The 128,894-nt window shown below is 41.5% G+C and overlaps 2 protein-coding genes across 3 annotated transcripts; both read left to right on the top strand.

Moving 5' to 3' along the window:
* The first annotated feature begins 21,579 nt into the window (after window positions 1–21,579).
* Window positions 21,580–22,233, top strand: FIBIN (fin bud initiation factor homolog). Its single transcript, XM_063118795.1, has one exon. The coding sequence runs from the start codon at window positions 21,580–21,582 to the stop codon at window positions 22,231–22,233; it is 654 nt and encodes a 217-aa protein (XP_062974865.1).
* Window positions 22,234–43,277: 21,044 nt separating this feature from the next.
* On the top strand, window positions 43,278–88,744 carry BBOX1 (gamma-butyrobetaine hydroxylase 1). 2 transcript variants are annotated; one of them, XM_063118793.1, is made up of 8 exons: window positions 43,278–43,449; window positions 50,708–51,201; window positions 53,253–53,367; window positions 71,556–71,754; window positions 81,846–81,951; window positions 84,641–84,837; window positions 86,307–86,473; window positions 87,991–88,744. In XM_063118793.1, the coding sequence occupies exons 2-8, from the start codon at window positions 50,809–50,811 to the stop codon at window positions 88,149–88,151; spliced, it is 1,338 nt and encodes a 445-aa protein (XP_062974863.1). In that variant the 5' UTR covers window positions 43,278–43,449; window positions 50,708–50,808; the 3' UTR covers window positions 88,152–88,744. The 2 variants fall into 2 exon arrangements, with proteins under 2 accessions (XP_062974863.1, XP_062974864.1); XM_063118794.1 differs by lacking the exon at window positions 43,278–43,449 and adding an exon at window positions 49,799–49,843.
* Window positions 88,745–128,894: the final 40,150 nt, after the last annotated feature.

Here is a 128,894-nt window from a genome sequence, read left to right as displayed (position 1 = left end):
CGCAGGGCTATTGTTGTGAGGATAAAGTGGAGAGGAGGAAGATTATATATGCCCCCTTGGGTTCCTTGGAGGAAAAAAAGGTAGGGTATAAATGTAATAAATATGGAGAGAATACAACTAAAGTTCTACTTAGAGTAGGCCACTGAAATGTGTTCTTACTGTATGGGTAGAATCCAACTAAAGTCATACCTAAAATGTGCTGAAAATGGACACATTTGTCCTTTTTACTCAAAGTGTGGCTTGGCATATCATATATTTCTTTCACATTTTGCTGAAAATGACTGAAGGATGTTATTCAGGCTGGTTGAGGATGTGTGCCTGGCATTGATTTGGTGAAGTTCTGGGCAGCGGTTCAAAAGTTGTTAAAGTTTTTTCTGTCCCATGAAAGCGTATGGCAAATTTATGTCAGGCCTGCTCAGTTTCATCCTGAAGCCAGAATGCTGCAGGTACTCCAAGGTTTTCAGAGGAATTATACTATAGAGGACTCCTGTGTGAAAGGCCTATTCCTTTAGTTATGGAACATGAGCTCATAAGGTGAGGCTACATGTTACTATACAGATTGAGACCCTAGCATGGGGGGGGGGGGAGATAGGGAGACTTTAATTGTTTACCCTCTCCCATGGCCCCAGTGTGGGTCAGGCCACCCATGCCTCCAATTTACATTGCCAAATGGGGATCCAGTTGTAAGGTAAACTGCAGGCTTAGAGCAAAGGGTTAAAGCTGTCTGCACACTCCTCTGTGGTCCTAATCCATATGAGGTCCCATGAGTTTACTTTTAAGTAAAGAAGAAGATAGGGTGACCATATTTGGGAAACCAAAAAAGAGGACACCGTGTGTGTGTGTGGGGAAGCAGCTTTCTGAGTCCTGCAGAAAGTACGTTATTCCCTCGCCACCTTAAAGAACCCGATTGGAGTGGAGGAGGGGAAAGGATTTCATTCTGCACCACCACCATCCACTCCAATTGGGGCCTTTTCTATAATGTCCACAAATGACCCACTTTCCCCTTTAAGTCCTCAATTGGAGCTCGGGGTGGGGGAATGATGTGCCTCAAGAAAGCATGTCATTCCCTCCTGCCATGCTAATGGCAGCATCAAAGAGGAAGGTGTATCATTCCAGGACATTATTGAAAATTATAGAAAATCCCCCGACACCATGGAAAGAACAAAAACCAGGACAAATCCAGGGAAATCCTGACAGTTGATCACCCTAGAAGAAGAGGAAACCTAGCTGCTTATGTAAAGTAACATGCAGTTTGGCCCTCACAGAATTCGGTAGGGATGAGCATGGAATGCAGAGGTAAGGGGAGCAAAAGGATCAGGGCCTCATGCCATCCCTCTGAAAGCAGAACTGCAACACAAGTGTCAAGCTGCAAAAACAAGCAACAAATCAGAATGTGCCACCTCACAGTAGGATACCTCGAGCAATATAATAAGGCTCAGATGCTTCATATGGCAATACAGGGCCAGGACAACAGCAGGCATCTTTGCTGGTCCCAGACACTTCAGCCTTCTCATCTAGATTTGGGCCTAAAAGGCCAAGAAAAAGTGTAGGTGCATAGAGGGTAAGTTGTAAGAAAGTACAATTTCTGACATTACACACATCAATTAAAGCATCAGACCTAGCTTCCAGTTTCCTGGTTTGTGGAGTTTGAGCCAACATGAGATGAGATAGCCTGAACTCTGGTCTTAAACTGGCATGTTGTTGTTGTTGTTGTTGTTGTTGTTGTTGTTGTTGTTGTTGTTACTACATCATCATCATCATCTTTATCACCACCATCATCATCATCATCTCTGACCAGAACTCCTAAACCACTAGGAATCTAGATTTCAGAAAACAGTGCACTAAGCATGAAATATGCTTAGCTCCATAACACTTCCAATTGGCTTGCCAAACTTTTCTCTTCATTATTCTTTCCATAATAATTTGTGCTGAATGGAGTCTTGCTTGCTACTAAATATATTACCTACAAGATGACTCTGTCTGGCCCCAAGACAGTAGCAAACAAATTAACCTTCATATATAAAGGTGACATACATTCCAGCGTCTTTGTCAATGTGTCAGAATAAGCCCTTCAGCCTTTTATTGCTGGCCCAAATAATGGACAGCAAATTAACGGATCAGTTAGGAAAGGCGCTAGATATTTTCATTTCTAGTTCTGCAGCATCCAGATGTGCCTTGGGATCCAATAAAGCTTTCATGAGAACATCAGAGATTCACTGCATGGAAAGACAGCTGGGATGTTGTCCTAAAAGGGGATTTTAAAATGCACAATCAGCTTCCAAATTCCCTTGATTTCACTGGATTGAGCCACAAGTTTAAACTCTCTCACTGTAATCAATGAGACTTAAATATGCTTACATTTGGCTGAACTGTATCTATAATTTATGAGCAATTCAGACAGTTAAAAAAGATTTTTTTAAAAATTATGATGTTCTACCTCACATCCTACACCTGTATTTTTTTTATTATTTACACAACATTGCAAAATAAGTTTGCAAAAGTATACTAACCTACAAAAGTTGTTACTAGTCATTTGTAGCAAACCAACGGTCAGAAAGAAAGAAACCAACTGTTTTCCAGTTTACAAACCCTTCCCTGTCTGTTTTCCTGAAGAAATGTTTACTTCCCAGTCAGCATAGGTCAGGCAACTGTGGGAGTTCTCTGGACCATTTTTTGCAGCTGGAACACACACAACCCTCCCCAAGCAGGCTGCATTCCCCCTGCCCTGTTTTTTTTAAAAAATACCATCCCCTGCAAAAAAAAAAAGCGTTGGTTTACAACCAAAATTTGGTGGCAGAGTGCTACATTTAACTTGCAAAGAAATGAAATTTGACACTTGTAGCACTCAATCACACTCTGGATGCCATTTTGTTTCTTCTTCTTTTTCTGCTGTTGCCAAATTTGGCAGCATGGCAGGAGCTGAATACTAGCATGGGTCACGTGTTGCCCACCCCTGTGATAAGCAATCAGGCAGGCAAATGGCTACTTACAAGCCTGCGGCTGTTTCTACGTATAAGGCATTTATCATGCACTCGCGATTGGCCACTCAAGGAAGTTTGCAGGTCCTGTACATGACATCATCATCCTCCAGAGCACCTCCTGCTCTTTACAATCTTTATTGCATTTTTTTTTCATGACAATGAAATTCCAGCATTTTCTTTCCTCCCAATATGAATGGAAGGTGTGCTGACGATATGTCAAGTTTCTCAAATAATGGCACAGTAGTTTTATAATGGAACATGTAGAACTTTCCAACAAAGAAAAAGAAAGAAAGAAAGAAAGAAAGAACCATGTGGAATGGAGCCAATCATAATCCCGAAAGGAATCTGGAAGCAGAAGCTCCAGTAAAATGCAGGTTTTTAGTCTGGTGTAGAAATGTTCTGCACGTAGAGATCCCTCTGCAGCAACACAAAAGCTGTGGTTTTATGTCTAATTATACACATTCATTGGAAACCTAGATATGTCTACTTAGAAGTAAATTCCTGTACAGTTCGGTGGGGCTTACCCCCAGATAAGCAGGTATATGATTGCAGCTTCAGTTCAGTGGTCAGCTTTCTTAAATATATGTAACTGATTGTAGGATTGTGGAGAAATTAAGTAGTGTTATGCCTTTTATTAGAGGAACTTTTGTTAGCCAAAAAAAATGCAACCTTTCCAGTTTCATAGAGCTCTTCACCATATACGCTATTGCTGTGGAATAACTACTGTATATATCTTAATGATAGTTTAGTAATGCCTCACTGCCTGCAATAAAACAATAAGTTGTGGGAAGGCCGTGTTCCCTAATCTTCTGTATATCTTACTCCTGTATAACCTCATTCAGATTCAAAGGATGGCCTGGGAAATGGAAAGGATGAGAAAGATCCTATCACCAAAGTTAAATTCTGAAGGGAATGGCTGTGTTACCTTCTGTTGTTGGATGTGCTAAAGATACATCTCCTATATATACACTGCAGTGCAAACAAAAAGGTAGGCTCCAGAAATCTTTAATTCTTTAGCTAAGGCAGATGTTTAAGTTAACTGTAACTAGTTACTTCTTTGAAAAACGGTCTTCTTTGATTAATTTTTGGGACAAGCATTGCAAAAATATTCATGTAGAGAGAGTGGCGATTTTTTTAATTTCAAAACTATTCTTTTTTTCTTTAAGTAAGTTTTTTATCAAAACTATTCTTTTTTTTTTTTCTTCCTTTAAGTAAGGAAGATATTTGCTGGCAATTGTAAATTGTGAAATGGAGGATAAAATAATAGATTTGTGGCAAAAATTTTAGCCAGGAGACATTTAAACATCCATTTTTACAATGTATCTACCCGCCACTATCTCCTGATTTACTGACATCTCCCCCCTGCAGCCCATTACATGGCCCCTAAATCTCTTCCAGAAGATTAGGGCACTCTCTGGAGCAGTTTTGGGGGGAATACAAGGGTGCAGGAGGATTAGTGGAAGGGGAAGTCTTGTAGGAGTAGAGATCTACTCACATTATGTTTGATGGAGCCCACCTATTGAATTTGTGCTAACATCTAAGGAACCATGAAGGTAGGAGTGTCTTAAGACACACATTTTTATCGCATGCTTGTGACTGGCCACTGATGGATATTCGCAGGTCATTTTGATAACGGAGGGCCTTCCTAGACGAGGGTTTAGCCTGGTGCGAGGTCTGGGCTCCCTGCTGTGCATGAAGATGCACAGGGGATCCCGAGTTCAGGCCGGGCTAAACCCTCCCTTGGCCCAGGATAACCGGATCCACTTTTGGGCTGGTTTTTCCACAGCCCTGGCCTGAGAACGGGGCTGCGGAAAGTCTAGTAGGTTTTGCGGCTTTTCCCAGCTGCTCGCTTACTCGCAAGGAGCCAGGAGAAGCCGCGCTGTGCCCATCGGGCCGGGGGTGAGGGAATCGAGGGGGGGACTGATGGGGGCCAGGGGGGAAAGAGCAGACCCGGCAGGAGAGTTGGGGGGGAGAGTGGAGCCCGGGTGGGGAGATCGTGGTTGGGGGGGTGGAGGGGGCATCGAACCTGGCGAGCGGGTGAGCAAGCGGGCGAGGAGGGCAAGCAAGCAGGCGAGGAGAGCAAGCGGGCGAGTGGGGGGGTGAGCGGGGGCGGACTGGTGAGCGGGGGGCAGACTGGCAAGCGGGGGGCATCAGACATTGTGGGGGGGATCGGAGGCAGGGGGAGTGGGGAACCCTTTATTTTTAAAAAAAAAAAACCACTTACCTTATCATTGGTGCGCTCCTGCGCACATGGCCCCTTTAAGGTTTTTAAAAATGGGTGATGCAACGGGGCTTTCCTTTCCCCGTCGCGTCTGACATCTGGATAGGTGCGACGGCCCATGCTAATTGTAGCACGGGCTCGCCGCGCCTGAGGGCTGGATTCAAAGGTAGGTCTAGCAAGGCCAGGAGTGATCCTCCTGCACCTCTCCCGCTCCATTTGTGTTGTACCCCACCTCAATCCAAAGGGAGAGGCGAGTAACAAATAAATAAATATATTATTATTATTATTATTATTATTATTATTATTATTATTATTATTTCCCAGTTTTAGCAATTTTAAAAAAGGCTCAGAAAAGCCAACTCTTCTGATATACATTTATTTATTTATTTATTTATTTATTTATTACATTTATATACTGCCCCCATAGCTAGAGCTCTCTGGGCGGTTTACAGAAATTCTAATACTGAGATAAAAACGAGTATACAAAATTTAAAATTCTAAAACGCAGAACATACATACATAAAGCATTAAAAACTGTTAAAAATAAACATGTGGGTGATTAAGATGTGCTGCCATATGCCTGGGCAAAGAGGAAAATCACTATTTCCTGCCATGTGTAGGAGTTATATATTGATCTGAAGCACAATGATAACAACAACAAACAAAAAGCAGGAAAAAAACATATCACAAAACACATCAATATACAGCAATCATTAACATCCCCTTGATATAAAGAAAAGAGAAAATAAAAAAAGAAAATAAAAAGGATTAACATTTCTTTTTCAAATATATACGTTAATATAAGGAGTCCATATATCTAAATAAGTATCCATATGATTTTGAAGGTTGTAAGAGATATGCTCAAATGTAGCAAGAGCAGCAAATCTATTGCGTGATAGGTGGTGGGTGTTTTGCCTTCCAAACTTGGAGTATAAGTATCCATTTCTGCTTTCCATCTGTTAATCCCCATATCATAGGTATATAATTTAAAAGTACATGTGAACATTCGCTATGATCACAGAATTTTCACCATCAAAATTTATATGAGCAATGACTTCCAACCAAAACGAAGCCACTAAAGGACATGCCAACATCATCTGCCTCAATGAGGCATTGTCCTCATTACATTGCCAGCTTCTAGCAAAGCTAGCCAGCTTGTCCTTAGTAAACCTCTGTGGTGTCCAATACACACGAAACATCATTTTTTGTTGAATCAATCTCAATTTTAAATCTGCAAATATAGCACACATGGAAGCTAAGGCAACTTTGATTTGATTAAGCTGTATAGAGTATTCCATTTCCTTATTCCATTCATCTCTGACCTTCTGGAATTCTACTTTACTACATTCCAAAAGACTTTTAGGAACAACTATTTTAGGCATAGCTTTCTGTAAGGAAACAATTAATTCCTCCAACCACACAGGAGGTGCTGAAGTATTCATCGCTAACGGCCCGTATATAGACTCCAACAAATGCTGAAGCTGAATGTACTGCCAACTAGTACTAGACAATAAATTATATATATTCTGCAATACTGAAAATGGTAGGAATTCATCATCCAACCTATTATCTGATCTAAATTCAGTCAAACTCCTCCACATAACAGAACAATATTACATTCTTTCTGGAAGGCAGGGAAGGAGGGAGGGAAGAAAAATGATTGAATATAATGATGTTTAATGATTATTTGTTAAAGCAAAAACTCTTCCCAGTAGAATTCCAAAGCAGTCATCTATGGTATGTGGATTCTGGTAATATCTCAAACATGCCCAAACCATATAACTAGGAAACCAACTTGCAAAATCCCCTTTGTTTATAAATGCTCTGCAAGCTGTCCCCTAATCCAAAGGATACAACCCATTGGGAATTTCTTGTGTGATGCCCAACTGAAATTAGTGAAAGTAGACAGCTGGACTTGGAGATCCAGTTTTATTCATATTCCTGCCATAGACTAGATGACTTCATCTCAGCTGCCTATCTATCAAACGGGAATAATATTGATCAATCTCATAGGACTGATAGGACAAGCTTAATAATATTCTTAGTGACGTTATGTGAACCTCTTTGGAAACCTTGAAGAGTGGAGTAATGCTTAAAATAAATAAATAATAAATACTGTAAAGTATGTTACAAGTTTTTAAAATTGCTAGGTATTAATAGCAATACTTTTATTATATTTTTAAATATAGGGGGCAGAACAGTGAGCCCGTAAACAGTTTTGTATTCTGCTTTCTGCTCTCATAGAATCATAAAATAGTGGAGTTGGAAAGGGCCTATAAGGCCATCAAGTCCAACCCCCTGCTCAATGCAGAAATACACCTTAAAGCATCCCTGACAGATGGCTGTCCAGCTGCCTCTTGAAGGCCTCTACGGTGGGAGAGCCCAGGACCTCCCTAGGTAACTGGTTCCATTGTTGTACTGCTCAAACAATCAGGAAGTTGTATGCTTCATATTTCACATTTATCTCCCATGGTGAGGTAAACACAACATTTACCCAGGGTAGGTGAGGGGAATTGCCAGTTGATTAAGCAATGAAGCAAACTACACTATTATGATTTCTGGAGGGCATTGCTTCCTTGCCTCAATATGGTTTAGCCATCTGTATTTTTCACCAGCAATGAGTTATAGCCCAGATGTTTTGCATTAAAAAAAAAAACAATGGGTAAACATGAGATTCTGAGTCTGTAGAAAAACCTCAGGCCAGAAATAGAGAAGGTTGTTTACAGTTTAGTTCCAAAATTAGATTTCATTTAATAGTGTTCTTATCAGATTAGATTAAATAGTACAAAATACTTTTTTGCATTTCAAGACACTTTTCATAAGTAAGGGCATCATGGTGGTTTTGGTGATCTTAAAAAGAGGCCATTGCTAATTGTTTATGAGTAGTCAAAAATGTAATTCTTATCATTTCATACATTTTGTCAGAAGTTATTATTTGTTTATAGATTAATATCTGATCTCCCCCTTTTCTTTCTACTATTGTCTCAAATGGATTTCAGTTACTCTGAAGCATGAATCTTAGACCATGAAATCAGACTAATTTAGCTGAAAATTAAACGTGCATCAGTTTGGCTCAAGACAGACAGTATTTATTTGGTTTAGACCCCACCTTTCTACAAGATCATGATGCTTAAGGTGGCTAACAGCAATAAAAATCAACATTTTAAAATAAAACATCATTAAAACAATCATAAAACAAATATAAAAATACAATTTAAAAAGAACAGCAGTAGGGTCCCCCCTGAGTTAAATACAATTTGAAAAACTGCTCATAGTGTGTACATACATTCATTCTACTTTTGCCTCTGATAAATAAGGTCTGTAGGTTTTGGGGGGGGGGGAATTCATGGATTGCATATTTCACATTCCCATGTAGAACGCTCTGCATAAGCATACCTGCCTGTGCAACAGTGTGCATGAATTGATACTTACATGATATCCCAGATTGGGGGTCCTGTATGTAAACCTTCTCTAAGTAAGAAGCTGCATTAACAGTCATGTGCTGTGGTCTTTAATGCTGGCAGACTGATACTACAGTACAAAGTAATGTGATTTCCTCCCTATGTGCCTATGTACACTTTTGACATAATGCAACTATAAAACTTTAGGTATCACTTCACTTTACAAGAGGCTATCCACAAATGGCACATAATTGAAGAAAACAGTCTGTGAGACATATGTGGAACAACTCTAAGATATGCAACAGCTAGGACTGAACTCCAGATGATTCATGAGCTTCGTAAGAAATGTTTCTCACATGATTCACATATGGGAGAGAAGATGCCATATTCATTGGCTTAATGTTTTGGAAAGGATGACTTCTGCAGTCCTTCTTGCTGTAGTGTGGTGGGATATTTCTGGATTCTAAATACCTTGGAAGCAAGTTCCCTTACTTAATCAATGAATGGCATGTGTCATTGCTTTATGTGGACTCTAAGGGTGCAATCTTAGATGTTTAGACAGAAAACAGTCCTACTTTGCCCAGTATTTCCCACCCACCCACCTACCCTGGCCTGGACTTAAGGAAGGTGTAGTCCAAAACATCTGGAGAGCACCAGATTGCCTACTTCAAATAGGATCATTGGTCCACCCATGTAGTCCCTTCATACACATTCAGCATGGGAAATAGTGTCCGTGCCATGTGTGAATGGGTCTTTAAACATTGCATGTTTGGGAGAGTAAGATGATCATCCTTCTGATTATTGTACAACCTCATTTTCATGTCTGATATTTTGTACTTTGTTTTCTTACAATAGGAACTGTCCTTTTTGGCCACTGAAAGGCATTGCAGGCAGAATGTGATAGATGAATGTGAAAGCATGGCTTGTTATTATATGCTGTAGATATTGCCAGAGGACATGAAGGAATGGAGCTGGCACCAGCATTTGCTGCAAAGCTTGGTTCCTTAATCTTTTTCTCACTTGGGTTGTCAATTTCTCCATTGTATAGTTATTTTAAGTTAGGAATATTCATTTTTTAATACTCAAAATTTTTATTACCTGTGAGGGATTCTGTAATGTTACATCATTCAGGGTGCAATCCTATACATGTTTAGACAGGAAAAAACAGCCCTACACCACTCAGCATTCCCCAGCCAGCAATCTAGTGCCCTCCAGAAGTTTTGGACTACAACTCCTTTAAGCTCCAGCCAGTATGTTCAATGGTTAGGGTCTGGAAGAGTTGTAGTCCAAAGCACCTAGAAGGCACCAGGTTGCCCCAACACCTAGAAGGCATTCTAGTCTGCCTACCTCTCACTGCATGTGCATCCTTAAATAGCCAAAATGGCACCATTCATGCACAAGTTAGAGGCATCAGCTGGCCCCAAGGTTTACAGAAGTATAAAATGTCTTTAGGGGAAAAGAAAACTCCAAGGGGGGCAAACATGATGTGCCTGTTGCTAGACTGCACCACTTCAGATGCTGGGGAGTTATTGGATGTTCAAACACTCACTCATGAAAAGAACAACAAAAAATATCCCTGCACATAGAAAGGCCACATTCAGATGTCATGATAGCCCATGATGGTTAAATAATCCATGATGGGTTATTTAATGCATTTTGGTTTATTGTGTGGTCTGAACCCAGTCAAAGCATTACCAGGGAGAAGGTTAGAGTAATAATCTATAATAATCTAGAAGCCTCTCTTATACCAAGTCAGGCCAGTGAGCACTGATCCACCTAATTTAGTAATGACAGACAGTGGCTCTCCAGGGTTTCAGAGAAGGAACTTTCACAGCCTTACCTAGAGGGGGTGGTGTGCATGTGAGGGAGGGGAGAATTATTCAGTCTTTCCACACTTTCAGCCTGGCATGGTACAGTTTTGCCATTTTATGTTGGAACAGTTTTATCATTTCATCTGTTGCTCAGTGGGCTAGAGTACATAAAAGTAAGCTATGGCAAGAGGCAGATAAGCCAGGTACAGTATTACAAATTTGTGATAGATCAGAAAGAGAGATTCAAGATCCTTGACTTCAAGTAGTGTCAGGACCAGAAAAAGAAGCAGGGCAGAAGGAGGACCAAGTGAGAGACTATAGACAGGCAACATGAATGGAAATAGGGAAAAAGAAGGAAAGCACAGACACAGCAGTCACTAGTTCAGCACAGGATGGTAGTAGTGCTGAAATAAAGCAGTCTCAAGAGAACAAGCTGGCCAAATGACTCACACTGGATGTTAATCATAGGTCACATCAGACTATGGGAGGCAATGACTCAGATGCCCAGTTATCAGGACAACTAAAGCGTTCCAAGACCATGATGGAAGGCCTTGGAACTCAGTGACTGGATGGGATTCTCACACACCGCTCCTTGACAGCACTCCAATATAGGAACCAAGAATCAGGTGCTTACAAATGCTAATTCAGAGGGTTTTGAACCTTTCCACATACTTTCAGTTATCCAAAAGTATTTGTTGTATGATACTATCACTTTTAGAATGATGAAAGAACATCATCCTAGACTTTGCTATTGGCATCATTAGGAATCTTTTGCTGCTTTAAATCATGTTTATGTCAAAAATGTATCTCTGTATGCTTCATTATAACTAGTCATTTATATTTTGTCCTGCTCAGAATAAAACAAGGCCATTATCCTTCACTGTAAAAGATATACGAGTTTGGTTTTCCAAAACAGTAGCTTGGTTAAGTCTGTAGTGGCGAAAAGCTTGCCAAAACCCATAAAGGGTTACATAGCACCTGAAGACTAGCAATTTTTGGTTCCATGAAATGTCAAGGAGTTCTGTTTTTGTGATGTGAGAATGCCACAGGTTCAAATGGATGCATGTCAGCATGGGAAATTTCAGCCTACAAATACTGAAGCAATTCATATAATAAATTAGCTCCCAGTACATGTGTGTGTAGGTAAAAATAGTACATTATATGCACTATGTATTATGAATTCTCAGACATATTGAACACAAGTTCCAGGGACAGCAGAATAATGTGGTGTTGATGCTGCTGAATGAAAGCACCATTGTGCATTCCCAAAGCTGTGATTTGAATGGTCAACTGTAAGTGTTAAGAAAATAAATACAGTCCTGCCAATAACAACTATTTCCTCACCTACTTTTTACACTATCAACCACACAGAATTTTATTAGTGTTTTGATTAAAGAGGGAGCCATTTTGATTTAGTTAAACTTTAGTATCCCCCCCCCCATTGAAACTATGTTTGGTTGGTTCTGTTGCGAAATGTGTCCCAATTTCAAATAATTTATTGTATAAACACACAGGGATGAAATAGCAGAATGAACACACTTCGGCCAATTGACTGAACTGACTTCAGTCTATTAAAGACAGAGTTAGAAGTTTAAAGGAAACACCCATGGGGTTTCATGACCACACTGACTTTTTAAACTCTGTTGCTAAAGATCATATAACTTGTTCAAGAGCCTCCAATTAAAGTGATTGGTGAAGCACTTTGCCATACACTTATAATGCAGCTGATTCCATTCCTGATTACACCATTGTGTCTTCGCACCATAAGGTTTACAAATGCTGCTGTGTCATGAAAGTATTCCTTGCTACAAAGTGGGTAAGCATGTGGAACAAATCAAGAATTGCTAAAAGGCTGTATCTCTATGGAATAAGCTGATTCAATCTTAGGACGTGATTCACAGCAGTTAATCCCCCACAAAAATCCCATGGAAGTCTAAGGAACTACTCCAGGACTAGTCTGGATTTGACATGGTGGGTGGAATGTAACCAAACATTAATTTCACATGTCACGAAACTAGTCTTTGAGATCAGACTAACTCAGGAGGTCCTAAGCCTACTACTGTGAAGGCATGGAGAAGACACAGGAAAATAGGTGATGGGCAGCTGGCTAAATTAACCAACAATCATTCCAGACTGAATTTAACCACCTGCCACATAGGCCTTAGCTAGACCTAAAGATTATCCCAGGCAAATTGAGGGGTCGTCCCTGCCTGCTCCCAGGATCCCATGTGTCATTTGGATGCACAGGGATGATCCCGGGACAATCTCACTTTGCCCTGAAACATAGTTGCTTCTATGTTGACCCTTTCAGGTTATCACTTTTAGTGTATGTGTATGTATCCACAGCAAACACAGAGGCCCGATTAAAATGTTGTTACAAAGATCATCATAGTATGTACGACGGATCCATTCTATGATCCTCGCCTGGAATATCTTCCTAACAGCAGTAGGCAGATCCATCTGTAACTGGTGCTAGAAAGACAGGGTAGAGTGGTCACTTCTGCATTGTCAAAAACGGAGAATACATCACCAAAAAGAAGAAATCGTTCACACAAAAAGAGGACAAAAGAGGGCACAGATTTGTATAAAATTTGTATATAGTAATGTATGTGTATAGATACATTTAGAAATAATTACAATAGTTTAAATAGAAATACAATATGTCTCACCATAGTAGGGAATATTGAGGTGACCTGTATACCTGCTCAGTGTACTATCCAGGTGCTAACTGTTGGTGGTGGGCAATTTGAAGGCTTTGATTGAACAATTTGGTTGTTTGTTTGTTTGTCTTTAAGCCCTTCAGTAGAGGACACTCAAATAGGGGACTGTCCTCTGTAAAGGAGGACACATGGCCATCCTGGTGAGGGGATACTTTGGTAAGAAGGATGGGGTGGCTGTTAGCTTGCATAGCGACTTGAAAAATTAAACCACCCTGGACATCCTCCAGATGTGTTGGAACACAACTTCCATAATCCCCGCCCAGCACGACCATTGGCACAGCAGCAAGAAGGGCTTCACTTGGCCTTCTTACTGACCAAGCAGTTTTCTACATGCAAGGAGCTGTGTTTTTCCACCCTATGGTAACCCTTCCACTTCAGCCGAAAATGATCCAGTTCAGGAAAAAGGGCTACACAACTCTGGTGTGTGAACAAACTGGCCAGCAGTATAACTTTGCAAGACCTGTGTCTGGAGTCCTGTGAATTGGGTGAATGGCATCTGAATACACCTCTAATGCTGTTATGACCCAATAGTGAAATATCTCAGCCTAATATTGGGGGATAATTCCCTTAAAGCCCTGTGGGTCCTTTAGGACCTTATAGAATGTAAATATAATATCCAAGCACAGTCACTGAAACAGAAGCTCTGGTTCTGAAAAGAGCCTTTGTCAGGCTGCCACGACTCTAACAGAACGAGGCAGTGGCAGAAAGAGCAACACGGTCTTTTCATCTTCGCAGCCAAGTCCTGCAGATGAACTGTTTTAAATATAAGGAAGCATGAGCTCACTTTTCCTGGCAGACAAGCCTGCACAGCTTCCGTTGACTTCGGTAGCAGCATTAATGTCCTAGGGAAAAACTGGGCATTGACTCCAGTGGTGTCACATGGGGGACAAGCCAGCCCCAGCAGAGCAAACTTTGCTCTTATCTGTTCTTTCAGGCATGTGCCAAAACAACTGTATCCGCATGATGTAATTGTGCATACCCAAACAGCTGTACATTGGTGTTTAGCCACTGGATCAGTTATGTAAATTTCTGTTTGTGTGTGTGTGTATAAACATGGACATGCACGCACATGCTTGCACACAGAGACACACGTGCGCACGCACGCACACAGTGTTTTCACATGCAAAAAGTTCTCAAGCAGTACAGACACAAATACATTCATGAACATCTATATCCATTGACATACAAGTTTAAATCAGGCTCTGTTCAAAGTCAGCCAAATTTTGTTTTAACGCAGCCTGGTTTGAACTTAAGGCCTTCATGGGAATGCACCAGAGGCAGAAACTCTTCCTTTCGTATAGGCCATACTTCCTAGAAATCCTCAACTCACTTAAGCCAGCTTCTTTCCATTAAACTTAATTGAAATGTGTTGTAAAATTTCAACCCCAAAGCAAAATCCAAACATCTTTGCATTGCAGACCTGTTCATTATTAGCAGGGGTAGGGTGGGGAGCATTGCTTGCTTGCTGCCTATTGTCTCCTAGAATCCCTATCAGGAAAATTCTAGAAAGAAAAATGGCCTTCTGTAATGTCAAGCCACCCACCCTTATTAGATTCTACTCTGCCAGTCTGTGAATTTTTGTAACAGACAGAAGAACTGAGCCTTTGTATTATTTCAGGGTCTATATTTGTGCAGCTGCAGAGCTTCATGGGAGTTAGCAGTAGCAATACTTACTAATTTTATTGCCATGGGGATTAGGAGCTTTAGCCAAGGCTCCACTATCCTGGCGCAAATACGCTTGGCATTCTGAGCCTTGGAAAGGTTCATAATGTAAATTCAAAACAAGAGACAACAGGTGGCTGTGATAGATAGGGAGCAAAGGAAACATGGAGATGCTGCTGAATAAACTACAGTCTTCACATACTGCTACTAGTGCTTAAGTGTTCTTTTATAAGTATGCTCTGTTCTGGTATTTGAAGCAAGGATGCTCTAGCTGTTCTTAGACATGTCCAACTACAGCACACGTTGAGCTTGTAAGTCTTCTCATCGTGTAATCCCAGAAAATTAAGGCTTCCAAAGAACTTTCAGTATTCTTCACCTCTCCCTACAATAGGCCTCCCACCCTCAGTTCCCACAGGGCTTCTGTTATAAACATCCTCAAAAAAGCAAAACCCAGAGCCAAAGTACATGATATATTAAAGCCACAGTGTACAGCTATCCTTCTGCTTTTAGTTGCTCACAAATAAGCACGTGGGGTCCTGACCTGGATTGAGGCCACTGTGTGTGAGGAGAGGAGGTTTAAACCTTCCCTTCCCAATATTTGCTACTCCTGAGTGGGTTGTTCTTTCTATCACTCTTAAAGGTGTGGTGCAGGATGTTAAAAGTACCTATTGCAAAACTTTGGACAAGAAGGTTCCCACACCAACAGCAGTATCTGGAAGTCCTTCGTTTTTAGGTTGCATTTGGGAAGTTTTTAGGTTGCATTTGGGAAGGACAAGAGGGCATACAAGACTTTCTTGTATGTCTGACTTTCATGGCTTGCAAAAGCTGCTTCTTGCGTGGCTTTGGAACATTTCCCTGTAATCCGTGGACAGTCCCATGTCTGAAGCACCATGGAAGGTGAGCTGCCTGCCATAGAGATTGCAGCTGAGGTGGTTATCATAGAAATACTTATGAACCAAAGACAGAGAAAGAAGAACAGCCTGTCAGAAAACTGGACTGAAAAACAACAATATAAAAAGGGCAGGACTATGTGTTTATTTAAACTGTCAATTAAACTGAGCCAAACAGCTGTTACCAAAAAACAAAAAATTCAGTGGCATTTGTGCTTTTATTGTACATCTTCTCAGGCGCTTTTGTTTAGTGTAGTAGAGGTGATGCCTAAAAAACAATAACTAAACTTGGAGCAGCTACAAACAAGTAAGAGCGAATAAGAGGAATGATATATTAATTCCTTGTGTGAAATTTGTGCAGAGAATTTCAGGACACTTGAATGTTTCATAACGCATATGCCTCGTGTTATGTACATTTATATTCAAGTGAGTGTTACTGCGTTCAGTAGGGGTTATTAAGGAAGTAGGCATCATATTACAGACTAATCTTCCATTCTGCACAAACTCTTTTGATAGTGGTCTATGGTCAAATGTATCCAGCATCCACATTTGGAGGAATTCAGCAGAATGGCCAACGTATCCACGGATTTGGAATTAATTTGGCCTTTCTTGGCTTATAAGGGCTATGATATTTTAAATGTCAACTTGTCAGGAAGAAATGCAGTTGACTTAGTAGTGGTGTGTGATGCCTTCCCTGCTAGACATCTATATACCACATAGCTATCTATGGTACAGGAGCCTACGTTACATATGTCACAGAAACCTAACTGTGTAGGAATGTATCTCTCTTGAATGTCATGTCTTGCTTTGCTCTACTCCAATAGAGAAAAGTACCAATTCAATTATCGTTGTTTGGGAAGGCAATCACTGACTCTTCCTTTGCAAGAGTGCTAGCCTATTTGTCAAGTACCAGGTCACCAAATGGATGGGTTTTTTCCTGATGTCATAGCCACCTGAAGAACACCCATGAAAAATTCCTAACATCACTTGTCATAAGTTCCATTCTCTCTTACTGATGTGTGAAGTACTTTCCAGTAAACTTCTTGCAATGCCAGTTTAGGATCAAGCTAAGTAAGCCATGGCTTAGGGGCTCATATTATGAGGGGCCTCTAAGTATGTTAGAGTTAACAAAGATGTAAGATAAATAAGATGAAATCGCTTTGGCTTAAATATGTTGGAAGATCTGGTGTAAACTACAGCAGAGTTGCCTTATATAGAAAATGTGTGGCAATGCAGCATTTAGTATTGGAGGCAATAAGCACAAACTAAAACCAATTTTTAAAAGGTGCAAATCAGCTTAATGTGTCTTTTATACACATCTTCAGAGAAGGCTAATACTGTTAACTACAAGCACCACCTAACTCTGCATGGTAACCTTTTTTTACCCTTCCCAATATATAATGCAATTTTTCCCCTTTATTTTGATGGTATGGGGATTCTGAATTTTGATATGCTTTAAGGCCTCAGCATGTCTTAATCCAGCGCTGACCTCCTGCTAGTAAATATGCGTAATCCAGGGGCTGTGTAACTCCTAAACTGTTTTGCATCTTCCCTTGCTGTTGAGTTTTGCCATTAAGGGAGTTCTTCTACCATTGATTAGAGGACCAATTTCAGTAATGTGAGATGCAGGAGCACCTTTAAATTGCACCATTGATCGACAGCAGCAAACTCAAGCACATGTTCTAGAACTGGATGGGACTCACTTCTCAATGAACATATGAATTTTCCCACAAAACATGCAGTTCAGGAAATTTATGGGGACTATATCAATATATTAAATGTTATGTGGAATCACAATTTTAATTCTGTTTTCAGATGACTGCGAAAGAACCCCAGCAGTGCTAATGGGCTGTAGTGCAGAAAGGTCCTAGAATTTTTGTATTAAATATGACCTTATAACTCCTTTACAATAGCAACCAGCTTAGCATTAAATCCAAGAAAATATTTACAGCATGATCTTATAATGTCTACTCAGAAGTAAGTCCCATTGATTTCAATCAGGTTTGTTCCGAGGGGAGTATAGGACTGCACCATTATTTAGCTAACATGCACTTGCATTTTTTAACTAAATAATTGAGTATCAATTCTTATTTTCTTATTATAATTTTGCGCTTTGTTCTGGGGATTCCTGTGTCCTATATTTCTTCTAAGCCTAAGAATACCACTGACATTATGATCTTGGGTAGATTTATAGTAATGGCAAAGGGGGTGGGGTGGGAGGGGCAGCCTTCTCTAACCTCATGCCTTCCAGATGTTTTGAACTACAACTCCCAGGATTCCTCACTATTGGCCATGCTAGCTGGGGACAATCGGAGTTGAAGTCCACAAGATCCTGAGGGCACCAGGTGGGGAAGGCTGTTGCATGGTCTCAGCACTTATGACAGACAAAGCTCTCACTAACCAGAGAACTTATTCTGTGGTTGCATGTTTAAGTTTTGTCTATATCCTTGTTAACCAATGAATTAACTACTCCGTGATGAGTTGGCAGTGGAACCCCAAAATAAGTGCTGATTCAGTTATTTTTCAAAGACAACCTAAGCTACACCTGTTTTTGATAGCGCTTTTCAGTCTGGTTATTATTATTCAACATGAATTGCTAACCCAGAAAAGTCAATTATAAAAGCACTTGTTTCTAATACACCCTCTTATTGAATAACTCTGGTTTAATAGTTTCAGAACAGTAATTGCTATGCTTTCAACTTAGGGCTTATCTACACCAAGCAGAATATTCCACTATGAAAGCCATATATAAAAGGCAGGAGCCACACTACTGCTTTATAGCAGCATTGAAGTGCACTGCAGGATCTACACTACTGCTTTATAGTGGTACTGAAGTGCACTGACATCTGTTGGGGCCCATGACACATCTACACCAAGCAGGATATAACACTATGAAAGTGGTATGTGGTTTGTGCCATGGGCCCCAACAGTTGTCAATGCACTTCAATACCTCTGTAAAGCAGTAGTGTGGCTCCTGCCTTTTATATACTGCTTTCATAGTGCAATATCCTGCTTGGTGTAGATGAGCCCTTTGAAAGATGTGGCATTGATATGATTCATCAGTGACCATCACTGGACAGTTTGGGATAAAAAGACTGTTGGAGTAGACTTGGAGGAATTCCGTATTTTTATTGCTATTTGTTTAGTAAATGTATATTGTCAAGATTACGAAAAGCAGCTAAACATATAAAAACAATAGAGAACATTAAAACAATCACAACTTAAAAGTGAACAAATACACAGATTAAATGACCAATCAAATTTTTATTTCCCCACAATGTAATGCGTAGTGTGGTCTGACACGTCTGACCTCAAAATAGTTTTAAAATAATGCGGCGGGGAGAGAGAGATGATAACCAGTATCAGTGGGATGCCATTTCCTGGCACTTCTACTCAGATATGAGAAATGGCAGGGAAGAAACTAATGTTCTTCTCAAATAAAACAGCTGTCAAACACTGTTTAAAACATGGCAAACGAGTGTGAGCACAGCACAGCATCATTCCATCCAGAGAAAAGAGGCAGTGAAACACTCCTTACTCTAAGCTATCCATGGCTTATTTCCATGATTTCATTACACACTGCAATCATATAGGCACATGATAGTAGATATATAAAACACAAGCTGCAATTTTAAACAGCATACAACCATTTCCATGTTTCAAAACCATTTTATTATAATGCACCTTTTGGGAAAAGGTCATTTTCCAGTTTGTTTCCATCAAGATTATTATGACATTAAAACTGTTTCCCACTCTCGCTGTTTACTATTGGAAACAAATGCTGCAATCCACTCACATACCAGAACAGTCACACTGAATTTTATAGGACTATTCTAGAGAAAGTGGGGTTGAGCCTAAAACCCACAAAGCAATTGGGTTGCAAACGTATTTTATTTTAATTATTGCATTTATATCCTGCCTTTTTTTCCTGCAAGGAACCCAAGGTGGGGTACATAACCCTCCTCCTCTCCACTTTATCCTCACAACAACCCTGTGTGGTGGGTTGGGCTAAGAGTCTGTGAATGGCAGCTTCCCACACACCATGTGATGCAACACAACCAGTTCACATTGTGTCAAACTTCTTCATGACACAGTCTGCCAGTGAGGGGCTTCAGAGAGATCTGTATTAATCCCTACCTTACTGCATTTATTTATATTCCACTCTTCCTCCATGGAGCTCAAGGAGGTATACATGTTTATCCCCCGCCCTTACTATTATTCTCACGACAGCCCTGTGAGGTGGGTTACACTGAGAGTGAATAGCCCAAGGTCACCCAGTGGGGTTCATGGAGAATAGAATCAGTATCCCCAGTTCTAGGCCATCAAGGAATAGCATGAACCTTGTTAAACAAATAATTTTGGTCTTGTTATAATGAATGATTTAGATTCAAGTGTTAAATGTGTTTGAATGTTGATGGGTCTGGATACTAAATGCAAATGTTATATGAGGAAATGCTACACAGGTGTTGAATATCATGGATATGTAATGAAATGTTATACATGTGGCAGTAGCATTGTATTGTAAAGTGGTTACTTTAGTAAAAAATTACTTGGAGTAGAATAATTGTTTGAATGACTATTTAATTCAATGTGTTGAATTTGTTTCTATGGTGGTTGCCTTTAGGGTTCTTTTTTGTACATATTTTCACCACCATTGCCTTTTCTAGTACATCTGAAACAGTTGCCATGTGGCTTGCCACTCAGAGTTTACAACATCACAAAGCCCATTCTCCCCTGAAAAAGGGTTGCAATAGCGTGGTGAAATTTTCATGGGGGCAAGCAATAACAGAGTTACTACACAGTGTCTTCTATGCAGTTTGGATTTAAAGTGACAACCAACAAGCATATAATCTTCATCTAGTAGCACCGTCACTTTATATAAGGAAACAGAGATTTCAGCAAACCCTGTTTCTTATTTTATTTATTCATTCTGCTGTACTAACCCTAACGGGTAGGTGATATAACCTTATGAACAATTTATTTCAATGAAAATGCTCATTTAAAGAAGGGGAGGGAGAAATCGGATGATGCAGTTTCTCAATTTCATGCCCCCATTGTCTTTAATGTAAGTTTCCTAGCCTTACTTGGAATTTTTGCTGGAAATATTGTTGGCATTTCTTTCCAGACTGAAACAGCATGGCACAAACTTGGCCTATTGGGATCCTTCATTTATTTATTTATTTCATCCTCAACCTTAAAACTCCTCCCCCACACACACACACACACACCGTTGTCAAAAGCCGGAGTCCCTAAAAAGAAGTTGACACTGTAGCTTTAATTATGGCATCGAGGTCTAAAGGCTTCCTTCCAAACTTGGTGTTTGGACTTTTGCATAAGTGACGAGACCAGTGGTGTAATTTGAGAGGAGAGGGAGAGCTCCTACGGCCAAAAGCCAAGCTCCCACATTACCACCAATCCAGATGTAGAAGAAGAAGAGTAGCTCGAAGCTGCTGCAGCAGCAGCTTCAGGCAGGTCTAGCTCCAATCTGGACGCAGCCTCTCTCTCCCTCCCTCCCTCCCTCTGCCTTTGCTTGGAGGTTTCATTGCCTGGAAGAGAACAGCGACTGGAAGAAGGAGAAAAACGTGGTGAGGTGGATGTGAAAGTAGGAAGGGGGGGAAAGACTGAAATACCTCCTCCTTAGGATCTGCTGCTGCTGCTTTTCCCCTGAGGGAGGCAAAGAAGCATCAGTTCCTTTGGATGAATCACAAGCGAGATCTTTCAAGGGAAGGTGACGCCGAGGTTTCTTCGGGGAGCCCAATGAAGCCCCGCGCGAAGGGCGCCCGCGGCCAGAGGACTTGATCTGAGCCCCGCTCAGGGTCCGTTTGCCTTTCGCCCTCTGCTCGGGGACCCGCCGTCGGGCAGCCTCCCGCCCCCTCCTTCCCACCAGCCCGAGATGCTGCTGCGCTTGGTGTGGCTGCTCGGCTGCTGGGCCAGCCTGGGCCGCGGCTATTTCGACGGGCCGCTCTACCCGGAGATGTCCAACGGGACGTTGCACCATTACTTCGTGCCAGACGGGGACTACGAGGAGAACGACGACCCGGAGAAGTGCCAGCTGCTCTTCAGGGTGAGCGACCGGCTGCGCTGCGCGGCGAGCGGCGGCGAGGCGCAGCAGCGGCTGCACCACCAGGTGGCGGCGCCCGGCCTGACGCTGCGCGAGGAGTTCACGGTGCTGGGCCGGCAGGTGGAGGACGCGGCGCGGGTGCTGGACGGCATCCGCAAGAGCATCTCCTACGACCTGGACGGCGAGGAGAGCTACGGCAAGTACCTGCGCCGAGAGTCCACGCAGATCGGCGACGCCTACGCCAACTCGGACAAGTCGCTGGGCGAGCTGGAGAACAAGTTCCGGCAGGGCCAAGAGCACGAGAGCCGCGAGGAGAGCCGCCTCAACGACGACTTCCTGGGCATGCTGATGCACGCGCGCGCCCTGCTCAAGGAGACCCTGGCCGTGTCGGCGGGACTGCGGGACAAGTACGAGCTGCTCGCGCTCACCGTGCGCAGCCACGGCTCGCGCCTCAGCCGCCTCAAGACCGAGTACCTCAAAGGCTGACTCGCCTGCGGGAGGCCGGCCGGCCTTGCGCCCTTCCCGGACACGCAACACCACCTACCCGCGCTTGCCTTCCCTTCCCGGCCCGCGGCGGCGGCAGCCACGTGCTGGGAGCCCGCTGTGCACGCTGTAGAGGTCCAACGCTTCTTCCGCGAGTTCCTCCCCTTCCTTGTTGTTGTTGTTGTTAGTGCTCTTTATTCCCAGGGCTGGCCCTACCGTTAGGCAGAGTAAGGTGGTTGCCTAAAGCTGCGGATTTCGGGTGTTACGAAAGGGCAGCAAAATGCTAGTTCTTTACTTCGTTGTGCAAAGGATGAGGAGGGGTGTTGATGGAATTGCCTGCCTCGTGTGCCAAAACAACTTTGGGTACTCTGCACCTTGATCTAGTTGGGTGGAAGAAGTCATTCGTTGTTCTCCTTCAGGCAGCAAAATGTCTTGGGACGGCCGTATTCCAAACCATGAAGTGTGATTGTTCTCTTTATCATATCAATACAGCCCTTCGAAAGTGCAAAGTAATTAGCCCTTATTATGAAGGGTGGTGGGAGCGGGCATCTTTAGTTGGCTTGTTGCTTTTGGGGGGGAGGGGGTGCTCTTTTTTTAACCCCTGGTGCCTATGCCTTTGACAACTTTCTGGCATGCAGAAATTGAACCATTGACTGCTTTTGCGGGGGGGAGATGCCTTTGTTGGGTTCCTGCCTGTAGCACAACTGTTAAAAATGCAGGAGTCCTGCCAGGTCAGTTGGTGGTGGGGGAGGGGAGGGGAGTCTTGGGGTTTTTGTCTTCATCCCCTTCTTTGATCACAATGTATTGAAAAAGTGGTATATAAATGAAGTGACTTATGAATGTTTAGACAGAAACACATTCTACAACTCCCAGCATCCCCTAGCTCTCATAGCTACCTGGGAAAGGTTGGAAGTTGTCGGATTTTTTTTCCTGTGTAAACATGTATAGGATTGTGCCCTAAGGCTGCAGTTCCATACAGCCTTACCTGGGAGTACGTTTCATTGCACTCAGTGAAACTTGCTTCTTAATGGACACGTAATGGATTTCATTGTAAGGCTGCAATCCTATAACCAATTACCTAGGAGCATGATCCATTGAACTCAGTAGGACTTAAGTCTGAGTTGGCATGAAGCCTAGGAGGTAGTTCACTTTTGTACTCCACTTCCAGATGTGGGTACTGAGGCTGAGATGTGATATCAATAACTTTTGAAGCTTGTGCCCATGCATGGGCAAGTGCAGCCCAGTTGTGGATTATTGGGTGGTACAATGTTCTAAAAGCCTTATTTAGTACATATGATTATATGATTAGATAGTACTTGTCAATGTGCAAGAGCTGTATAATCCTTTTGGGTTACACTTCAACAGAGTTAGGCATACGGCCCACTGATTTAACTTTAGGCTGGAACATGGTCAATAGCCCTGGGAAATAAGTCACTGAGGCCAAGAGGTAATGACTTGTTAACAGCTTTTGGTCCTTGCTTTCCACTTCTTCCCATCTGCAGTTATGTGGAACTGTAAGATGATCCAGTATAACAAAAAATGTACTTACTATTTATGACAATTTATATAGCAGTATTAATGTGCAAAGTTGATCGTGGATCTTGTTTTGTTCATTTTCACCCACACACCCTTTAAGGTAGGCCACAGCTTGCCCCATTTTATATTTGAGGAGCTGATGCTGAGTGACTTATTCCATTTCATTAACTGGCTGACTTGGAAATTTGCATCCTGATTAGTGAGTGTGAGACTAAAATCAAGGAAACTGATCATTGCAGTGTAATTAATCAAGAGTAAAGGGATATAAACTTTCATATGAGGTCTCAAGACAAAACTTCCTTTCGTTTCTCTGTGTGTTTATGGGGGAAATTGGAATTCAAATTCTCATTAGGTATTGTTTGGAACCAGAGTATAGTAGCTCTTAACTTGGCAAGGTACAAAGGTGTGATATGTCACACAAACCTGTAAAAATATAGTTCCCTTCTCTTTAAATTTATTTTTTTTATCTGGGGTCGCAGTCACCAAGGGCAGTTAGTGGTAGTGGAGACTTGTAAAAATTCAAGCAATTTATGTGGAAGACCTACATTAACAGCTCTCTCTCTCTCTCTCTCTCTCTCTCTCTCTCTCTCTCTCTCTCTCTCTCTCACACACACACACACACACACACACACACACACACACAAAATCAGTGCAGAATACATGAATGTGTGCTAGGATTGTGAACATTCTGAGATCAGGGAATCTGTTAAATCAACTATGACTTTGTGTCATAGGCCCTTTAAATACAAGGGATAGTCTTTAAAATATGAAACCCAGGGGCCTCCTAGGAAAACTGAGCCAGACTTGAAGCAATAACTCCCCTCCACCCACCGTTCCCCTTTCTGCAAGAATTGTTTTAAATACTATAAAGGGATTTAGCATAGTTGGAAGCTACTGTTGAGTGTAGTTTGGCTTCCTCCAGGATGTAGATTTCCTGCCCACTAGAAGGGAACTCAGTTGGATTGCCAGCAACAGTCAGAAATTGGAATCATATCCATTATTCCCTCCAATCTAAGACTGCCAGATCTACATTTTAAAAGTAAGGCATGCTTCATAGCAGTGGTGTCCACTGGAGCTGCTGCAGTATGTTAACTTTACATTGGTTTTGTTATGTGGAAAGACAGTGTTCAGGCTAAGGGACAGTCCTTAGAAATAGGACTTTCTGGAAGTGGTACTCCAGGGTCAGAAGAGATAGTTTTAAAGAGAAACTGGAAACATCTCCCAAATAACCTTTATGAACAAGGTAGAGTGCTGGCAGTCAGGTTTCCAGTCCAAAAGAAAGTGACAAAACCTGTTGTTTTTTCTTTTGCATCAGAAGAGAGAAACAGGTGCTCAGGATGCAAAAAAGATTTATTTGTATAAAGCCTGATGTGTTTCGGCCTGTGTCCTAGTAAAGGCCTTCTTCAGAGGGTTGTTAGAAGATTTCTCCAGATTTTCCTCTAGCGATAAACTGCCTCCTCTAATAATCTCATTGCTCAGCCTTTCAGAAGCTCTGATTGGGACTCCTAGAGCGAGAAGGGAAGAGGGAGGCTCTGAGACCCTGAAGAGGGGAAAAACCCAAGCAGGCAAAGAAAACATCCAGGCAAAAAATCATTTTTCTTTCTGTTTCATTTTGCAGCTACCTGGGCCCAGGAGAGAGATAAGTTCCCAGCAATAATTTGACTCCAAGTGACAATAGCCTTTCCCATACTTACATTGCTGCAAATCCTCTTTTCCTTGTAGCCTACATTATCACCCCCACTAAACTACTTTCCTGCAACATCACCCTTTTTATTTCCTAACTGCTTGCACCACAGGGTTGCCTATCAGGCTAAACAACAAGAGATGCTCTGCAATTGCAGTGCATGTGACACAGTTCCACAGAGAGTGGGTGCACATATCATGTAAATGCACATATCATGTACTAGAGGACTTTTATCTGTTCAGACACTAAGATACTGGCATCCACTTTCTCTACCTTGGTTTCACAGAATGCAGTACAATTCTTCCTGAGTTTGCAGATGCTATTAACCATTCCAAAATTTCCCTGTCTACCAGCCACTTCATTACTTACACCTCTCTGCAAAAGAATTAAGGCTCAAACCTAGGTATACTTGGGAGTAAACCCCATTGAAACTTTTGAGTAAACATGTATAGGCTTGTGCTATAAATCCTGCAGCCCATAGCCTTCTCTTTAAAACACATCCCAGCGTCCCCAGCTCATGGCTCACTCCTCCCATCTTTTCCTCCTAGTACCTTGCATAATAGCCCTTTGCTGGTTTGGCTCTCTTAAGATTGCAGCATAAAGTATCCAACTACTATAACATCTTTTTAAACATCAGATAAGACATTAACAGAGTGATTCTATCCCATTCAGAAGTAAATCCCACTGAGTTCAATGGGGCTTACATTTGAAGAGACATTTATAGAATGGTGCTGTAAGCCAATCTATTTTGTATTTCCATATGCTGGAAGCTAACAGACTTTACTTCTGTCATTACCTAATGAACTAGCATAGTACTGAATCCTGTTATTCTGAAACTTGTCATGATTGCACTGGTGACATTTAGATGGCCGCCAAAGGCCTAGTTTCCCCCTTTGAGAAGGTTAGGGCTTTATTTTGGCATTAGGTAAGCTTGGCTTTGTACAGGATCTACAATTTCTGGTTCCCCTACCCCATATGTGTTTATAAGAGCAATCAAGAGTGGCCCATGCAAGGCTTGTTCCTACACCATATTCTCTCTGTTTAAATAGTCACCATTAGTGACATTGTCATTCCAACAGGTGGGAGGACAATCAGATTTGCAAATCTATAAGGGCAGTGGTAGCCTCATATAGTTACTATTACCAAGACATCTGACTATTTTATACTTGTGTTTGTGAGAAAGTGTCTTTAAATTGTACTTGGAAGTCAACAGGGATTATTCAAATAATCTTGCGACAAAACTGATCCACTTCCATTTTTGTCCATTTCCATTTTTGTTTAATTGTCACAGCAACACCAAATCAGAACATTGTCCTTGCTGAAATGTAACTTGTTAATGTGAAGTTCTGCCATCTAGCGCTTTATAAGATCTATGATACATTCACCTTCTAAGTATCCATCAACAGTTGAGTTTGCTTTTCAGGATGATATTTATTAAGTTTTCTTTTTGGTTTACTATTTCTTAAAAGTATATGTTGTAAATGGTATGCAACAAACACATATGAAGCTGAAATGTAGAACTAATAAGTTAAGCATTCTAATATTTAACTATTTTGTATCCCATTGTGTATCTAATTGTGGATAACATAGCTGGACTTTCTGTTGCTATTATTTTTCATCCAAAACTAAAAGCATCCTTAAATATGAATTCAGCAAATATACATGGATAAACTAATGAATTTTGGATTCTCATCCAGGTCTATATGTTATTGGACTATATTTGTCTTATTTTTTTCTTTGTTGGCTTTTCTTCCTTGCTCAGACATGGATCTTTCGGATGGCTCACTTGGTATGAATTGCATCTCACTTCAGCTAGCATTATGAAACTGGCATGGGCCACAGTCCTATGCATGTTTACTCTGTCATAAAATCATTGGTATATGTGTTTAGGCTTCATATGTCCATCATACTGTAATGTAGGCTATAGTTAACAAATCATTTGGGCTGCAATACTGCATACAATTGGTCAGTTTGATTTAAGCAGCTTAATTCTGAGAAATCTTGCAACTTTGCTTATGAGTATGCCTGGAACTGAATGGAAAGTTGGTAATATTATTTCAGAATAAGAAGTTTGGGTCTTGAACAAGTGACTAGAACCAGAACACATTACAAGTGTTCTACTTCAAAAAAATATCTTGCTCAGTTAAGTATTTAAAGCTGTGATATTTTTTCCTATTTTTTTTGTAAATAAAAATAGAATTCTTTTAAATCTTTTTGTGGCTTGCCTTTGACACTGTAAATCGTCAGAGTGCAAAGGAGGACAGGCCCTGTAGAATAGTATTGTAGAAGAGAGGATTTCAGGAGGTGTGTATTACACAACAGTCTATGCCTACTTAAAGAAATTCATCTCATCTACACAGACCTGCTGTCTTTTGCATCTGGGCACCCTACTATCAATACCCCCAGAGGCAATTTGAAGCTGATCTAGAAACCAGATCCTGCGGTTACCCATGTATGTAATTACCTTATTCCTCCCATTTTTGTTCACAGTGAGGACTTTCAGACAGGGGGGAAATCACATTTCCTTACCTTCGCTCTGCTCCCTGTTTCTCTTCTGCATTTAAAATGAGCTGAATTACATGGGAAGAAAGCAGCGACCACATGGCCTGTAATGTAAAACTTCCCAGCCCATACAGTTTAATGGGACAGTGCCCCCTACTGGGCACTTTATAGTGCAACAACTGACTGCACTCAGCAGGAAATCCTGAAATGTTTCAGAAGAATCAGGGTTTCTGAGGTTTATTTTTTTTTACGAAAAAAATGAGAAAAGGAGCAGGAGACGTGCAGGAGGCTCATGGCAACATCAAAATGACCCGCAAACATCTTTGAGTAGCCAGTCACGAGCGTGCTATAAATCGCTCGTTTAAAGAAGCCAAGTATGAGTTCATATTTTTATGAGAAGTATCTGCTTTCCCCCCACCTCAAGAACCTTTGCGTACCCCTCCTGCCCCAATTTAAACACATTTCCTTGTGAGATTAGCAACCTTGTACTTGTGTGTGCCTTGGATTGCAGCCTAGACCTGGATAAAAGTTCTTTGTTCTAAGTCACCAGTAATTTTGTGTTATCCATACTTTTGCTAGCTCCTGTTTTATAAAATCATTTGTGCCTCTAGACAATAGCAAAAGAGCATGGAGGGAAGGTGTTTTATTTTAAATACATTTTTTCCTATTTAATTCTAAATTGAAGGTAACATGAACATTTGGATTGCAGGAAGGGAATTTGTCTTTATATTCTTTTAATAAATATTTAAAGAAAAAAGTTGGAGTCTTATGATTTGGAGGGGGGCATTTTACTCACCAAAGTTTGAAAGATTTTTCTTTTGACAGCACTGCAACGATCTCTGAATTGCTACCTGTTGCAAACTTCCTTTCTTTTAGAGAACACTATGACTTCAGTGTAAAAAGCACGTGTTATTATTTTTTGTAAAGTATTGTTTTAAAATCACAGGCACTGATACAGCTAAAGCTCATCATGACCAATATTTTCTTGATTTCAACGGGATTCATTTACAAATAACTAGGGTTGCCAGATGCCAAAGAGGGCTGGATTGCTGCACCTTTAATGGTTGGGTAGAAGGAAGTATTTTAGCAGGTGTAGCTTGTCCTGCAGTCAAAAGTGGGTGGAACTCAATGCACTGCAATCCAATCATGGCCTTGGCACTGTGAAATACTTCCCAATGAACCCTCTCATAGTGCTGATGTGCTGTTGGGTGGTATGGGCAGAGGCAGGAGTCATGGGTATATAGTCACTTTGAGGTTGTATGGGAAAATCTCCTGATGTATATGGCTTTTCTGAGACAACACAGCAAGGTTAGAGCTCCAAGGTGATTTATAAATATTTTAAATAAGGTGCAATTTGGACTAGGCAAAGTTATTTTAATAATGTGAAAATGGTGGGCTGCTAACAATGATAAAAGCACTCCACGCTCAAAGAAATTACTTGGAAATGCCAGTGACTTCAATGAGAAGCAATAAAGTTATCCAACTGTACCACATAGTTGGGAAATAAACCAATATAACTATGATGGAAAATTGTGGAGTAATAGTCCAAACCAAATTTCATTGTGGTATTTTCCTTGTCATCGTGGTATTTTCCTTGTCATTCCATGTAGTGTAACTGGACAGGTGCATGGAATGACAAATTTTCTAACTGAACTCTTCAGTGTAAATTACACATGGTACACATCAGATAGAAGAATTAAAGTTTGATCAAAGTTAAAGTGAACCACCCAGAGAGTTTTGGCTATTGGGTGGTATCAAATTGTAATTAATAAATGAAGTGACTTTCTTTCTTATCCAGGGTCGCCAACTGATATGGGTTGAGGTGGCGACTGGTCAGTCCTGTGTTTGTACACAGCAGTTTCATCTCTAGAAATTGCCTGGTAAAACGTTTTATTTCATTCATTTATTATATTACTACACTGCCCAATAGCCAAAGCTCATGAAATGAAAAACCATGCTGCATACAGAAGGTAGTGGGAGAAAACACCCAAGTTATGTTTCAAAACAACTAATACTTGCTATGTATTAAAACTAAACAATGCCAATAGAAGCCCTTGATTGACATACTCGCCTCAGCACTTGCTCTGGGGTAATTTCATTCCTTCCAGCAGAACATACTCTTGAACAAATGCCATGAGCACTGCAGCTAGGGTTATTTTCATTGTCAAAGAGTGGACAAGTACTTTCCAGCCTTTCAAAGGACCAAGCACATTGAAAATTCTAAACAAAGAGCTGGGGGCCTTTAGACTGCCCCATACTTCATACTGTCATCAGAGCCCATGTTGGTTTTAGCCATTAAAAGTGGACCAAACGGTTGAACATTTTAAAATCTTGTCTGAGAAAAAGAAACCATTAGAAAATGGGCCAAGGTCCCATTTAAATTTCAGTGTCGAAGAACTGCACCATGTTTAATGTTAGTGCTTGTTTTCTCAAATGTTTTAAAGCAGATGGGTTCAATGGGTTCAAATGCTAGGCGAGAGGGGTGGGGGAGAAATGCACCATCTTAGTTATGACATTAAAAGCTAAGACAACGATTTAGTGAGAGCTAGATCCCAAGTTACACGTAAGAACAAAATCCCATCTATTAGCTGGATTTTCATGTGAGCCCTCATCCATCTTCCACTCTGCACATATATTCATATAGACAGTCAAGGCAGGTTTGGGCAGGTAGGGGCTTGCTGAAGTTCTGGATATTTGATTCGTTTTTATTCCTCCTGATGATTAACCTGTGGAATGGGATAATCCTGTCTGTCACAGCTCTTGTTTGTGGTAGATGGAGCCATCTCCAATGATATTCAGAGGGGAGTAGACATGACACATTCCGAAGCTGTGGAGCTTCCTTCCCTGAGTAGCAATTGGTACCCATGATGAGTGCTCTTCTATACTTTACTTTATAGTCCAGTTACAAGGAGAGGATTAGCAGGTGCCACATTAGTTAAGGCACAGGATGCCCCATTGAGCCAGGAAGTGATGATATTATGGAGCTGCTAATGGTTCTTAGATATATCACTCACTGTTCTCCTTATTGGATGACATTATTATGACAGCAGCATTCTTTTCCCCCAACCACTGTAGATACATTAATAGACATAGGTTCCAGGGCACAGTCTGAAGCTACATGAGGCAGTCAGATGTTAGCATATAAACTGGCCAAGACATATATTACAATAGTATCAAAATATATAGCATGAATACAAACTCTTCACCTAAGTTATCAAAACAACAGTATCCTAATATCCTAATACCCTAACAACACCATCCTAATATCATTTCAACACCAGCCCAATCAGATTCAGAGTCATGCTAGGGTGAGAAGGCTGTGAGGAACAGGTTTCACGATACGGCTTTAGTGCCTCTGGGCCAGCTGTTCTGTTACTGTGGATGCCCAACTAGCAAAATACAAAGTAACAAACAAAAAACCTGCATATACTCCCTTGACATCCAGAACAATTTAATCACTGAACCCTTTGCTTTTCTGGTAAGGCAGAATTTTAAGCCATCCAGTAGCAGGGGGTGGAATGGCACAGCCAGAGGGCTTCCCATTTGAGGCTCTGCATTCTGCAGTGAGAAGGCAGAGACTTAAGAGCTTCTCTACATGACTGATTTATTGCATGCTCATGACTGGGCACTCACATATGTTTGCGGGTCCTTTACACAATGTTATTAATCTCCAGGATTTATCCCGCATTCACCCTTTATCTTTCAAAAAGATTGGAGATAAGCTGTCACAACAGTTAATAGTGCTACATCAGCCGTGTGTAATGCCAGCGGTGTGCTATAATTCGGCCTCTAGATGGCACTGTGTCATTGAATAAATAAAGTATTGCTGGAGGTTTTCAATTCCAGATCATGTGTTTGCAATCTAAAGGAGCCCGTTGTAAACTCAGAGAGACTCTGGAAGAAGAAAGTATGGTAGGAGTGCGGGATTTTTGTTTAATGGAGAGAAGCTCCAAGAGAGATAGCCAGGCCCCAGAAACATAGTTCAGACCAAGCTCTTCTCTGCTATCTCAACTTTGTCTGGGGTACTGAAACACTGTTCCATTCCTGCCAACCCTGCTGTGTGGCTCATGATCCTGCTTTACCAGCTGCTATACAATGACTCAAAGATCAGGATACTTGAGTTAGCAGCAGAGCTGTCCAAAAGTGAATTGTAGGGAGCACAGCAAGACAGATGTTGCTTCAGCAGAGGTTAGACTTCAGATTATCAGCTTCAAAGGCTGTGCTGCTCCTCCAAGCCTTCCTGGCCTACCATGAAGGCCCTGAGCAAGAGCATATGAGGAGTCAGGTGTCTTCCTTGCAACCTTGTGCAGCAGATGGACACTGTGCTTCCAGCTCTGAGCTTCTAGTCAAATACTTCTCTTCCTGGGCTCCTGGAGACAATCTTGGTTGTTCTGAAGTGGAGAAAGACCAATTGGGGTATTGTTTGTACACACCTATGGCCTCTTCAGGGAGTGGTATCTTCCCAGGTGGTAGTTTGATCAACGGAACATAGGAAGCTGCATTTGACTGAGCCAGACTTTTGATCCCTCTAGCCCAGTATTGTCAACATTAAGTGGCAGCAGCAGGGTTTCAGGTGGAATTCTTTTCCTCACCCTACTTGGAGAAGCCAGGGATCAAACCTGGGACCTTGCATACAAAGGAGGTGCTCTATCACACTGAGCTATGCCCCCTCCCAGCTCCACACTTTTAAGGAAGTCACTATCATTTGGCACATACACCTGTTTTGATGTTTCATGAAGCCCTGATTTTTGAGAAGTTAAGACTTCAACTCAGAGGCAACTGTGACTGACTGCTCCATCATTTGCTCAGCAGGATTGCTCCCCTCTTTGGTTACTTTGTGGTTACATTCATTTGAGGTGTGGATGTGGATTCAGTAGCTGTAAACTCACATACACTCTGACTATCTGGAAAAACAACTGCCTCCCAATTGCTGCCACTTGTAAGGTCACACACATTTCTCCCAGTATATCTGCTTTTTTTCAATTTTTGGTTTAAACAGAGCAGACTCCTTTGCTTCTGTCTTTCTTCGATATGCTGCACAAGAAAGGTGTTTTCCTACATCAGACAAAGCTATTGTAGAATATAATAGAATAGTAGAGCTAATCCTGTGTCGCCACAGGGGCTAGTAGTCTGAGAATGATTGGATAAAACTATGCTTTCCCATTTCCCTCATTCTTTTTAAAAAGATAATTTAGCATTTCTTGAAGTTTGAGATTGAAAACACATGATGTAAGTTTTTTGTCTCTCTTATTATTATTTATTATTATTTATATAGCACCATCGATGTCTGTTCAGCTTTTTCTCCTCAGCTTCTCTTCTTCCTACTCTGTCACCAACTGACTTTTCTTCAGCCCCTTTCACAACATTCGGTGCCTGTCCTTTCATTGGCTCAACACTCCGAGAGCTCACAGGAGTCGGCGTTATTACGTGTGCATATACACACACTGTGTCATATGTTACATTGCATGCAGTGGGGCATATGCATTAACCTCCCCTTTGCCTCATCCCTCACCCTTCCCAAGCTGCCCAAAGCTCGAGTTTTGAACATTTTTGAAGTTTCAAAGTTTTTTTGCATGTCTACACTGCTCAAGCTTCAGGTTAAATCTAAAGTGAGTAAAATCGGTCTGGTAGATCTCAAGTAATAAGCTTTACACTGCCGTATTCTTATATAAAATTCTAAAGAAGGAGGCAATGTCATGGAAGAAAATGGGCTGCATCTGAAAAATGGGTCCAAAACTGGATGTCTAAAGGCAGCTTCAATACACACTAGTCTGTAGTCCTCATAATGAAATGCAAGAGAATTTGAGTCGTGGTATATTGTACACCCTGAACAGTCAATTGTTGTCTGAAGTTACACAGTGCACTCCAGACTAGATAATTTTCCAACCAAAATAGGAGCATAGGAAGTGACCTTCTACTGAATCAGACTGTTAGTCCATGTAGCTCAATATTGTCAACAAAGGCAATGGCCCTCCAGGGTTTCAGACAGGACTGTTTCCCAGCCTGACTTGGAGAAGCCAAGGATTAAACTTGGGACCTTCTGCTCCCCCTGCTACCTACAAACAGTACCAGACGTTATTGAAGGCTCTGCTCCATCTACTGTATAGCATTTGTTCACTTATTTAAAGTCCAAGAAGATTATTTAAAGTCCAAGAATTGTTTTAATGTGCCAGTGCAATGCATTAAGACTTGGGTTGAAATCCCCGTTCACCCATGAAGCTCATTGGGAACCTTGCCTGCACTACCCCACAGCCTCAGAGGGTTGTTGGCAGGATAAAAAAAAAATCCATTCTGCTGGCAGAAAGACAGCATTGGATTCAAGTCAATTATTCTTGTTCCTCTGTTTAGTATAAGATGGATACTGAACTCTGAGCTTGTTACTCGTCTGCATGTACTTGTTACTTGTCGGACAACACAATAGTCAATGATGGAATAATTATCAATTTGACAGTTGTTTAACTAGGGGGTACTCCCCACACAACATTATAATAATCAACTGTGGTGTGGATTAGGATCAGCGTTGAGTTGACTATTAGTCCACGCTGAGTTGTCTCACTCATCCCCCGCCCTCTCTCCCCCCTCAGTCCTCCTGCTAGTATCCCATCAGCCATTGCTGCCAAAAATCTATCCTGCTGGCTGGACTAAAGTAGCAGCTGCCTGTTTTACGGCTTTTGTCTTGCGACTCTGTGGCTGATGAAACAGCCAATGGGGGCCAAGGAAATAACCAATGGTTATTTCCAACAACATGATAACCAATGGTGGTTCAAATAGCCAACTCTGCACAGCGTTGGTTATTTGCATTGGTTATTTCAGCCATTGAAATAAAGAACTCCCTCCACATTACACAATAACCCATGGTGGGTTAAATAACCTATCATCAACTATTTAAACCACCATTGGTTATCATGTTGTCTGAACCCAGTTTGGAAAACACAATAGTCAATGGTGGGTTAATAGACAACTCCAGGGTTGATTATGGAGGGGGTATTCCCTGCACAACATGCTTCTACACAACTATGGAGTGGTTGGGCTGGCGTTGAGTGGACTAATAGTCAACCTGGCATTTGACTGATACAGGCCCTGCCTCTCTCCCCACCCTCCCTCCTCCCACTGGTATCCCATCAGCCATTGCAAGTTCTACCGGCTGAACTAGAGCAGCTGCTGCTGCATTGGCCACTCTTGCCTGGGAACTCTGTAGCTAGCCGAGATAGTCCACTCAACCCTGTGAAATAGTCCACTGAGCCCTACAGACCACACGCTAACCAAAGGTTGTGTAACTAGTCAACTCTGCAGAGCGTTGTGTTTCTCCGTTGGTTATTTTGAGGAAATAATTAACTGTGGGATGGTTTTTGCCTGACAGACAACACAATAACCAACCACTGACTATTCAACTAATGGTTGACTACTTAAACCACCATTGGTTGTCGTGTTGTCTGAACTGAGCCATTGAAAGCGTAAAAGACAGACAAATGAGCCATCTTTTCTATTTTGCAATGCCTTCCAGGATTGGATGCCTGTAAAAGATTACTGCTCACCATAGGTGGCAAGATGACTCGGTTGACTACAAAGATGCAGGCTCAAAATCATAACACTTTTAAAGCAATGTGTTATGATTACATCTCTTTTAGTGTTCTGAACCTTATTAGCTTGGTAAAGCAATTTAATTCTCAGTCTTATATGGAATTCATCTTTATTTCAACATCCCTAAATTTCACTCATTTTTTTCTAGCTTCCCACTCCCTATGGTTTCTACTTTTTTAAAAAAACACACAACTACAACAACAATAAATTAAACAACTTTTGAGGTGGGTTATTAGCCTGAATGAAATGGTAGCTATGATTATGAATAATGAAGCAAGTGCACTGTTTTTTAAAGTTTGGCAGAACTATCCAATGTTTTTTCAAACCATGAAAATGTAGCTAAGCCTGCAGTCAGTTAAAAGAATTTATTTCTTCAGCCTCTTTCATTACTTTGATCTTTACCCAACAATAGAAGAAGTAAAAAACTGGGGCCTAAATATATTTCTTAAAACTCAGAGGCATCACATGCAAAAATAGTGATTCAGACAAAGTATTTTCCAACATTGCTTCATATTAGAGAACGTTCAAAATTTGAGTTCAATTGATTTCAAGTGGAGAGAGTTAAGCACATACTTATATTTAGTGGGGCCTAAATGTCATTCACTTTGACTGGATTGTGCCTATGGCAATGTTTCTATTTCCTTGCCAATCTTGTTTTATTATTATATTATTATATTTATTTGTATCCCACCTTTTGCCCAATTCTTCAGCAGCCGTCACTCTCCTGCTATTCCATACCAGACTACTCTACCAACACAGGAATGTAGAAACCACTTGGGAAGAGGCAGATTCATGAGCAAAGGATCAGACCAGCATCAGAGAATGGATCAAGGGATGGCATTAGCATGGTTCTTCGTGTTTGATCCCTATATTACTGGGAAAATATGGAATAGAGATACAGAAACTGCAACTATGCCTTTCCCATGAGGATGGTCTTTTGTTTATGTTAGCCAACTACTACGTAATCCAGAGATCACAGAATCTTAAGGCACTATCTTAACACCTGCTAAATTAACCAAAAGGTTTCTGGCATTCATGTGGGTTGTTTGTTTGCTTTACTTGTCCTATTCCCAGAGTTTTTAAGGTCAGTAACAATATATAAAAATTATAGCATATTTCTAAAAAGGTAAAGTATATCAAAAGAATAATCATACCCCAAAAAGGATTCCCCAGCTCATCCATGACAACAGAATGCTTTTTGAAAGGTCATGCATCAGTACTGGACAATCTCAAGTGTGGTTACCACGTTCCTTACTTTTGAAAAAATAAAATCACCATGAGATATTTTTCCTGTAGGTTTCACATGATGAATATCTTCTTAATGTGTCACAGTGTGATGACAATTGCCAGCTGAATTATTTGTCTTTCTGGTATAGTATGAGAGGGTGCTATTGCATTAATGTCCTGCTTGTGGACTTCCCATTGGGGCATCTGACTAACCAATGTGGGAACAGAATGCTGGACAAGATCAGCCTTTTGTCTGGTCTAGCATGGTTCTTCTTACATTCTTAAGTACCAATTGTCACCATGCAAGAAATTTTCCCAGTGAAACAGCTGGTAAAAATTATCTCCTAGTGACCTTACCATGGGCAGTTCATACAGTCTAATGCTCCCTCACAATGTGCAACCTGATCATCTTTGGTGGCACAGTCATTTCAAGGGCATAATGTGTAAGTCTGCGTAACTCTGGGGCCGTTTCTATACCTGCCTTTCCCCCCAGGATCGTTCCTGTGCATCCAAATGCCACACAGGGGATCCCAGGAGCAGCCAGGGATGACCCCTCCATTTTCCTGGGATAACCCTTAGGTGTAGAAAGGGCCTGGAAAAAGCTGTAGCTTCTGGGTTTCAATTTCTGCACTCATCACAGCTTGAAAATGTGCCTCTGTGAGTGTGATCTCAGACACTGATGCTGGGAAGCTGAGCAGTATCAAAGGACATTCCAGATAATTTGTCAAGAGTTCTACTGTAGTTCAGAACATTGGATGTGAACTAGATCAACCTTCCTTCAGATATGTTGGACTACAACTCCCATAGTCTCCAACCAGCATAGTTGTAGTCCAACGCTTCATTGTAGTCCAATATTGTAGAAGTTGTAGTTCAACACATCTGGAGGACACAAGGTTGGGGAAGGCTGGACTAGAGAGACTTGATGGAGGACCTATTTCTTGCCTTATTCCATCTTTTCCTCTTTAATGTTGGTTGTTGCTGTTATTTTTCTGGTAAGAAAAAAGATAGAAGAAGTGAGAAAGCACAGGAGGTTACCACTTGAAGACAACATCATCTGGGCAGGTGCACAAACCCAAATTCCATGAATGGGGCAAGGTGAATGTTTAATACACACCTCACCTGGAAGCACCTCTGGCTTCAAATTCCTGCTCAGTCATGAAGGATCTCTGCCTAACCTACCTCACAGCTATGAGGATATAATGGGGAGGGGTTGGCAATAAAGAGAAACCATGTACATTGCTTTGAACTTCTTGGAAGGACAGTGGTATAATAATATAATCACTTGATGGATCAATTCCACATACAACTGCAGGAGCACACATGGCTGAAGGTGGCTTTTATTTCCATGTCAAAAGTGAACGTGGGATAAAATAACATTAAATTGAAGCACTCCAGCTTAATTGGGCTGTAATGATGGCCAGCCTGGGATAGGATGGAATAAGTAAATTAACTGAATGGTACATGTTTCTGTAAAATGATATTGTGGCAGTAACAAAAACATGTAGCACACTGCAAAGGGAATGAGTTCCAGATTTTCATTACCCATTACTTTGGATATTTCTATTTTAAAGTTCCATTTTTATAGGCATTCAGAAAATAGAAGGATAATGGTAATGAGTCATACTTTTGCTAAGTTATTATGTAATATAGAAGGGAGTGTGCTTTATTTCAGTTGGACACGATTCTTTTCCACTTGGATCCCATGCAGCACCCATTCTACATTTCATAGGATGCATCAATCAAGCAAACACTGCTTAATACATTGGTTGCAGAGGGACTTGTGCTGTTTCAGAATTAGACCAGCAGCTGCAAAAATGTTTTTAACTCTCAAATTTCTATCCTCACACCATTTTTCTTTATGATAGATTTTTTTTACTAGCTAAAAAAAAAAGTGTCTAAACTTTATTTTAGAGGGCAAACAGCCCTCTCAAGGTGATGCATAAATAAAACAAAATAAAATATAAATAATTAAAACAGCAGCATAAAAACATGGTTTCTTTTTAGTAACAGTTAAAACTACAGAAAAATATATCCTGGAATCATTACTTAACCAAGAAGCAGATTGGAACATCCACATTTTTAAGGCCTTTTTAAAAACTCTCACATAATACTAGAATCTGGGATCATCCATGAAACTGATTGGTGGGAGATTCAGGACAGATAAAAGGAAATACTTTTTCACACAGCTCATACTTAAACTATGGAATTTGCTACCAAAAGACATAGTGATGGCTGCTCATTTGGATGGCTTTAAAAGAGTCTAGACAAATTTCTGGAGGATAAGGTTAGCAATGGCTACTAGTTATAACGGTTATGTGCTACTTCCAGTATCAAAGGAAGTAAGCCTATGTACACCAGTTGCTGGGAAACATGAGCAGGAGGGTGCTGTTGCATTTGTGTCCTGATTGTAGGTTCCTGAACAACAGATGATTGGTTATTGTGTGTCAATAACCAATCATCTGTTGGTTATTCCTGCATTGGGCAGGGGGTTGGACTCGATGGCCTTGTAGGCCCCTTCCAGCTCTGCTATTCTATGATTCTATGTGTACAGAGTGTTGGACTAGATGGACCTTGGTCTGATACAGTATGACTCTTATGTTCAAATGGTCTTAATTCAGAGAACCTCTTTGAGCTCGTTTTGATGATTCGCAAATTTCTGGAGAAATTGGTCCAGCATCAGAGGCAGAATGCCTATGTACACCAGTTGCTGTGGAACATGGGCAGGAGAGTGCTACTGCACTCATGTCCTGCTTGTGGGTTTCCCATGGGCAGCTGGTTGGCCACTGTGTGAACAGAATGCTTGACTAGATGGACCCTTAGTCTGATCCAGCATGGGTTTTATGTTCCTATGTTCTTAACAGATCTAGGAAAAACAACCTCACTTCTTGTGGAAAGAAATTCCACAAGAAATGCTCCCCCACCCCAATGAAAAAGCCCTGTCTTTTGTGCCCACCAACCTGGTGGACCTTATTGGTGGGCCCTTGAATTGTTCACACAGGTATAGTGGTCCCTACAAATAATTTGCCCCAAGTCATTTAGGGCAATGAAGATAACAAACCCAGCACTTTAAACCCAGCCTGGAAATGCATTAGCAACCAGTGCAGTTGGTACTGAATTTGAGAGTGGGTTTCATGGATATTTAAAATTAAATTTTAGCAATACTATTTTTGGACAGGAATAGATTGACGTCCCCCTTGCATTTTCATCATCATTGTGATTTTTTTCTCTACAAATAGCAGCATTATAAATAGGAAGCATAATAATATATAGACAGAAAGTATCTGGCTCACATACCACCTGCACAAACGTAAATCTACCAGATGACCTTAGGCAATTGTTGTGGTTGTGGTTATTGTTATTGCATTTACATCCTGCCTTTTTTCCTCCAAGGAACCCAAGGCAGTGTACATAATCCTCCTCTCCATTTTATCTTCACAACAACCACCCAGTGAGGTAGGTTGGGCTGAGAGTCTGTGACTGGCCCAAAATCACCCAGTGGGTTTCCATGGCTGAGTGGGGACTAGAACCCAGATCTCCCGACTCCCAGTCCAACACTTTAGCCACTACACCACACTGGCTCTCTGCATTAGCTACAGCCCTTTCCCCTCCCCTGCTCCAATCTGTAATATAAGAATAATGATACTGTCCTGCCTTACATGATTGTCATAAGGACTACTGAGAATACAACTGAGGTATAAGATCATTTGATGTGCTGCTGTATTAACACTATTTCTGTTAGTTGCATAACACTGCAAATATTGCATTATAGTGGTCATTTCCAAATGGCCCTCACATGATGGACATCAACAATTTTCATCCTTGTTGATCTATCCTACCAAGATAACATCTAGATGTGGCTGACACCAGCTTACTTTCAGCTGCTGGCATCAGAGGAAAACCTGCAGCATATACATAGAACCTTTCAGTTGCCTTTCTCCATAAATGGATCAAGACCTGATCTGAAAAGGGATTCATCTTCTTTCAGACCCAGAATCATTTTCAATGCATGGAACCTGCCCTCGAGGATATAAATGTAATTGTATGTTCTTCCCCCTTGTATAGCCAGAAGCCTTTACACATAAACTGTATTTTCTGTTTATAAAGGACATATCACATCATCTGTTTTTAATAATAATATAATAATAATAATAATAATATTCATAGCATCAGTTTTCATAGCATCAGTTCAATAAGAACAGAGTAAAATTATGCATAAATATAGAATTGCTGAACATGCTTGATCTAACAACCTAGACAAGCAGCAAAAACCCATGAGTGGAAAGATAAAAAATGGACATGGAACATTTTAAAGCAATTAAATGCTACTATATGTGACTTATGGAACAGAATTAGACATACTTTTGAATGGATTACTGCACTGATTTGGCACTTGGAAATTCTTATTGAATAAAGCTACCAAGACAAATATTTAATTTCCCATATGTCACAAAACTCAGTTTGAGTTCATTCTCCACTCTAGTTGCCAAAATGGCTGTAAAAATCTAATTCTCAAAACAGTCTTTTAACTCCTTTATTACGTCTGCTCATAATTGTTTCCATCAAACTACCCAATACTTAATCCAAGAAAAACGTCATCAAATTTGATAAAGATGTTGGTGCGGTACCCTTTTAAGACTGCAATTGTCCCACATGTCATTTTTGGTATTAAATTGACGAATAGGCTTTACACGCAGTGTTGTGGATATTTGGAACTGAACTTCAACATTATCTACAACTCCATTAATTCTACTTTTATGTAAAGCTGCAGTACAGTGTGCACTTGAGGAAGAGTGAATTATGAATTCCCAAAAGTTGAATATTGAATTACAAAGCCATGAAATGGCTAGTTTATCCAGGGGAAGTACCCAGAATAAGCAACCCACGCTACTTATCTGCTCTTCGTCTTTCTATTGGCAATGTAGCAAAGGGGATGGTGCTTGCTGGGCCCAATCCGCTCTGTTGTCTGGCTCAGGAGGAAAATGCAAGAGGGTCACCACCAGAGCATGTAAGTGAAAGATGAAGTTGTTTCAGTGCTTCCTCTGCTTGGTCCAATCGCCACAGCTCCAAAACCCACAACGAGAGAACACAGGTGAGATTGTGAGATGAGGCCCACACTGACAATCTCGGTCTGGAGGTGCCTGCTATGTTGGGAACCAGGCCCAGCAGGATCTTCCTTTCCCAGCCATGCCACCCACAGAGAATGAATGGTTTGCCTCATCTGGAATCAGAGGCAGAATGCCGATGTACACCAGTTACTGGGGAACATGGGCAGAAGGGTTCTGTTGCACTCATGTCCTCTTTGTGGGTTTCCCTTGGGCAGCTGGTTGGCCAATGTGTGATCAAAATGCTGGACTAGATGCACCCATGTTCTGATCTAGCATGGCTCTTCTTAGGTTCTTACCTTGCATTTTCTCTCTGGGCAGCACTGCCATCCCATTCCTTCCTGCTGCATCTCCCAGAGTGAGAGGGCAGGCAAGCAAGTAAGAGGGCAACCATCCCCAGTGACCATCATTCCCTTTGCCAAGCTGCAACAGCTGCCCTCTATCACCTGGGCTAGATCTTTACTAGTGTTTTCGATCGGTGTCGAAGTGCACTGCTAACTGTCAGGGCACATTACACATTCTGTATACCATTTTTTCTAGCGTTATTTCCGGTTTTTAATTCCGTATTATCCAAAATACAGCAACAGATGTCATTGTGTGTGCTACAAGATACAAATGCGCAAGAGGGACGGAGCGTCGCCATGATGGGATCATATGGATATGAAATGAGATCTGGCCCTGCCCTTACAGGGGATGTTCTTGTTGCTGCAAGGCACCCGAGCAGCTCCACTCACCCAACTGGGTCTAAGCTTGCCAGGGGCTGCTACCTCTCAAGAGTAGGTGGGCAACCCGTGGCTTCTCCTGAAGCTCTGCAATCCCCCACCCCACGCCCTTCCTGCTAACCCTGGGCTGAAGCATCCTGCTGTGTCCGACATTGCAATCTTAAAGAGAACATGGAAAGTTAGGCTGCCTTGACGTTGCTCAGGTTTAGGACAGCAGTGTTGGGAAGACTGTGAGAAGGGTGGGCACAAGGTAGATCAGGATCTACTGGTAGATCTCTAAGTGCTTTCCTGGAGATTGGCAAGGGCATTGCCTAGCATGAGCAACAACCAAACAAGGTTAGGCTGCTGAAAAAGAAAACACCTGGGGAAACACCAGGAATGGGTTTTTGAGTGAAAGGGCTTCTGCGCTTGGTTCTGGTTCCTGATCACAAATTCCTGGGCTGAACTTCTGCACCACCGAGCCACTATCTTACACCTGGCTACAGCGGGTGGATCTCAGGGTTCGAGGGGAACCGAAAACAACAACAACACAGTACATCCTGCAAGCCTGAAGTCGCCCCTGCCCTGACCTATGCTATCCCGTGTCCCAGGGTGCAACGCGCTTTTCGTTTCACAGTCTCGCTCACACCCCTTCCCAAAGGGTGTGCATGCATGCACGCGGGCAAATCGGTCGCCGCCAGTCACGCTTGGAGCCGCTCCTCTTTGTGTGCAAGCCGGAGAGTTGACCTTTCTTCCTGCTGCCAGACTTCGCTTGCTGTGCCCGTCTGCGGCATTTCCCCCTGCCCTTTCTTTGTGCAAGCAGGCGGCGGCGGCGGCGGTGGTGGGAGGGGCCTTTGCCAGCCTTCCTGTTTCTAGCGCCTCGCAGGTAAGACGCTGCGCCCCAGCTCCGTGTGGTCCGTAAATGCTTGTGGTTTCCGCACTCCAGCTGCGGTTCGGAATGCCTCGAAAAACTGCGCCGTCACAACAGAGTTCGTCAGCAAGCCCTCCTTTCCTCCCTCCCTCCCTAAGGAGGTGGCTTCTCTTCCTCACCGCTTGAGACGCGGGGCCGGGGAGGGGCGGTGGACTCCGCACCCCCCCACACACACACACAACCCAGTTTGGATTCTTTCGTGAGCATCAAGATTTGGGTGGGAAAGGAAAACCCCGGAGGACGACGGCACATTTTGTAAAGGCTGCTGAGGAAATAGGAACCTTTTAAGGGGCTTTCTTAAACGTGAGCCAGAGCTGATTGGCGATGTACATTTCCTGGAGGCTGTACAACTCCACTCTATATATAGACGTAGCTAGGAGGAGAGACGTGGAATGTGGGGCAAGGAAGACAGCCTTACTCTGGTAGGAGTAACATGTTGCAGTGTGGAGTGCACCTGTTCTTCCAGGGCATCTCTTTCTATTCACAGGCTCAAGGGTCAGCCACCATTCCATGCCCACTGAGCATTCCCCATCCTCACTGAGCTGGGTTATTAAGGGCTTTCCCCCCTCATCCCTAAGTATTTCTTCCTACCTTACTTACTCTTGTGCATGGATGGAGCTGTTTTAGCTATATAAAGATCTACACTCAGAGAGTGAGTTTGCTACTCATATGGAGGAGGGGGATGAATCGGGACCACTTTGTATGCTACAGAGCAAGCTGTGGCTTTTTAAAGGCAATAGTGATGACTATTGTATCACAGGTAATATGCCTGTCAGTATAAGTTGTTGGGGAACATGAGCAGCAGGGTCCTACTGCACTCAGGTCCTCCTTGTGGGCTTCCCATGGACAACTAGTTGGCCACTGTGGAAACAGAATGCTGTACTTGATAGGCCTTCAATATGATCCAGGCTCTTCTTGTTTTTTTAAGGAGTGGAAGGAATTGGGCAACTGCTACTGTTTCACTTATAAAACAGTGAAGCACATGAAAAGTGTTTCATCTGTTCATGTAGAAACGTAATGTGTAACACCAACTTTAGTAGGGATTGCAATACTTTAAATATATATTAAGAGAGCTAGTATGCTCCGCCTCTGGAATATAATATATGGCAGGATTAGGATACTTTTCACAAATGACCTAAACATCTGTGTGGAACCCTGGGTTAGTGTTTGTTTATTAATTTATTAATAAAACTTCTAAATTACTTAATATAGTAAAATCTCTAAGTGGCTCACATATAATTGTTTTTTAAAAAAATTAACACTATTGAAAACAATTCCAACTACAGTGACAATAAAATATTTAAAAACACTATTAAAAACAATTCCGACCACAAGAACAATACGAAATAATACAAGGAACAGTAAAATTGAGCACCATATAATTCAATTAATTACAAACCAGGAAAGGCCTGGATAAAGAAGTGTGTTTTCAGGAGGCATTTGAAACATGCCACATTTTCTATTCCCAGAACTGCATGGGGAATGGTTTTCCAAAGGACAGCACCTTCACCGAGAAGACTTACCTTCACAATATTATGTGGTGATATTATATTGGTTGTAGAACAACCAGCAAGCCATCCCCTGAAGTTCTCTACATGAGTATGTTGCCTCACTGTACACGTAGGCCCTTCCAATTAAGCAGTTTCAGCATTACAGCACATTCAAGCACATTCCATACAGTTCACTTGAAAGAACCAAACTACATACAGAGCCTCATACAGAGCAGGTATATCAAGGCTTGTGGCCTTGCTTTCTGGGCTGCTACTTGGCACTGAATTGGGCAGAAATGTGGTATTATCCGGCAGGACTGGAAACAAGGTGCCTATGTCAAGATCTAAAAAATTCCCAACCACCATGGAGCCATTTACATTTAGGCGGACATACTTTCCTCAGTTATTGTAATAAAATGCATGGAATGTGTTTACTGTGGGATATGTTTTAATGTGAAGGAATTTCTTGTAGGCTTTGGCTTCAGTGTCTTTTTAGGATAAGAGGTTGTATAAGGTGAGTTCCTTAAAAATGGAACTAACGATGCACAGTCTTTTTACTCTGCAGGAGTTCTGCTAAGGCCAGAATAAATAGGTTGGAGATTGAATTTAACTTGAAGTAGGATAATAGGGTATTTAACTTTCAGATCCTAAACAATTTCAAAATCCCATCCCTAAATTTATTTACTTGGAGTTCTTTTGTACATAACTTGCATGTAAGCAGCCTTATACACTAATACAAGATGTGTTTACTTGGAGATATCACTTAAATCAGTGGGAAATAATGTCATGTAAATAGAACGAAAGTGCCACTCTATTTGATACTAATGGCTATGAAGAGTTTCCAAAGACACATAATGTAGCTGTAATTGGTTGTGTTATATAAGGCACATTTTTCTTTCTGACTCCATCAAAACTTGGTTAATGCCAAGAAGTATGATATTTAGTTTCGTTGTATTAAAGTACAGTGTTACGGGCATAAAATTAGCCATACCTTTTATAAAACTGACCCTCCTGTGAGCTTTTATAAAAGAATATTATGCAGTGAATTGAGTTTGGGGCGTTTCCACATTCTCAGGCATAGGTGGTCTTCCAGGTCAGTATGGTTCTAATCTAATAAGTATATGAAATGCTCTAATAACATAAGCATGCCAAGTATCACCTTGTAAAGGACTTAGTCTTAAAGAAATTTATAACCACTGTAGGAGGAATACTTAAAGCATGTTTCAATAAGACATTTAAAATCTCACCTCATATATTTTGAACTCCTACTTCCTTTAATGGTCATAGTTTGGCATCCTTGCTGTCTTTTTTCTTTCGCACCATAACTTGTACCCTTTATTTTATGTTTAAGGTACATTTTACTATGCAGGTAATAGTCAGAGCTTGCCAACACAAGAAGTGTTTTAATCAATTTACTTGCTGTCTTATAACTGACTAATTTGAATTAAATATACATATTAGCATCATAGGGGTATTAAAGACAAGGCAGTTGGCTTTTTCTGAAATGTGAAAGAACCTTATGATTTAGTTAACAAAAGCTGTCTCTTGTTATAATGAAAGGCCATCTTTAGCAGTTTGGAATATGCTATATTAATAATGACCACTTGTTTCCAATTTCTGAAGCCCCCCTGCGCACACCTATGGCAAATTACGGCATGGTCACATATTCTCTCTTCATGAGCTCTGAGAGCTAAATTGCACATAATGCTAAATGCATCACTTGAAGTTGTGTTGTCATTTTTAATATATTCATTATTTACTCAAAACATTTTTATTCCACTCCTCAGCCAGAAGGTTCCCAGAGTGGATTAAAAGAATAATTAGACAGTCCCTGCCCTCAGATTTACAGTCTACACGAGGCCCAAGGAAGGGATTAGGAGGGAGGAGGAAAAAAGCATGATGATGATGCTTGATTCAGTTGCCTAGACGGATGGGAATATGCCTATTGAGGTTGGCACAGCATCTATTGTCCTGGGGTAGCCTATTGCTCTTTTCATTCTTCTGTTCTGCAGTTTCTCTTCCTTTGAGTTCAAGCTCATTTTTTCTTCTCCCATCCCATGAAGGCAAGATGTTTCCTCAGAAGCCTTTCTGATGGCATTTGTGGGAGGGAGGAGCTACCATTTGCACTTAAAACGGAAATAGCAGGCATGCACACACACACAAAATTGAGACCATGTAGTGCCTGTTTGCTTTTGTATAGCTTTCCTCCCACGCTGCAGTCCCAACAAAAATTGCCCACCATTTTTATCTCTGGGAATCTGCTGTTATCTCTGGGAAGGAAGCACTCACTGCTATATCTGAACAATGGCAGCAAATAAAAGTTTACTGAAAAATTTTATCCCTCATCTAGAAAGGTCAATCCCTGATTCTTTGCATGCTTGCAACAGCTCCTTTTCTTTGTGAAGTCTTTAAACCACTGCATCAGAATTAGAAATAAAAAGAATGAATAGTGATTTCTTTGAAACTGCCATTAGTTGAAACCAGTTCTCATGTCTGGGGTGGATTAATTTTGTTCTGAGCATTTGCTTTGTGTAAAATAGAGCAGGAAGGTGGGTGGAGCATTAATTGCTTGCCCTGTTTACAAGGATTAAAGTTTTGTGCAATTACTTGAAATTAACTTGTGTAGAAGTATCAAAAGATGTGCATATGTTCCTTCAAATATAACTATGTACACATTATTAAATATTTTAATAATGTAGAGCCTAATAAAAAACTGAGTGTAAAATACCTTTGCTGTAGATTATATATGACGAACAAGTACTTCAGCTGGAATAAATCAATGTTTTTCCATTGATGTTAGTGGAAACCTCATTCCATCCAACTTCAGTGAAAGACATAATAGAAATGTGGTCCAGATAGCTGGATTTTATTCATTTTCACAGCTGCAGAAATGTCAGTCAATATTTGTTTGGAATAATTATCGGTACATAGATGAGTCTGCCTCGATATTTCTTCAACAAATAAGAAAGCTGAAATTTGCTATATCCATCGGCCAAGACATTCTGACAACTAGAAAGTTCTGGAAATGTAGCATTCTAAAGACATCTGTTTGGAATGCAGGATATACGATCTACCTCATAAGAGGAGCCAGCACTCGTGCACAGAGCAAGCCAACCTACACATGCAGCAAAATGGAGGGGGCATGAAAGTCCCCCATGACATACTTTAGCCATCCTCAGATTATCACAGTCAGGACATAATGGCCTGTGACACAGAAGAACTTCCAGCCCCTCCTCAAAATGGCCCTCAGTAAAATTAGTTTGTAATCAGGGCCATATATAGTCCATGGTGAGTGTGTGTGTGTGAGAGAGAGAGAGAGAGAGAGAACAGTGTGAAGCATATTTTGTAGTGAGTCTGTGGGGTGAATGCATGCATGGGTTTGGACTGCAGAGTCACTGTTCAGGGACCAGAAAAATCAAGGACACGTCCAAATGGCTGATTAATCTATCTTTTTCAAATTTGTTCCGTTGTCATTTAATAAACAGTTTATGTCTAAGTGATGTTATCAGGCACTGCTAGTTCCTGTCAACAGCATTTTCTTGCATATCAAAAGTCTCCCCTCTACATATCCAATTAAGTTTCAGTTTTATTCAGAGAAGGTCTCCTTTTTACTAGACTAGTAAAAATAAGCAATATTTCTTACTGTAGATGGTGGGGGGGGGATTAAATCAATCCCAGGAAGCTCCCTTTAAGATGACCCCAAAATACCTTGACATATGAAAATGAAATTATAGAATTATGATTTTAACTAGCAGAACATTTCAAATATTGAATTCTGTTTTTGAAAAGCTGGGTTTGCTTTGGGAGAAATAATACATCTTTCAGATACAAGCTAATTTACTTAAACTTACAGGTGATCAGGGAAAGGGAGAATGACCTGGCAAGTATTTTACTCCCTACCCCCGGTAACATTCCTGAGTCACATGTATATCACTGGCACAAATTGCAAAAGTATATGGTTGTCAGTTGCAGCAAAAAGAGCCTGTTACTTATTTTGTGTGATACTTCCTGCTTACTCCTTTCCGCTTCTGCAATATATACCTTTACTGGGTACACCCATGGGTATATACTGATTTACCTTGTGGGATGCAGCCCGCAAAATGTAATGTATCTTTCTGTTCTGTATTACCAATGTAACTTCTGTACAACTTGCAAACTATAAGTTGCAAAATATGGGACTCTTCGCCTCCAGATGTCCTGGACTACAACTCCCAGCATTTTTTATCATTGTCCATGCTGACTGAGGCTGATGGGAGTTGAACCATGAGGTGTGTTTTTTCCTGGTTTTACCAAAGCTGTTCCCCTGTACTACATGGTGTGAAACTTAAAAATAAAGCAAACTAAAACAACCTTCCAGGTGAAATTTAAAATCCTTTATACCAATATGAGTGGCAAAGCATATATATTAGTCAGACATATGTCATACTTTCCCCATTATGATACCATGCAAGTAAACAACATGCCAATTACATGCAGTCAGCTGTTCTCTCTTTTGCGGTTTGCAGATAGAAGCATGAAAAATTAAAGCTATTAGATTTGACAGGCTGTTAAGCTGTGAGGTCAGTAGAAATTGTGTATTTATTATTTTTTCCAGTCTCATCATTCTTCATGCCAACATTGGCAGCTTCTGGTCTCCCCAGCTAACCAAAGTAAATGGATACTGCAAAGTTCAACCTTATGATTCCACACCCCCAGGAAAAATGGCTCTTCCTTTGAACCTTAATCAGACCAGCATTATAAATGTGTGCTGCTCCATCTGTTATTAATTGAGTGACCAACAGCAGGCTAGAGTTGCCAGCCATCTGGAAAACCACTGAGGCTTCTGCTGCCACTGCACCCTCCTCCACCCCAGCTGATGGGTGGGAGAAATGAAATCAGGTTTCCCTACATGGTTTCCATTTATTTTAAAGAATATATATTATTATTTTGGTCAGACCCAAAAGTGGGCAGCAGTGTATATAGCTCCAGATCCAAATGGGTATGAGAGTATTTAGTGTGTGTGCATGCACATAGAGAAGGGGGAGTGTGTGTTTTCTAGGTGTTTAGGGTTTTGTGGGTTTGTTTGTTTTTACTAGAATGCACATTATTAGCATTTAAAGCATAATTTGGACAGTCCTTGCACGAATCTGCATTTTCCACCATTTCATAATGTCTGGCCAAAATACTCTGCCCATAGTGTCCCTTGCCACAAGTGCTTGGATGATTCTTCATAAGATGAGATTGCTTTCGCTCAAAATACATCTCTGTGTTTGTAAGCTCAGAGAATTTCATTCATTGTGGGTTTACATGGGCGGAGGGTGTTAAACATGCCTAGTGGTGCCAAGAACATCCATAGGCAACGTGCCATTGATTAAGTTGCTGATGGAATATCTACAGGTTTATCGGGCTGTGTGTGTGTGTGTCAGGGGTGAACAGGATTCTTAAGGATCCAAATTCACCATGTGCAGCCGGTTGTTCAGTATCAAGTGCTGTAAGGGAAACGGTGGCAGGGAAAGGAATTAATGGGTGCAGTCCTTCCTAATAACGTCTTTAAAAATGCTTTACTTTGCAATACCTGTTCTATGTCTGCCCTGCAAAATCAGATGCAAACCCAATGCTAAAATCAGCATTAAAATAAATAAATAAATAAATAAATATAGGACTTCTTATGTGCTAGATAGAAAGAACAACAGGGAGCAGAAGAAGTAATGCTGTTTTGAACAGAATCCTATTTTTCCTTCTAGCCTTCCAACCACATACCTTATTCTTACACCATTGACCTGAAGAGAACCTCCATAGAGGGAAAGGCCTTTCTGGAATCAAGATCAAACAAGAGAAGGCAAAGATGTGGACTGCAGTTGCTAAATACTTGTTAAGGACCAAAGTCCATCAAGACTTTTCTCGAACTCTGCTGCAAGCACAAAAGGGCAAGCACAGTCATCGAAAGCATTTCTCTCTGAGCAGGAGGCCTTGGCAACATTCATCTGCAACAGCAGAGGCGGTTCAGGCCTTCAGCATGAGCACAGCCATCCAGAAAGTGGAAGCTCTGGAGGCAAATCAATTTATCTGTGTTCACTGGGAAGATGGGAGTGAGAGCCTTTACCCTTCTGTGTGGCTACGAGACAATTGCCAGTGCCCTGACTGTTTCTTGCACTCTGCTAAAGCACGCAAACTGCTTCTTGAAAAACTGGATGTCAATATTGGGGCGAAGAATGTCACTTTGACAGAAAGGAAAAAGGTAACATCTCTCTCTTTCTCTGTTTGTGTATTTAAAACTGTTGCTTTCACATGATAATATATGAATTTCCATCTGTAGACACGTTGCTGCTGCTGCTGCTGCTGCTCTGCTCTGCGGTAATAAGACTCCATAAGGCTACAGTTCTATAAACCAGAGGTCTCCAACCTTTTTGGAACCATGGGCACATTTGGGAATTTGCTGAAGCACCACCACAAAATGGCTCCCATGGTGGATGTGGCTAGTCACATAATGGCTGGCATGGAGGCCTGGCTAATCCAGATGAGTTTGTGGGGAGTGAAATAGGATGCTAGAGGTTGGGCGGGTGGGGGGGAAATGGAAAGAGTTGCTTCCTGGCTGGCCCAATCTTCCATCCTCACCAACATTTCCCCTTTGCTCTCTTGCTCTCTTTACACTCCCGGCCTTGTTATTTCTCCCCAACCCTTCCCTCGCTGTTTCTCTCCCTTTCCTGCCTCTTGCCTTCTTTCTCTCCCTTCCTAGGGCATAGCCTTGCTATTTCTCTCCCCTGCCTCCTTACCTCACTGTTCCTTCTCCTAACCTCTAGCCTCACTTTTTCTCTCCCCACTACCCCTTTGCCTTGCTTTCTCTTCCTGATCAGCTGCAGGTTCAGGAACAGGAAGGAGAACCTGGCACCCTAACATTTTTCAATTTTTAATTAAATGTTTTTGTTTTTGAAGGGCAGGGAGTGAAGAGCTGTGTGGGTGCCATTGGAGGTGCCATGTTGGGAACTCTGCTATACACACTTACTTGAGTGTAAGCCTTACTGAACACAGGGGGACTTGCTTTTAAGAGCATTTTTACATGAGGCATTTATCGTGTGCTCATGATTGTTCACTCACAGAAGTTTGTGGGCCTTTTTTATGATTTCATCAACCTCCAGGACCTCACTGACATTTATTTGGTTTATTCCGCCATTTTAAAAATCACCAGAAATGCAGTAACAAATAAAGCCTGCCAAAAGGCACCATCAAAGAGGTGCTGTAATTCAAAAATTGTGCAATATTTTAGAAATCTTGCAGAGCCATCTACTGACTGTATAAATGAAATATCTGGAACATGCCCAGAAAGGAACTGAGGAAAACGGGAGCGGGGGGAAGAGCATGTATTGTGCCCACTGTAAACCCACAAGGACTCTGGTAAGGCGGCAGGATTTTTCTTTAATGTAGAGAAGTCCTGAGTAAACTTACATCATATTGTGCTGTAAGTCTCTGTATTTATTTTACACATTGGATTGGACCCAGCTTATTCCATCAACAGCAGATTTTTTATTCACTTTTCCCCCTCTTCCTGCAGTTCCCTGTTTCCTGAAAATCTTCCCCCAAGGACTGGGGATCCTCTGAAACAATGGGAGAGTGGCACTGAGGGCTACAGAGGGAAGAACTGACAAAAAGAACTTCTGCTCACCCACCCCCTTTCCACCAGCAGGTGTGTTCTGAGTGGAAATCTGCTTGGAGACACTTCCACTGGTGGAATTCAGAACTCTGGATCCAACTGGGTTCACATGATCACTGGAGCCCAGCATGGTTAAAATCAGCTTTATTTAAGCTTATTTAAGAGGATTAGACAAATGCATGGAGTTATCAATGGCTGCTAGTCATGCTGGGTATATATTGCCACCAGAATCAGAGGCAGAATGCTTCTCAGCTCCAGGTTCTGGGGAACATGAACAGGCAGGTACTATTGCACTCATCTCCTGCTTGTGGTCTTCTCTGAAGCATCTGGTTGACCACTGTGGGAACCGAATCCTCGACTAGATAGACTTTTAGTCTGATCCAGCATATCTCTTCTTACATTATTATGTTCTTTAGACCCATTGAACTAAGTGGAACTTATGTTCAAATGAAGATCCATAGGGTTGTGTTGCATGTAACAAAAATACATGCCTGTCACTGAAGTTAAGTGAACTAAATTATTTTTGGCCTCTGCTCCCCTCAAAAAAAGCCAACAAAACACATAAAATGTTAGATTTCCAGGGCAGAGAGATCAATTTGTTCAGTTTTCAATGTATATTTCTTTCTATTTTATGGAATAAGGTATATATTATATGGCCAGATGACCACACCAGTGAATTTGAGGCTGAATGGTTGAAGAAGAGATGCTTTTCTGAACAAGCAAGAGCAAAACTACAAGAAGAATTATTTTTATCAGGTAAGGATTAATGCCATCTCTGTGATAAATATGTTAAGGTAATACAGTTCATAATAGAATTTGAATTCATTTCTAATCATAATAAGTTATATAGCAGTATAGAGAACTTTGTTATTCTTAAAGAAGATAGCCAAACACTGAATATATAGCAATGAGCACCTCATCTCCATGACCTTGAATAAAATAAATAGAAACACCTGTGCATGCAGGAACCTTGTAGGCACATGAAAGCGGAAAAACTCTCTATAGAGCAGTATAGATCCACCAACAAGCATGATGTCAGTTCCCTGTTGCAAATACTTTGTTATCACAGGCAAATATTCCAATCACTTCCAGAGAAGCTTAATAAAAGAGGTATGAGTGATAATGCTACAGAAATAAAATGTCAAGCCTTTTCTTTGCATGCTATCTTGATAAGAATTTGATAAGCGGTATAGATTAAATGAAATAGACACTAGGAAAGAATCAACACTAAAGAAAATATCCATTGATTATTGCAACATGTTACTCACTTGTGTGGCATTAATCCACATGTGGCAGATTCATACACAAAGGGTTTTCAGTGCTTTTCTCTAGCTAAAGTATGACATGCCCAGTGGTTGTATGAATAGGGCCTGATACGTCCGGATTAGTTGTTGCTGTCTTGCATGTGATATATTTCAACTGAATAAGTAAAGCATTTCTGATTTGGACACAGCAGTGACCATTGGAATGGTTCACTGGTGGGAAATGCTGACCACTGCTGTGGGGCAATCAAGGGGACACTCTTACCAGTAATTGTTGGGTGGAAGTAGTGGAATCAAGGGACGAGGAGGAGGTTATATCAAATCAAAACCAAAATATAGGGTGGGCACACTACAAACATCAATACCAATAGCAGGAACATAACCAAAACACCCCATATCTATTCACAATAATTTTTCGCTACCCATTGGTTAAAACAAGCAAAAGTGATTTGACAGTTCTATTTCAAACATATATGTTAATGTAAGCAGACCGTACATCTGTAAGATATATGTTCAAATGCAGCAAGAGCAGTAAGATCTTTAGTCCATTGAATAACTGATGGTGGGTGTCCATCCTTCCAGGCTTGGAGTATATCTTTGTATCTACTTTTGCTGTCCATCTGCTTTTGCTGTCCAGACATAATAGAGGTGTACAAAATCCCTCATGATGTGGAGAATGTTGATAGGGAGACATTTTTCTCTTTCTCCCATAATATTGGAACCCAGGGGTCGTCCCATGAAGCTAATTAGTGGGACATTCATGACATATAAAGGAAGCATTTCTTCACACAATTGCCAGTTAAACTATAGTATTTGCTACCATAAGATGTAGTGATGGCCACCAGTTTGGATGGCTTTAAAAGCGGGTTAGACAAATTCCTGGAGGAGAAGTCTATTAATGGCTATTAGTCCTGATGGCTCTATGCTACCTCCAGTATCAGAGGCAGTATGCCTATGTACACCAGTTGCTGGGGAACATGGGTGGGAAGATGCTGTTGCACTCATGTCCTGCTTGTGGGTTTCCTTTGGGCAGCTAGTTGGCCAATGTGTGAACAGAACACTGGACTAGATGGTCTGATCCAGCATGGCTTTTCTTAAGTTCAGTTCTGGTAATTCCTACTTCATAGGGTTATAATTTAAAGTTCACGAGCGTCCACAATTATCACAGATTTTTCAAGAACAAAATTTATGCCAGCAGCAACTTCAAACCAGAAGGAAGGCACCACAGGGCATGCCCACATCATATGTCTCAGTAATGCATTATCCACGTTGCCTAACCAACACTTAGCAGAGCTAGCCACCTTTTTTCTTAACCAGCCTCTGTGGTGTCCAATATACATGAAACATTTTTGTAGTATCCACTCAGTTTTAAACATTCAGAAATAGTACGTATGGAAGCTAAGGCATATAGGTTGTATAGAACATTCTAATTCCTTATTCCATTTCTCTCTAACATATTGAACATCCACATTATTAAATTCCAAAAGAGTTTCTTTAAAGATCCAGTTAATTTCTTCAAACGTATAGGAGATGCTGATGGTCCATACAGAGATACCAGAAGGTGCTGTAATTGAATATATTGTCACCCTGCAGTAGATGATATGTGATTCCTATATTGAACAGGGGGTTGGACTCGATAGCCTTATAGGCCCCTTCCAACTCTACGATTCTATGATTCTATATCTGCGCTGTCATTTTGAAAATGGCAAAAACCCATCATATCCTATTAAATGATCTAAAAATGTAAATTCCAATATCAACCCAATTCCTCTACAAAAAAAATGTCTGTTTCTCTATTTTCAAATCAGGATTTCTCTATGCAGTTCATTTAACATGAGAATAAGGGTCAAAGTGCATCTCTTGAGACACTAAATGCTATGTCAGTCTAGCCACCTAAATTGCAGGTGCAACCATTCCTTTCTTTTTAATGTGCCTAGATCCTAATGCCATCTAGCCGAAAAGAAGTGTGAAATAGCTTGACTCCAAAACAATGCATTGAGGAGTATTAAGTGAAAAAGATATCTCTCAATCATTGTTATGAGATAACAGATAAGCCTTATGATATAAAGTATCTGAAAAATTAAATTCTCCCTCCCTAATTGGCAGCTGCATCCTCTTAAGTGAAACCCAGGGAGGAGAAACCCACCCACCCACGCCACAAATACACTTCAGAAATGCTGCATAGAGTTTTTGAAAATGGGTTTGGGAAATATATAAAGGAATATTATGCAATACATAAATTACCCATGATAAAACATTCATCTTAAGTATATTAAACTTACCCCAAGTTTCCAAATCAAGTGATATTTCCACTTGTAATATGCTTAAATTCAACTTAATTATTTGAGAAATATCCCGGTATTCCAAGATAAGTTATAACTTCTAGATACCAGTGGAATTGCTATTTAATAACTACATTGGGCATCTTAATAGCATTAATTCAGTTTAGACCAATTGAAATTATAACCAAAAACAATGCCAAAGGTGTCAATTAATCTTATTAAGACTCTAGCCTGCTGATAAATAACGTCACCTTCATATAAAGCTGTTTTATATTCAACTCGCTCATGCCCAAAACCATACATTGCTGTGCTTTGCATTATTGCACACACCAAGGGTTCCAAACTTCAGTCAAATATCAAGGGAGAAAGAGGACAGCTCTGCGTTGTTCCCCTCTCTAAACAAACAAAACAAACGAAGAGCATGTCAAATGTTAACATCTGGGCGTGCTTTCCTCTCTCCCCCTTTAATTGCCAGAGAATTGCCACATCAGCTGCTGTTATCTGAACGTAGGAACAAGCAAATAGATTTTCCTGCTTGGTTGTATTGAAATGCTCACTTTCAAACACATGTGATACAGATAGGACCAACGATATGTTCTTACTTATAAATATTAACTGAAGACCGATACGATTTGGAGATGGGTAGGGATGGCAGGAGTTGCTACTCTCTAACAGCTTAAAAACGTGGGTTGTCGAGCCGTTAAAGAAAACAGAATTGTGTATTTTTCCATTTGGTCAATAAGAGTTAAACTAAGCAAAGTTTTCAGGAATGTGCAAGGCTGCCACTGCTCTGGGTAATATACACACACTCACATAGCATTTATGCTTCAATTAGTAAACAGATATCATGCTGTTATTTGGAGGGCAGTTCTGCATTCTTGTTTCTGCTGAGTCCTCCAAAATGGGGGGTTGGAGGGAGTCAAAGAAAATATAAAACACAGGAGCTATTTTGTTCCCTAGCCAGAGCGGTTCACAATTCAGAAGCCTGGTTCTCCCCTGAGAAAGATGGAGAAAACGGTTCATAAATGCTTTAATTGAATAATATAAAATGCTAGTGTTAACCTGGGCATTAACATAATGTTCTTAAACTGAGTTCCAGGAAAGGAAATAGTTGCTTATAGTGAGCAAGGTCTTGGAATTTTCCTCAGATTTTATACACAGATGAGAGTTTGAATTATGCAGTTTAAGGGAGAGTATTTTTTAGATGAAGAGAGCTAAACTCAGCTTGTATCTAGGGCGCAATGGGTCCCTTCCCCTCCAGCCCCACTGTATTGATTTTTGTCCACTTACATAAACCTATATAATAGCTATTTATTTATTTAAAACATTTCTATACTGTCCATTAAATCAGATTCCAGGGTGGTGGTCAACAATCTAGGTAAGAAATTATTTAAAAATGAATACACACATATCACATTTGAAGCTGGTTGCTCTGATGTCAGTGGGTCAGTGAATCCGCTTCAGGTTTCAGTTAGAACCAGTCAGAATTCTAAACGAGCTATCTGCACCTTGGATAGCACCTTTAGAGTTCTGACTGAAGCCCGGGGCATGTTTACCACCCCACTGACATCAGAGCCACCAGCCTCCACTGCACAAATGTAATAGTACATTCTGTCTATGCTGTCAATGAAGCATTCTGCTGCACCATCTACTGCAGTCTTCTCACAACCTGGTGCCCCTCCCCAATTTTTTAGACTACAACGCCCAGCAGAATGGCCGATAGTCAGGAATTATGTTTGAACTGTGGCCAAAGAGTTGATGCTCAGGCCACATAAGAGCATCGAAAGAGGTCTTCACTGCATTTGAAAGATTACATTTCAGTCAGAGATGAGAGAGAACAGTTTTGGTAATTTTCTGTAATTCTTACATAAAAACAATATTCATGATTCTTGGTGCACGTTGCATTTTTGTACAATTTTACTGTTATTATTCTAAGTTTTTTAAAAATTTTGTAAACTTATATTGTATCCTGACTTTTAACCCTTAAAAGGGCCCCCAAAGTGGCTTACATCCATAAAATTATAAAAATACAAAATCAAAATAAATATGCTTTAGGGTGGATTCCTGCATTGAGCAGGGGGTTGGACTCGATGGCCTTTAGGCCCCTTCCAACTCTACTATTCTATGATTCTGTGCATTAAAACAGATCTATCAGAGACATTCAATGTAAACCCATAAAAACAAATCCAACAGCAGAGAAAGATACTGACAGAATGCTTGATGACATAAAAGGGGCTTAGTATTCCCTTAAAGTTCTGAGACGGGGACTAACCAGGTCACTCTCAGGAGGGAGTTCCACCACCTGGGCACCATGACTAAAAAAGGCCCTGTCCCATGTTCCAGCCAAACACACTTCTGAAGACAATGGGATGTGGATCAAGACCTCACATGATAAATGCATATTCACATATCAGAGCTGCAAAATAATTTTTACAGTTATATTACTCTGGCATTTCTTATGTTTAGTGTTTCTAACTATGGCTGTATGCTACGGTTGCTTTTCAGAGAGCTTGAGATAGTGTTGTATTCCTGGCATTCCCTGTGGTGCACCACACACATACTTCTGTTCTCCACAGTCTCAGGGTAAAAATGCATTTCTAGGAGTAACGTGGGAAAAGTTTGTTCCCATCAGAACTTCTGCACTGGAAACACATACAGATTAATGTAGCTATCTCAGGCAGCTATTGGATAATTAATGCCCATAGTACATACTACCCACCACTATGTTTTGGAACCATTTCACATTTTGTTTTCTGTGCATGAAAGGCTGAGCACTCATCCACATATTTGCACATGTAGCCCCATAGGCTACATCTCCCTCTCAGGAACAACCATCTTCTTTTGCAGGATAAGGGAAATAAAGAAGCACACACCAGTAGCCAGGAGTAAACAGCACAACTTTAGCCATGGAACATGGTGAGAACAACCTAGCTATTAAGACCCATGTGGTAAGGGAGCTTGGAATGAATAGGGAGACTAGAATGGAGATACCACCCAAGATGTCCCCCTGGCATAACTCAGCTAATTCTAATCCAGCTCCCCCTTCTGGGAGAGGCAGGTGTGAGGTAAGCTCACCATTGGACCCCTACCTGCTGTTGGCTCTACCATACTGTCACTACAACAGACAATCATCCTAGTCATTCATCTCCTCCACTGTTGTGAGTATCCTGCCATCTCCCATTTCAGGAAAGATTTGTAAGAAATTTGGACTCTCGTGATTATTTATCATAGAAGTGTGATGTGGACAATGATGCCACTTTCAAGTGCTGTGGCACCAAGTGGGGTGCCATGGTCCAGGAGGGAGAGGCTGTCCTCTCCTTTCAGGCAGCATAGGTCCTCTCAGTCTGCCTAGCCTGACCAATGGTCAGTCTGGGCAGGAAAGTTTCCTGCTTCTTGTCCAAAGTCTTGTAAGACCCCAGGCCAAATCTCAGGTCTTCAGGTGATGCAGGCTCACAGCCTTGGTATCCTAGGCAAACCCAGGCCACTTTTTCTGCTCCAGCAACCTCCACAAGTGGAACAACAGGCCTTTTACTCTGTTCTGCTTATTTGATTCTGTCCTTAGAACTGGAACACAGCAAACTGGCACAGTGGATCTGTTGCTGATCTGTACCATTTCAGACTGGTGGTGGGTGAATCAGATATTTGAATGTACCCTCACCCATTTTTCTTCTTGCAAGAAACTCAAGGTGTCTTACATAGTCCTCCTGCTCTCCATTTTATCCTCACAGCAACCCTGCAAGGTAGGTTGGGGTGAGAGTGAGTGACTTGGCCCAAAACAGTGAGTGTCATTATTAAGTGGGAAGTAGAACCCAGGTCTCCCAAGTCCCAGTCCAACGCTCTTAACCCACTACACCACACTTATTTAAAATAGATTAGTTGGAAACAAGGCCTTTCTCTCTGACATGCTAGTTTTTGCATGTCTTCTTCAATCAGTATCAGACAGATATTGTCCTTGAGGGGCAGAGGGAAACCTGATGTAATCAGATTATATCAGATTAGATAAACCTGATATAATCAGTTTATCTAATGAATGACACATTCTTGAGGAATGTAAAAAGCACTATAGTTCATTGATAAGTCTATGGACCATGCAATTTTCTTGAAACTTGGTCCTCACCCCACCCCCAGCCTTCATAACACAGATCTGTTTTTCATCAGCAATGGTAACATCGTTTTTGAAAGACATGAATGAGCTCTATTGGACTCCTCCTGAAATCTAAGCTATTAACGTTTTTTGCAGATTGTATGAAAAATAAACACATTTTTCAATGCGACTATTTCAGTGCTTCCTAGAAGTGAGAAGTAAGCCTGTCAGAGTATTTTCAGCCTACGTCATTAACAGTTCTTAGCAACTCTGTTTTTTCATAACGCATAGCTTTCAATTCAGTTCTATCCTGCAATAGCAAAGTGGAAATTATACTGAGAGTGGTTAAGTAGTGGAATGGTAGAATAATTAATAATGTAAGTGGGATGGTTTACCCACCAGGAAAAGCTGGCAAAGAACGCCTTCCCAGTTTAGAGCTTCTGCTTAATAGGTTTTCAAGCTGCAGCTACCCCTGAATTATTTATTTATTTGTTTTAAAAAATGGAATAATGATCCCTCTTTTTCAGCAAGGGAGAGAAAAATGTTGAGATCTAATTCCACAGACTGATGGTTAGACATACAACGAGAATGTTGCTGGGAGAAGACGATAATTCGGATTACAATAATAGTCCTTTAAAAACTTTAGCTAAGTATAAGCTCAGTTGATATACTGTCCATCTTTCAAGGATTCACCCCTGGCTGCAGGTGTTATTGCTCAATGGTGACGCCAAACCGCTTCTACATAGTTGCTATTTCAGCTTCAACACAGAACGCAGTAGCAATAGCAGCATAACTGCAGATTAGAAAACCATTGTGTTACAGTAGCTCCTGCTAGCACAGTAACTGTTTCCAGCTCCTGACGAAGGACAACAGTCCAAAACGTTGAGCAGAGCACATTTGGATATAAACCAATAAAACAACTTTTATATGATTCCTGAAGCACCAGAGGTTGCCTCTTTTTAACGCTTATATTAAAATCTCACCAGTGCTACATGGGTAGGGTTTATCATAATCCCAGACATTGGCCTGTTCAGAAGACACCTTAAAGGCTTTAACCATGGTGAATAAGGCTTTTTATTTTATTCACCATAGTTAAAGCCATGGTTTAAGGTGTCTTCTGAACATGGCCTGGCTTTCTGGCTTAACCACCATGGTTAAAGCCATGGTTTAAGATGTCTTCTGAACGGGGCCATTCAGCTGGGTGCTTCTCTAATAGGTATTTACTCTGGAATTGTCATGCTTTGTTTACTCACTTTTTATGGGACATCTGCATAACATTATTAAATGCTATTTCCATATTCATCAGGCCACAGAAAATCTGACTCTTTTAGAAAGAATGGAACAGTAGTGCAATCTCCATAGCTGTTGTTTGGTTTAGCACCACTGTTCCATGTTTTCTTTTTAAGATAATTTTTTGACACGTGCAGTGATGTATCAGGTGGATGAGCCTCTAACCTTACAGTTACACTTCCTCCAGGAAGCAAAATTAGTACATAGTAGCTTGCATTTGCTATGTGCTTGCCTTGGATCAAGACTAATCAGAAGTTGATGTAGCTGTTAGCTGACATATTAAAAATATCTGAGAATTGTTTCCATGCCATCAAATGAGGGACAGATGTTTTCACTAAAAAGAAAAATTGTGAGAACATATGTCCCACATTTGATGGCATGGTAATATTGAACTATGTTGAACTGGAGATGCCAAGTAGAGGGCTGTAGGAAAGAACCATAGAAAAGTTCTACAGCTTAGTGGGTAGAGCACCTGCTTTGCATGCATAAGGTCCCAGGTTTAGTCCCTGGCATCTCCAGCTAAGGCTGGCAGAAACTCATGCCTATCGCGGAGAGCCAGTGCCAGTCAATGTAGCTCATACTGTAGGGTAACCATATGGAAAGGGGGACAGAGCTCCTGTATCTTTTAACAGTTGTATAGAAAAGGGAATTTCGGCAGGTGTCATTTGTATGCATGCAGCACCTGGTGAAATTCTTTCTTCATTGCAACAGTTAAAGCTGCAAGAGCCCTGCTCTCTTTTGTATCTGGTCACTCAAGGGCAGGGCACCTGCACCTTTAACTATTGTGATGAAGAGGGAATTTCACCAGGTGCTGCATGCATACAAATGACACCTCCTGAAATTCCCTTTTCTATACAACTCTTAAAGATACAGGAGTAAAAAAACCAAAAAACCGTATGCATCTGTTTGCCAAGTCTTCAAAGTAACATGTGCTTCAGCTCTGAGTCAGATAGACCCATGGCTGACTCAGTATAACGCAGCTTCCTATTTTCCCGTGAACCTCCTCAGTCATTGCAGTGCAGTCACAAGTCTCAGCTGTGAATGCAAACTCCACCAGAACGGAATTATCAATAACAGCTAACAAAGTATTTCCAGCTTTTGGTCTGTGTCTGTGCAATCTGTTAACATCTGAGATTTGCTAGGTTGACGAGCTTAGGCAGGCTGTTAAAACATTTTTGTTTAGGCGAGTTTTAATGGCTGTTTATTTGAGCTGTGCTTTTATTTTTCCCTGCTGTTGGAAAAGAACCTGATTCAGTTCTTACAATTTCATTATTGTTGACATTTTCAATTGTACGCTTAGATATTTATTTATTTTTTAAAAAATCCCTGTTCTCTGCGTTGAGAATTCTTGTAAATGAAAAGTGGATTTTAGATTTCCAAACAAATAAATAATCTGATTGGAACTAATTTCCATTGGCATATTGCAATTTAGTAGACACCGCAATGTACTGGCGCCACAAACTGCTAACTCAGTGGTATAGTACAGCCTTCCCCAACCTGGTACTCTCCAGATTTTTGGGAAAAATAACTCCCATCATCCCTAACTTCTTGCTATGCTGGCTGAGGCTGACAGGAGCTGTAGTCCCAAACAAGATTGGGGAAGGATGGTTTTAGCAGTTCAGCTCTGTTTCTTGGGAGAGCCATAAAAGCCACACCAGAAAATCAATTGGGGACTTAGCCAGTGGTGGGTGAAGCCATCTCTCACACTTTCTGCCAAGCTCTTCTCTCTCTCTCTTTCTCTTTCTTGTCACAGGATATGCTCTTGCCCAAAGGTCAGGTCTTGTCCCTGACATCATAACTGCATCCTTAAAATGCAGCATCAAGTCAGGGACAAAACAAAGTTATTCTGCAATGAGAGCAGAGCTGGCTTTCTATGCCTGCCAGGTGGTTGGAGTTCCAATTGCAGATGGGCAGAGAAAGTGCCTTGGAAGATGCTCCCAATGCTTCCCCTCACTTGGCCTTTCCTGAGGAAAAGGCTGAGTGGATGGAAACGTGCTCTATTGGATGCCAGTTCCCAAAGGCATAAGGAGCCAACATCCAGTGTTCCTATTCCACCAAGTCTTTCCGGAGGGGCGTCCAGGTGAGGGGGGAATATACGCTGGACTTTGTCACTTGAAATTTGGCCACCGTTTCCATACTACTGGTTTAAAAGTTATCCTCCTCCTCTAATCACAAAGGGCTAGAAATCTATTCCTGCCTTGTTAGGGTGCAGCATACCATGGATGGTGGGTGGGGGTGGGGGTCCTCAGGCAGAGTGTAAGAAAGTATAACTGCCTGGTTTTCAAGTATAGAAGGCAGAAATATACATTATTCCTAGAAGGATGGGCAAAGTATGTCACATAGGTGACATGGAAGGTTTCCATCTCCCCGGATGTGCATGGGTGATGGCACAGTTGGAACTTTAGAAGGAACATTGTTAACCAGACATACCTGGAATGTTAAGATTACATTGGCTTTGTGGAAGACCCTTTGATTCGGATGAAGCTCATCTGATGCCACAATGATACCACAATGATTCCCCCACTTTCCTATGCATACCCCCCACCTTGGTTACCTCACTCACTGTTCCAAGGGGAATTGATTGAAATTGCTCAAGAGATCTCAGAATCCAAGCCAATACACAAAGTAGATTAAAGAACGCTTTGTTAGGATGATAAGGAAAACTTGAAAATAAAGCACACAGTTAAAACAATTAGATTTCACAGCACTGACGTACCCAGGCAAACACGTGCATCTTAACATTTGTCTTTTATTGGATTTGCCTGGTAACTTACTTATTACAGTCAAGGTAGTTTCCCCTCATGAAGAATTGAAAATGTTCTCTGTTTTAAAACAAACCTTTTGAAGCAAACTGTAGTATATATTGACTTCAGCAAAGCTTTTGACAAAGTGCCCCATGATATTCTGATTAACAAACTAGCTAAAAGTGGGCTAGATGGAACTACTATTAGGTGGATTCACAGTTGACTACAGAATCGGACTCAAAGAGTACTTATCAATGGAACCTTCTCAAACTGGGGAGAGGCAACGAGTGGGGTACCGCAGGGATCAGTCCTGGGCCCAGTGCTCTTCAACATTTTTATTAATGATTTGGACGAGGAGGTGCAGGGAACGCTTATCAAATTTGCAGATGACACCAAATTGGGTGGGATAGCTAATACCCTGGAAGACAGAAACAAACTTCAAAGTGATCTTGATAGGCTGGAGTGCTGGGCTGAAAACAACTGAATGAAATTTAATAGGGATAAATGCCAAGTTCTACATTTAGGAAATAGAAACCAAAGGCACAGTTACAAGATGGGGGATACTTGGTGCAGCAATACTACAAACGAGAAGGGTCTTGGAATTGTTGTAGATCGCAAGCTGAATATGAGCCAACAGTGCGATATGGCTGCAAGAAAGGCAAATGCTATTTTGGGCTGCATTAATAGAAGTATAGCTTCCAAATCACGTGAGGTACTGGTTCCTCTCTATTCAGCCCTGGTTAGGCCTCATCTAGAGTATTGCGTCCAGTTCTCGGCTCCACAATTCCAGAAGGATGCAGACAAGCTGGAGTGTGTTCAGAGGAGGGCAACCAGGATGATCAGGGGTCTGGAAACAAAGCCCTATGAAGAGAGACTGAAAGAACTGGGCATGTTTAGCCTGGAGAAGAGAAAATTGAGGGGAGACATGATAGCACTCTTCAAATACTTGAAAGGTTGTCACACAGAGGAGGGCCAGGATCTCTTCTCGATCCTCCCAGAGTGCAGGACACGGAATAACGTGCTCAAGTTAAAGGAAGCCAGATTCCAGCTAGACATCAGGAAAAACTTCCTGGCTGTTAGAGCAGTACGACAATGGAATCAGTTGCGTGGTGAGGTTGTGGGCTCTCCCACACTAGAGGCCTTCAAGAGGCAGCTGGACAACCATCTGTCAGGGATGCTTTAGGGTGGATTCCTGCATTGAGCAGGGGGTTGGACTCGATAGCCTTGTAGGGCCCTTCCAACTCTGCTATTTTATGATTCTATGATTCTATATTGAGTCCGGCACATTGAACACTAAGCAATATGTGTTGGAATAGATTTGGTAAGATATTTTAATAAGGTGTGATTACATTTCTCTTCAAGGATCACACTGTGTGGTGTGGGGTGAGGTGTTTTTTTTTCATTTTGGCTTTTTTTGGGTGTGTGTGTGTGTGTGTGAAAAATTCAGCAACTTGTCAGTCACGCTGCAGCTTCTTAGAAACACAACGTCAGATATAAAGATGGTTTGTGCAAATGGTTTACATTAGGATGTGTGTGTTGTGTTTCTTGGACTCCCCCTCTAACGGGCTTAAGCCAGAGGAATCAGGCATGCTAGTTGTGGTTGGAAAGTGCAAACCTTGCAAATGTAGAAAATTGTCGTTACTACTCACAGTCGTTGGCTTTTGCTGACTACACAGTGCTGTGTACCTGCCACAAGAAACACACATATGGAATAACAAACTCGATTTAAAAATAAAATCCTTGGTGCCTACCATTTTTAAGTTTAAGGTGGGCTGCTAAATCCATTCCCAGAGGCCCAGCAAAAGGTCTGCAAAGTTTCTGTTCTTGGTCTGCTTTCCCAAATGGAATTTGGGCTTAATAGCCATGTTTAATAATTGAATTGGAGGCTTTTCCTTCTGTCACGTAATTTCTAGATTATGAAATGTTCAAACCATGTACCTTCAGCCCAGGAATTTTTGTTTGCCTGTGGTTTGCCTTCTGAACATACACGTAGAGCAGAGAAGTAGGGCTAAGTTCAATGGGGCTGTTTTGCATGCATCTTCTGCTGTTGGATCTGAGAAGATAGTGTCTGCAGAATTTCCTCTAGCAAGATAATTGTATACAAGTTGCCATAGATTATCACTGTGTGCTGTGTACAATGCATAATCTCACCATGCATTGTACACAGCACAACAATCTAACTACAGTTACTATGAACACAACATCATAGGAGACAATTATCTTGCTAGAGGAAATTCGGCAGATGCTATCTTCTAACAACTCCCTGCGGAAGGCCTTTGAATAAAGTACAGGGCAAAACGCATCAGTCTTTGTGAAAATAAATTATGTACCGGTACATCCTGAAAACCTGTTTCTCCTTTCTTTTCTGCCCTGCCCTGGATGCTCTCCTCCTTTTGTATTGGGATCTGAACTTGGGGAAGAATCTAAGCCAGGGGTAGGGGAATTCTGGGGGCCAATTCCACCCACCCTGGCCTCCCCCCTGCATTTCTCCACACACCCTTGCTAGAATTGCTCCCCATGTGCCTTCTTTTCAAGGAAAAATGTGGCTTTTTTGCCACTGTACTAACAGATGTCAGCTCTAAATTGAGTGTGGGGCACAAAAAACGCCAAGAAATGCATACAGCCCACAAAGATGCATGTTGCCCACTCTCTGGCCTAGGCAAATTGCTGAGAAAAGGGCTCTTGCCCCTGAGAGCATCACCTCCAGGGGAAGGGACGGTGCAGGGAGTGGGAAGAGGTGAAATGTCAAGTTAGGCCATGATTGAGGTGACAGCTGATGATGGCATACGCTTTATCAGGGCAAATTGATTTTATGATGACAAAAGCTGCATTCTACAGCTTTTAAAGAGTTCATCAAGCAATTTTAGGCAGATGGTTCTTAGAGCCTTCCTTTAGCTGTTCCATATGACAACTTGTAGTAGCTATGTCCTAAGTGTCAAACATTGTTATATATTTACACCTTATTTTTTCTGTATAATCCAAAATAGTTTGCTACATCTTAGAAGCAAAAACGGGGAGAAAAGCACCCAAATCAGGTGAAAAGAAGGGAGAAACAAATTCTCAGGATGCTGAACATTTTTATTTGTAAGTTGAAGAGCCCGATGTGTTTCGGCCTGTATCTTTTCAAGGCCTTCTTCAGGGGGCTGTGTAAACATTTAAAATACATATTGTAAAACCTGGTAGGGACAACATATAGTAAAAATATATTCTTATTATAAAATTAACTTGACAAATTGCCACAGGGGCCTATGTACATATGTAAATTATTTGAAACCTTTTTTAAATTTGTTATATATGGACAAAATACTTTGTAAATATTTCATTACATACATTCAAAACATATCTTATCAAAAGAATATATATCATATCTTACTTGTAGGAAGATGTCTGCAAAAAACTTCTTATCAACAGAATGTCTTTCTCAGATTGTTAATGGCGACTGAAAGGATTTGCCTTCAGAGCCGTCATTATATCCTTGTGCACTTTTTTTTCTTTTATCAGATGTTATCTTTGGGTGCAAATTGCCAGGGTCATTGGGCTCGGACAGAGTTGCTGTAATGGGAAATTATCTACAGTAATTTGCTGAATCACAGTAGATAATTTCCCAATACAGCAACTCTATCCGTTTTATGCTTTTGATTTATATTGTATTGTTGTATTAATGTTCCCCGCCTCAATCCAAAGGGAGAGGTGGGTAAGAAATAAATTATTGTTGTTGTTGTTGTTTTGTTGTTGTTATTGCTATTATTATTACATTAGCAATGCATATTTGGGAACCACAAATATGACTGCTCCAACTTGTCTAACTTGGCCTTAGTTTCCCTCGAAGGCCACTAGGAGAAATGTTTTTTTTCCCTGTTTGAATCTTACTGTTTAGCAGTCAAGTGATTGCCAAAGGATACTTAGCAAACTCCCTTGGCAGTCTGCATTTATTATATACTGCTTCCTAAAATGGAAAGAGGAAAAATTCCAATGAAGTCAGGTCACATTTTGAGCTTTTATGTACATATGTGCGAACAGTCTCGGCATGAGCACCCAAATTTAACATGCTTGCTTCTCTTGGGTCTATACATCTCTGTTTTGTTTTGTTTTGTTTTTTGCAACTGCTGTTTTATTGTAGATAGCTGAAATAAAGAATCTTTTCCTCCCTTCAGAGCTTTAGATGGTAAACTATCATTCCAGGGGAACTTTTGTATTATCACACACGACACTGAAAACAGTGAAGCCGGCTGGCTCCTATTTCAGTGCAGCTGTGAAACCATTCTGGGTTTCAGTCAGAACCAGTCAGATCTATAAATGAGATATCCAAGGCACTGAACCTGTTGTGAGGATAGGGTTCAGCACTTTGTTTAGCTCCTTTAGAATTCTGACTGAAACCCAGTGTGAATTCACTACCCCTCTGAAATACGAGCCACCAGCCTCCACTGACTGAAAATAAAGTAAACAAAGGATAGTGTTACAGAGAAACTTCAGATATGCTGGCTCCCTGTTTCTTATAACTACAGAATCATGCTATGTATTTAATAGGTGTCAACTGATACCTTGACCCAAGAATCTTGTTTGGTTGTAGTAGGCACAACCTAAAAAGTAGCCAGGAACAAAGTTTCATAAGGCTCTGAACTGCCACAGAGGCCCAGAGACCCATTCACTGTGGTTTAAGGTGTCTTCTGAACAGAGCCCAGCTTTCTGGCTTAACCGCCATGGTTTAAGGTGTCTTCTGAATGGGTCCAGTGAGTTTATCTTCTCACTCCCATTGTCACCAGCTGTTATTGCTCCTCATCCTCTTCCTTATCACTGCTACCAGTCAGCAGAGAGCCAGTGAGCAAGTAGGCAGAAGCATCTACTGCTCTGCCTTCTCACCACCATCACCATTGTTTGGCCAGAGTAAGAAGGAGGTGAGCAAGCAGGCTGCAATGGTGAAGAGTAGGAGCAACTTCTGGGGGCTCTTGTCAGTGGGCCCCTGCTGGGGCGTGGTTGCTGCCCAACCATGCCTAATTTTGATGCCAGCCCTGTTCCCTATAACTACAGAAAGCATGCAAATGTATGCTGGATTGCCATGTTACCCCTCCCCCCAGCTGACTGACCCATGAGGGCACCATTGAATTGACCAATTTAGAGCCATGGCAGCAAAAATGGCCTAATCCTGAAGTGTCCACACTTCCCAGACATGACAGCAAGGTCAGACACTACCAGAGTATTCTTAATGACACCTTTTATTTTTAAGAATGTACTCTCATCATCTTTTACCCACCTATAGGGCTCTGATTTTATTTATTTATTTGCAAACTTCATGTAGGAACAGAATTGAATTGGACTACTCTGTGTGTAAATTAGGGTATCTACTATAGCTACAATAATAATAAGCTGAATCAAGCTTTAGTTCAGCAGTTTTGTAACACAAGATGCAAATGGCCTGTTAGATTTTGTTTAAAAGCTTGCATCTGTTTACACAATAGACAGGATAATGTACACACTATAAAAGAGCAAAGTTCTTCCCTAGGAAGCCTCCAAAGTGTTATTTTGAAACTTACTCTCCCTATACATTAAAAATGAGAAAAGTTTTCCCGTTGGCAGATGCAAGAAACATATCCGCTCCATTGATTTTTGGGACACTGACATAATGCTGCAATAATGCTTCTTTTTTGGATTTTAGTTGTTCAGCTTTGTATATCCTGATAGCAAACCGTTGCAACTTTTCTAAGTAGTTGGAAAATAGTGGAGCAGCTTTTTTTAAAAGCAGTATTTTGGGATCACATTTAATGGGGAATAGGTTTCTCCCACATTAGGGCCATTTGTCACTGCTAGGTACTGCTTTTCTGCAATCAGTTGCTTCATCACAGCACTTAACATAGAGCTATTTTACCCAGCAATGGCCAAGATCTTTCTATGTCTATTCATCAGTTCCACTCAGCAAGTGCCCTTGCAGTGTTAATTAAATGTTTCCTGCTAGTAGCTTTTGCACTTTTTATGGCTGCTGCAAGACTGCTAGTAAGTAGGCTAATAATTGCTTCTTTAATAGTCTTTCTAAATTACCCCCTAATGTCAGTTCATTTTGCCACAGTGGAAGCTTTCCTTTTTCTTTATTTTCTTCATTTATTACATTTATATCCCGCCTTTTTTCCTCCAAGGAACCCAAGGTGGCGTACATAATCCTCCTCTTCTCCATTTTATCCTCACAACAACCCTGTGAGGTAGGTTGGACTGAGAGTCTGTGACTGGCCCAAAGTCACCCAGTGGGTTTCCATGGCCAAGTGAGGACTAGAACCTGGATCTCCCATCTCCCAGTCCAACACTTTAGCCACTACACCACACTGGGTCTTTCTACTTTTTATAATATGAATCAGATGAAAATCAGTAATTAAAGCCTCTCCTCTTATTAAAACAACTCACATTAAAATTCAATTAAGCCTTTTCACAGTGTAGTTAAGAGGCTATTCATCAGGAATCCTGCTGCAGCTCATTAAGAAACAATAGAAAGGACAAAAGCCTCAAGCATGAAGCTTTGAAGTAAAGGCATAGTAGGCCTGAAAAGCCTCAACAGTTGTTTGCCCATAGAAGAGGATGGCATTTAAATTACAATTTTAATTTTTAAAAAAATTACTACAAATTAGGTTGGGAGGAGGCGGGGGAGGGACAGAAAGACAAGACAAAAACAATAAGATATAGCAGGTTGGCAAAAACATAAATGTAAAATAAATAAGGCCAGAACATGCAGGCATAAAATGCTTTAATAGGCAATAGAGCCTGTGGACTGCACTTACAAAAAATATTCCCTCTATTTCTCTACTGCATCATACTCAGATCATGAAATACATAGCTCAGTATCTTATCAAAATGTCTTTAGTGTTCATTAGAAGACAGAGTCTGCTAGTGAATTAGATAATCTATCCAACCATTGTACCAATTTTTTGATTTAACAAGTATATTTTGCACCCAATTTCATACTACGGGCTGTCTTGAATAAGTGTGTGTGTGTGTGTGTGTGTGTGTCTAAGCACCAGAAGAGTTGGCTGTGGGAAGGCACCACAAGGAGAAAGGTAGCATATGGCATTTTGTGCCAAGTTGTTCTTTTGGACTGTGCCACCCACACTAATCCCACTAGTCTCCATTTGGCCTAGCAGCAATCAGGATAAGAATAAGCCAACATTTACAAGGAAGAAACTCATTTGGAAATATTCAATGTATTCATTGATTCCAATTCTTAGTACTGAATTAATTGGATCATGGTCATTAATACTTATGTATCTGTTTCTTTCTTCTTCTTTTTTAATGTGACTTACAGAACGTCAGTACTGGGGTTCTGATCTTCAGCTCCCAACTATGGCCTTTGAAGAGGTGTTGCTCAGTGATGAAGGTGCATACAAGTGGCTGGTCACCCTTAAAAAATTGGGAATTGTGCTGCTAACAGGAGCTGCTAGTAGACAGGGAGAACTGCTTAAACTTGGGCAACGTATTGGATTCCTTCGTCTCACGTTTTATGGGTAATGTAAAGCTTTTATGTATGCTCGCTCTTATCAGCTATGTGACCCACTTCACTGCTTGACATCTCAGAATTCCTTTATTTATTGTGCAGGAGACATTTACTAATATTGATTCAAAATGTTCTTCATATTACTGGTAGTAATGCAGCTAGAGAAGATTAAGAAGCAAGAGCAAACAACGAAGTGCCTTGTTTCCTATAAACAAGGGTGGCCTGCACGTCCACACTGCAGGTTTAGTTTGGAACTGGTTACAAACCGTTTTAGTTATATCACAACTGTCCCAAAGAAACAGGAATTGAAGTCTTGTGGAACTGCTGACATTTTTGTGTGAAAAGTTCCTTGTCACTTCAAAGAGCTACACTTCCCAGGGGCAGTATCCAACCAAGCGCTGTGCCCCCAACCCATTCCATTGCACCATTGCAGCTTGCCTATTCTTTTCAGCAAGCAAGACCCACTGTTTGCACAATGGAGATTTAGCACTTCCAAGAGCAACCAGAAATGAGCGGAAATGCTCGTTTTTGGAGCAGGTCAGGTCAGCGGAGCGTGCATAAGAGAGCTCTGCTGACCCAGAAAATAACAATTTCCACTTGTTTTCAGGCTTCCTATAGAAAGAGTTAAATCTCTGTTGCACAAGTGGTGAGTCCCACTTGCGCAATGGATTCGGCAGCAGAGGACCACTTGCACAGCAGCCTCATTGGATACTGTCCGAAGATTCTGTAGCTGGAAGCTATTTCAGTTGAACAAGCTTGGAACTAGTTTACATTTGTACTGAAAATAGCCATGAAACATGCACATAAGTTATCACTAGTCACCATTTTAGTCATAGAGAAGCACTCCAGATTCTCACCCTGAGGTGGGGGCTTTTTCACATTGGAAAATGGTGGGCATGAAAATTGTATCATTTGAACATTCATAATACAGGCTAGTGGATCACCAGTAGTCTCAACCCAGCCTGTCCAGTTGCTATGGCTCCCTCTTGCCAATCAACAAGTCTTTGTGAGGTCTCAAGTAGCCATTCCTGCTGTTACCTTCTTCTGGCCAACAAGTGCTTGGCATGAAGCCCAAGGTAGCCCGTTCTGCTCCTCTGGCCGTCTCTCTCTCCTGCTTTCAGTGGACCTTGCATAACTCCCAACACCACCCTTGCCTTGTTGCAACACGAATGTTTGTACAACTATTGTCAAAATATACTGCTATTTCGATGATTGATAATCTCCTGTGACTTGTAAAGGACAGGAGGGAGTAAAGACATCCCGCATTTAAATGTTGCCATCTGTAATGATGCCATTTCTGTCAGTTATAGATTTTACCTTACCCTGAAAAGCCACAAAACCCTTGGACATCCAGGGGCTTCCAGCCAGCAAAGACCCTTAATGCGTTTTCCCCCTCTTGCCTCAGATAATAACAATTCCAGCTAAACGCTCCTTTTCTTTTGAGTACCGCTGTTCGACAGTTAACAATGTGGGAATATCTCTCCTCCTTTGTGTGAAACTATTTAAAATAAATAGAAGAAAGAAAGAAAGGAAGAAAGAAAGATGTTCCAAAGCTTGGCTGGAAGGCTCACATTCTTTCCAGATTAGAACTCAGAAGCAGCAATGATATACTTCCCTGTGATAATGTTTTTGTGCAAGGCTACATGGAAGTTGTATTTGTGTACGCAGCATTGGCTAAACACAGGACACTGGGGATGAGTGAACTATGTCCATCCAATTGGTTAACTCTGAGGCTGAGAATGAATAAAGGAGATCCGTCTCTCTCATTAGTCAGTTGCTTGCTAATGAAGAGAGAGATAGTGAATGCTTCAGCCTAGTAATAAGAGAATGATTGAAAGAAAAAAACAAAACTTTCTTCTTGCTAGGCTGAAACTATTTGGTCGTTGGCAACAAAAAATAAAATTTGGGATATTGCCATTTCTGGAGTCTACAAAAACTAAAAGTCTCAAAGACAGAACATTAGACAAGCATTGACAATGGATGTGCCCTCTCTTATTGCATTTCCATTATGTAATTGCTAATTTATAATTGCATCATTAATTATGTTAGCAAATCTGTAGAAATGGAGATTTCAACACTGCCCAATTTCAAACTAAATCAAACAACTCTACCTTTAAAAAAATCAAGGAGGGGAAATTATCCAATATTGAGGCTTCCAAACGTAATGAAATAGAATAAGCATAAAGTGCACATACCCTAAAACTTCTCAGGTTGAAGCATATGTACCCAGGCAATACAGCTAATGAATGCAAGAAGTGTCTGAACGCAGTGTGCTTCTGCAGAATTGCTCATTAACCAAGCAATGTGGCTTGTTAACCAAACCAAACAACCCAACAATAAGCCATGAATTCTCAAGGTGGCTGGTTCAAGAAAAATAAACCACACTGCATGGTTAACAAGTCATCCTGCAGAAAAAGCACTGCATTCAGACAACATGTTAACCCATCCTGTGGGAAAAGCCCTGCATTCAAACGACATAATAACCCAATCAGAGAGAGAGATTCCTCTTGTAGCCTGCTTTCCCCTTAAGTGAGAAGACAGTGGAGAAAATGCCCCCCCCCCCACACACACACAGCAAACAGGTTCATTTGAGAAGGGCAGGATGATCAGAGCTGAAGCATAATGGCATGTGAAAAGTTTCAGCTTGTGATCATTTGTCTGATAGGGATTGGCATGGGATTCAGATGTGTTGTACAGTCTGAATTTGAGCCATGCTTGCTGGGAATGATGGGAGTTTCAGGGCACCAGGTTGGGGAAGGCTGCTCTAACATACAATCAGCAGAATGATCACCATCGGTCATGGTGACTAGTGAAGAACTGGTGCAGCAGCTGAAATGCTAACCGGGTACTGGCTAAGAATCTGGGAAGACTCAGCAAATGAGAGCTACCATTCTCAATAGAGCCAGACTAGCCAGCAACCCCCACTAGCCAAAGCAGAGATTTTGAAGCCCTCAACACAACCTTTATTTAGCAGTTAGAAGAGAAAGAAACCCAAAATGCCAGCTGTTTGTGCAGGTGAACTGTAATTTGCTATTTCTAAATACATCCTTGACAACTTGTATTTAAAAGCAGATGCTTTAAACAGCTGCAGTTTAATTTTGTGTGTATCTGTATGTATATACTGTTCACCCGATGTAATATCTACAGAAATAGTTTCCTCCATAGAGCACATATACAGTAGAGACTAAAAGTCATTGGTTATTCCTTCTGCATGGAAAACCCTGAGCACTATAATTCTGTGAGGGGGACTAGAAATCTCTAGGAGAATCCTCAGCAGCATTACTGAACTCCAAGTCCCCTGATTCTTTATAGATTCATCCTGACAATTAAACGGAAACCGTTTGTAGTGTATAACTGCACTACCAAGATGAGATTGTCATGTACAGTTGGATGGACAAAGAGTTTGGGGTGTTATCGTTTAGTCCAGAAAAAGATTTACCACTAAATTCTATTACCAGTATAAACTGCCTACCTGTTGCCAACCCCCACCCTCAACACACACACACACACACACACACTGACTGCAAGGTAGTGTACTCCCTACTGGGCTAGGCTACTAAGGAACTCATCCCTTTGCTTACTAAACCTTCCACAAGATAGTAGATTTAACACATGCTCAACAATGATGTTACTTAGGAGCCTGAAGAACAGCTAAGCATTAATTTGGAAACATTATTTCTGCCAATTGGCTGTAGTGCATAGGGGATGTATATGTGATTAATTCAGCAGGCGCTGTTTGGGAAAGGAGTAGCCAAGGGGGTGGAGAAGACCCGAAGAGTGAAAACTTTCTGTATACAGTGTGTGTGTATTTGTGGGCAGAACTCAAATGGTATGAATGAGGATTAGGTTAGAAGGAAAAGTTGAAAGTTTATTTTAAAAAGACTTTTGCATTTGTACCAAAATGTATTGCTACACAACCCTCACTTCCCTGAGTGATGTGGACATTGCTGAAGCACAGTGCTTACCTGAGTTTGTAGGAAAGCAGCAGAGCTGGTGGCTCCGATGTCAGTGGGGTGGTGAATCCGCTCCGGGTTTCATTCAGAACCAGTCAAAATTCTAAAGGAGCTATCCAGGGTGCACATTGGATAGCTTCTTTAGAGTTTTGGCAGGTTCTACTGAAACCCCAAGTGGAGTCACCGCCCCACTGACATCAGAGCCACCAGCCTCCACTGGGGGAAACAGATCAGTGAAGCTTTGTGGCATTTGGGATAGGTGGAAGTACACAGCTTATTGATCCAAAAGCACAGAATGTCTGCCTCACACCAGATCTTCAGGAAGAGGCACCTCTGCACCCAGTTGCTCTTGGCTTACAAGTCTCAAAATTTAGCTCAGACTTACACACACACACAAAGTGTCTTCATCTGCTTCTTTTGCCCCTTTTCTCACAGCCACAGACCTAGATTACATCATCCTTAGCTGAGGTAGGGGGAGAAAGGTACTCTCCCTTTCGGACCACTCTTGGGCCTTCCAGCTATTTCCTAGCTATTGAGACAGCATCACGTGGGCCATTAGCTAAGCCTAGGATGGGGAGCCTTCAGCCAGCAGGCTGGATCTCGCCCACAGCCTCATTTCATCTAGCCTGCTCTGGTCTCTCTGATCGAGGGACAGGTTGTGCCGAGGGACAACCTACGCCAACACACTCTGCTTCAGGGAGGCAGGGAGAGAGAGAGAGAGAGAGAGAGAGAGAGAGAGAGAGAGAGAGAGTTGGCTGAAGGGGGAACTCCTAGGCAAAGCAGCTGCTACAAGGTGAACCTGGGCTTGGCCGGCTGGCTGGGGGAAGCCAAGAGGAAGGGAGCAGAGAGGCTGGTTATGATTAATCTTGCACCAGGGAAGTGTCTTTTCTCATTAAAAGAAAAATGTCTAGGAAGTTTGCAGCTGTTGGGAGCCTTGCAGCTCAAGCAGCCAAGGGAGTTCTTTGCCCCCACTCCTGTTCTTTCTTTCCCTGAGAGGTCTGGTTTCTTTAGAGGAGCCCTAATTAGTGTTTCTGGACTTTCCAGCAAACAACCTTTGTTTTGTTTGGAAGTGCACCTCAGGGGCTTGTTCCTAAACCAGGAAACTGGTTCTTTAACTTTCTCCCCACCACCACCACCAGCCCCTGAATAGCAGGGCAATCTGGCAAGATTCTCTCCTCTTTTTGCACATGAGCAAAGACATAGACAACTAGGGTCCCATTCTTTCTTTCAACCAGACTGTGCAATGCTGCAAACTCTGCCCAGTTAGGGCTCTGGCTCCATCCACTGGCGGTCTGGCTCTTAATTGAGTTTTCCCATAGGACAATGACTCTGCATAGAAAAAAGCCAAGCCATTTGTCTAGCAAAGGATATGGCCAAGCATGGCCGACAAGCTCAGCCAGTCTTCACTAAGGGCAGAAAGCAGAATAGCCTCGGGAAATGAAGAAATATGTGGTTTCTCCTCCTTGCTTCACACATCACATTATACTTTTTCTAAAAGTATAAGGGAGAACAGCACCTCAGTGGCAAAATAATTAGTTTTATGTAAACATTGATGGTTGTACTGCCACCACTTATCCTATGTATAGGCATGCCCAAAGATGGACTATAAGTGGATCTTTCTTACCAGTGAAAGATCAGAGGTTCACAGAGCTATTCCTCAAACAAAAACAGAACATAGGATATTCTGGGTTTTTTTCCAAACTGTTTTGGCTTGAAGAATGGCTTTGTGAAGCACTACCATGCCTGCAGTTTCATTAATAAAATTCTGTCCAATTAAAGATATGATCTTCTCTGTTATCTTCCTAAATGGGCACAGAGAAAGAATCTCACAGTGCTGGTGCTGTTTGTAGTCAAAGTAATATCTTTGTTTCTTAAAAAGATTACTGGTTAAGAACATAAAAACTATGCTGGATCAGACCAAGGGTCCATCTAGTCCAGCACTCTGTTCACACAGTGGCCAACCAGCTGTCGACCAAGGACCAACAAAGCAGGACATGGTGCAATAGTACCCTCCCACCCATGTTCCCCAGCAACTGGTGCATATAGGCTTACTGCCTCAGATACTGGAAGTAGCACATTTGAGAACCATCAGAGATTCAGGGGCAAAAAAGCACAAAAACATACATGAATGAGAAACCATGTGTGCAAAAGGGCAACTCTCACGTTTCCACTCTTTTTCCTTTCTAAACATTTATTATTTCTAAGCCATGTAGCTTTCTCACTGTAGTATATTTCCCCCCTGCCCAAGAACCAACTGAATGTGGAGTTCTTAAGTTAAACAAAAATGTTCGAGTTCTTACCAGGACATGTGCCAGAATGTTATGATCCATTCCTTAAGAATCCAGCTATTGTTTAGCTTTTAAAGAAATGTACTAAAATGGTAAATGGTAATAATGGTTCTTTGTTTAGCACTTACATCCAAAAAACAAGCGAACTCTGTACCTTAGAAACTCATAAATTCAAAATTGGCAACTGAATATAACAGTTGTCCAACCTCTTCCAAAAACACAGTGATATTAGGAGGTCTTAAAAGAGGGCGAGAGAAAAGGAGCAAATCTTCATCAATGCAAACACCTTTTGGTGAACATGAATATTATTTCATTCTGAAATCATTATTTTATTATTAGTAGTAGAAATATTAGTATTATTATTTATTACATTTGTTTACTGCCCCATAGCTGAGTGAGCATAGACTTAAGTATGCATAGACTTGGGGTCTGGAAACAAAGCCCTATGAAGAGAGACTGAAACAACTGGGCATGTTTAGCCTGGAGAAGAGAAGATTGAGGGGAGACATGATAGCACTCTTCAAATATTTGAAAGGTTGTCACACAGAGGAGGGCCAGGATTGCTTCTCGATCATCCCAGAGTGCTGGATACAGAATAACAGGCTCAAGTTACAGGAAGCCAGATTCCGACTGGACATCAGGAAAAACTTCCTAACTGTTAGAGCAGTACGACAATGGAACCAGTTACCTAGGGAGGTTGTGGGCTCTCCCACATTGGAGGCATTCAAGAGGCAGCTGGACAACCATCTGTCTGGGATGCTTTAAGGTGGATTCCTGCATTGAACAGGGGGGTTGGACTCGATGGCCTTATAGGCCTCTTCCAACTCTACTATTCTATGATTCTATGAAGTCATATTCAGATTCTTACATTACAAGCAAGTCAATAGATGGCCACGCTTACAAAAGAATTCTCGCTGGTCATCTGAGAGCCAATTCATCCATGTGAAGAAGAGGAAAAGAATACTTGAGGGATTCATGTACCTTCTGGTTGGAACTACTCCTGTGAGATCTGTGAGTGGGAGCCCACCCTGTTCATCTTCAGATTCATTCATTTATTTATCTCCTTGCATGGAGATAGAGAGAGATCTATGAGCCCAATGCCAAAACTACTGGATAACTTAGGATGACCTGGGGGTCTTCCATAGGGACTTAAGAAGTTGCTTTATTCTGAGTCAGTCCCTTGGTCCATCTAGCTTGGTATTGTCGACGCTGACTGTCAGCAGTTCTCAGGATTTTCAGACCCGATTCTTTCCTAGCCTTACCATGAGAAGCCAGGAATTGAACCTGGGACTTACTACATGCAAAGCATGTGTTCTACTTCTTGAGCTACAACCCTTACAGCAGGCAAGATAAGTAGCCTAGGGAGATAAGACACTGGGAAGATTACTGCACACACACATAGCTGCATTTGCTAGGGGGGAAATGGATGTGGAGCCTCATGATATCAGTAGCAGTTGTTAAGAGCTCAACTATACATGCCCCAATAGCAGACACATTCAGAGTGTCAGTCAGGAGAGACACGTTTGCTCATCTGAAGATCAGGCCTGATTATAACCATACAGCTTCCAAACACTTTATGTAAAGAAAAGGAAGCTAGCTCAAAGCAGGCTGCAATGTGTCCCAGTCTGAATTCCAGTGACAGAATTATACATACTGATTTGAATGAAGTTCATTAGTTTTGGATGGAATCCAGTCAGGTTTAGAAATGCTGCGGAATTTTAGTTTCCAGATTCGGAGGCACGGTTGTGCTGCATAATTCCACCTTGTGGTTTAACCCAGGCCTTGCCAACATTGTTTAACCCCCTAGTCTGAAAATCCTGTGTGAAATGTTTCCCAGCTCTCCTTTCTCTGTGGTTCCTTCTTTTTTTTATCTACTGCATCTTCCATCCCTCTTTCCATGAGGCATCTTTGCTTTAGGTTCCTTGCTTCTTAGTTATAGCCTTAGTTACATCTTCCAACTGGCACTGGGATGCATTTAAATTTTATCACCTTTCATGGAGGTAATGTTCCAGTGGATAAATCCGTATATCATACGATAACACAAATAAATTAAATAAAATGGCTTTTTAACAGTCACATGATAATTCTACGAAGTATAAATTCTATCTTCCTATTTAAAGATAATTTCTCAGAAGCAAGGATGAAATTGCTTGGGAACCAGTAAATTGCTTTGGAGCCTTTTTTTAATTAAAGGGGCCAAGTGTACCATCAAGCCTCGATGACATAATTCAAATTGAACGCTGTGGAAATGTGGTTGAGGTTGTCATATTTCAGAACTGAGCTCACATTCTCTTAAGTACATAATGTACCATATCATCTCTTGGAATTCCCAATGACATTGAGATACTCTTGTAAATATCATTCACATCGTTCCAGAATTTCAAATCCTGCTGTAGGAGCAATGTTCCTACATTCGCAAATCTTAGGCCTAATTCAAAACTTTGGATACAAAATTATGAATCACTCATCACTAGCTTGATGAGTGATTCATAATTAATTGAGGTATTATGTCAAACATAATGTTAGCATTGTGTTTTCATTGGGAAATATCTTGCATATTTGATCTACCAAGAATATGTTCATATCTTTCTGTTTAAATCATTTTCATGACGAGTATACAATTACATGCATATATTGAAAGGGCCCTTCCCAAACCAATGTCTGATGTTATCTTGTAATGCTTTTGTTGTTACTTGGATTCCATTTTATAAACTTTATTTAAACCGGAACATTAAGTTTTCAGCCTTAACCTCTCTTTTGTCACTTGTAGTGAACTTTGCATTGCAATATATTTCCTTTTATATGCCCTTGTATAACAACCATTTTGCAGTGCATAATTTGTTTCTGTTGTCAGCATTGCACTCGTGTTCATGTTAGTTCATTGAAAAATACAGAATGAAATGGGCAGTATAAGTTGTGCAGCCAGTTCTTATTAGGAAGGCGAAGGAAGGGTGACATTTGTTTTATCCTGAAATGTTGTAAAGAGGCTTTTAGATGTCTTAAGCAATATGAAAACTACAATTTAACTGAAAAAGTAAGGACTAGGGACCCCAAAATTAGTAATTATACTCATTAGGGCTGCAAAGTTTAATCCAGCAGGCCTACCCAGTTGAATTTTAAGATGCAATATGCTGCTTTTAATAATGTATTAGTTTTTAATGTTTTAATTATATGTATTTTATGGCATTTGCATTTATGTTGTACCCCACCTCAATCTGGAGGGAGAGGTGGGTAACAAATATTATTATTATCGTTATTATTATTATTATTATTATTATTATTAATCAGATTAATAATTTAAAAGCATTTTGATGACTAGAAAATGTACCTCTGTTAATCAAATGTTTAAAGTTTTAAAATGTTCCCTGCCTCGATCCAATCGGAGAGGCTGCTAAGAAATAAATTATTATTATTATTATTATTATTATTATTATTATTATTATTATTAGAAACGTAGCCATTACATTCAAAAATCAATTTAAACTCTTGGGGTAGGCTTCTCTTGGGTTTCAGAAAGGAATCCTTTCCCAGCCTCACCTTAGATGTCAGGGATTGATCTTGAGACCTTCTGAATGCAAAGGACGTCCTCTGCTACTGAGCTATGGCCCTTCCCCTTCGTTCATCAATGAATGTTTGAATCCAAGGACCTTATCAAAGGCGTTATTAGCCCAATTCATTCCATGTTCCAGTGGTTCTAAAACAATAACTTTAGAATGGTGGGAGGTCTTGGAGACTCACATGGGTATTAATTATACGATCAACTTTTTTCCTAAAAAAGTTCTCTTATGTCCAGAGTTTTATAGGCTAACATCATTTTCTCCCTCCCTCTCTCTTCTTTTTATTTCTTGCTAATTATAAAGGCCAACTTGGCAAGTACAAGATAAAGCAGATGCGAACAATGTGGCTTACACAACTGAGAAGCTAAGTTTTCACACCGATTACCCTGTTCTGCAATTTCCACCTGGGGTAAGTGGGGAGTGGGTGGCCGGTAGGGGGAATATTTCTGTAATTTTAAATAAAGTGACATGAAGTACAGATCGCTGGTAAGGCACATGAATAAAACTGGAAACTATTCTATCTGATCTGGTACGTCTTTATTTGTTCATTATTTATTTACATTTCTACTTACCCTTATTGTGTAAACTCCAGTGGGAATTCAAATATAGTTTGTTTTTATTCTGTTTTAATTTGTTTAGTACGTTACTATTCTACACGTTTTGATTTGCATGTCTGGCAAAAGCACAAAACCCAACTCATCTGCAAATGGTACTTAACATTGCTCTCATAAAACCAACATTGTAATTGATTTGCATTTTTAATTTTGTGATGCAGATCTCTGATAAAACAAAATGCATACATGAGTTTAAATGGCACATAAAAGTACATGCATTAGGAGAAATGCATACAAAATGCATTCATTTTTGCATACAAAGTGCAGTTCAGCTGATCGGCTGGGCTGCTGGGGAAAGTGGATGGGGTCCCATGAGCTTTGCAGGCTGCACTGGGGGCAGCCAAAGGCAGCCTACGGCATGTGGGTTGTGCACTCCTGACGTAGACAGTCCAAGTCAGCTGTGTGCTCTATCACATTCAACCTTGGAGTTGTCGTAAATGAGCAGTGGGTGCAGGAAGGCCCTCATTGCTCATAGGGGAGCATCCATTTGTTGAGATGTGCAGAGGTGTTTCAACTGAGAACACAAACATGCATTTCCGTACAATACTGTAATAGCCCACTGAACTTCTGACACTGTGACCGAGTTCCTGCCATTCTGCCTGCATTTGCAAAGACAGGAGATTAATGTGGTGAGTGCAGATGCTGTAGGAAACTTTTGCTCAAGGCTCTCAGACGATCTGTAGCAATCGTACTATTAATGAACTGAGCAGGCTAGCATCATGTGCCACTAAATGGATGCCAGATCTTTCAGACTAATGTGCTACCTTGGAAATTCATTTAGATGCTGTACAAATGGATATGGCATAGGAATGGAGGGGTATTCCTCAAATGGGAAACAAATGCAACTTAGCTCACTATCTCATTCATGCCAAGAATCACACTCTGCCATATGATGTCCGTCACAATCTTTTCAATTCCAAAATGCTTGTAGGGAATAAAAATAGTTTAAAAAAACATTTTGGAAGCAGTCTGCCACCTACATGCTCTCACTACATGCTTGTATTCATCTGCCTAGTTTTACAATACTTTTTGAGTTTTTAACACAGAGTAGCAAAAAGTGACTCCCAAAAATATTTCTTTTCTCCACTTTAACAAATCATAGGTAGTTCTATGACAGCCTTTTAAATAGAGTGTCTCTAAACCAGCGATATATGGCACGCTCGTGATTGGCCACTCACGAAAGTTTCCCTCACCTTCCTCTGGAAATCACACTCTAACCCCACACCCCACCCCTAGATATTCCAGTCCTTTTGAAACAGCACGGCTTTTCTCAGCATCTGACGTTGAAATTACACTCTAAAGCAGCCACTAGATGGCGCTGTCCCATTCAAGGCTAAGACCACCGAAAGGATGGGAAGTCTTCAATTGCGAGCCGCGTTGTTGGCAATTCAAACCGCATGGTCATGCCTGTCCACCCATGTAATGGAGCTCATCAGAAAGGAGCAGTCCCAGTAAGGCAGCATGATTTTCCCCTAATGTAGAGACGCTCATAGTCAGTTTCCTTCTTGGAGGGAAGGGGGAGCAATGGGGACTTCTAGTGGTTTTGTTATATCTGTTCAGTTCTTTACAAAAGGAGTACAGAACCTCCGGCTGGGAGCCAAATCAGTCCCTCCTGGGGTCCCAATCCAGCCCTCCAGGGTTCCCCAGATGGCCATGCCATTGTTATTTGGCCACCAATCATTTGGTGGTTTCACAGCTTTTTTCTCGTTTTCCCTTACTCTGAATATCAGTTGCTGGCAGTAACAGCATTAAGCTAAAATATGCTGGTATTCATTGGTATTTGGGCCCTGCCCTTTTTGCCTTTGGCCCCGCCCACCAGTGGAATGTCAATTTCTTCTTTGAAATGGAATTCAACCCTTGCTTTGAAAGAGGTCCAATGCCCCTCCTTTACAATGTACAAGCTGACGATTGGGAGGGTAGAAAGTAGGGCTCACTTGAATGTGAGAGGAAAGAAGAATGGGCTTGCAGGAGGCGGGGGGATCTACACTACTGCTTTTAAAGCGCTTTAAAGCGCTTTGAAAATGTTTTGAAACCTGTATATGCAGTGTGTCCTGGGCCCCAACAGTTGTCAAAACTGTTATAAAGCTCTTTAAAGCAGTAGTGTAGATCCCCCCCCCAGGTAACATGAGAAGCCTCCATTAGGCTCCGTACACTGATATGGACATGCTCAGTAGATCCCTGGGGGTGGGGGGAATTCAACCCCCCACCCAGATATGGTTCAGCAACCCTGATTTATACTACAGATAAGTTGGGCCTGAATCAAGGGATTTTATCCAAGTATCCTATTGGTGTAAAGCAGAGCTGAGTCAAGCCCATCTCCTCCTGAAGACCTAGGGTTGGTTTGCAATAGGTAAAAGCAAAGAACTTAGTATAAAAATACTAATTCAAACCTTGAATGCTTTTTTTAAAACAACAACAATCAACTGAGTATGAATGATGTACCTAGACTGGTTCCTGTTATAACCTGGCATTAATTTGTTACAGATTCAGTTACTGCATTGTATAAAACAAACTCCTTCTGGAGGGGAAAGTGAAGTTGTGGACGGTTTTCACGTGGCAAACAAGCTCAAGGAGCAAAACCCTCAAGCCTTCCGAATCCTGACGTCCACCTTTGTAGACTTCACAGATGTTGGGGTCGACTACTGTGATTTCTCCATGCAGTCCAAGCAAAGGATTATAGAGTAAGTAACAATAAAGGAATCAGATTTTGCCACATGAATTACAGGCAGCAACTAACTTTTCAATTACAAAAACTAGTAGGTCTATGCCTGCCACCTTGTGGACAAGAAAAAAAGGCAGTTGTTGTTTTTTTAAAAAAGTGTATATGGTGTTAGATTTACCATATTAGGGAAGAGCGAGAAGTTCAATTCAGTTCTGATAATAATTTACCAAAATTTCAAAGGCCTCCATATTGAGGACAAAAAGAATTTAAGATTAATAATGTTTGAATGTGGGTGAAACCACACCAATGGATTTGTTTATTCAGGCCCAGGGCTTTGAGTGCTTTGTTTATAAAAGTCTGGGTTTGAATGCATGTGTATTCAACCATAGTCATGTTTAAGTAAGGCTGACACCTCCTTTTTTCCCCTGATGGGATCTTCATTAGTTGTATGCCAGGCAGATAGCATCATTGTCCTCTCCATTATGGGAATAGCTGTAAGTAGCGAATTTGGCTGGTGCACATGTGTGAGAAATTCATTTCAGCTCGTTTTTTATCAGAATTTATCAAAAAATTGTAAAGTTCTTCATATTGAGGAGAGAAAGGTTTGACACTTAAAAAAATTAAATGCAGGAGAAACCAAAACTGAAAGATCCATCCATCTCTAGTTATAGCGTACATTTTCCCCGTTTTTAATTTTTTTTAATGAACAGTTTTATAATCTTTATTTAATTCTGTTTCTTTTTAATGTGGTTCTTAGCAAAATCCTGCAGTATAATGAAGAACTGTTTTGGGGAAAACCTTCTACAACTAGATGAATCTGCCAGTTTGACTTACTCCCACATTTGACTTTTTTAGAGAGCAATCCTATGCCCCCAAAACAGCATCTGTTAAGGGGTGTGGGGGTTTTGGGGGGTTTTGGATTCCTGGATCCGAGGTCAGAGACTGCACTCTGATCTTGGATCCAGGAGTCCAAGCTCTCTGGCCCCTTCCAGCTGGCATGGAGTGAACCGTGTGGGCAGCAAATGCAAGCTCAGAGAGGACAGAAAGGGGGTGGCTCTGTGGGCAGGAAGGGAGGGAAAATGGGCAGCTGGCTTATGAAGCATCTTCCAGCCACCCCAGCTTCCTTCCTTCCTGCTCCGCAGAGCCCCAGCAGAATTACATCTCGCAAACATGCAGGGGGAGAGGAGCACAGAGCCGACCATCGCCTCCACAGTCCTCCGGCCCTGCATCGGACGCCTGTCAACCACCAAGTTCAGATGCCGATGGACATCTGAATAGGATTGTGCCCTTAAAATTTGAAGTTCTTTCCCTTCCATTGATGGCAAATTTTGGTGATGATTTTGGTAGGTTCTTGACAAAACATGAATGAAATTAAAGCCTTACCCATCCCTCCCTATAAGGCTCCCCACAAAGCCAAAGGAAAAAAGATGTTTCCTTACACCAAAACTGCTGAAAGCCTGAAGTCTTGTTCTCTCCATTTCTCGACAGTGTAGATGAAAAAGGCCAAGTGGTTCGTATCAACTTTAATAACGCCACCAGAGACACAATATTTGACATACCTGCTGAAGACGTAAAGCCATTTTATGCTGCTCTCAAGGACTACGTTGATCTGTTAAACAGTGAGGATAATAAATATACCTACAAAATGAAACCAGGTAAGTGTTTGTTATTACCTTTGGTTGGTTATTACCTTTAAAGCCCTACATGGTTTGGGTCCAGGCTACCTGCGGGATCGCCTTCTCCCGTAGAATCCGCCCCGCACACTCAGGTCCTCTGGGAAAAATCTGCTTCAGCTAGCAAAAACCAGATTAACAACTGTTACCCAGAGGACCTTCTCTTCTGCTGCTCCCAGACTGTGGAATGACCTGCTGGAGGAGACTCGTCAACTTAACAGTCTACTAGCATTCAAGAAAGCTATAAAGAGTGATCTCTTCCGGCAGTCCTATCCAGTGGAATTTTAAGATGTTTTTAGAATGTTTTAGGATGTTTTTTAGGATTGTTTTAACAATGTATATTGTGTTTTAATTCAGTTTTATGTATTTTATTGCTTATTGTTGTTCCCCGCCTCAATCAAAATGGAGAGGTGGGTAAGAAATAAAATTATTATTATTATTATTATTATTATTATTATTATTATTATTATATGTGTTTACCACTGATTTTATTCTAAAATGTACCACTGATTTTTAAAATTTATTTTTGTATTTTTTGTATTTTTAATCTGCCCCAATAACGAATGTTTGCTGGGTGGATTATAAAGAGGTGAAATAATGAAGTACAATGCAATATGAAATAACAAAGAGCATCATACATTCTAAAAATCTATTCTAAAACTCATTTTATTTGGATGGGATTACACTCCCCCTGAAGGAGCAGGTTCACAGCTTGGGGTTCTCCTAGAACCATCTCTGTCCCTTGAGGCTCAGGTGGCCTCGGTGGCATGGAGTGCCTTCTACCAACTTTGGTTGGTGGCCCAGCTACGCCCCTATCTGGACAAGGATAACCTAGCTTCAGTTGTCCACGCTCTGGTAACCTCCAAATTAGATTACTGCAATGCCCTCTATGTGGGGCTGCCTTTGAAGACGGTTCAGAAGCTGCAGCTTGTGCAAAATGCATTGCCTAGATTGGTAACTGGAACAGCTTGCATTGGCTGCCTGTGCGTTTCCAAGTCCAATTCAAGGTACTGGTTTTAACCTATAAAGCCTTACACGGCTTGGGACCACAATACCTGACAGAACGCCTTTCCTGACATGAACCTACTCAAACACTACGCTCAACATCTAAGGCCCTCCTCCAAGTGCCTACTCCGAGGGAAGCTCGGAGGATGGCAACAAGTGAGAGGGCCTTCTCAGTGGTGGCCCCCCGACACGGCTCGCCTGACGCCAACATTGTTATCTTTTCGGCATCAGGTTAAGGCTTTTCTCTCCTCTCAGGCAGTTAACAACATATGCTGAATTTTTAATTGACCCCAGAATAGTTGTTTTAAATGTATATTCTTTTTAAATAGATATTGTTTTTATGCTTTTGATGGTTTAAAGTTTTTGTATATCTGTTTTTAATGTTCATTGTTTTTAACTTTTGTAAACCGCCCAGAGAGCTTCAGCTATGAGGTGGTATATAAATGTAATAAAATAAATAAATTAAATAGATTAAATAAATAAATTCTTTGCAGGTGAAATAGTGGTATTTGACAATTGGCGTTTACTTCATGGTCGGCAGAGTTACCAGGCAGGAAAAGAAATATCCCGCCATCTTGAAGGGGCCTACGCAGACTGGGATGTGGTAATGTCAAGGCTCCGAATCCTGCAGAAGAACGTCTTGAGCAGAAAGTAACTTTTTAAAGTTGGACTACTGGGGGCCTTCATCCTGCGGAGGAATTGGATGGTCCTTTCCCAAAGGCAAATAGATCCGATATGTTTCCAGTGAGTTCAGGGAATTCCTGGCTGACATAGCTCTATCTATCTTGTTAAAACCCTGGTTGATCTCTGGAGCAAAAATTAACGGAGCAATCCTGTGATCCCGGGGACGGTTTCCCAGGGACCATAGGATATGGTGGATTCTACCACCAGCCTATGCCATCATTCTTCTCCTTTAGATAGATGGAGAGTCTATCTAGTATCAATCCTGTTTGATTGTGCTCTGGTGTAGGTAGTTAGCACGTAGATGTGCTGTGCCTCTGACTGGAGTCTGGGCCACTCCTTGGATTTTCAGAAAGTTGTGGGCAGTGAAATTGCTGCTGGTCTTCTGTTTCAGCAGACTTTTCGAAGGTCATTGCTTTCTCTTGGCTTTGTTTACTTATGCTTTTACAAATATTTTATTGATTTGTTTTTAATGTTTTTTCTAGGGGTTGTTTTAGATATGATTGTAAGCTGTCATATGGGCAGAAAGATGGAGTAAGAATCATGATAATAAAAATGTCAACAACTGTAACATCTGTTTGGATTTTTTAAAATAGTGATACACAGGTTTTCTCATTTGCTTGCTGTATTTACAGCAACATGGTATTTTCTAACCAAGAACTGAAGAATTATCTGAAACAATTTGACACTACTTTTCTTTAAAGGGGGCAGTGGGGGGGAAGCGGAATCTAAACAAACGAAGAGTCATTGTGTACCATACAGAAGTTATGGCCAGTACTAAAAGTATGGCTTGTATTGGTCTCCTGTTTGGTCAGGTAACCAAAATAGAATTACTGTAACATATAGGACTGGCAATTATTTTCTTGCATGTTTCCCATTGCTACTAGTTGATTATCGGTTTAGAATGCAATCTTATACACATTTATCTGGAAGTAAGTGTCATTGAAGTAGACGTGCACAGGATTAATGACATTCACATTTATTTACTTGTTTTATATTTATTTAAAACATTTCTTGGCCGCCTTTCAGGGCAGAGGCCTTCACAAGGCAGGTTACAACAATAAAATACATAAATATTAAAAGCAATAAAAACATATTCACAATAAAATAACAACAAAAACACGAAAACCAGCAGGAACAATATCAGCAATAACATTATATATCATGGAAAGGCCATGGTAAAATAAAATGCTTTTAAGCCCTTCCTGAAAGTCTGCAAGGATGGTACATGGCGGACAACTGATGGAAGTTTTTTCCAGAGGTTTGGGGCCACCACAGAGAAGGCCCTCTCCTGTCTGCATACCCATCTAATTGCTTTCACAGGTGGGCAAATGGGAAGCGCCTCTCTCAATCCTAGTCCTTTTGAATGCATCTTTGTCCAATGAAACAGAAAGCAGATCTGGAGGAAGGAAGTGGTGCCCTGGCCTTCTTGTCTAGCTCAGAAGAATTAGGGATTAATGCTTTTGGTGTGCTGCCCCAGGTTGCTTCCATGCTAGTCCTTTGGACCAATACCAGTCCAGAATTGCTATCCTTCAGTCAACCTTCCTATTGTCTTTACAGATCATCCAGACGATGTTGTTGCTAGCTCATTCCGTTGCAGTGTTTTCTGATGGATCTCTGTCTGGTACTGAGTCTCAGTCGCCTATGTTGCTGCTGCCTCGCTCAAGAAGGCTGTACTCCTAAACACACTTTCCCAAGAATATGCCCTATTTCACCAAATGGGATTTACATCTGAGTAAACATTAGGACCTGAAAATATCCACATAGCTCTAGTATTAGCTTTGAATAATGCAAAGCTGTTAGTCCTTAAAAATAAAAATCTCTGTATTCCTGTTGAAGCAAAATAGCACAAATATGGCAGAATAGTTTTTCACATTTAGCCTGCAACTTGGGAAAGGCTGAGATCCTAAGCACACTTTCCAGGGTGTAAGTAAGGTGAGGTACCGTAGCATAGTGGCAGACCCCACCCTGCCTTTCTTCATGCCCAATTGCTTCCCCGATTAGGGAAGGCGAGGGAGCAGCAAAGAAGACTCAGACAGCTCCTGGAGGAACCACTCTTCCAGTTGACAGCTGAATCCTGAGCCAGCTTTGCTCCCTCCTTCACCTTCCTTAGTTGAAGGAGAGGAGGGAAGAACGGAGCACTCCTCAAGGCTGTGGATCAGTTGCTCTCAAGCCCTCTATCCCTCCTCTGAGGGAGGCTGGCTTTGGGGATAGAGAGAGGCCTCACTCAAGGCCTCCATGAGGCAGACGGGCCCCGTGGCATCATCCAGCCCTCTAGATTAGAGGCAATCCCACCCACAGAGCCAATCCAGCTCCCTACCTCTAGTATGAGGCATCTGCTCAGTCCAGTGAGACCCTCTCCTAAATGTGTGCGATCTCCAAGGTTTTTAATTTTTGACTTTTTCTTTGCATACAAAGCCAAGTTAAGATTTGTATCAGAATCTGGATCTGAGAATCTTTCTAAGCAATACCAAATAGTTGCTTTTTCTTCCTGCCTTGAATTTTGGCATTATATTAGAATTTGATATAATACAGTACACACTGATTCGACGTATCACAAACACTGGCTTTTAATTGCTATGTGATCCATCAGTGCTTCTTTTCGTTTCTGTCCAGAAAGTCGAATGTTTTCTAACGTGTGTGTATTAAAACAAAAATCCAGGGGTCTTGCTCATTTCACTGCATGTCAGTTTTCCTGTCTTTACTGTGTTAAGATACTGTTTTTTGACAGTGAAACCCAAATCCTTTTGACAATGAAACCCAAATCCTATGGTTTGATTCAGCCACTTTATTTTGGAAAACTTTTTCTGCTTTGAACTCTGGAGATTTCTGAGAACACTTTCATGTGTTTATGTGTAATAAAATCGGTTTTGGAACCAATTACCCAATTGGATTTTTGCCGGCTTGGAAAACCCATTTCCTACTAGAATGATATAATGCACAGATGCTGGAATAAAGATAATAGCAGAAGAATTCTTGAGATGTCATCATCAAAAGGTTTTGGCTAAACTTCTAAATATGTACATCTGAGATAAGATTTTTATTCATTCTATATAGAAAGCCATTAGGCTACATGAAGGGAAGTTCTGGCTCAGTCAAAGCTGTAAGAAGATTGGTTTTGGCAGTGTATTCTCTGTTGCAAGAATTCAGTCATCCAACGGTGTTCCTTCAAAGTGGGCTGTACTAATGTCAGTGCAGCAGGACTGTTTTTGTAAATGCTCCATTGCTCAGATATAGCAAAACCGTCCCATGGAATTTTGCTAAGAAACACCCCCACCATCACTGCCATTTACAGGAAGGCAGATTTCAGTTGAACAGGAAAAACTTCCTAGCAGTCAGAGCAGTCAGACAATGGAACAAACAACCTAGGGATGAGGTGGACACACCACTCCTGGAGGTATTCAAGCAGAGGTACCTGGACAACTATCAATCAGGGATGCTCTAAACTGGAATCCTGCACTGAACGGTTGCACTCAGTGGCCTAAATGGCCCCTTCCAACTCTATGATTTGTCTTCCAAATTGTTCAAGAACCTTAAGAAAATGTGGGTTAATTCATTTAGTCCTCTGCCATGCTTCTTGAGGAGGCCAACACCCATGTACATTGATGGTGCTATATAAATAAATAATAATAATAATAACACCCAGAAACTTTATGTAAGGAAGAGGCAATAGCACAAGGATATATGAAAGTTACTTCAATTACTGTTAAACATAATTTAGAGCACAATCCTATATATATCTTCTCAGAAGAAGGTCCCACTGACTTCAATGGGACTTACTCCCAGGTCAGTGTGGGTATAGGTTTGCTGCCTTAAGCTATACAACTATCTGTTTTACCCAATGTGACTTTGAGCTTGTGTTTCCTGAATGCACACCAATTCCTCATGACAAACTGTTTCTGCATTTCGTGGGTGGGAGGAGGAGGGTTCAAAAACCAGCTGAAATGTAGAATTGGGTATGTGGAAAGATAGTGATCTGACTAGGTGCATCTAAACACTTGGGTATGCCTAAAGTAGCTCTTTAGATCCTAATGATCTCATAGCCTGACTCCATGAGTCAGTACACTAGAAAGAAGTCACAAATGATAAAGATCCCGATTGATTCAAGTTAGGGCTTTCTATGAGCATTTTCACTAGAAATAAGAATGGAAAATCTGACCCAATGACAATTAAACCAGCATAGCCACATAACTTGTCCAAAGTCAGCAGAAAACTCAGCAGTCTGATACTATCACACTTGTCCTGGCAACTATCAGTAGCAAAGGCAGCAGGGAGGAGGGAGGGCTGGAGACAAAGTGCCAATCTAAAGGCCTTTCGGCTATGGCAGATCACACAATACAAACAATATCAAAACCAGGATTGCAATTGACAAGACACCAGGACCGCATGGACCTGCACCACTTCCGTCCTGCAAGATGCCATTATAGTTACATGGATACAGGTGGGGGGTGGGGGATTCTTTACAAAGTTGTTAACTCAAGCGTGTTGACTCAAGGTTTATCTAACCCGCCAAAAGTCAAATGGATATTTTTGGAGTAGTATCCTATTGTGCACTTGTGGGAGAGACTGGTTGCACAACTGGGCTTTCGCACTTCTAAAGTAACCCCAGAAATGAGCAGAAATGCTCGTCTCTGAGACAAGGAAGGGCAGTGGAGCTCACGGAAGGGAGCTCTGCTGTCTTTTCCAATACAGAAACGAGTATTTCCATCCATTCCTGGGGTTATTTTTAGAAGTGCTAAAGTCCCGTTGCATGAGCTGTCGATTCCATGAATGCAATGGAACCAGCGCAAGCGGAGCGGCCCTGTTGGATACCCCTCTTGGGACCAAGAAGGCTTGAGGGAGAAGTTGAGGAAGCAGTGGCCAGAGGGCCGTCTACACTGTGCTGCTTTCACAGCTGATCCCCCACAAAACCCGCAGCATCACAGTTGCGAAATGACAACCACCGCGATACATGGACAGGATTGAACATGGAATTTCCTGCCCCAAAACTTTGTAGTATAATGCAGCCATAATGCACAGCAAATAGCAACTAACAACGGGGCTCTGAAAGCAGAATAGAATAGAAAATAATCTTTATTTCTTACCCGCCTCTCCCTCTGGATCGAGGTGGGGAACAACCATTAAATACAAAATCACAATAAAATGCATAAAACTGGTTACAAAATATAAAACTGATACAATATTAAAATAACAATTGGACATGTTAAAAAAACATCTGGGCAGGCGTGCTGGAAGAGATCAGTCTTTATAGCTACCTTAAACTCAGCAAGACTATTAAATTGACGAACCTCTCCTGGCAGGCCATTCCACAGTCTGGGAGCGGCAGAAGAGAAAGTCCCTAAGGTAATGGTTATCAGCCTAGTTTTGGCTGACTGGAGTACATTCTCCCCAGAGAACCTGAGTGTGCGGGGCAGATTGTACAGGAGAAGGCGATCCCCCAGGTAACCTGGACCCAAACCATGTAGGGCTTTAAAGGTAATAACCAACACGTTGTACTTCACCCAGAAACTAATGGGCAGCCAGTAAAGTGAAAGGATGCCTCCGTCCTCCTATGAAGCAGTGTGGGTCTGAATCAACAGGCCCCCACCCTCTCTCAGCTGTGCTCCTTTGTAATTGTGAAGCTTTGAATCAACAGTCCCCTCTCATTCACATGCTCAGAAAGAAGGATCAATGCTTTGTCAATACCTCTACCCCTCTTTTTCTCTTCCTTTCCTGCCCCCTCTCTGGGCTGCAGCCACTTCTAGAGGAGGAATGGAAAGGCAGCGGCTTCTTCTATTATTGCTGCTGCTGCTAATGCTGCTCTCAGTCATTCAGGGCCAGGGCCAGAGCAGAGTCTTCTAGTATGAGGAGGAGGAGGAGGAAGGATTTGTGCTTTGTAAATCTCTCTCTCTTCTCTTCCTTTCCTGCCCCACTTCCTCAGAGAGCTACATCTACAGAGGGCAAGGAGAAGAAAGGAGATGTAAGAGCAGCTAATAATAGTAGTAGTACTGTTTCTGCTCAGATATTCACAACATCAGGCTTAGAGGCACCCCTCCCACCACGGGGAGTGAGAGAAACGAGAGGGTAGATGTTTGCATGGCTACTCAAAAGTAACTCCTCCATTTCACTTTATGAGCACGCAAGTGAGTGGGGGGGGGAGCCTGTTGATTCAATACTTCACAACTATGAAGGAGCACAGCTGAGAGAGGGTGGGCACCTGTCACTTCGAAACTGTGCAGGTGTGCAGAGGCAGCCATTCATTGCTACGGAGTTGAGCAGAAGCGGGGGGGGGAACTTTCACAGCCCACTCATTAGTTGCAATTTGCTGTGCATTACGGCAGTTTAACCGATCTTGCAATATTCCACATTAAATCCTGCCCATGTAGTGAAGTGGTTGCCACTTTGCAACTGAGATGCTGCGAGTTTGGGGGAGTGTGATCAGCAGTGAAAGCAGTGCTGTATAGATGACGCCCAAGTCTGATCCTGTGATGGCACGGTACAATTCTTTTCAAAGACAGTTAATGACTCTGATAGGCGGGGGGACATTTTGAGGGGGGAGAGTCCATATGCCTTCACTCTTTGCTTTGAATAAAGTGAGGAATGTTTGCAAAGTGAAGAAGTGAGCAGAAGAAAATCACACTGATGTTGCAATGTTTAGGAGAAGATTTACTCTGAAACGAACTCATTCACTTCAGTGAAATAATTCAGGACTCCAACTCATATTTCTCACCATATTTCCTCTTCCACAGGGCTGCCAAGGCAAAAGTTCTGAATAACTTTCATATGACTTGATTTAAACCCCATATTGTTGGCAGTAGACTAGTCTATGCTTTTGTTGTTGTTGTTGTTCCGGCTTATCAAATGGTAAAGCAGGGCTTCCATCTAGTGGCTCAACGGGGAAATTGAGGGATTTGTTGCCAAGAAGGGATTTGTTTTGTCCACACAGGACAAAAACTTGAGCAATCTTACCTATTATTATTATTATTATTATTATTATTATTATTATTATTTATTTATTTATTTATTTATTTATATAGCACCATCAATGTACATGGTGCTGTACAGAGTAAAACAGTAAATAGCAAGACTCTGCCGCATAGGCTTACATTCTAATAAAATCATAGTAAAACAATAAGGAGGGGAAGAGAATGCAAACAGGCACAGGGTAGGGTAAACAGGCACTGGGTAGGGTAAAACTAACAGTATAAAGTCAGAACAAAATCAAGTTTTAAAAGCTTTAGGAAAAAGAAAATTTTTTAGCTGAGCTTTAAAAGCTGCGGTTGAACTTGTAGTTCTCAGATGTTCTGGAAGAGCGTTCCAGGCGTAAGGGGCAGCAGAAGAAAATGGACGAAGCCGAGCAAGGGAAGTAGAGACCCTTGGGCAGGCGAGAAACATGGCATCAGAGGAGCGAAGAGCACGAGCGGGGCAATAGTGTGAGATGAGAGAGGAGAGATAGGCAGGAGCTAGACAGTGAAAAGCTTTGTAGGTCAACAGGAGAAGTTTATATTGGATTCTGAAGTGAATTGGAAGCCAATGAAGAGATTTCAGCAGTGGAGTAACATAGTCAGAGCGGCGAGCCAAGAAGATGATCTTAGCAGCAGAGTGGTGAACAGAAACCAACGGACTGATGTGAGAAGAAGGAAGGCCAGTGAGAAGAAGGTTGCAGTAGTCCAACCGAGAAATAACCAATGCATGAACAAGAGTCTTGGCAGAAGAGACAGACAAAAATGATCGAATCCTGGCTTACGCGGTCACAGGCCCACTAGCTTGAATTTCATCGTATGTTATTGATTCTTTTCATATAACAAAAAGTGGATATCCATGAGAAAACTGTTGAAAGTCTGGAGGAGAAGACTTCACTCCTATTCTCTTTGGAGCTCTGCCATTGCCCCTCTTCTTCTCTGGACTTTGGGTCAGATTTTCCATTCTTATTTCCAGTGTAAAAGCTCATAGAAAGCCCTAACTTGAATCAATCAGGATCCTAATTGTTAGAAATATGGCAGGTTCTTGTCCCTGACCTTAGGTACGAAAGACGAGCGTAGAAAACACTGCAGAGGACACCACGTATCAGTATACTGAGGTGCGACTCGAACAGGGTCGGACCCCGATCGGAGCTTGCACACCACTTTTATTCACATAGGGTTAGCTGACAATGAAAAAGGGGAGTGGGATGAAGGGGCGTGGGATACACAAAGAAAAAGGGGAGTGGGATACATTTCTAAACAGGATACCTTTACCTAGTCCCATCCCCCTTCCCTGCCATTCCACATCTCTCTGGAATGTGTGAGTCAGCTACTTCCTCTTGCAGGGTCTACAGAAAGCACAAAGGGCATCTTAAAACTCAATTAACCCTTTCATTTCCTACACTAATCATTTGTGACTTCTTTCTAGTGTACTGACTCATGGAGTCCAGCTATGAGATCATGTAATCCTCTATATGACCCAAAACAGCAAGATCGGGATCTAAAGAGCTACTTTAGTCATACACAAGTGTTTAGATGCACCTAGTCGGATCACTATCTTTCCACACACCCAATTCTACATTTCAGCTGGCTTTTGAACCCCCCAGTTGCCAGGGCCAGTGTGATAGTATCAGACTGCTGAGTTTCCTGCTGAGTTTGGACAAGTTATGTGGGTATCTTCTCTGTCCCTTCATGTTCTGTTAAGCATCAGTTCCATTCTTCCATCCCTGCAAGAGGCTCCGGTTCTGTGTTAAGCAGTTGATAATATTGAACTATCTAGAAGGGGTCCAATAGCAGCTGGTGTACTCTTAGCAGTCATTTAATTTTACAAAGAAAGGGGATCAAAGAATGTGAATGCTCCACTCTCTTAGCTCCAGTTTCCTGGCTACCAGCAATTGCAAAGATGTTTTCTTAGGTGGCAGGCTCCAGGCTCCATCAGGATCTACACTACTGCTTTATAATGGTATTGAAGCACATCGACAACTGTTGGGGCCCAGGACACATTCCATATACTATTTTCAACCCGCTTTCATAGTGTTATATATCCTGCTTGATGTAGATCTGGCCTCTAGCAATGCCGCTCTGCCTTGAGAATACCAGGGAAAGAAAGAAAGAAAGAAAGAAAGAAAGAAAGAAAGAAAGAAAGAAAGAAAGAAAGAAAGAAAGAGCCAAGTTGACAATAAGAAAAATCCCAAAATGAATACCAGTGATGAAATACTTTTATTAGGCAACTGAAAGATCACCCAAAAATGTGCACACTTTTGATATTTCCAGATCTCTTCATCAGGCAAGATATTATAAAAAGCAGGTTTGGTGGGGAATGGAGAAGGGAAAAACCTGACTTGATTGATGATGAAGTCAGAGCAGCTGCATGTTCAGAATCCCAGGATGAAATGGGGGAAGAGAAGTCTGCAGACATTCAACTTAGGCTCTGCAGGTCATGCAACAATTAAAGGATTGGATCTGGAGCTGCCCCTATAGCAGCTGGAACCAAGAAAGAGGAAAGTGTTGGATTACCCCATTTTGGAAACAGAGAATCCAGCTGTGTATCCATCCTGAGTGAAGGAAGGAAACAATAAATGCAAGCCCATGGGATGCATGAACTAATAAGAGCTTTCACCCCACTGCAAGTAGCAGGCACTGGTATGATTCTGATGGGTTCCGCAACAGGTGTTAAAGGGTTAAAATCCTCTTTTCCCCCCCACCCCCACCACAGTCCCACTGTGCACCCTGCCGGCTAAATTTGTGAAAGAAAACTCAACTACATAAGGGCAAAAGTACTTGACATATGTTTGTCTAGTTTGTCCTCCAAATGCAGGAAACCAAAGATCCGTGATCAACTCTTATTTCTTTTTATTTTGTTTCAGAGCAGTGTTGGGGAGGGGGCTGCTTTGGATTGGGACCATGAAACTGGGGAAGTGTGGTTAACCTTCCACTCCACTCCCCTAGCTTGCATTCACACTGTTTACACAGGCCTAAGGTCCTATTTGCTTCGGGAAAACCTAGCCAGATTCCTGCTTTTCAAGCTACAGAGATGTGCTCGCTGATATGAGTGTGCTTTGGGTGTGAATGTTCCCTTTAAAAATCATATGAAATCATGAGGATCTATGTTTTCACAGACCATGGAGGCACATGTGCTCTGTGATATGACTGTGGTTTGGGGAGTGATCCCCTTTGAAAATCATATGAAATCATGAGGACCTGTCTTTGATTTCATGGATCCGGCTTTTAACTAGTCCCTTGGACACAACCCATAATACATGGAGTTGTGCTCCAACACATCCAGAGGGCACCAGAGTGCAGAAGACCAGTGGATGGGATTGCAGCCTAAAACCATTCAACACATGACCTCTGTTGCAGCCCCCAGAGAACTCTATCCTACTGCTTATTCTTCCCTTTCAAATCCTTAGCAGCATACGCATCAGGGAGGAGGACAGGGAGGAGCACTGCACTCTGAAATGTTATTTGAAAAGTTTGCAAGACCCAAGCCCTCATGCATCCTAGCTTGGAAAACTTAGTGGATGGGAGAGAGATGCTAAGTACCAGCACCTAAGCCTTCACCTATTCGCCATGGGTGACAAGGAATTCTGTGCAGGTGAATGTGTGGGCTGGCAGAGGAGGCCTACTATAATTAATGATTTTTCGTTCTCCATCCTACTGCACTAGTTGATCGTTGCCTCCTCCTCTCTCTCTCTCTCTCTCTCTCTCTCTCAATGTCTGTTTCACACATACATACACTTCATTTGACTTCATACTACAGGTGTACAGAGTGGGTTTACTCTGTCCCAAAATTCAGAGCAGAGCTCCAGTGAGGTGATTATCTGCTCTGATTTTTGCAGTGGCTCTGTCTCTCTGCACCGTTTAAATACCCGTTGGAGAACCATTTGGTTTTTGGATAACCGCCCTATTATAGCCTATGGGAATTAACCAAAATGCTTACAGCTCTGTCATTTTTAAAGGTAAAGAGATGAAACCACCCCTCCCTCACCCGTTAGCATTTTCCTAATATGAAAAAGTGTTCAATTAATCCATCCCAAAAACCCATTCTAACCCTTAATCAATTGCCCCTCCTTGCCCCTTCCTTGGACATCCATGACAATGGATGAAATCTTGGAATGGCTGTCCTCATAATGTGAAAGTTAGCCATCTCTCCCTTTCCTTTATGATTTTTTCATCACTTTCTGAACCTTTGTGGAGTTTGAAAATCACAAGGGAAGATGCACCCCTTATGTACACTTGCTTTTTGTGGCTTCACCACCACCCCTGTAAACATGCATAGGATTGGGCTTCACATACCAACATTAACAGCCCAATCCAACATTAACAGCATGTTTACAGGGGTGGTGGTGAAGCCACAATAAGCAAGTGTACATAAGGGGTGCATCTTCCCTTGTGATTTTCTAACTAGCTGGAATGGTTCTTTTAAACACACACACACACACACTTACTTTTCCCATTTCTGTTGTCTCCCCCCCCCCCCCACCTCACCACAGCTGTGGGCTGAAAAACAACTCATTGCTTCACTTTAAATTAAAGTGAACTCAGCCAGTGGCCCGTGCCAGGTGGAACAGGTCAGGAAGTCCGTGCTTTCTACTGCCACAGTGAGCGAGGGAGGCTTTATGAGGCAGGCGCTCCCGCATGCTACCAAATCGAGGGCCTCAGAGGCTGCGCTGCCTTCTGGCTGGGCCTGCCAGAAAGCCTGCCTCACTGACACTTGCAGTCTATATTCTACCATTTGCAGTTACTATAATTATATTTATATCCCATCTTTTCCCCAGTACTTGGGCTCAAGATGGTTTACAAGATTAAAACATGTACAATGAAAACATATAAATATAAATTTACAAAAGTTAAAACAGAATTAAACCTGCAGTAAAATTAAAATATGAGTATTAGAAAGTAAAAGCCAGAAATCACAAAACACATCTTCCGCCATCAACTGAACCATTAAAGTCATGAATCTGATACTCATGGGCACGGCCACAGTGCAAAAACATGGATCCAAGGAATGGGTCTTCATGATTTTTACAAGCAGAATAACCGAAACCACCATCACATCACAGAGCACATCTGCCTCCACAGACTGAACAAAACATCACAGATTGAACAAGCCACTCGTTGGTGCTGCCACAGCACAAGAACTTGGATCCAAAACATGGATACTCCACCCATGAGTGGGAGGCACCCATGAGTGGTGGACCCCTTTCCCACTTGCAAGATTGGAAACTCTTGTTCACAGCATTAGAAACTAGGGGTGTGCACGGACCCCCCACTCCGCTTCACTTTAAGATCTGCCATTTTCGGATCGGCCTGTCCGCCCCGCCCCCACTCCGCCTGTGCCCACTCCGCTCCGCTCGGAGCTCCGGATCCGGATCGGAGCTCCGGTCCCCCCCATAGGGGGGGTTACCGGGCCCTGCCGCCATCGCCACCCATGCGGCGACGGCGGCAGAGCCCGGTAAGGAGGAGGGGGGCCTTACCTGCCTCCGTCCGTGGTCCGTCGCCGTCTTCAATTGAGGCGGTGGTTCCACCAGGAAGTCTGGGCCGCAAGTGCGGCCCAGACTTCCTGCTGGAACCACGGGCTCAATTGGAGACGCTGACGGACCGCGGACGGAGGCAGGTAAGGGAGAGGAGGGCGGGGGGCGTTACCGGGCCCTGCTGCCGTTGCCGCATGGGCGACAGCGACAGCGGCAGGGCCCGGTAAACCCCACTTACCTTTCCGGCGGAGCTCCGGATCGAGGCGAAGGATCCGCCTTCACCTCGATCCTCTTCGCCACGCTCCGCCGGCCCCCCAATCCTCTTCGCCTCCGCCTTAAGGGCAGGCGAAGCCCCCCGCTCCGCTACTGCTTCTCCGGTCCGATTAGAAGCGGAGTACATCCCTATTAGAAACCCACCAATGCCCATATCCACTATTTTACCTGACGGGCACGGCTGCTAATAGAGGGTATGACAGTGAGAATTTAAAAAAGTAATATAAAATGGTGTTAAACCTCATTTCAAGAACGTCATGCAATGACTTTTTCACACACACACACACACACACACACACACACACACACACACACCAGTCTCCTTCCTCCCAACTCAAGTCACAAACTACTCAAAGCACACACCCTGCTCAGGAGGGAAGGGGCAGCAACTATCTCCCTGCCAGAGTAGGGAGAGCAAGGCCAATGTGATTTAAGCTTGCAAAAAAACTCTCCAACCAATTAGCAAGATTGTTGCCTCCCAAGCAGGAGAGAAGAGCCTTTGGGCTCCATCACACCAGCGTTTTATTGCACTCTCGTCATGCCTGGTATGCAGTTTCACAGCATGGCACTCAGATGACGTCATGCCTGTCCTGCAGACACCCCGCCTCTTCCCCTCCCTTTTCGTCTTTTCCTAGAGCAGGGAAAGTCTGGATTATTTCCTCCAAACAGAATTAAATTCCTCTTCAGCCCCTGTGTAGTGCCATCCTCTCACTATTTCCTTTGTTGGGGGAGGTGCTTTGAAGGGAGAGCTTGCTAACAAAAGGGGAGGGTGGGACGGTTCTCCTCCAGCACCATGTTGGTAAATCGCTAGACAACAAAGCCAAAGTGAGGGGGGAAGGAGCCCACACCCATCACAAATGTTATAACCAATGAACTGGAGGTGGAAGGAGAAGGGACGGGTGGGGTGGGAGAGAAAACAAGCAAAAGGGGGTTTCATTGGTATAGCATGATACCACAAACCCATGTGGAAGGAGCCAGTAGCTTGACACGCTAATGAAACAAAGCTAGAAATCGTGGAGGAAAACCGGGGGGGGGGGAGTAGGTGTGATGGAGCCCTTTGCAAACACAGGCGCACCAGCTTATAGCCAGCATACCTACGCTTGCAAAATACTCTTTCAGCTAAGGAGGAAAGTGGCAGCAGCTATCTCCCTGCCTGAGAAAGGAGAGAGAACGCCCTGTGGTGCTTCCAAAGCACTTTGTACTATTCCTGCTCAGAGGGAAGTATCAGCAGGCCAGTAGTACAAAAGTTTTGCAAAAACTTCCAGTAAAGTTTTTCAAGTCAACATGTAGACCAATAGTTGTCAGCACTGAACTATGGTGACTAACCAGCATAATTCCATCTTTGTTCCTCCTGGAACAAAAAATTCTTATTTGGTACTAGCCTCCTCAGCTCTCACAGCTGGCAACCTGATAGCCCATTGGGCACAGGCTGGCTCCTTCACAAAGAGTTGAAACAAAAATAATGAGCTGTCCGAACACAATGAGGGAAGGAACCATGACCTCATTATCTGATTAATCCTGTTTTATATTTTAGAAAACTGACGTACATGTTGAACTTTGTCTTTTCTTCTACCTTTTCACTCAGCTATTGTGGATTTATTTTAATGGGATGTTTTTACAGGAAGTTATGGGATATTTCTTTGAACACTATCAGCTGTCCTTTTATTTTTTTTAAAGTAACTATGTAGTTTTGCTTGTTAAATGTTAACTCTTCAGGTTGGAATTTTTCTTGCAAATGAAACTGTGTCAACACTGGCCTCCATTTTCCTCTCTCATACTCTGGCTAACACTATGTCAACAAACTGAGATATTTGCATACACAAAGAAGTGTTGACCACTGCACTTTAAAAACATGGGTGTTTAGTTGAAAGGTCAATAGAAATTATCCTTTTACCTTACCTAACAATATTTGAGCTTTGTGGGAAGGACAAGATGTTAAAGTGAGGCTTGAAAAGTCAATATTTAACACTGTGCTGTAATCTGTAAATGTGAAATGTCACAGAGAAGTCAGATTGATATCATGCTGATTAGCCACAGCCAAGACAGTATTTTTCGATATAATTTGAGACAGCACTGCTTATTTCCTGTAAAAGGTTGGGTTTTTATACTTGTTCGAGCCCTTGGCTATAACTCTGGGTTCAAAAACTTTCTTTAATAAAACCGCTGGAGTTTAATAGTCCCTGCATTTCACAATGCCAACTATGTAGTAGATTCCATCTAAACATCACAGTTTATGTTTAGATTCCATCTAAACATCACAGTGGCGGGCTAAGAGAAGATGAGTGAGAGAAATAATACTGTTGCTACCATGCTTGCTCAGAGACACGTGTTTCTGAGAAGTGTCTGAATGTGAGTCTCTGTCCTGAAAGTTCTTCCCTTAAGAACAACAGGTAACTGGGGAATTAATCAGGTGAACTGATTAATTCCCACACATTACACTAATTGCATTACATGTAGCTGAAGGTTAGTTTTTTATTTACTCTAGTGTAAGGGCACATAGCCCTGATTCAGATCAGGGCCACTATGCAACCCAGGGGGCTGCCTTTTTTTTTTTTTTTTTTTTTTTTTTTAATAATTTTTATTCATTTTCAACACTATATAAACATAGATAAACATTACCAAAATATAACTGAAACAAAACACAATAAGAAAAAAAACATCAAATATCTACTGCATACATATTGAATAATTGTTGAGTACAAATATCAAAAACTATTACATATACCTTATCATACTACAACATCTTCGTACTTAACATAAAAGTGCACCCCCCACCTCGGGATCATTCTTGAGTCCAAAATCTAATCGTTTCTTCTGCTGGTGGTTTCCCACTTCCCTTAGTAAACACAAACACTAGGAACTGTTTCCAGATTCCTTCGAACTCATTTATTTTAGTTACGCCTTTTCTCCACTTAATATTACATGTCAGTTTATCATTAATGGCTATGTCCCATACTTCTTTATACCATTCCTCAATAGAATATTCCCCTTGGATCTTCCAGTTCCTAGCTATCATCAATCGTGCTGCAACCAACAAACTCGATATCAGCTCTATAGTTCCTTTTCCACACTTTATATCTTCAAATAGTGACAGCAATGCTATTTTTGGTGTTTGTTCTATTTTCATTCCCACTATTTCTTCAATTTCTGAGAACACCATCTTCCATAATCTTTGTACATATTTGCATTGCCACCACATATGTAAATACGTTCCTTTTTCCCCACAACCTCTCCAACAATTTGCTGAATGTTGATCACTTATCTTATTCAATCTAACCGGGGTTAGGTACCACCTCCATAGGATTTTAAAATAATTCTCCTTTATTCTTACTGATAAACTTCTCAACACTCTTTGTTTCCATAGTCCCTCCCAGCTCTGTCGCCCTATTTGTATCTTCAAATCTGATTCCCAAACCATTTTCTCTGTATTCTCTCTAAACTCCTTCTCTAACAATATTTTATATATTTCACTCATTAATCCTTTTGAAACTATACTCCCTCCTTTCCCTTCCTCCTTACTTACTACTAATTCTTCAAACCTCGTCATCTTTCTGCACATTCTATTATCTTTAATCCACTTTTTATTCCATTGCTCTAATTGACCATATTCTAGCCAAGATAGCTTCTTCTCCTTTAACAAATTTTCCATATCCTCTCTTGTTTTAATATCTCTTACCCAATCCTTTAATCTTATTTTATTTTTCTCTTTTAATATTTTACATAATCTACCCTTTAGATCCTCTGGGAAATTCTTTAACATTATTATCGGTGCTAAGGGAGAGTTGCTCGGAAGCAGCTTCCCTTTAAATTTACTCCAAATTTCCCATTGAGTCCTCAGGAGTGGATTATCTATACTTCCAACCCACTTTCTTCCTCCGTCTTTAAAAAAAACATTCTCCAAATTCATCTCTACCTTATTTATGGTTTTTTCTTCCATCCAATATAAATCTCCTACTCCCATAATTGCTTCTACAACATGTCTTAATCTATTTGCTACGTAGTATAATTTTATGTTTGGGAGACCCATTCCCCCCTTTTTTTGGCTTAGGTACCAATTATTTTTATTCACTCTTGCTCTCTTTTCTCCATTACAATATTTATTAATAATATTTTGCCAACTTTTTATCTCGGTTTCTGATATTTTTATAGGTAACATTCTAAATACAAAATTAATTTTAGCTAATATCTTCATTTTTATTAAGGCTATTCTTCCGAACCAAGATAAATTTAATCTTTTATATTTCTCCAATTTCTCTAATACCTCTTTCTTTAACCTCGTTAAATTTTCCTTTTCAAGATTCTCTAAATTTTTTGTAATTTTAATTCCCAAATATTTAATCTCATTCTTAACTTTCAATTCCATTCCCTTAAATTCCCAATCCTTTTCTTCCTTCTTGGTATAGTTAAACAACATCATCTCTGATTTAGACCAATTTATTTTTAACCCTGTAATTTCCTCAAATTCCCTCAACTGATATTTAATTCTTTCTAACTTTCTTAATGGATTCTTAATGGTCAATAAAGTGTCATCCGCAAACATGTTTAACTTTATTTCCCTTACCTCTCCAATTCCTTCTAACTCTTCATCCTCCCTTAGTGCCTTCGCCAAAACTTCCATAACCATTACAAACAGGACCGGCGAGAGCGGACATCCTTGTCTTGTTCCTCTGGCTAGTCGTATCTTTTCAGTAAGTCCGTCATTTACCACCACTACCGCCGTATTTTGGGAATATAGCTGTTCTATTACATTTTTAAATTTATTTCCAAATCCCAATTTATCTATAATACTCTTTAGTGCCTGCCAGCTCACACAATCAAAAGCTTTAAAAATATCTAATGCCATAATACCTGCCTTAATATTTGCTTTTTTAATTACATTTATTACATTTAAAACTCTACCCACTAAATTATGCATATGCCTTCCTACCACAAACCCACATTGATCTGCTCCTATATATTCTGCCAAAAATTTATTTAGCCGTTTGGCCATAATAGATGTAAAAATTTTAGCATCCTGATTTATTAAAGAAATAGGTCTATAAGAATCGGGATTAGTCAAATCTTTATCTGGTTTTGGGATCAGAATTATCACTGAATGTTCCCATGATTCAGGTATCTTCTCTCCTGATAATATCCTATTATAAAGTTCCATTAATTTTGGAACTAAACAGTCTTTGAAGACCTTATAATATTCTGGACCCAAACCATCTGCTCCCGGTGATTTACCAACTTTTAACTTATCAATAACCTCTTCAACTTCTCTTTGAGTTATTACTGACTCCATTAACTCCTTATATTCTAATTTTATTCCCTTCTTTATAAACCTTCCAATATACTCCTCCACCTTTTCTTGTTGACTTTCTTTACCCTTATACAATTCCTGATAGAATTCCTGAAAATTTTTTATTTTAGCTTTCATTGCATGACAATAATTCCCTCGGCTATCTTTCAACGTTTCTATCCCATTCCTCCCTTTTTCTTTTTGTGTGAGCTTGGCAAGCAACCTCGAGTTCTTATCACTGTTTTCAAAATATTCCCTTTTCATATACATTAAATTCTTTTGAATCTCTTCTATATTTAAATTTTCTAATTGTTTCTTCTTAGCTTGTATTTCCACTAATTTATATTTATCTTTAACTCGCCAATATCTTTCCTCCAAGTTTTTAATTTCTATCTCTAACTTTTCCTGTTCTGCACGTTGTTGTCTTTTTAAACTACATGTTTCTCTAATACAGATTCCTCTTGCTACAGCCTTCATGGTGTCCCAAATGACTGACCCAGCTGTTCCTCCTTTTTCATTAATTTCCCATGACTCCGACAGTTCCTTCCGAATTTTATCTACTATTTTATTATATTTCAATATCTTTGTATTCAGCTTCCATCTATATGCCTCTTTATAATCTTTCTTAACTGTAAATTCTAGACTTAACAAGGCATGATCAGTTACTTTTATTACCCCCATTTCCATTTTACAGATCCTCGTTGCAAAATCTTTTGAAACAAATATATAATCTATCCTGGAGTATGTATGATGAACTGGGGAAAAGTATGAAAATCCAGGCCTATTCCCGTTAAGTAAACGCCACGAATCTAAATAATCATTTTCTTTTACTAATTTATTCAATATAGTCATATTGTTCCTCTTTTCAGCATTGGTGGGATTTGACCTGTCCCGTTTATTATCCATAACCATATTAAAATCCCCCGCTAATATAGCATACCCCTCCTTAAATTCTTCTATTTCTTTAAACAACTTTATAAAAAACTCTCTATGCCTCTCATTTGGGGCATAAACATTAATCAAAGTATAGACCTTTCCCTCAATTTTACCTTTTAACATAAGATATCTGCCCTTATCATCCTTTTTTACTTCTTCTAATATAAACCCACTTTTTTTTGAAATCAAAGTGGCCACTCCATTTTTTTTCGATGTCCCTAATGACTTTTCATAATAGGCTAACCACTTTAATTTTATCATATTCGAATTCTCGGAGCCTTGGTGTGTCTCTTGGATCATTATAATATCTGATCCCTCTTTATTAAGCATTTGTTCTATTCTCTTCCTTTTCACGACTGCCCCCAAACCTTTAACATTGAGTGTTGATACCTTTATCTTTTTATCCATAATCACCCTTTTGAAATCTCTTCCGATCCCTTGTGCTCAGCAGTTCAAACTTGCTTACATAAAAAAACAAACTCCATACATAAAACCCCCACCCTCCTACCCCAATCCCTCCTCTCCTACCTTCCCCCCCTCCCCACCCCCCCACTCTAATCCCCCCCCCATATCCCCGTGAGTCTAGTACTCCAGCCATCTACTTTAAAGGGGGGGGGAGGCAGTGCTGCGCCTGGCCGGCAGGTTTCTATATTAGCATTTCTATTTGCAATTATCTCCAAACATAATTAACAATTCTCTTACTCTCCAGATGTCCCAGCCTCATTCCCTCCCCCACCCACTCCAGCCCCATTTGCTTCCCCATCCAGACCCAGCCTCTTCAGCAATTCTTTACCTTGATCCAATGAGGTTACTCTGTGTTCCCTCCTCCCATATGTAAATCTTAAGAAAACCGGGTAACCCCATGCGTATGGAATTTTGTTCTGCATTAACATTCCAGTTATTGGTTTAATACTCCGTCTCCAATTTAATGTATGTTGAGAAAGATCATTATAAATTTGCACTGCTTTGCCTTTATATTGTAACTGGGTCAAAGATCTCAATTCTTTCATGATTTGCTCTTTTTTATAATAGTTACCAAATTTCACCAAAATATCTCTAGTCCCTTTGTAGTTTTGCCCCCCCACGCGGTGGACTCGGTCCAGATCCGATCCATCTATTGGTATGTCAGGCATCAGCTCTTTGAACCAGTTCAGAATGATTTCTCTAAGATCTTCTCCTTGTATCTGCTTCAGCTGCTTTATTCGAATTGAAGATCTACGAGATTGGTCTTCCAAGGCGATCAGACGTAATTCCCATTCCTTAAATTGAATATTTGTTGATTTTTCAAAAGCCTCTTGCTTCTTCTGGTCCAATTCCGCTTTTGCCTCTATCTCTTTGATCTTATCCGAGTTTTCTGCGGTCTTATCCGAAAGAACACGCATTTGTTGTCTAAATTCATTCATTTGCAGATCCATTTTTTTAAAAATGATGATATTATTCTCTACAATAACTGCCTTAATTTCTGCTAGGGAGGGAAAGTTGCTGTCCATTGCTTTTCCCCCTTCAGCCATATTCTTTTCTTTATTTGGTACTGTATCCAAAGAAACTGGGTCTATAACTTCGTCTTCCTGGTCTGTTCCAGGGGCTGTATCTTCCAGGTGGGAGAGGTGGGTTAAATTATGATTTGAAGGTTTCTTTTTTTGTATATTCAACTTTTCCCACTTCTTAATCTTTTTTTTAATGTTGGACATAGGACCCTTCTGAGTAGGGCATAAATCCTAGAGCCCCCACTTCCTTAGCAACTTTTACTGGCTTCTCTTCTATGTGCCAAACACACCACCTTCTTCCCGAGGGGGAGGAAATATATTCAGTTCACAACAGCATTCACTAGAGGGGATCAGATCCAATCATTCACAGTTTCTCAAAATCCCACATCTCCCTCACAGAATGCTGTTTCTTCCCCTTCACCCCCCCCCTTCTCGGCACACCGCAAACAGCTTCCACTTTCCACTTTACAAAGATTACAGCAAACAACTTCAAAGCCAGTATTTCAATCTTTCCAACTTAAAATAAAGGATGAGAAGTGAGGATCGCTGTAAATCAGATCAACGTCTAACAAGCATAAGTTCTTTCTTTTCAAACTGCGACATCAATCATGTTACTTTACTTTCGGTTTTGCCTCTGCAGTTTATAAAGACATTCCGTCAAGCTCACCTCATCCCATCAGCTCTTCTCAACACTTTCCAGCTCCGATAGCTTTTATAATCATTTCCTGTCGTTTGCTCAAAGATTTATGCCCATTAAAAAATAGATAATTGCTTTTTCCGGCAACGCCGCTCAGAGCCTCAGAAGAAACCTGCCACCGCCATGGCTGCCAAGCTCCGCCCCCCAGGGGGCTGCCTTGAAGGCGCCACGTTGACACCATGCTTATTTATACTTATTTATTTATTTATTGCATTTCTATACCACCCAATAGCCAAAGCTCCGTAAACCCCATTGCCCCTAAACTCCACGGATTCGCACCTGCAGGGTGGCACTGGAGCTCATGCCAAGGAGCTCATCTGGTTACCGGAGCCACCCCCAAGCCACCCCCGCCCTCATTCTGGCTTCCAGCTACTAATCTGATGTTGACTACAACCAGGGAGCATTTCCACAGGGAAGCTGGAGCGAGCTTAGATGGCGGAAGGGCTGTATTCACCTCACTCCAAAGAAGTCAGGGTAAATTCCCGACTTTCTATATTCGCAGCTTTGCAGGAAAACCCCATGGTGACTGTGAGATGGATGCTGCGTTGTGTAACTGATGCAGCACCACCACACAGCCACTGTGGGGCTTTAAAAGCACATAGTCAACTCCCAGGAAAGGAGGATTAAACCTTCACCCTCATTTTAAACCCCTCCCCCATGAGGGGAAGTAAAAAAAGTGGGAGGGGGAAGCTTCCATTACAATAGTAGAAAAAACATGCAGAAGGGAATGGGGGGCAGTGAGGGGTGGCAGGTTTAATCTTCCCCCCCACTGGGGTCCAGATTCAAGTCAGGGACATGTGGACTTACACAAGTGTAAATAAAAAGTTAACCTTCAGCCAACAATTAGCATAATGTGTAGTTTGGCTTTGTGACACATTTTCACATGACAAAGAGAACTATACAATCTTCCACACCTGTATATTTCTGTCTGATAAAATTCTCCTAATTGTTTGGTAGTATGTTAGAGACAACTGACTGTGCTTATATATCCACCATGTCAAATTACTATGTGGTAGCTGAAACGATCAAGCATCTCAGCTACAAAAGGAACAAAAATGGATACGAATCTTCATGGATACGAAGTCTTAGAATTTGAGACAAACAGAATTTAAGATTGGGAAATACCCAAAGTTCAGAATGCACCAAACGTAAGAATGGAAAAATGAGAAACAGAGAGAAATTGCATTGACAGAATCATCTGTCCCAAAGTAGATAACATTTAAATACAAATAAAATAAAGTTATAATTAAAATGTTAAAATTCAAACAAAAACAACTTGAACACAAATACTGGGGTGAAGGAATGGGAAGTGTTGAAGGTTTCAGTCTCAAGTGGAAAGGCCTTCTCCAGATAGCAGGTCTACCCATGAAGAAACATCAGAGGGGTAGACCTGAGACACAAATTGCTCAGAATCTAGGTCACTACTTGTTCACGAGATCTGTTAGAGACGATAGGGCTTTTTCTTTAAATGTGCAACCACACAAAAGTACAAACTTAGCTGATGTAAAATGTGGCTGATAATGTGAAAAGTAAAGTGAGTAGTCTAGGATCCTCTGAAAACCTAAACCCTGATCAAGCATGCCCATTTCTCTTCCTCCTGATATTTCCTACGGAGCGTTCGCCAATGTTTCTAAGAAGAAGAGAAACGTTCTAGAACTTGGGGAGCCTTTTCCTGACAAGTCATGGCAGGTTGTCAATGTTATAATAAGGGAAGTAATGTCGGGAAATATCCAATATGACATTGTTAAATTAGCATGTACTGTGTTTGTGTATGTGTGTGTTTCTCCTGTTCACAGGGTGTGTGTATAATTAATCATGCTGCTCCATTTTTTGCAATGTTTTTTAGTGTTGTGTTTTTAATATTCTATTTTAAATGTGATTTTAATATTTATCTGTGATCTGCTCTGGGATTTTATTATATTTAGCAGTATATAAATATCACAAATAAATAAAGAGAGAGAGAGAGAGAGGCGGGGGGGAGAGAGAGAGAGAGAGAGAGAGAGAAGACCCGTTCAGACAACACGCTAAACCGTGCTGCTTAAGCACAAAATGGTTAACGGAATGCATGCATTCTGTTAACCATTTTGTGCTTAAGCAGCATGGTTTAGCATGTTGTCTGAACCAGGCCAGAGAGACAGAGGGGTGTAAAGTAGCAAAACAGGAAAGTCACAAGGAGGCTCTGGATCCACTCCTGATGCAGTCAGTCTCATGGTAAACTATATAAGAAAGATAGAAAGACTAGCAAGGAGTATTTTTATAAATTGGGCTAAAGGTTTTGGCTTCCGCTCTCATCAGTAGCTGTTCTGTTAAATGGATACCAAGAGTGACAGAATATATATACTCCAAATAAACTTTTGTCGGAGTTTATTTATGTATCTTGTGTGAAGTTTTGATGTATCACCCTGCTGCATTAGTGCTGTCAAATTCCCAGGATTTTCCACCCCTGTGTGCAGGTTTCAAAATGGAATGAAATATGACTCTGAGCAACAAAGCATGTGCAGACACACAAGGGAAAGGCACAGGTGTGTTGTGATAGTGCATGCTATTTATTGCTTTGCCCATCCATCACCCTGAAAAATTTCTGCAGACTTCCAATAATACTACATCACCTTAACAGCATCAATCCCCTAAAAGGAATGCTTCCCTACTCTCTTCAACTGGAAAGAAAGTGTGTGTATGCTGCACAGTGCAACCACGTCAATTTCCAATAGACGTGAGTGGATGATGGAAAAGAGGGCATCCAATTCCATTAGAGAGAATAAGTGAATGAAGCTGGAACACTCCCATCCATCCACCCCCCCTACACAGATGAACCTGAACCAGCCATGTGTGCTCTGTGGTTCCCAAATCCTCCACAGTGCCCAAAAATGATAATATAAATATAACCTACTCCTCTTTCACAATGCTAATCAATGATAGCTAAAATGGTATACTTATATTTGTACCATATACATTCTTCATCTTTGGGTTAAACTAGAAAGTCTTTTGGGTCCCTGATATTAATGCTCAGTTTCCTGTTACACGTATTCTTCAAGTGGCCCCACAAAAAAAGTAATTGAAGTCTGGAAAGTATTACTTTATAAAGGAGAACGTCCAGTGCTATACTAAAGCCATTCAGAAGACACTTTAAACCACAGCTTTACCCACCTTGGTTAAGCCAGAAAGCCGGACAGGGTTCAGAAGACACCTTAAACCATGGCTTTAGCCATGATGAATAAGGCTTTTTGCTTTAGTCACCGTGGTTAAAGCCATGGTTTAAAGTGTCTTCTGAACATAGCCCGGCTTTCTGGCTTAACCACCGTGGTTAAAGCCATGGTTTAAGGTGTCTTCTGAACAGGGCCAGAATGTCACTAAGGATGAAATCCTATGCACATCCTACAACAGTTGTAGAACTTTTTTCTGTCTAACCATGCATAGGATTTCAGCCTTTTTGACACTTCTGACTAGATGGGGTATAAGCCATTCAGCATGTCATGTCATACACCATCCATATGCCTTTTGTTCTGCTAGGCCTGTTACCATCTTGGGAAAGATTCCAGAGTCTGCTAAGTACCTGTTTGCAGCACTCAAGCCTGGCAGCATTGTCATCCAGCCTTTAGAAGTCAAAACAGATTACCAAATGCATGATATAGCTGGACTGGCATTCACAGACCAGTTGTACTTGTGACCCAATTAGCAATGGCATGATTGCTGCAATGTAATATGCTCTATGGCGCTAGTTGCATAACATTGGTATTATGCCTGTGGATATTCCATGGAATTTCCTCCCACAAAATTCACAGATGCTGTCTTGAAGCAGCTGGCTGTGTGCTTACTGCTGTTCATGAAGACCTCTCCCCATCGCCAAAGAGATTATTGATGCTACATGCAAAGCACAAGAGTATAGACTCCTGGTTATGTTGAACATGAGGTTTCCCCATGCATCCACATTTGTGTTGCGATCACAAAATCAGATCCAGAAAGGCTAGATCTTCAGAAAATCAGATCTTCAGAAACAGATTCCCTTCCACACCGAGATTGCCCTTGGTGGGTTGAGGCAAATGTGTTTAGTGCCATTGCGAACACCAATGAGGAAGGTGTTTTTAAGTGAGCTAGCAGTATTTCCACTGCCAGTGAACTCAAACTGTGACAAGAGGGTCTGATTAAGTCATCATCTAAACTAGATATTTACTAGGGGTGTGATCCGCTCCGATTAGGAGCGTAGAAGCAGTAGCGGATTGGCCTGCTCCGCCTTACCCAGAGGCGGAGTAGGAGCGGACCGCGGACCCCCTAGAAGCAAGGCGAAGAGAAGCGGCCATTTTTCGGAGCTCCTAGTTCAGGCGGAGCGCTCCGGTCGCCATCTTGAAAACATTTCACCATAGGATTGCATTGCGGCAAATAATCGCGCATAACTACGTTCTTTTTGAAGCTATCGTTCTAGAAATTCTTGTGCTCAGAGAGTCGTGGATGGGGGTCATTTTGAGACCACTCTCACCTCTCTGCGTTGTCTGGGTCGCGTGCTATATTTTTGTGAAAATCGGGTCAACCGCGCGGCTCAAACGGCGTTTTCGGCTTTTCGCCCATAGGATTGCATTGAGGGAAAGACTCGGGCATAACTGGGTTGGTTTTTAAGCTATCGTTCTGAAAATTCTTGTGCACAGAGAGTCGTGGATGGGGGTCATTTTGAGACCACTCTCACCTCTCTGCGTTGTCTGGGTCGCGTGCTATATTTTTGTGAAAATCGGGTCAACCGCGCGGCTCAAACGGCGTTTTTGGCTTTTCGCCCATAGGATTGCATTGAGGGAAAGACTCGGGCATAACTGGGTTGGTTTTTAAGCTATCGTTCTGAAAATTCTTGTGCACAGAGAGTCGTGGATGCGGGTCATTTTGAGACTACTCTCAACTTTCTGCGTTGTCCGGATCGCGCGCTAGAAGTTTTTTTAAAATCGGCGGGAAAAATACCTTTTTCTAAGGGCTGAGGGGCAGAGTCAGCTCCCGGTCATGATCACATGATCCCAAAGTTAGAGGAGGGGATAGGCAAAACGGGTAACTTGGGATTCTGGGAAACTTCTCTTTCTTCATCTGAACGGGTTTTTCCCAGTGTTTTTTAAAACAGTAGCCCTACCAAATGCACAAACACAACCTGAAATCATATACTAAGCCAAGAATAAGAGATAGAAACACAGCACTGCTCCCCACCCTAACCTTGGTGAACAACTGAATAGATGTGGTGCAAGGGGATGAGCTCCCCTAGGGCATCTCATCGTGGACGTGCCCCCACTCTCTCCTGCACTGGAAGGCCATTAGAGCCTTCCAAAGAGAGTAAAACGGTGGAGCAATGCCTATTATGAGTTGAAGTGAGTGTTTACTTCTCAGTGGTGGAGCAATGCCTGTTATGAGTTGAAGTGAGCGTTTTACTTCTTCTCAGAGCTGTTGGTGGCTGTCTTGAACTGGCAGCTACTTCCCCCTCCCCCGGGCACGTCCCCCTATTGCTGGTAAAAGACAGATATAGCCTTTTTTAAAAAATTCTTCTTGCTGTTTATTGAGCAACACTGCTGCTTTTAATTCCACCCCTCCTTTGTTTATTTATTGATTTATTCCATTTTATATGCATTACTGGCTTATCCTTGGCTCACTTCCTTATGCCCCCAGAAATGCCAGCTGCATGCCTGCCTGCCTTCCCTCCCTCCTCCCCTGCCCACCTCGCAGGGATGTTGTGTGTGGGGTGCCCGATTTTCAAAAATTCGCCAAAAATCAGGGGATGATGGGATTGCTTTGAAACTTGGCGTGCGTGTGTATATCCCCATGAGGTGTCATGGTGCCAAACATGAGGTTTCTAACTTGAACAGAAAAAAAGTTGTATAATTTTTTAGCTTTCAATGCAAGCCTATGGGGGGGAGAAACGGAGCTCCGGATCCGGATCTGGAGCTCCGGGCGGAGCGGAGCGGAAGTGGGCGGAGCGGGGGCGGGGCGGAGCAGCCCGATCCGGAAAATGGCGGATCTGCAAGTGAAGCGGAGCGGGGGGTCCGTGCACACCCCTAATATTTACTAGCAGGGATTGCCAGGAAAACAGTGCAGCCAAAGGAATTTTTAACTGGAAAAATTATCATACATTGGTGACAGTTCTAGCACGCTTGCTAGCACTAGGGGCATGCTACACCATAAAAAAAAAAGTGCCATTGCACCTTGTTTGTGGAGAGTGTTGTGCATAATGTGGCTTTCAGATGTTTAATCGAGGGCCTATCCCGGAGCGAAAAACGGACTGGGAAGGAGCCATCCTTGGTGCTCTTTCCAGGAAGTTAGACTATATTGACCTTGGCTCGCACTCCAGATGATTTGCTGTCAAGTCAAATTAAGGCAGTGTGAAAACAATGAGAGCAGTCTGCCTGCCTGCAAGTTTGTTCAGTCACTGATTGCATTCATACCCAGAAAAGAGCAGCTGTGTTTACATCCACAAGAGTCCACCCTCCTCGTTCTAATTAATTCATGGCCCATTGATCACCCTGTGAATACACTTACAGTGCCATGTGCTCTTTGAGACAAGAATGGATCCATGCAATTATAATTCAGCTCTGATGTTCAGACTAAAAAGCGCAACACTGCAGGCAGCAAAGGGTTTTGGTTTTTGTGATGCAGCAAGCTGAAATCTGTTGCCATTTGGGGCGTGAGCTGACGTTTTGAAACAGGAGGTATACTTACAGGATTGTGCTCTTCCACTGAAGTCAAGAAAGTTTCACACGTTTGAAAGGGAAAGCCATGTTAGTTTGTTGCAGCAAAGCAACATTGAATATTCCAGAGCCTTAAAGGCCAACACATTCATTTTAGCATAAGCTTTTGTGGACTGTAGCCTCTTTTGTTAGATGCATGAAATGTTAGCCTTTTTGTAAACAGTAGGGTCAAAATGCAAGGGGCAACATAACCCATGTGCAACAGCTGTCAATGGTGACAATATAAGCTTTCCAGTAGTGATGCTGATGAAGTTCATAAATAACTGGTTTATAATAACAATTTACAAAAGGTAGCCGTGTTAGTTTTGAATCTCCTTTGATTTGCTATGCAGCGAGGAGAATTCTGCCACATTAGGGTGACCATATGAAAAGGAGGACAGGGTTCCTGTATCTGTAACAGTTGTGTAGAAAAGGGAATTTCAGCAGGTGTCATTTATATGCATGCGGCATCTGGTGAAATTCCCTCTGCAACACAACAGTTAAAGCTGCAGGAGTAATGCCCTCTTTTGTATCTGGTCAAGGGGGCAGGGCTCCTGCAACTTTAACTATTGTGATGAAGTGGCAGCTGCTGAAGTTCCCTTTTCAATACAGTTGTTAAAGAGACAAGAATCCTGTCCTCCTTTACATATGGTCACCCTATGCCACATGGAGTTTGTAGAGTTTCTTCATTGCCTTTTCTCATCACTGCTACCACTTGCTTGCCTGACAGGCAGAGAGCCAGGGAGCAAATAGGTAGCAGGATCTGGTTCTTGTCCTTCTTAGCCTTCCACCGTTGTCTGAGCCAGAGCGACAGGGAGGTGAAAAAGCAGGTTGCAGTGAAAAAGAAGAAGAAGAGGAGCAAGTCTCGTCAGTGAACCCCTGTTGGGGGTGGGGTGGGCTTGCCAGGGGCCCAACCACACCTACCCTTGATGCCAGCCCCAGAGATGTACAGTGTTTTTGTAATATTTTATTTATAAATAGGTAAGTAGGGCATAAGTGGATGCAAGCAATATGTGCTTCTATTAGGCAGCAGATCTGCTAACTCACATCAGATCCCTAGCGAAAGATACCCACGTCCCCAAGGTACTTTCAGCTCACTCTGTCTCTCTCACACACACACTTTCTGGGCTCATCTACACCAACCAGGATATTCCACTATGGAAGCGGTATGAAAGCAGTATATAAAATGCAGGAGCCACACTACTGCTTCATAGCAGTATTGAAGTGAACTGCAGGATCTACACTACTGCTTTATAGTAGTGCTGAAGTGCACTGACAACAGTTGGGGCCCATGACACATCTACACCAAGCAGGATATTTATAGCACTATGAAAGCTGTGTTTGGTATGTGTCAATGGGCCTCAACTGTTGTCAGTGCACTTCAATACTGCTATAAACAGTCGTGTGGCTCCTGCCTTTTATATACCACTTTCATACCACTTTCATAGTGGAATATCCTGCTGGGTGTAGATGAGCCCTCTCATACACACACATCTGTTCCCCCTTCCCAAGCTGGCAGGAAGGGGAAGGAAATTGTTGAGGTGGGCAACTTGTGGCCCTCCAGATGTTTTGGACTACAATCTCCATCATGCATAGCCAGCCTACAAAGTCAATGGTGAGGAATGATGGGAGTTGTAGGCCAAGGTAACTGGAGGCCCACAAGTGGCCCAACCCTGCTCCAATGGCTATATCCTTTAAAATGCTTCAGAGATCTCCCGCTCCTAACCCACTGATGAACCAGCCATCCTGTGCAATTAAACTAGTAATCTGTCAACCAAAAGAAGGTCAACCAGCAGCCATAACACTACATTTATCTTGAAACTAGAAAAAAAATAGACTACTTTTTGTTTGCTTTTTCCTGATTAATTTCGCTCCCTTAAAATAAATTAAAGTAAACCTCTTCCCCAGCTTCTAACAAGCGTTCCTTATGCCAATGAAAATTTCACTCAGTCTGCGAACACTTCAGCTACAAGGAACACAAGTCAAAACACTGCCTTTGGATTGTGGCCAATGACAGCAGGCAAAATTAGAAAGACCTCTTTCAGCATCTATACATCAAACAGCTTGACTTACTAACCCTAGAGAGTATTTGGGCAGGACGGGGTGGGGGAGGAGGGGAGATCTATTATTTATCTTTTTCACCACTAGAGGGCAGTCATGCACTTGTATAATGCTGCTGCTAAGGTTGGGAATGATTGCTCAGTTCCTTATGAGCTACATTAGCACAAGAACACAGCAGACACAAGATTGCCCAAAATGTTCTGCACATTCAATACATACAATTCATCACTGCATCATATTATGGGAAGTGCCTGAATACCTTTTACTTTTTTTTTTCATATAGAGAGTTGCTGCAGGAAAAAGCTGAACCTTACAATCAGTGTTTATTGAGAAATTCCTCCCTGGTACTTCACTTCCATTTATTAGATGTGTTTGAATGCTTGTGCACAAAAGAGAAAGTGTGTGCTTGCTGCATTTGTGTTTTCATGTTTGGGATACGATCTATATAAACTTCATATTTTATTTCCTGACTTCATTTCTGTACTGCCCAATGGCTTAAGCTCTCTGGGAGTTTCACAATTAAAAGCATAAGCTACAGCATAAAATATAAAATACGGAAGCTTAAAGCCACAATATAAAAGTACAACCAGAATAAAACCAAACAGCAGTGCAGAGATAATGAGCTTTATTCCACGTACCTGTTTCCCTCGAATTATCCCCTACAACGCTAAGCTGTTGCCGTTGTTGTTGTTGCTGTAGTTGCTACCGGGCAGCTAGATCCTTTGCATACCAGGAGATGGGTTTAAGGGGGGAAATGTAAAAAAAATCATTAAAAAAATCAACGGATGACCCAATCCTATTCAAATTTGGTATGCTTAAAGCTCTCTTTAACATCTATTACGGTGCCAATTTTGATGTGTTTATCTTTAAAGCTTACGCAGATGCAAGCATTTGTTTAATTTTTCTTCAAATCCTGCTACTGCGCCCCAGTGGCCACTCAGAAAACAATGCTTGAAAACTAGTAGCAAACTATTGTACTTCTTTTGGTTAAGAAGCACAATTAAAGCAGGACGCATGGGAGTACTTCACAATAAAAGCAGATTTTTTAAGCTGGAAAACTTTGGAGTCCTTTGCATGTGATTCACAGTGATTGCACAATATAACGCTGGTGTGATAAAGCTGTTAAAATACAGCTTTAAATTACAGCTTTAAAAAAGCAGCGCTGAAAGATTAGGGCCTAATCTACATCAAGCAGGATATAGCACTACGAAAGTGGTATATAGTATATGTTAATGGGCCCCAACAGTTGTCAGCGCACTTCAATACCACTATAAAGCAGTAGTGTGGCTCCTGCCTTTTATATACCACTTATAAATCGTCCCACTCCATCTACCACAGAAAGTTGCTTTTTATGTTAAACATAGCAACAGGATACATTTCAAAGCAATGTGCATAGGTTAAGGCTACCAGTCTGCCTCTTTTGCCTATTCAAAAGTTGGCTTGTATGTATTGCCTCATAGGGTGGGAGATGATAAAGCCAAAGCTAAATCAACTTTGGCATATTTAACAACACAATCCTATGCATGTCTGCAGAGTTGCTTCTGGCAGCAACAGGGCACTGGGCCTGCTCTGTGGTGGCACCCTCCCTCTGGAATGACCTCCCCTCTGCAATGTGTCAGGCACTGATGACCATGTGCTTACAACAATTAAAAACTTACTTGTTTACCCTGGCTTTTCCCAAGCATTAACTAGTCTAAATGTGGTTATGTTGTTATAATGATGCATTATTTTATTATTTGCTGTAAAGTGCTATGAGGGTGTGTGTTTTTAACAGAAAGCAGCATATAAGTATTCTAAAATAAATAAATGAATATCTACTCAGAAGCAAGTCCCAATGAGTTTCACGGGACTTACTCCCATGGAAGGTAAGGCTGTGAATCTATATTATCCTATATAAAGGAGGGCGGACTCAATCTTGAAATCCCTAAAGTTATTTATTTGTTCTGTAAGGCCCATGAAATGATAAATAAATAAAAAATCATATCAATCTTTTAACGTCGGGCTTCACTATTTAACGACTGCAGAGAAACCACAGCAATTCTTGCCAAAACTCTCTCTCTCTCTCTCTCTCAATCATACATGGAGCTGTGGGGACTTGTAGCAGAGTCAAGTGCAGGATGTACATTTCTTCTCACCAGAGATTGGCTGAGGATAAAGCCTCAATCTGGTGGTTGATCTATTGACCACAAATTGCACAAAATGTGGCTTTTTATTCATTTTTTTACTATCCGGTGGCACACACAAAGGTAACAACATGGGCCACAGACTGTTAGTGGCTGAATTTGCATTGTATAGCAATAGGAACATCAGGTCATTGACTCATGGAGTTCAGTATTGTCTACACACTCAGGTGTCTTTCCTAGCCCTATCTGGAGATACCTGGGATTGAACCTGGGACCTACTGCATGCAAAGCAGGTGCTCTACTAGTGCTACAGCCCTTCCGCTAAGGCCATAGAGGTGTAATCTATGGAGGCTGGTGGCTCTGCTGTCAGTGGGGCAGTGAATCTGCTTCATGTTTCAGTCAAAACCCATCAGAACTCTAAAGGATCTATCCAAGGTGCTGAACCTGTTGTGGAGACAGGGTCCAGCAACTTGCAGAACTCCTTTTAGAGCTCCTAGCCATTCTGACAAACCCAGAGTGGATTCACAGCCCCACTACCATCGGAGCCACAAGTTGGGGCTTCCTCACATTGAAGCAAAAATCCCACACCCTTACTAGGGCGTCATCTTCCAGAAGCTTTACAGGATTACGATTATCGCAATATACACACACATCCCCCTTTCTTTCTTTTTTCTATTTCCTTTGTGAGCAACTTTCATATGTTTCATTGATACAGCTAATCGATGGCGCTGCAATATTGTGCAATTCCAGAAGTACCTCACCTCTTTGATGGCAGTTTATATGTATTACTGCAGTTTGGGCAATTTATAAAATGTAGGAATAAAGCTTAAAAACAACGGGAGAGGCACTGGAGGTTGATGACATTGTGAAAAGCACCCACGAACATCTGTGAGTGAACAATTACAAGTGCATGTAAGTGCCTTATGTAGAAATGGCCTTAGAGCAGCCAGACACAAAAGAGGACAGGGCTCCTGCACCTATAATAACTATAGAGAATTTCAGTGTATCATGCAAGCTACATCTGCTGAAATTTCCCCTTCCCCTAGTTATTATAGGTTCAGGCTCCTGCACCTATAATAACTATAGAGAATTTCAGTGTATCATGCAAGCTACATCTGCTGAAATTAATACTATTAAAGGTGAAGGCATATTTTCCTCTTTTGCACCTGGCACGCTTTAGGGCCAGAGTGAAATCCATTTTTAATGCCAACCTCCTGGTACCTCAATCCTTGTTTTCTCAGCACAAAGTCCCATTTACTCTGCTTTTTTAATTGGAGGTTACCAAAGACAGAATGAACCTGGGACCTTCTGCATGCAAAGTTGGTGCTCTGCCACTGAGTTACAGCCCTTCCCTTAAGGCCTATAGCAATGTGGTTGTAATACAAATTGCACAAGATGAGGATTTCTTGAGGCACTAAAACGTACATTCTTCTGCCTCCTCAGACCAGCTTGGAAAGTTATGGAAAGTTTTAAACACTCATGTTTTTGAGAGCATCACCCCAAGGGAATGCAAATGCCCCAGGCAAGGAGTAATATGAGATTGGAAGGTTTTTCAAGTAAAACACCAACTTTTGTGTGAAGCAAGCAAACACTGACTCAGATATTGCATCTCAAGACGATGTAGAGCTCTTGGTTTTGGAACCGCAATGCAAAAATCTCACAGTCATCAAATGACAGCATTTACTTGACAGAATTCATCCTCTCCCCCTTTTTTTTTTTTTTTTAAGGAGACTTTTCAGTATGGCAAGTAATGAAATTTGAACTTGTTTGACTAGTATGCCTTAAGCAGCTCAAACACAATGAAAATTACCCAAGCATAATCGGATAAGAAAGGAAAATAGCTAGAGTCTAAGTATAGGCTCTCTTTTTTTCCTTTTCCAGTGGAGCATAGTGTGGGCACATTTCAGACAGTGTACATGCAAGACTGGCTTACATGACTTTTGCACATCTTGAAAAACTGGAAGAGCACAGCTTGAATGCAGAATGAATCTTTGCATTGAACTCGCGTTATGTCTAATTTCATTAGGAGTCAACAAGCACGACAATAGACCGATACTGCCAATAGAATGAGCTGGCTGTGGGTCTTCTTAGTTTGGACTTTTATTGTTTCTGTTTCTAGTTCTATGCTACTCTTCAGTGTAGTATTCCAGCAGGGTGATTTACAGAATTAAAAACAACAATACATAACCAATAACAATAGAGAAAAATGCAACTGTAAAACAACAACTTCAGCCAGAAATAGGCTTTATGTCAATAAGATTGCTGGTAAATATATATAGATCAACGTTGTCATTAAGGTCACGATCCTATGAGCTCTGGGCTTTTGTGGACTTCCTTCTCTGTGGTCAGAGCAGGAGCTCTGCATTCAGGGGAGGAAGTCAACCATCAGAAGAATCCTTGTTGCAGTGATGGAAACCTCCATGCCATTCCCCTGCCAGGAGACCCAGGGCCTTGCTAGACGAGGCCTTAGTGCGCTTTGAGGCCCGGTTTCCCTGCTGTGCGTCCAGATGACGCACAGGGGAATCCAGGGTCAAGGCGCACTGAAGCCTCCCTTAGCGTGCCATAAGCGAAGTTGCTTATGGCGCGCCTTTTCCGCAGCCCCGGCCTGAGGCCGGGGCTGTGGAATGTCTAGCAAGGTCCGTGGCTTTTTGTGACTACTTGCTTACTCATGAGTAGCCGGGAAAAGCCATCGGGCCAGGGGAGGGATCCCGGGGGGGGACATAGGAGAGAAGACCGGGCCGGCAGGAGAGGGGGATGGTGGAGGGCGACACGGGAGAGGGGGAGGGATGGCAGAGGGTGACACGGGAGACGGAGGGGGATGGCGGAGGGCGACACGGGAGACGGAGGGGGATGGCGGAGGGCGACACGGGAGAGGGAGGGATGGCGGAGGGTGACACGGGAGACGGAGGGGGATGGCAGAGGGCGACACGGGAGAGGGAGGGATGGCGGAGGGCGACACGGGAGAGGGGGGATGGCGGAGGGAGACACGGGAGACGGGGACGGGGAGGGAGGGCAGGGAAAGAGTGGGCAGGGGGCTTAATTAAAAAAAGGGTGGGGGGCATAAGTAAAAATAAACCTTACCTTGTCCGGAGTCTTCGGGCCACAAGTGGCCCCTTTAACAAAAAAACAAACAAACAAATGGCCGATGCTGCAGGGCTTCTGTAGTCCCTGCGCGTTGGCCATCTAGGAGCGCACCGTCACCCCGCCTCCATGCCGGCTTATCCGGCATGGTCTAGCAGGGCCCCCAATCTACACCAAGCAGGATATAACACTTTTAAAACGTTATGAAAACAGTATAAGTAATGTGTCTTGGGCCTGAACAGTTGTCATAACCATTATAAACCATTATAAGCAGTAGTGTAGATCCTGTATCAGCATATATGTGAAGCTGGTTGTTGTTTTTTGAACCAATGTGCATCATTTTACACTTGCTTACATTGAGCTGTACTTGCCATTTTGATGCTCATTCCCCCTAGTTTGGAGAGATCCTTTGGGAGCTGATCCTTTTTGTTTTCACTACCTTAAATATTTTGGTGCCTTCAAGAAAATTGGCCACCTCACTACACACCCAATATTGCAGACTGTTTATGAACAAGTTTAAAAGCGGGGTTCCCAAAAGAGGTCCTTTTAGGACCCCACTATTTACATCTCTCAAGTGCAGGTTCTGTCCATTTTATCTTCTTCCTGTTATTTAAGCAGTTGCCAGTTTATAAGAGGTCTTCTCCTCTTATGTCAAGACTGCTGAGTTTGCTGCAGAGCCTTTAGAGAGGGATTTTGTCAAAAGCCTTTTGAAAAGTTAGCAATGTCTACTGGATCACTGCTATCCACACAACTATTTGCACTCTCACACAACTTTAAAGGGTTAGTGAGGCTGAGCTTACCTTTCTGGAAGCCCTGTTTATTCTTCTTCAGCAGGAATGTCCTTCTATATGCTTGGTAATTTTATCTTAACATTGCTTTCCACCAGTTTATTAGAAACAGATATTAAGAGCTTTTCTACAGGAGCCTGTTAACTCGCTGCATCTACTTTTGTTTTTGTCACAGAATTGAGATCCAAGTTCTACACAAAGAGCTTTTCCTTTCCTGTTTTCCCACTACATAACCTGTAGGTGCAGCTGAGCAATAGCAAATAGCACAATTACACAAATAGGAAAATAAATTTCCTTTCACTTTCAGAAATAATAACTTATTTTCCTCACTCTAAAAAAACAGGAAAGTGCTCTTTAAGCAGAAACAGAGGGTGAAGGATCACAACATTGTCTAAATAACACATAAACAATCATGAGTAAAGAATCATGAGCACACAATAAATGCCTTTTGTAGAAAAGCTCTCCACTTGATCCCTTCTTTAAAGTTTGTGTTACATTGGCCACTTTCCAGTCCTCTAGTACAGAGGACAATCTTAGGCATATGCTATGTATTTTTGTTAGAAAATCAGCAATTTCACATTTATGTCCATTAAGAACTCTTGGATTAAGGATCAATCTACAAGAAAGGGCTGAGCTTACTCTCTTTATTGCAGAGTAAGTGATTTTTTTCACAAAATATTTTAGTAGTGGAAAATTTTCTGCTCCATATCCCTGGGTACAGATAACTCAAGCGTGGAATTTTGCTGCATTTCATTATTCCAGACAGACAATGACAGCTTTATTATTAGTTTTAATAATGTTTGTTAAAATATTTTCCTAAGCAATGTTTTATATATAATCACTGTTGACTGTACTGAAATGCTCTAGAACTTAATTAAGTTAAATGACATATTACTGAAACTTATTATAACACTTCAGTACTGGTTACTCCAGTATTACACCAGGTAAATAAATAGTAGTAGTAATGTTTTGTTAAAATGTCCCCCGTAACATTTCCCTCTTTCCACAGCCGAGACAATGTCTACAAGAAAATCTACAATGTTGAACTGTATAAAGTTAACTAGCCACATTTTAATAACGTGGATATATGCTACAGTTGAATTCCCAGTTTCCCTAGGATTTATATGTTTTGTAGCAATGCATGCCTGCATAAGAGATGCCCACATGCTCCACGAAGGTTGCTTTGTTATCCTTAATTAATTTGGAATAACTATTATAACATAAGGATGGTGATATTGGGTGAAATTTCAGTTTGGAATGTTAATTGTGCTGTTATTTGCAAGGATTTAATCTCATTCTGTAGGCTACATTATAGGCTACATTTTTCAAGTTTATTTGTAGATGTTATGTCTTAAAATGTTGCAGCCTTTCCTGATCCCATGGGAAAGAAACAGACCTTCGTTGAGCGAAACCAAAACAGGCAATGCACACAACCCAACTGACAGCCAACCTAAAGCGATCACTTATCCTGAACCACAAATGAGTGTGGGGAAGCCTGTGTCTTAAAATTTTGCTTAAGGCAAGCATAGCATACAAGCAAGTTCCCAGCAGTTCCCAGCTACAAACACTGTGCAGCTCCTTCGGAGTGGGCAGACCAGAGTTGCCGTGCCAAGTGTGCATCAAACCCAACCCTTGGTTCAGGAGATACATGGATCTTTAGGCCCCACCCACTGTAAAGCCCCTGCTGCCGTAATCTTGGTAATCCCTATGGCTTACCTCCCCACTGTTTAAAGACTTCATTGTCCAATATTGCTTGCAGTGAAAGGTTTGATAAGCAGCAAGGTCCCGCTATCAGCACCACTTTTTATTTTCCACATACATAGTAAACATTAGCTCAAACAGAACCTCTCCATTATTTAATAATGCCTGGTTTCCAAAGGTCATGTTGAAACAAGACTTAGCCAATGGGAGAACTTTGAAGTATCCTGTTAAGCAACGTCCAGATGCTAAATAAGACAGGCCAGGGTAATAAACATGTATTTAAACAGGAAAAGCGTACATATCTCAAATTCTGGTCCATCTAATTATTCCAGTGCTTTCTGTGGCTATCACTTCACCAAGTGCCATCATCACCCAATACCAATCTCTCAATTAAGGATGGATGCCAAGCCAAAACTGCTTACACAATGATACATCTATTTTTGCATATGAAAAACACATTTTGGGATTCAGCCAGGGGGGGAAAGGCCTCATGTTTTATGATAAATCATAAATATGGATTGTATTACAAATCATATCAGTTATTAATTCTAGTTCCCCAAATAGAAATTTTTTTATCAGTTTGAATTCTAAGTTTTTCTTAAAGCAAAGAATATGGGAGATCTCTCTCCCTCAGGGATCTGTTTTTACTGAGTGCTTGTCTGTTCAACCTGCTGTCCAGGTACTACTTCTAAGAAACCCTATTTTCACTTATGAATTTGCACTATTCTGCTTTAACACACTGCCACCTAGACATTATGTGGTGGAAAAGCAGGAAAAGAAACACTCTTTGTGTAGTGATTGGATCTCAATTCTGCAAGGACTCAAACTAGATACAGCAAATTAACACCTGATTAACAGTCTTGTGTAGAGTTCAAGAAGGTATTGAAATGCAACTGACTATTTAAATATCTTGTGTATGCAAGCATGAGAGCTGTTGAAGAGAATTGAGTGGTACCAGTTGCAGGCATGAGAGCTGTGATAGATTTGATTAGAATTGAGTTGTGTTTTATATAATTGGTGGGAAACTGGCCAAGTTGGTAAGAAGTACATCTGGCCTTGTCCAGTTTGCTTTCTCTGTCCTTGTTCCCAACCCCTGTCCTTAGCCTCACCCACTGCTGGAATGTGGCTTCAAGACCCTTCCCAAATTAACATTTGGCCACCAAGCCGCCTTCCTATAAATATAAATACATAAGATTAATGTAACAGCGTCATTTTAAATAATAATAATAATAATAATAATAATAATAATAATAATAATAATATCCTGCTTAGTGCAGTTTGTAAGAGGAAACCTCTCTTTAACGATGAACGTTAATACCAGAATTAATTATAAAGAGGAAATTAATTTGTTTCCCTATACATTTATTTGGATTAATTTATTTATCCACCAATGAGAGTAGAATATAATATTGTATTAATTTTACTTTATCTGAAAGTAATGAATCAAAATGAATTTTCATATAATTTCCCCTTTTGATTTTAAAACTAGAATCGGCATCCTGACATTTACAATGAACGTTGGATTCTAAAAACAAAAAGCTGAACCAATCACAGTAAAGGTCTATCAAGCTAAACAACAACAACATCTATACTGCTACATCTTTAAAATAAATTAAAGGCATTTCATGAGCAAGATTAGCAGAGAGGTGTCACTTGACATCATAAACACATTGAGGGAAAGAGTACACAAGATAAGATAAGCAAGCTACTTTGACAGTGACATTCCTGTCGGTGGAGAATGAATGACTTGTAGCATTCATTTTATGGGCATGGGCATTGTAACACCTGTGTACAATCTTCATGCAGCAAGAGATTTCCAAACATGGATTAACACTATCCCGGATATAAATTCATCTTGGGAGTGGGCATTTTTAAAATAAAATGTTTGAATCACAATTTTCCAGCGAAAGCACTCACAATAATAAACCCGGACACTCATGTACTCCCAACCCCCCTCCAGTGGTGCTGCCAGGTTTCCAGGGACGGAGTTGGCACCCTGCTCATTCCATAGCTGCTGTGCTTGTATGTCCAGACAGCTTTGCCCCACTCCAACCCAGCTTTCTCCCCTTCAAACTCAACAAAAACTAGCAAGTGAAACAGAGAACACACACTATGAAGGTTTGAGGTCAGAGGCAAGGTAATAAACTCAGGCCTAGAGGCCTGGAATTTTCTATTGGGAGGGGGTATCCCTGAAAGGAGTAGCTTCATTTCTGCAGTTAAGTCTCATTTCCTCAAAGTGGGAACTTTACTTTCTCTTTTGGGGGGAAGAGGGTATAAGAATGAGTGAACCAGACCAGACCAGGGCCAGGAAAAGACCAAGCTTATGGAAGGAGTATAAAGAAGCAAATTAGGGTAAAGAACTTGCATTTTTGCAACTTGTATTTTCTGTTAATGACTTTGCGTCCTTCAGCTTTTAAAGTGACCGATAGATGGTTTAATATCTGACATTGTTCTGACATTGCATTCATGGAGCTGTGCTACAATGACTACCATGCCATGAAAATAATGCAAGAATAGGGCTTGCTCCAATTGCAAACTGTATTCTAGGTTAATCATGTATACTTCTGTGGCACCTTCAAGTTGAACAATTTTAACATGCTATATGATTTCATGGTCTAGAGTCCATTTTTTTTTAGATGCAATTATGGCTCAAAAGAGCTGTGCTTTCCGATAATTAGCTGACCATTGGATTTTAGCCTTATCCCCTTTTTATATAAAAACAACAGGTCTGGGAAGGCAAAGCGGCTGGAAAAGTTTCCATTGCTGCTGGAAAAGTTTCTCTACGAAAGGATGTTTGTGTGGATCTAACTAAAACCATCATGAAGGCATTCTCCCCTTCTGTTCTCAGTGCCAAAGCAGTGTAAATCAGATGGATTTTCCCCATATGCTGCAGAAGCAGAGATGAGCCCACCATCTTGAATGTGGTGCATTGGTGCCGCAAGGTACCTGGCTCCCGCACTTGCATTCCTAACCAGGATCTGCACGGGAAAGAACGCAAGTGCAAACTTTCCCCACAGCACTGAGGGAGAAAGGAACGAGGGAGCAGGAATGTGGCAGCCAGGAGGACAAGGAGAGGGACGCCGGCAGCCTGAACCACTTCTCCTCCCTCTGACCTCACTCTGGCTGCCCGTTCCTTCCTCCTTTTTTAAAAATTTTTTTATTATCTGTATTTGTGCAGATACATAGAA

The sequence above is a fragment of the Elgaria multicarinata genome, chromosome 2, assembly GCF_023053635.1.
Source record: "Elgaria multicarinata webbii isolate HBS135686 ecotype San Diego chromosome 2, rElgMul1.1.pri, whole genome shotgun sequence".
Classification (NCBI taxonomy): Eukaryota; Metazoa; Chordata; class Lepidosauria; order Squamata; family Anguidae; genus Elgaria; species Elgaria multicarinata.
Note: the sequence above shows the minus strand (reverse complement) of the source record. Positions and strands in the feature narration are given on the sequence as shown.

Coding starts and splice junctions, on each gene's coding strand:
- BBOX1 (XM_063118793.1), top strand. CDS start 50,809: ATGTGGACTGCAGTTGCTAAATACTTGTTAAGGACCAAAGTCCATCAA. Junction 71,755..81,845: donor CTTCGTCTCACGTTTTATGG/GTAATGTAAAGC, acceptor CTAATTATAAAG/GCCAACTTGGCAAGTACAAG. Junction 84,838..86,306: donor TCCAAGCAAAGGATTATAGA/GTAAGTAACAAT, acceptor ATTTCTCGACAG/TGTAGATGAAAAAGGCCAAG.
- FIBIN (XM_063118795.1), top strand. CDS start 21,580: ATGCTGCTGCGCTTGGTGTGGCTGCTCGGCTGCTGGGCCAGCCTGGGC.